Source organism: Nipponia nippon, unplaced genomic scaffold (assembly GCF_047370975.1).
Source record: "Nipponia nippon isolate SJK-2023a ecotype South Korea unplaced genomic scaffold, ASM4737097v1 scaffold_11, whole genome shotgun sequence".
Classification (NCBI taxonomy): domain Eukaryota; kingdom Metazoa; phylum Chordata; class Aves; order Pelecaniformes; family Threskiornithidae; genus Nipponia; species Nipponia nippon.
The window spans coordinates 25387030-25497030 of NW_028262302.1; the positions used below are offsets into that span (position 1 = coordinate 25387030).

Genomic DNA, 110001 nt, shown 5'->3' on the forward strand with positions numbered 1-110001 from the left:
AAACTTTGGGGGCAGGGGTAGAAGAATCATTGCATCATAAGAAAACAATTTTACACTATAGCATTAATACGCTTAAGCGTTTCAAGGAAATAAGCTTTAAGTGCTACTTATTGTAACAGATTGGAATGTGTAGAATTACAGTATTAGATGGCTGTAATCTCCCTGTTGCAAGGCTGATTGCATGGGTAGCAAGAGTTGGCTAATCCTTTTCGGCCAATGGCACAAAACAAGGATTAGTGTTTCATTTACTGCAACGGAGTGGGTCATTAGGATCCAAAGACACTAATGAGTCTGAACAGGCAATTGGATTCTGGTTTCAAAGTTATGGGCTAGTTTAAAAGGAGATGATTGTGTCTTTTAATGATTTAAAACATGATGTTTCAGTGACCTTTTTCCTGAAAAAAATGAATGAAGGATATAACCGTGGAACACAAACCTGGAATGTTGACTTTTTCTCCTGGAACTTGAGTTGTTGCCAGATTCGTTGCCTTGGAGGCTGAATGGCTCATTTAGAAATATCTCTGTTGCCTTGCTTTTATGTTCTGCTCTTGATGTCTCCAGAGTTGACACAAGTCACATGCAATCAAGTCTATATTCCTGGTGGACAGGCACTGTCCTAATGTTCTCTGACTCACACCCAGGTTGTTTGCAGCTCAGCAGTTCTGCTTCCAGACACATCACTTTGTGTTCTGATGCTAACATCTTGCTGAGAAATTGCCTCTTGGCACATTGTTTCTTGAATCCTGTACCTTGCTTGATTTGATGTGAAGATGATGCTCTTTTTAGCACTTGCAACATGTTACCTTTGGAAAGGTAAATTCCCCCCCCCCTTGCTACAGCCCAGATTTTCTTGTTTTCAGTAATCACTTGAATTCAGCAATAATAGGTAGCTTGTAGTTGGTTTCATTCAAATCAAAAGATGCTGCCAAAAGGGTATAAAAGAAAATATCAAAGGATGGACACTTCCCTGTTAATAGAATGTTTAAACATTATACAAAAGGCAAATACTTTGACTGTTACGATTCCCCAGGAGAAATAATGTCAAATGTTTTAATAACATGAACTTAATTTTCTGTATTGTACCACAATCCACAAAGCAGCCACAAAATTATTTCACACAGCACAGGACTTACTCCATAATCCTTTGAGACTTGAGTTGGGGAAAATCAGGGAAAGAAGTACAGGGCTAAGTAAAAAAAGTTCTCACTAGTGGGGAACCAGCTGTTATGAGTGGTGGGAAGCGTGGTAGTTGACAATCCACACTGAAACTCAGTTTGGAGCTTGCAGTTCTTATCGGCTCCCTTCTGCTGGAGCAGGCCTGCCTTGAGCTAAGTGTGGTCTCTTCCTGCTTTTTTCTTTTCCTTGAGGCATGTGTTTGGCTAGTTTTACTGTTTCCACAAAATGCACGATGCTGTGAGCAGTGATGTTGCTCACTGCCACAGCTGCAAAGGGCTCATGTCCAGAAGCTATGGGTATCAGAAGTGGTTAAAAATGTTTCTTAGCAATTATCCACAAAATCCTTTGTGAGCGATGTTTCTATTACGTTTCAGGGAGATGCCAAGCCTTTGAAGCGCTCTAGCTGTTACCCAGGCAGGACTGGTGTGCACCACAATCTCAGATCATGCCCCATGTGTTGGCAAATGTCACTGGATACAGTACCTACTTCAAGGTGATTTTTTACCTTGGGAATCTTGCCCCAAACACTTGACCAGTCATGTTTCTCACTGCTACGTATATTGAAAGGGTTATCGTATGCAGCTGCCTATTTCTTTTTCTCCCTGACAGTTGGAAGAGTCTCTCAGAAATATGCCAGTTATTACCAAAGCGATCTTAGAGGTGAGATGTTAAACTAAGGCCCTGACCACCCATGCTCATTGTAGACGTGTTGCTTGCCACTGCTGTTGTTTTGTTGTAAGAAGTGATGCAGAACATGGCTTCTTAGATTTTTTTTTTTCCTGTCTTGAACTTGTGACTCGTTATTGGAGGCCAAAGAGCAGTAGAGTTCTGACAAAAAAGATGTAAATCACAGATTATGTGGAAAACCAACACTGAACTTCAGAGGTGCTTTTAAACCCACGCTGGCCATCCATCCAGAGCACTTAAAAGTAGCTGTTTCTTTGAAGTAGGTCATGTAAACTTCCGCTTTACCCTGGATTGTGCTCTTACCAGCTTTCAAAAAAATAGGGCAGTTGTTTTTGCTAGCACAGGAGAAGCATTCTGATCGCAAAACCAGTGTGACAACTGTTGGACAGATTTTTCTGTTTTAGGCTAACTTCATAGACCTGAGAGCTATGAGAGTGGCTCTGCACTGCAGGGCTTGGGGGTTGACGGTGTTGCTGCATAAGCTTATAATTCTCATTTGCCAATTACAAATTAATATAGTATAGTAGTAACTAAAAATTATAATCTGCTGAGTGCATGGTTCCACATATGGTAAGAATGTAGTGTTATTATCACCTGTAGGCAGAGTTGTATCAAAATTACCAACGGTAGTGACAATTTTTTTAAGAATTGTTAAAAAAGCTAATAATTTGATGGACAGAAGAGATTAATTGTCCGGATCGGTCTTTTAAATAGTCCCGAGATATTTTTGGTGCTTATCAGTAGGACTCTTGGATTCCTTGTCTTGTGTTGCATTGAAACCATAGATCTGCCGTAGGCGATTCTATTGGCACATTATCATAGTTATTGAGCATCTCACGATCCTCAGTAATGTGATGAGGAACTGAGTTCGGGGTCAGATTGTTGAGGGGCATTGGATTGTTGTAGACTCCTCACAGGTCTACAAGCAGGATGGCAAGCAAGGACACTAGCTCAGATCTTCTGAAACTGCTGCTGCTGCCTGAACCGCTGGACCGTCTATGGGTATGTAAAGGACATTTATCTCCGTGGCTGGCAACAGTAATATTTCCAACAGCTACAGATTCACATAAAATAATTAAAAATGTTAATGGTAGGCAAGAGATTTTTGTGCTAGCATCAAGGGACCACAAGCGTTTCTTTTCTGAAGAATCAGAAATACTGCATCAGGACGATGAGATACAGATCAACTCCCTTTGTACGTAAAGCATCTGTGGGTTTCCCCTAAAGTCTATGCCCTGCCTGTGTCATTATGATAACCAGGGTTTGCTGGGGTACGGACGATCCGCACGTACCGTCTGCTTATGTCCCTGTGCTGATTTTGGAGAGGGAGGAAGGCACAGATGATCTAAAACAGGAGAATTGCCGTGTTGCCAAAATTGCTTTAGCGTTTCCTTGGGCATCTCTGTGATAGGCAGCAAAAGCGAAGGTTGAGGCCTGTCTTTTTCAGTATGTAAACGACACGTTCACAGCACCGTAAGGCTGGCAGCAGCGTACGTCGCTTTGCATGTTTGCCGCAGCTAGCTCGCATATTGCAGTGTCAATATTTTCACACAGGACATTTTATATCACAAAAAGAAAAAAAAAAAGATGCTCCAATGGATACTGTATGTATTTCAGTTCCCTTTGCTGAGTTTTATCTGAGCTGACACTACTGGAATAAAGTAGATTGTCAAAGGCTGGGCAGAGTGCTTTTATCATTTGCGAGTATTGGCATAAAGTAAAATAATGATTCAAATTTCTGTTTTCTGTCTTTCGTGGCTTACATTGTCAGTTATGGTGATGTTTTTGACAAGGCAGTGCTGCTGGGTTAGTGATTTCTTCCAGAGCTTCAGAAATAGTTAAGTTATCTGTTGTTATCATCATATCAGGACTGACAGTTGATGGTCAGTGCTTATATATTGTCTTTGTAAATTACAAAATGAAGTTAGGAGCAGCAAATACATCTCTCTGCTTTTATAAGGTTAATTCCATGGGATTATTTTTCATGTACTTATATTCAGACTTGGTAAAATTCTTGGTACTTGTTAAGTTGTGCAGAACAACTTAAGAGAATAGTTGTGGTTTGTTTTTTTTTTTTTTCTGTAATAAAGCAGGGAAGATGATAATACTATGCTGAGCATGTCTCTTGAAAACTTGTAGTGTTTTGGAAATATCTAGATTTCTGCAAGCTCCTGAGTGGAAGCTGTTGTTAGAGCAAATGTCTGCTTCTGTTAGCCTGTGGTGTTGTGTATTGCAGTACAGTGACCCTAACGCTATTGTAGTTTTATAACCTACTGCTCTGCACAGGTAACGTTTAACTATACGTTAACTTGCCCTAGCTGAAACACTAGTCCTTATAATTAGAAAGTTCTGTTATTGAGGGTTGTAATATGAGTACCGTTTAATTAATGTACCAAGATATTTAAAAAAAAAAAACCCAACCAAAAACAATAAACCAGAGAGAACAGCAAAGTTTAAATATTGAAGTCATAATTAACTCTTCACTCATAGGACTAACTGATAAGTAAGTATCGAGACATACAGCTGCATTATGCTGTAACTGCAGTGTAGATATGTGGAGTTATAAAGTATAACCAGCGTGACTATGCTGTTGGCAAGAGAAAACAATAATTACTGCTAAATCATTTTGATAAATATAGCTGAGATTTCAGGAACTGTGTAATAAACTACTAAAACTTCGTTTATGCAATCAGCTACTCCTAAATAAAAAAGGTTGACTTTTTCTTATTCGCTCTATGTGAGAACTGGTTAAACTTTGTATAAATATTCCTAGTTGTGAAAACATTGCTGCTGTTACAACTCAAAAGATTGATTTGGGAGCAATCCTTCCTATTCTCCCTTCATCAGCGAAAGCAAGCATGTGTCTGAATTACTTTGTAGTTAGAGCTGGGAGACCTGTGTAGCAATTATCATTTATGTTACTGGAGTGCCCACAGGGTACAGCTTCGTTTAGGGCTGCATTGTGTTATACACAATGAGAGAGAGTCCAAGCCTTAAACGTTTTGCAATTTAAAAAGACTGGGCAGACAATGATGAGCTGGCTCACGAAATGTGAGTGCTTCCCACAAGCGCTGAGCGTGTTTGGTTTCCCGTGAAGCCAATGGGAGTTAAGGTTGCTTAGCACCTCTCAGTGCTAGTCAGTCTGCTCCACCAAGCCTGTAGGACTCATAAAAAAAATCAACTAAAGTAATAATGAATAAACAATTCCCACTAGTTTCATAGCATTTGCAGAGGGGAAAAAGCCTTAAAATAAATACTAGGCATTTGGAAAATATGATAGTTGGAAATAAAACAGAATTCCTCTCATCGGCCAGGTTTTGTTAGGATGTCTCAGGAGAGCATCATGCGCCACATTCAGACTGGGCCATTTCCACTAGATCAATGTTACTGACAAGCTGTGCGCTGCGCAGAGTTGTCATCAAGAACTTAAGCTGGGAGAAATTTATAAAATCTGAAAAACAGCAGCTTTCAAAGTGTTGAATGTCCTTTCAAGTGCTTGTCAGTCTAGAAAGATGACGAAAGTGCAAATCTGACTAGAGAAAGAGAGGCAAATAGCAAGAAGGAAAAAGCCATGGAAAAAAAGACAGACTGACAGTGCCAGAGATGTAACACATTTATTCCTTCTTCCCCCCAGATTGGAGGGAGACTATAGGTAAGATTAATCAATGTCTGCATGCTGCAGTGCATTCAGAGCTGGGTTGAAGCAGAGCACGGTAGGTCTGCGGCACAGGTGTACGTTAGCATGGGTCGTTATGCCACAGCAGTGGTCGGTGTGCGGGCTGGCGTCAGTCAGCGTGAAGGTACTGCAGTCAGCAGCAATACGCCAGGCCTGGGAAGTTGGCCTTGTTTTTCCTATAACAAATACCATCTCCGTTGGGGTTATTTTTATTGTCATTACTACTGTCAGCATTACAGCTTCTGGCAGCTGTCGTGGGAGGTGAAAAGAAGGCCATCCATATGGCGCTGCGTGTCGTACCAAAGGCGTCTTGCGTTTGGGAAGATTCTTACAAACATCAATTTGGCGTTTATTAGTAGGAGCAGAAACACAACCTTAATCCCTGGCAATTCTGTTTCTATTACGCTGTACACAGAGTGTCACAGACGTGCACAGGATACTGTGAAAAACACAGGCTCGGTGTCACCTCCTCTCCCACAACAGTGGGACTGAAGCCAGAGTCGATCTGCAGACAGGAAGGCTCAGGCCGCTGTTTCAGGCCATGAATGTAATTTTTTCCATCCTCTGTGAGAGAAAATAAATTTTGGGGAAGTAGATGCGATTCACTAAATTTACTTATGCCACCTCCAGTCTCACTGCTGGTGAACTCTCAAGGTGCTGAGAGTATGGCTTGGCCAGATGCGATGTTAGTTGCTGCCTGTGTCATAAGCTCTGGAGCAGAATGGCAGACTCTTACAAAGTGAAAGGGAGGGCATTTAAACAGAGGTTGAAGCAGGGGAGGACATGCAGGAAAACAGAAAATAAGCAAGAAGTGGGATATCAGAAAAAGAACAGGATCATGAAGCGTGAAGAAGGAACACTGGGTGGGAAAACAGATCCCCAAATGGGTCCTGTTAATTCCAGCTGGGTGACTTTTCTTTGACCCAAATGCTTTACCTCCTCAGTGCCTCCCCCCTGCTGCGCGTTGGCTCCAGCGAGCGCTGGGCACTATGAGGATGTGGCCAGCTACTGCTAGGCAGGGACCTCAGCTTTCTTACCGCTTTTGTAGCTTATTGTTAGGCCCTCAATGGCCGATTACATCAACTTAGATGGGCAGTGATCTGAGGAGACGCTGAAGTAAAGACATAGCTAGTAAAACCATTGCTGAGATGGACCATAGCAAAGAAATCTGGAGATCCCGAAGCAGAAATGCCTAAGTCTCGGTGCGCTTCCACTTGCTTAACTCCCCATTGTACAAAGTGCCAGCCCCGGCGCCTGATGCTGCCGCACCGGCCTGGTTTGACCACGGCATAAAGTCTCTTTTCATTTGGCGTTGGCTTACGATGTGCCTCGTTGTTCTGCAGCGTTGGCCTGAACATGCCAAAGCAGTTGCTCAGTGTTTGTGAGGCGGGCTGCACTTAATCGAGGGCTGCTCCAGCCTGACAAGCTATGCTAAAATTGATTTCTGCATCTGAGCTGCTTGCATGCTGCTAGAACAGGATTCATGTCTGGCTGGCTTCTTGGATATACCGTGAGGAATGCAAGGGCCCTCAGAGCATCACGGATGGAGGATGCCTGCATCGCTGGGGTGGGATTTTTGTGATGGATGGAGCCAGCCCCCTGAACTCAGGGCTCAGTTCCTCCTCTGTCTCCTTGTGACAGCTAGAGGTACCAGCTGATTTCAACAAATGAGTTTGACAGAATTAAACAAAAGTGGCAATGTTTATCATATGATAAATTTGTTTCATATGATGACTTTGTTTAATAAGAAGCCAAGTGTTAACTGCGTCTGGTTACATTCCTGGTACTTTCTCAGACCCTTGAAAGTAGAGCAAGGACAAAGCGCACATTGCTTTTCAGCTTTGTTCCTCTTGCCGATACTTACAGCATGGTCTGAGTACCGCTCACCCGCTCTGCGGCTGACAGACCTGGCTCTTCACACGACATTATCTCCGTAAACTGGATATGTGCAAGCACAGATGCACGCACACCAACACACAGCAGCAGGGTCCCTGTTCACGCATACCTCGGTTGTCAGCCTTTTGCTTTCCAAAGCACGTGTGGATATAGGAAGGTGTGGTACGGGAGTCTAAATAAACTGCTGAATGAATGTAAAGCCACTAACATCCTTACATATCGCTGCCATTAAATTTCGAATTAGAACAAGTATAAATGCAGTGTCACAATTTCTGGAGCCAGTCGTATTTTAAGGTCAATGGCCAAGCTCCAAATTTGTTTCATTAAGCCTCTGGAGAGCTGGATCTGTCACTGGGCGAGTCGCTAGTCTTCCTGTATCTCTGTTCTTGATGGGTAAAAATTAACAGGTTAATAATGGCTTTGTCACCATCATTATTATTTTTATGTGCTACGAGGTCTTTAAGAAGAGAGAGCGTCTTTAATTAGACTGAACAAGTGGGGAAAAAAGCTAACTGTTAGTTAATTTGACTTAGCTTCAGTTGTGATGGTGCATCTTTTGGTTATTTAGACTGCAAATTGAACAGGGCATGATTAATCTCTTCCTGGGAGTGAGCTGAGTGCTTCTTACACAAAGGTTTTAATCTCTGAACGTGCAGTCACGATTATGATAAAGCCGAGTTACGATCTCAGTAATACAGAAGCACGACTCATCCCAGGATTCCCAGTATGCTACCGCCTGCGTCTCCACTGATGCATCCAACCCGTCTCGTTGATTTTGCCTCTTTCCATTCCTGTCCCCTCTTTTCATACATTGGCAGCTTCTCCCACTCCTTCATAAAGGCTGAAGTTGTCATTTGCAAAATTGGTTCCTGTGTCTAGCATCAGGGGGGGATTTTGTAAATACCTCTGAACGTTTCTTTTCAAGGTCTCATCTGAAAACATCATCTCTCCCTGTGATTAATATCTGCTGTGATATTAATCTCTAATATGATGATTAGGTGACAGAGTCTGGGGATGTAGCACTGGAGGGGAGCACCCAGGGCACCGACTCCACTGTGGCCACCTGTCTGTGGTTAAAGCTGTGCAGGAGATGGAAGGTTTTAAGACAGATTTTGACACTTTGAAAGATTACCTTTCTTCTGTATTGGAGGAGAGGAGTAGTTTTCTACAAGGAAAATGGTTTATCGATGTCTGGGGCCAGTTGAAACATTTTTATTTCAAGTACTGAAAAGCTAGATTTCTTTACAGTGTACAAAACCTAAAGGCTGAAATGACAATCTGAAAACTAAGTTCTGTGACTCCTCTGGCCAGAGCTGGTACACCAGCGTTGATGGAAAACTAAATATTCCAGCTGATGTTGACTCTATTCATATCTTGCTGATCAGCTTTTCTTGCGAAGCATTGTGAGAAATATTTAGATGTCTTACCAGAATCAGGATTTGTCAGAAGTGTAGGTACCCTTAGGCCGGCATGAAGCTTGCTCTGAGCTGCCTGCTCTGGGTGCTGCTCCCGTTTGCTCTCCAGGAGAGGAATGGTGTCCCCTGACCACAGCTGAGTGTTTGCTGCAGCGGTAGCAGAGGAACAGCTATTCTTGGCTGGAGAAATGCAGATGCCTCTCAGTGTAGGACATTTTTAGCTTATTTATGACAACAAATGCTTCTTATTGACAGTACTGGGTTGCTATGCCTAGGATATATTTCTGAGAATGTATCTACTACATCGGGATTCTACTTTTTATCTCAATGCCAGTTGTTTAAAAAAGGCCTGAAAGGGTCTTTACAAAGGCAAGAAAATGCTGGGTGCATCTCCTGGCATGCTGCCAAAAAATCACTTCTCTACTTCCATCTTTTTTCTTTTTTCTCTTTTCTTTTTTTGCCCCAAGAAACCTGGTGGAAGCCTGGCAAAAGTGGTTCTGAGCTTTGGTTGAGAAAATTTTTTGAAGTTTATATTCACCAGGGACATAGACTTTCTTTCCTAGGGAAAGACATGATCTTTCCAAAGCTATTGGCAGGAAAAGCCAGCGCTGTTCAATGGGATGTTTAACCAAGGGTGTGTATTCGTGCTGGAGGCCTAACCTTCCTGAGCACAACTGACACCTCCCCTGTATTTGGAACTGCTGTGGGTGCTGTGGGCATGATCCTGGTCACAGCAGCCTGCCCTTCGAGTGCCAGACTGACAGAAAGGGTCCCCTCTCTCCCTAAAAATCCAGGTGGAATGTATACGCCCATCTCATCAAAATAAATTAAATAAACTCTTATACATAGAATAGAATCATTAAGGTTGGAAAAGACCCTTAAGATCATCAAGTCCAACCATTAACCTAACACTGCCAAGCCCACCACTAAACCATGTCCCTAAGCACCACGTCTATGCTTCTTTTAAATACCTCCAGGGATGGGGACTCAACCACTTCCCTGGGCAGCCTGTGCCAGGGCCTGACTACCCTTTCAGTGAAGAAATTTTTCTTAGTATCCAACCTAAACCTCCCCTGGCGCAGCTTGAGGCCGTTTCCTCTCCTCCTATCACTCGTTACTGGGGAGAAGAGACTGACCCCCACCTCACTACAACCTCCTTTCAGGTAGTTGTAGAGAGCGATAAGGTCTCCCCTCAGCCTCCTCTTCTCCAGGCTAAACACCCCCAGCTCCCTCAGCCGCTCCTCATAAGACTTGTGCTCCAGACCCTTCACCAGCTTCGTTGCCCTTCTCTGGCCACGCTCCAGCACCTCGATGTCCTTCTTGTAGTGAGGGGCCCAAAACTGAACACAGTACTCGAGGTGATAATGTGCTGTTAGATGATACCTCTCTGTCTTTATTTACAGCTTTATTTGAGCAGAGAAGGTATTCCACTAACACTGGGGGTATCTTTGTCTGACCCATCTTTCTATACATCAGTGGAAGGGCTGATCACTCAGCATTCAAACCTCAACCAGGGGAAGCAGGAAAAAAAATGTTGCCAGCACTTCCACCAATTAAGGTACAAGATTTATGGACTATTTCCTCCTATATTACAACAATCTTCCCTTCTGCCAGAACATCTCTGGGACTGAGCATTTCTTAGACCGCGTACATCAACCCATTGACGTTTCCAAGATCAGCTCACCTCATACATCTGCAAAACAAACCAGATTTTGATCTACTTCCAGTAGGTTTCGTGAGGTGCACATGACGTAATTTAAATCAGCTTATCCTACTCAGAAAGAAAAAAAACATTCCTACCACAGTTTAGATAAACCAAGCAATTATTCTGTTACTAAGTGTAATTAATGCCTAATGATTTGCTTTGATTAATAGGACAATCAGCATCTGCTCCTAGAAACAGGGATTAGTAACCCAAGCCGTCTCTCGTATTAGAAGGTAGGGGGTTCTTTTACACTAAAATCTATTTTTCCATGTTCATCTCAAAGCAGAAAAGAAAAGCCCTGTGCTACATTCTAAAAGCAGAATAAAGGGAAGGTGGTACATTTTTGAAAGAATATAGAGAAAACTTTATGATGTCTTCGTGAATTTGTGTTTTTGAGTGAAATCCATGCATCTCCACCCTTTAAGAAAGAAATTACTTTGATCTAGTTCTCTGACAATTTTTACAGGCAAAGTTACAGCCACAGCATTTAAGATTTTGCATCTTCTAGGCGGCAGAGGCATCTCCTGGAGCAGAAAGCTGAACTAAATAAGAATCTACATTTGACATTTCTGCGTTGCTGATTACTGCTAAATATGCCCTCAGTTCAGGAACCAATGGAATGGCATTTTTTAGAGATAATAGTAATTTTTCTAAATCTCTCGATTAGTTTCTCAATTTTTTTGCTGTGTGGCTGAAGAATTAGAACATACAATGAAGCCGCAAAGCTAATAATTCTCTATCATCTTCTATTGATCCTAACGATAGAGATGGAGTGCAGTTAGATGCAAATACTAATCCAATCATATAACAGACATCCCCATATGGTTAGTCACCGGCTTTCTCTTAAGCCAATCAATAATCACTTTGATGAAGAAAAATAAATTTGGATTTTTTTTTTTGTTGAAAGGTTGGTTGTCAGTCGCTGGGCTCTGAACGCTGCATCTACCAAGTGATACCCAGGTGTTAGGGACTTCTTGGTCACTTCAGCGTCCACTCAAAAATAATGCTTGCAATGGCTGGTAGATAACGTAGGAAATGGTTCTCATTACTGGGAATACTACAGAGCCAAGGACAGAATTAACTTGAGCCACACACCTTTCTTCGAAAAGCCTTTAAAAGAGACTAAGCAACTTGTAAATGAGTTGGGCTTTCATTGTAATATAAACAAAAAGTGGTCCTGAAGAAACGCTGTCAGTATGGGCCATTGAGTGCAGGAGGTGTGTGATGTGGGCTCACCTGGAGACTTTTATTCTCCAGTTTGTGGTTGAAGACCGCAAGAATGGAGAGCGAGTCCCTAGCAGGCACCTGGTAAGCCCTTGGTTTATTCTGTTCATGGATGCTTTCCCAGCAACCTTCATCTGCTGCGATACGTGCAGTGCTGAATGCAGCGAAGAGATGCCAGGAATGCTGACACTTCAAGTGGCTCTGCTTCAGCCCCTCTCTGAGTTTGGTTGGTTGAGGGCTGACTCCCGTGTTTGGGCTCAGGCCGTGCACATGTCCTCTGTATCAGTTCCTCTGCGTCCAGAAGAGGCATTTCAAAATCTTGCATAGGAATTCATGCTGCAATTGCAGAGGGACTCTGGCAGGTCAGGACTGATGGTTAAGGATGATGACTGATGATTAAACATTCACTGTACATTCAGTTTAATCCAGTGAATAATTCTCTAATAGCAAATACTCAATATTCACAATGAGCTGCCGTTGACCAGATGGGAGCTGAAACAAAGACATTGCAATAAACTTAAAAAATAATGTCAAATATCTGAATGCATAAAGGAAGTAAGACAAGCTGTGAGATGCCACACCTACCATGTATTAATTGAATACATTTTATACTGAAAATTATCTCTTCCCTTGGTTTTACTTCCTTTCGGCTTGTATCTTTATTCAGATGGACTATTTCATAAGCCTGCATCAGTTACAAGCTTAAGATCTTCCAATTACCTTATACCCTTTTTTCCTCCTGTCTAATGTGGCTTTACCATGCCTTTCAGACCTGCGTTTCCTCCTGTTGCTTATCACAGTGCTGAGATTCGGGGTTTTATTTCGCCTTCTGCTATCACAGCTCCCTTGTCATCTTCTTGTGTCCTTATGGAGGCCCAGAGACACAATGACTGAAGCAGGACATTTACTCTCGTATCCTCCATTAGAACCAAGTTCTGTCTTCATGGTCTGCCTATAATATTTTAAAATTAACAGGTCAGTAACCAGACCCTCTTTGCCGTTTTACAAATCCCAGCGTGAAGCGTTACTCGTTACAGCCTCCAGCAGGATGAAGTAGGAGCTGCGCAGGCACAGTCCCTGCACTGAGTAGTGTGGCCAGCTCTGCTCGCTGTTGGCCTGCTTCATGGGAGCTGCGTTACAAACACGGTCAGCTCTGGACTGGGCGGTGTGAAGATATTCGAGCAGACTCAGAAAGTGTAGAGCGGCATTTTTGTGACTCGGCGCTAGACCCTCCCCATCTGTATTGCTTGCACAGTGCCCACGTGCAGAAGTGGTTTATCTGCACGCTGGATAATCTGCCAGGGGATAATGGCAAGGAAACAAAGAATGCTCAGAGTACATAATGACACATCGACATTTGTAGGCACTTTCCCCCGGCAGGTCTTTAAAATAGAGAATCTAAACACTAGCAGGTACCAAGCACTCAAGATGCCAGGATTTACTGGTGAAAGTTATTTGTAAGTCAGTATGTGTGCTGCACGCAAAGTAGGAACCCAGCAAAAAGAAGCTGCCTAAAAGATGCTCAAAATCCATCTCCCAGACAAAGCCTTTCCCCATATGTATCCTCCAGCTGGGGGATGAGGACACCTTTGTATGTGTGCCCCAACAGGCCCCTGCATTGCTCGTTGCACTGGGGTGCATCTTTTTACCTTTGCTTATAATTAGAGCTGCTTTTTGATTGGTCTTGACAGCAGTTTGAAGGGAGTTTTTTGTTCAGAAATGTCACCAGGAAGTATATTAATGGAGAGATGCCAAAGGTATTAAAAGCTACAGAGTCCTGCGTTTTAATGGAGATATATTCTTGTGCATGTTCCAGTGCAATCTTTGCAATATAAAAGCAGAGACAAAACACCTCCTGTGTTTCTTTCCTCCCTTGAATTCCGTCTTTCACCACCCTATTCCCTTTGCAGATTGGCAAGTGGCAGTTGCTAAATATATGCATAATAGTGAAAACCACTACATAATACGCTGCATTCAAAAAGAGTCCTGCCAGGCTTCTAGGTCAAGGGAAGGAATATCTCTTTCTTTCCTAGTTAGCTTATCTTCCCATTTGTCTCCTTTCTCTTTATGAAAAGAGCTGATGGGGAAGGTCTCCAGTTGAAGGAGCTATTCAGAAAAAGACCTGACATTTTGAATCAAAACTCAGGCTGCCTGCAAACCGTCGTGTCCCCAGTGCTATTAAACAATAATCAAAGTATAATGAAATATTTACTCTGAAAACAAGATGCTTACAGGTATTTTATTTAAGAAAACCCAGATAATTGCCTTAGAAAAGAAATCCATGACAAATTGGTGCAAAATGGGTAAGTTAGGTAAAGCACGAAAAAAAGTAATGCTTGAATCTATGGGAGGAAGAGGCAAGAGCCAACAGTAGGCAGAAACACAGATGTTTGTGTTCTTATTCTAGAGAGGAATGCATTGATATATGGGGACAAAGGCTTGGAAAGGGCCCCCATTTCACCAAAGTCCACCCCTGGCACCACCAACAGTTTGGTGACAGATACCTCAGAGAGACTCACAGCGCGCGCGCCAGTCCCCGCGTGCCATCGTTTCTGGCCTCCACGTCACACAGCACTGACATCGAGAGCAAACTGAACACCTCCAGTGTGTTAAATTAACACCTTCAGTGTGTTTAACACCTCTGTTGTTTGTCAGTGAGAACTTGGATGACACTGGGACGCTGTGCTATGGCTAAAAGCAAAAAATTGTAGCCCTAAACCAGTGGCATGTGTCCACCTGATCTATGGCACAAACTCCTCCTTGACCCCAAGCCTGTCATCAATTTAACCCCAGCTTTGTGATAAATCACCTGCTACTTGAGAGGTTTCTCGGGATCAGCAGAAGCACCAACGTAACTCATGTGAAAATCCACCCGCATGTGGGTGTTTCAGAAGAGGCTGGAGAAAAGCAACCCAAAATGTGGCATTAAGGGTGAAAAAAAAAATCCTCTCAGTCTCTTGCAAATGGTCAGAATGAGCAGCAAAGAGCTAACAGAGAAGCGCTTCGGTATTTGGATGAGGGCACTAGAACTGAAATGTTGAAGACCATGGATGAGAGGCGTGCCCCTGCCCATCGCGTGTGCCTCTTGCCTATCTCACGCTCCAGGGAGGTGTACGAGGCAGATCAAGAAGAGCGACAACTTGGGTGCTCAGGTTAAAAGTCTTTGTGGCTTTTGGGCTTGCAGATGAAGTGATTTTGTGCAACTTGCTGATTTCATCGCCTCCTCCAAACGTCCCACAGTCCTGGCATGGACTCTGCTGCCGTGGAAATGGTCACAGGCCAAGCTCTGTCCCGCTCCCCCGACACTGTGGATAGAGCATCTGAGTAACACCTCTTTCTGCGTGACTACTCTGTCACTGTTTCTTAAAACTCTGCTTTGTAAGATGCTTTCTGAACTGTAAACTGATCCCCTTGCGGCGGCCAGGTAGGAACTACTGGCGTGTGCTCAAGATTCCCAGGCAGCTGCGTCAGGATGCGGCGTTCCTTACCCTGTCATTCACGGATATGTAACCACAGAGGGTAATGAAAGAGCATGAAACCAAGCAGGTGAGAAAGGTCTTTGTACGTACAGTTCGTGGCCCTTTCATCTGTCAGCAAAGAGACAGCCACGCTGCAGCTCTAACACAATGAGCTGGAACACCACTGAGGACTGGGAGAGCAGCATTTAGGTGTTTGCTAACCTCGCGGGTGATCCACAGCGTGCAAAGGCCGGTACATGTCCCACACAAGTTCACACAGTTTGCCACCACCCGTGGCCTTGGGTCTTACCGGTGTAATACATCTCCAAGCAGAGGAATTCAGCAAGGGGGACCGCAAACATGGACAGTGCAGCTGTGAGATGCTCCCAGGCCCCCCACCTAACAACGTCCCTAAGGCTTTTGAGCACTGCAGCAGGGTGAGCAGGGTTACTCAAAGGGGAATTGCTGCCACGTACAGGAGATGTCCAGACTGTTGCTGAGACAGGTGAGTCCCAAATCGGTGGTAGCTTGTGTGTGACCAGAGTGGATTCCGCAGACTGCTGCTCAAAAGTGATGATCTACTGGATTTCTACTGTTAAAATCCTTGTGTGAGAGTTTTGCTAAGTAGCCCAGTCCAAAGGCTGTGTTCTGCTTTCAGGGGTATGTACGTCGATACCCGTTCATGCTGAATGCATCTGCCTGTTGCCCGGCACCAGGACATCCCAAGATGGTAGAGCATCGCAGGAAGGTTCACGTTCTTCGGGGCTGGATAAGAAATGTTATTGAGCTAAACAAAACATCAGCATCATTAGAACTATCCGCTGCACTTCATGACGGAGTTGACTCCATCAGTTCTCGCCCTTGCCCTGCCTCCCTGCTACGGGTTTAAAAAACACATATCTTCAAAGCCTCCAGGGGCAAAACTTTCCTCTGCAGCCTTCGTCGCATCTCTCAGTCTGACATTCACGAGCACAGAATTCATTGTATAATCCACACCCACTCAGCACAAAGATCATTCTTGACACCAGAGGAAGAGTTAATGTATGAAGAAATAAAAGAATATGTAATTGAGATTTCCCCAGAGCAGAAAGGAGCGGAGAAATCTGCCACCGTGTATCATGCATCTCACTAACAGATACATATTCATTCTGCTTAAATGTATTCTGGTAGTTCTTATGTATTCCCTGTAGTTCCTAACAATTATATCTGATCTCTTTGTTAGGGACAGAAAATGTAGACTTAATAAGATGTCAACAGACAAGGAGTATAAAGTAATTGCCCATTACACTATAAATGTGTTATAATAATTTGCCAGAGGGAAAAAAGTCTAATTGAATGAAAACTCTTGATGGTTTCATTATGCTTCTATTAAGAGGCAGTCAGTCCTCCTGATCCAAATACAAGGCTTGACGCTTCTTGCATTTACATCCGCAGAAAATTTGAGGCAACTGCAACGTTACGGAGGGATTTGCAGCGATGCAGAGCTGGAGTAAGAGAGATCAGAGTGGGTCCTGAGCATTTCTGAGCCAGGATGAAAGGAAAACATTTACCATGCGTGTGGCTGAGGAGGAAAAATTCAATATAAATGAAAGCAAAGCTGAATAAAATGCCAGCGCTCTTTCCAGCAATGGCAGGAATCAAACAAAGTCTGTGTGCTGGGAGAAAGCGAAGTAAAGGGCTAAATTCTGCCTTTTAAATTGCACTGCTAAAAATCCAGGGTAATTATTTGCTTATTAGTTATTAAATAAAACTTCCTTTTCTCCGTCCTCCCTGCCACCCAGGCAGAACACAGCTGTTGAAATCCCTTTCTGTCTTTGCCAGGATCAGCCCAGCCTTTTTCAATCACTCACTCCCCCTTTCTCTGCTGCATCTTGTTCAAGCTCCTTGTCCTTGCCTTTGTGCCCTGCATAATTCCAGCTCTTCCCCACTTCGCGTGCTGCCCCCCGCGCATCCTCCATGCCCTATGTACCAACTTCAGCATCCTGTGCGTCTGCTTCTCTCTGAACGTCTTGGCATTTTCCCCTGCTGCCACTATTCACAACCTTCCTGAGGTGCTTCACAAAGTCATCCCCCTCACCTACTTTCAATACTTTTTGAAGAACCTTTTTGTCCATGACCTTAAATAAACACAACTCCTGGTGGCTTCATCCACTTACCATACGACAACAGGAATTGTTGCTCCTCCTCTCCGCATTAACCTCACTGAATATGTAGCTTCAGCGCTGGTGCGTTTGCCCACGCTTCCCCAGCCCATCCATCTTGGTGGCTGCTGTGAAGAGGTTTGTCAGCTCTGTGGGATGGGAACGGTGAATTGCTGTGGGGTCCCACCTGCGCCGTGAGGAACGGCACGTAGATTTGGGTGACTTCATGGTGCCTCTGACTCTTTAGGTGTGGCTCCTGCAGCAAGGGTATGGTGTGGGGCTGGGGAAGGGAGAGAGGTAGCTGGGGTCTCGGGTCAGCCTGGGGCAGTAGCTGGTCCCCTGCCCGCAGCGGGAAGCTCTCGCTGTGTCCAACAGCTCCACCTGCCCACAGACCTCCATGGGACAGGGGCTGTGCCTGGGCAGTCCTGTCCACAACAGGATTTGGGCATGTGGCTCATAAGGTCAGACAGAATGGACACTCCTAAGCTATGCTGTCTCAGCAAAAAAGATTTTTTTGGCTTGTTTTGATTGATAAATGTCTACATTTTTTTTCCAGTGTGAGTAAGCACCAATATATCATGCCTTTTAAAGGCTGACTTTTCTTAATTGCCCTCCATGGGTCTCTGAAGCACCACACACAACTCCCCGAGGATCTGCAGACCACTGGTGGGCAAGTGTTTACCATTCACTCGTTGGTTCCCTCTGATCAGGCCAATCAGTAAAGCTGCCTGAGCAGAGGTATTTGTGCTAGCTGAGGGCCTCTCTCAGGACTGAGGATGCGCCTTGGAGGTAGGGAAGAGCAGTGATCTCTTCTGCACGGGGAGTTTAAAGTGGTTATAAAGCCAGACAGTGGCTTCTTATGCTCACTTGCACATATGCAAGATATTGTGTAAGTTATAAGACAATGAAAAATCACACCGGCCGTTATATGTGTTGTGCAGATGATGTTCTAACTAGGACCGTCACCCTAAACAGAGGGAAATGAATTGACTATCTGCTTAGCAGTACAACCCTCCGGCCCTAACCCCGGAGGCTTCCCTGCCTTTCTATCCCTCTGTCTACGTACCCAGGCAGGCTGTCACACACCGAGTCTTTTGCAAACTGGGAAGGTAACGAAGTCTGCTTTTACTCCTCCTTTCTGTCAATCGGATTTTCTTTTTAGCAGATGTGCATGCTACTGGTGTGAATTTGTACCATTATCAGCATCTTTTTCAAAGCTCATGTTTGAGGCTCAGCACAATAAAAACCTGAGTTTATGTAAAAGAAGTACTGGGTGGATAGACTCAGCAGTGAAGCTGGTGTTCAGGCATGTCCGACCCCTCAATATTATTTTGTTAAGGAAAATGTCCCACATTTTCATTGAATTTGTTTTTGAGGGGATCACACTGTGCTTCTCCCAACCTTTGAACTCACCGGCCGTTTTCAATCACGTTTGACAGTCGGTTTCCTTAAAGTTTTGCCAAGAAGGACTAGCAGAGAGAGGCAGGTTTGTCCCCCCCGAGGGAAGGACAGGCAGAATTTAGCTGTTACCTGGTGTCTGGACGTGAGCATTTGGCCTGGCAGCATCACGACCGAGCCAAGGTGATGCTGTCCTGCCGGAGAGGGGGAGGCAGCCGGGGGCACTGCCGTGGGGAGAAATCTGGGGGACAAAGAGCAGATACCCACTGCAACTGAGGCATCGCTACTTCACGTTGCAATATTACTTCATTACTCTGCACTCTCCTTTTATCTTCATCGAATTGGCTTGTGCATTCACATGAACAAGCCATTGCGTAATTCTCGAATTGTGAACGTTTCAGTTGATTTTCTGCCTCTTTTTGGCTGGGGCAAAGGCTTGTCCTGCCTCCCTGGAGAGGATTATTGCTGTATCTTGTCAGGCAGGCTCAATGATTCCTCTCTGTTTGGAAAGCCGCTAACTTGTGCTTGCTGGTGCAAAGGTGTCTTGTACCTGTTGTAGAGATTTACTTTCATTGACACCGGTCTCCCAAGCTCATAACAAGATGGTATTTTGAAATATTTGCTTTCAAAATATTTACTGAGAAGCAACCCTCTCATCTCAGATCATTGTTGAGAGTCGTACTTGTGTGTGCGCTCCTCGACTTCAGCAGTAAATGGTTTTGTTGTGCATCAGATTCAGACTCCGAAAGGAAAATTGCTGGTGGAGCTGTATCTGCAAGTGGAGATGCTTCCCTTCAGACAGAGCCTGGTCCAAAGCTACCTGGAATTAATGGCATTTTGTTTCCCGAAGGCTTCTGAACACTGTGGATTAAATCTAACTGTGATGAGCGAGTTTATAAATAGAGGAATCTTCGCTGTTTTTAGACTGCCTTTTCCTGAGCAGATGAGTGGTATTAGTAATAAATGTACAGTTTCTTGCACATAGCAGTGGGATTATTCGTATCTCGGCTGTTTTATATAAATATAGATACTCTCTGTTCAGAAAAACCCAGTGGAAGAAATGTAGCTACAGTGCTGGATTGTGTGCAGCCCAGTGTGCTAACAGACACTGAGCTGCTTTATTTTGCACTATTTGGGGTACAAATCAAATAGAATGAGATGATAAACAAAAACTGGTGTACAAGTTAAACAAGGATCACTAAACCCACGTTGTTTAAAGATTAAATATCACTGTTGTTTTTAACATTGCAAAACCAGAATAATTTTATCAGTTTTGGTTTGTATCTAAAACTCAGTAGTTCTAACGTTTTCTTTTAGTGTAGTACAGTCAAGGCAATGGGTATAAAGGTGTTCGTATAAATTAAGAGTAATTCTGCTGAAATCTTTAGCCAAAATTTTCAGGTTGGACTTTGAAAAATAGGAGAAAAAAATTGAGAAAATCTGACTTTTAGTAGGAATTAAACCATTATCTTTCCTGCTCTTGCAAATGCCCTCTAAATGCATAGTTACGCTCTGACCTCAAAAGCACCCTGTATTTTAAATGTTTCTCCTGTTGCCTTTGAATTGCGGTTGTTCTGAGAGGAGGAAATCTGACTATATTTTGGAGAGATATCAAAGTATAGATTTAGGAGACTAATTTTAGGCACCCAGGCCTGAAGTTTTGACCAATGGGATTACCTTGGTATAAACAACAGCAAAGCCCCAAATCTGGGAAAAATAACAAAGCAGAACGATCTTCTCCAAGAAGGACAATCCAACTCCTGCAAAAGCTGCCAAGGATTACCGTAAGGCAATAATTAATGACCATTGCTGCTGGGTCTCTAACTGATGCAGGGGGAATATTGATATAATCCTGTTAGCGTGTTGCTCTCATTAATGTACTTATGTCAATTAGCTGAGCATTTTAGCAGAAAGGTGAATTTATGATTTTTTTTTTTCATCCAACATGGATTTCCAGTGCAAAAATCAATTTTGAAAAACCACCAAAGATCAAGGTCCATTAATGAATCTTATCTGACACTAATGTTCTCTAATTACATTAAAATGTCACAACTAATTTAATGGCATCAGAGCACCCTGCTCCATAAACAAACACAAGTTTGGTTACATTTCTAAAGAATTTAATTTTCTAACAGGAAAAAGATGAATGGAAATTCCAGTTTTGATAATTTTCTACATTGCTGTCATTCTTAAGTGTTTTGAAATAAAGAGTAAAAAAAACCTGGGCTCAGCAGAACATTCACCAACATCTCACCAGCCAAAACAACACAGCTTTGGGGACCATTTAGAAGAATTTAATTATCTTTGCCCCTTTCCTTCATTAAATATTAAGAAAGCCCTAGAAAATTGGTCAAAGCAGCCTGAGCTGCTCTTTGTGAACCTATTTCTGTGTCCGCTTCTGTCTTGGGGCAGTCGTTTGGGTGCAAAGTTGAAGTTAGATGATGCTGTCCTGACTTAAGCACTGGGCATCCTTGTGTGGTGCTCATCCATGGCTCACCCTCATCAATGCTCCTGCTCTGGGCGACCCAGCACCCTGCTCTGCCCCAGCACCCACGTGCCACAGTCAGGGCAGTGCGGGAGAAGGGCTGCAGGAGCGGGGTAAAACTGGGCTCTGCCCGGTCCCTGGCCTGTGAGTCTGGCTCTAAGTGGGTGGGAAAAAAGAGGGACTGGAGACTGCAGTGAAGATGCAGCGAGGGTTTTCGTCACTCCAACACACTCAAGTCTTGAAAATGAGTTAAAATAAGACACTGAACCAACAACTCTTCAAATGACTGATAACTGGGGCAAAGAGAGGAGATCTTAACCTCATTCCCACTGGGTTTTTTCCTTCAACAAAATAAAACAGCAGACTTTCACAGTTGCCGGAGCTGGAGCCTCCGTAAGAGATTATGAGAGATGCAGACAGCGACGGAGTTTGGATACAAAAGCATTTCTGATTGGTTTCCTGCAAGACGAAATTCTGTTATAAAACCTGCTACTCATTTTCCATTGAAAGAGTAATTTGGGAAACTGTCTCTCTTTGTGTTCTAGCGAGGCAACAGATGGCTCCAGATAAGTTTTACTTGGTCCTGTGGATTTCACTGAAGGGATTTAATTTTATTTCTCAGCAGAGCAGATTAAAATATGGGAGATGCTTTATAGGTTTCTGAAATGGCAGAAACCTGCCTCAAAGAAGCTACGGCATCAGTCCATCACCAAGAGCACCTCTTTCCCTGGTGTGAGCTCAGAGACATCAGCTTCCTCACCACGGTCTCCTGTAGCATCATTTGGGTCCGGGGAACAGTTTTGGCAGACCCGGTGCAAAACACAGACAACAAGCAGAGAAAGGAGAAATGAGTGACTCCGAGGAAAAGATGTGCGAAGTGATTTTTTTTTAAAGCCTGTCCCCAATGTGCTCTTAATAAATAATTAATTGCTGTTATTTCCAAGCTCAGATCCATTTTCACACAAATGCACTTTCAACTTCAGTGATAAAAAAAAGGGATGCTTTTTTGTTGATTCTTCTTCAGTGCAGCCCTGAAGCAATAAACCAAATTGACTGCTAAATTTAGACAAGAATACCGTCTGGCTGAGTCATCTCAGAGCCCATAAATTTATTAATAAGGGAGATCAAGACGAGTCAGGAAAGAATCCCTGAGATGCAGAGCTGCTTCTCCTTTTAGTGGGTCAAGGATAATTTGGGATATGAAACACACATTGTATTCTCTAATTTACATGTCTAAGTCTAGGTTTATGCTCTTAACTATGGAAAAAACTGCACTGAGGAAGAGCAACTGGCTGGACAGCCCTGAGCAGGACTTCCCCATGCTGAGGGGTTGCTTGTTCCAGCCTCGTGACTCCACGCTTCTTCCTCTACCCTGGGGATTCCTGTCTTTTTCAGCAGTGGGTGCGTAACGTTGTTTTTTAAGTAGTATTTCCTATGTGTTATTAGCAAAGGAGTCCCTGGGAGTCTATTTGAAGCCCTAGCTGGTGCCTGCATGTTTTTTGCAAAACAGGTGTGATGACTGATGCTCAGTCATATTCCTCACACAGTGCCACACAGCTTCTACCTTGGACTTTTTATGGAGGTGTCTGGGTATTTCATAATTTTTTCCAGGTAAGAAAACAAATCCATACCAAGAATAAGTCCCCGGTGCTGCACAAACGAGGATACAGTCAAGCAGAAGATCCATCGCATGGCAAGGTAGGAAAAGAGGTGGGATATGAATCAGGAATTGGTTTCCTTCACTGGAGGGAGGGACTGAATCTCGTCTTCCCCAGGGAGGAGAGCAGGCAAGCAGGAGTCATCTCAGAGTAGTTAATGGCATAGTTTGTCTTACTGCCCTTCTTTATGTCCTTACACTTCACAGGCATGGCATGGCATGGCATGGCATGGCATGGCATGGCATGGCATGGCATAGCATGGCAAGAACTTCTCTCCTGAAGAAGCCTGGAAGCTTCTCCAGGCGCTAGACACTAGTCTTGACCTTGAGAAACATGTCTCCCATTTCTCTCATGATCTTCCTGCCCCATACAATGCATTTCTTCTGCAAGGACAACACAGGTACAGCCAGTAGGGTCATAGATTTTATGTGTAACACTTGGGAAAACAGTCCCACACGGTGTAGACATTGTGTCTAGAAACTGGTCAGTGTTGGATGAGGGAACAAGGCATTTGCTTAGAGCTACTTCTCTCTGCCATCTTCTCCTGCGTCCATGCTGTCTCCTTCTCTCCCACCATCTCCTTTCATCTTCTCTTCTCCCACTCATGCCTGGGGATCCCTGTCTGCAAGGGGCTTGTTCAGCTTTGCAGTGGCTGATTCTGGCAACAGCTGCATCTGCAACAAGGACTATATTAAAAACTGAAAACGCTAAGAGGGAGCTTGGAAGCCAAGGGTGTGGGGAAGGAAAGGTGTCAGATGAGAATGGAGGTGGTCTGTACTACCTTTTCTTGCCAGAGAGCCTGTTTTCCTGCAGTAATGCACTTCAGGAGTTGGTGAAGGCAAACATGAATGGTCTGTGTGATGCATCAGTTGCTTTCTCTGGGGTTAGAGCTTGCACTCAGGAAAATTACACCTTTTAGTTACTTAGCAGGAAGTTCCCACTTTCATCTACTTTGCCATAACACTTGTGTGTCCATCACCCTTGAGAGCCAGGGAGAGAAAAACAAGAACCTGCTTCTGTGCTTAGAGCACGAGCCTGAGGCTGGGGGACTGCCATGAACTTGACCCTGTTACTAATAGCATATAATTTAATCATCAAGTTTTCAGTATCAATCAATGATCATGAAGATTACAAGTCAGACTAACTAATGCAATTGCTTGAATTCATAGACGGTCCCCCAAGTAGTAGTGTGAACCCAACTCACCTTCTCCAGGTGGCTTGAAAGAGGCTATTTACCCGAGTAAAGAGAGCAGAACTTGATCCACAACATCACACAAAAGGATCGGTGTTTGCTCTACTTGGCCAAAATTGGTTGCAAAATATGTCAGCACAAATGTGGGCGACACGCCACTGTGAAGAAATTAGGACACGCTGAACGTCACTGTAATAAAGCCATGTCACCACAATGCACTGTACACAACAGCCTACCCTTCAGGCCACGCATCCCACCCCAGCCTGCCCCAGACTTGTGCTCCTGTCCCAGCACACTTGAACCTTGTGCAAAGGCCGAAGAGCAAACTCTGGTCTCAGAGCAGTCAGAAGAGCATAAGGCAAAACTGCTTTATTCAACACCAGTGCTGGCTTCGTTGTGCACAAAAAAGGATGAAATTGCTGTAGTTCAATTCCACACTTCTGCCTTATGTGATCAGGTCTTTATCTCCTTTTTCCGGCTCCCAAGAAGCGAATAAGAGTGTGACTAGATTTGTACCTTGTTTGGGTTGGCAAGCCTCAGTTGGACACGTTGATCATTTGTGGGTGCTCGGTGCTTCTTGATCAGCCCCTGCAGGTTTTTTCATACCCCGTATTTCAAGGCTTGGGTGCCAACACATCCCCATGCTGGTGTCTTCTCACTGTTTGCCCTCTCCTGGCCCTTGCTATTACTGCATGTGCTGCTCCTCAAAACACTTGAGTGTGCAAATTTTTCCTCTCCTCCTCAAGTGTGAAGCTGGGTTTCCCCAGGCAGGGTCTGCCCTTGGCTAATGGGAAGGAGAAATAATACCAAGGTTACGGGCATAAGTCCCTCCACTCGCATTCCTGGGCTACAAACTTGAAGTCGGAGATCATGGATATTAATGAGCTCTAATTATGCTACCTGCTCCCGGTGACCAAATCTGCCCTCAGTGGACCTGTTTCACAGAAGCTGATAGCGAGTGATAAAAATTACAGCTCCTGGTGTCAGTAAAGCCTTTTGCACTGGTGGGGAAGAGTTCCTGCTTAGAAACAGCTACTTAATGGTCTTTGGGATTTTTTTTTCCTTTAAATTACCCAAGTTCAGCAGTCTACTGAGCAAACAGGGAACAGGCCCCTAGAAGCAATGACTGCCACCTGTTTTCACCAGCAGCACTTCTCACATCTACTTGGCTATTCTTCTTAAATTGCTGTCTAATTTTCAGTATAGTGTCAAAGGTACATGCTTTCCATGATTGCAGCTTTATTACAAACCCGCAAGAAAAAAATAAGAGCTTTCACTATTGTTTTAATTCCTTTGGACTTCTGAATTCAGCTTCCCCAAGATACATGCACATATAATGCAGAAAAAAGTGCTATGTTAAAGAGTGCCCAGAATAAAGGTTGACATATATTTTCTTGTCATTTTCTAGTAAAACACCCAAGCAAATCATCACATTCCTGCAATTGGGACATTCGCTAAATACTGTGTATTTTGGATCAGCTGTTGGACTAAAAACTGAAATGAAAATAAACACATTTCTGAAGCGACTGATGGATGTAAACCAGGGATGTAATTCTCGAATGCAGATCCATCCTCGGAACAACACGGAGCTTCACAAATGTGACTAACGGTCAATCTGTGCAGGAAAAATAAAAGTAAAAATAAGCAGAGTAAACACTGTTGTTTAATTGACTTCTGCTACTACAAATCTAGGCCAGATGCAGCCCTGGATTTCCAGTCGTTGAAGAAAGAGCCTCATACAAAGAAAATCTATTTTGCAAAATACACAAGTGAAAGAGCTTGGAAGGTCACCAAACCTAAACAGTTAAAAGCAATCGCGTTTCAATTAAGTTGAACTGAAACAAACAGGCTTTAGAAAGAACGGTAAACACAGAAATGTTTCACTGAGCATTAAGACGAACAAAGAGCATATATCTTCTGAAATGCCTTTTAAGAGCCATCTCATCCCAGCGCAGCCATGAGACATTGCGCTGCATGAAGCTCCCAACTTCTCCCCGCCAAGCCAAGCACAAAAATTAAATAGTTTTTCCTCTCCGTTCGAGATTAAATAATGGCAAGACGGCCATCTGAAGCAAAAAGGGAAAGAAATGGCTGCATGGTATTAAGAGAGTTAATTATAGATGCAGATTAAAAGGCAAGACTGAGTGGTGGAAGAAAAGGGAAGAGTAACCTCCGGCGCAGAGATGCGGACATGCAGCAGTTGTCAGTCACCTAGCAACAAGTTTCCTATCCCTGCTGTGCTCTTTAATTCAGCAAATCTGCTCAGGATGTTGGGCTGTTCTCCTGACAAAACGCATTATGTAGTAGACTAAAGGATACAAAAATCCACTGTACACAACACTCTGCTCCCTATTGACCACTGATCCTTTCTCTCAACCCACAAAAGAGGCTTGCATAATGCTCTGAAAAGAGAAAAGTCTCAACAGAGAAAACATTCGCTTGTAATTGAGATTGACTACATAATGAAAATGATGTTCTTTTTTAAATTCAGCTTGTTGAGGCCATGCTTTTTGTCTCCTGGCTCTCAAAACCCATCCCTGCTGGGAAAAGGGGCAAACATTGTACAAACTCAAACCTGTGGGTTTTTTCCCTTCTTTTCACTGGAAGCACACACACGCACGCACGCACGCAAATGCATTTTGTGGCTAAATGGGCAAGACCAGCTCCTAAAGACTTAAACAAGTTTGAAAAAAGAGAAGACAAATAAGAAAATTGTGGTGTGTTTCTGTGTTGGAGGGAAGATGCCGTCCTTCTGAAGGGAAGCTGGGGCGCAGAGGGCAGAATATATTTTATAATCGTTTTGACTAAGTACGAAGTACAACTGTCTAGAAGAAGAAGAGTCATTTTATTACTGAATCCATGCAATAAGTTACAAGCAAGCCCACGTATGACCTGTGCATCCACATACAGATCCCTACCTCTGCATGGAAGTCAGGACTGTGCTTTGAGATAACGATCATCTAAATACGAAGAATAAACAGGGGTGTGAGTTTAAAAGACCAAAGTCTTGGCACAGGGAACTCTACTATGGTCCATGGCAGAAGGTTGGGCGAGTGCTCCTCACAGAGCAGTGTCGCTGCTGCCACCACCAGGACACCTGAGGGTGCTGGACCAGGAGTGCCGGGTGTCTTTTCCTAAGACTTATTGGCAGTTCTCTTCTTGAGTCCGGAAGCTAGTAGGAGGAGAGAAGAAGGTAATGGGAGAGAAACTACAGCCCCATCCAGCTCACATGGGTGCCCACAGCAAACTCAACAGATGAAAACAGGCCCTCTGAAGAGGGGTTTGAGCCCAATTAACACACTCAGCTCTATAGGATGGAGGCGGTTTGTTCGTCCTGTTTGTAGAGCATCTAATGCAGTGGAGGACCAGCATCCTGGGAGCTCCACAAGTGCAGATAACAGCAATAACACATGGCAAGTTTTCCACTGAGAGCAACCAGTTGACTCTGCTGCAACTGTGCAACTCCAGCGAAACCACTGGTAATCCCAGAAATGATCTGGAGTCCCTTGTGGAATAAGACTAACCAGCACATCTGTGCAGAGCACATCGTTACATCCAAAACTGAGACTGCAGAGGAGAGGGTACTGATCCCAGTGAGTCCCAGTGCACGGCACAGGTAGGGAACATCATGAAAACCCAGTTTCTTTGGCTAACAAAATAGGCTCCAGCTGCACTGGCGGAAGCCCCATCGTTTCACTGTCTGAAGCACTGGTGGTGCAGGTGGAACAGCTCTTTCCTCCCTGGACATCAGAACCGCCTTCTCTTCATGCTCCACAGTATAAAAAAAAATATTATGTGCCTGTGCACAAGGAAATGCAGCAGTGAGATTTCTCACCCCAAAAGCTACACAAAAGACTGAAAAAACACCTTGGTGCCCCAGCTAAGAGACGATGTGAAAGGTGGCAGTATAATTTATAATCCGATGCTCGGAGAATGGCATCAGTTGGAGGGCTGTAACAGGCCGGGATAAGGCTGATGGGTACAATACTTCATCCCATCAAAACAGACCCACTTGGATTTCACTCCAGCTCAGCTGTTTCCACCCTCTGCTCTCCTAGAGAGGGAAGGGATGAAAGGCAAGGGCCATCGTTTACCCAGTGGCTATTTCCAGCAGTGATAAAACACATTCCCCGCTTGTACCTACAACCCCCAGATGCACATTCCTGCCCAAATGCCCTCTTCCCTTCGTGGGCTGAGCACCACCAGGCACTCACTGGGCATGTTGCCACCACTGATGCCTGCAAAAGGGGAGAGATTTGGCTACAGCACACCTGGTCCTCAACCTTGCTGTGCCCAGCTGACCATCCATTCCCTTCCTGACTTCATCTGTAGAGCCCAGCTTGCCGTACGGGGCTGCTCTGAGCTGTAGCAGGTTGCTGGGAAAAAATGCCAATGGATGTATCTCAGCTGATAACTTACACCCAGATCTTGGTTTTTTTTGTGCTCGGCTTGACAGAGCCAGGGGCAATTGGTGGCTTTCCTTAGGGATCATCTCACAGAACAAGGTTAATAGTGGAATAATGCTTTGTTAATAAGAGATGGGTAATGCTGAGTTTATTCTCTGGCTTATTGAAACATGTTTAACAGCTTCTCTTCCATACCAATGCTTTTGCCAGTCTTTTGCATTGTTTTGTGTATCAAATAACAAGTTGGGTTCTTTGTTTCCTTTATTTTAATAGCCATGGCTCTGAAGATAAGGAGGGTTAATGTAAGCAGTATTTGTTTCAATGTGAATATAACACAGACTGATAAAAAATAAAGGATTGGGAAGGGCTGCCAATGAATGTGTTGTGTACCTACAACCAAGAAAAAGTAGAGTTTTGAAAGTTTCTCTTTTAAAAAGGATTGTTCCTTTGAAAAAAATTAATTAATTTTCAAAATTTTTCTTCCCACTTTTAATGAAACCAGAATTTATTTCCAACCAGAAACTAAAAATTGTACAAAAATTGTAAAGATAATTTCAACCGATAAATATGAACTTAAGGGATAGCTTCACGAAGCTGGGAATGAACAGAAGGTAATGTGCAATAGTAGAAAAGTGGGTTATGTGAACCCCCCAAAGAAATGCTAAAAACCTGAAATAGTAGAAAGTTTAGATGACTGCAATGGGAAAAAAGAACAGAAGACATGAATAGTTGTTGTGCTGGTGAAATACATCTTGTTATCTCCAGAAACAGTGTAGTGTTGTTTACTGTAGAATTTAAGACCCTCTGTCGCTCGAGAGTGCAGACAGATTTCATAAGAGTTACAAAGAAAATCCCCTGTGAAGGAGTTGGATCAATCATAGGCTATGCAAGAGTCCAAATTGCTGGGGGAAAAAAAAAGCCAAATATTTAGGCTAAGCAGCAACCGCTAGTACTATAAAAGGAAGAGAACACATATAATTATTTCCACTCATTTCTGGAGCTTTGCAAATACGGTCAACAGGGATATTTGTTTTAAATCTACCTACAATAACAACCTGTGTAAATCCTGCCCTAGCTTAAATCTGCGTATCTCCTCTCCTGCTGAGCCAGTGAACACCAGCTGCGGAAGGGACCTTGTCTTCTAAACGCAGAATTTCTGCCAAGTGGGATATTTAATTTTCAGGTATAGTTTTTAGGAAAGTTTTATCTCAGAAAAGATAAAATTAAAGCGGACACTGGGGGTCAACGTGGAATGGTTGGATCACGTCCCACCAAAAATAGGAAACGCGAGGGATTCTCCTGTTGATATTTTAAACTTTTGTCTGTGCAAGTTTTAATCAATTAAAATGCATTATCTACCCTCTTAACTTTCTCAGAGAGGATTATCTGACATTTACTATTCACCAGTTTTGCTGAAAAGGTTAATAGTTCACAGGCTGAAGTTAGAAGTAAACAGAATTGATCATTCCTAATGCTTTGGCTGAAATGGAGGGGCTTTGTGTTGACAGGCTAGGAGATGTAATGAGCCTCTAGTACATTCTTAAGGCTTGTTTCATTTGCTCTGTGAATGGGGAAAGTAAAATTATAGTCTATAGGTGTTTTCCATGGTTCTTTCATAAGCAGGCCTCCTGACACCAATTAAAGAGATTATGTTATCAACTGAAAAGAAAGCTATAACCTTGTATGTTAATGCCATGATTACTTAAGACAGGGTCACTGGACCCAATAGAACAGCGAATGACCTTGGTGAAATTAACTTCGGAGCTCAATTCCTAATTAACTGTTTTCAATGAAAGAATGTGTGATTTCAGGCTATTGGTCAAAATATTCACTTTTTTCTGTACAAGGACTTTGCCACCAGAAGTTAGTCTCCAGCAGCATAAAAAAACCAGGAATAAGATTAGGAAATGGCAAACAGCATGTCCAGAGTTCTATGAAAGCAGATATTGTGCCCTGGATATTTTGCCTGAAAAACCTTATTCTTTTGAGGCTTCTTTACCCACAGTGCAAAAATTACAGTCCTCAGGAGGAAACAACACATTTGAACACACACCCAGGACGGATGAAATAATTGAAAAAAATTGCACCAAAATACTAAAAAGTAGCTATGTATAAAATATAAACATATATTTATACATATTATAAATTTACCATTTTTTTAAATGGAATTGCAGCATATACAAAAATCTGGTCAGCAATGCTGTATTTTGTAACATTAGAGGAATAAGAAAAGAAGGCAGGGAAGCTTTTTTAAGCAGCTCTCTCCATTCTCTGTTGGGTAAGCATAGTGATGCCCCAAAAGGAGGGCAGATTGCCAGAGTTCCCCTTGACTTGGTCTGCCCTGTGTCACGGGCTGATCTCTATCAGAGATGCACCGCTCAGTCCTAGTGCTGTAATATTGGTAGGGGCTGTGCAGGCCCCTCGAAGCTGTTGCTCGGCACTGAACCTATCTTGGATCTCTGATCAGCTAGGCTAAAATCGCACTCATACATGCTTCACTTTACCAGGAAGAAATACACATCTTAAAACATTTTGAATACTAATAACCATCTGATCTGGCTGTAAAAGAAGTCAGTTTAAGCTGTCAGTCTTTTTCTACTTTCTTAAATAACTCTTTTTAGCTGTGGTCCAAGTCATATTCAAACTAAGAGTCCAAGTCCTGAGGATGTTGCTAATCCAATACTCCAGCAAACAGCAAATTCCCCTTCAAAATGATTGTAAAGTTAATGGCAACTTGCTTCATGTGTAGAAAGACTTCAGCTACCCATATGAACACGTTGTACTTCCATGGGGATGAACTTACAGGATTAAATATTATGCCTGTGCCAGCTCTGCGTATGGCAGAGGTTTCTTCCTCTGAAGGCTGTGAGCAAGGCAAGCACGGTGGCTCTCCAGGGTGCCATACTGTCCCCAACCCCGGACAAGGCGTGGGGCTCGGGATCTGCTTCTGCTACTGAATCATGCGATGGTGCCGATTCCTCTCTCTGGCTGCTGTGATGGGATGAACATTGAAGTAGGTCAAGAAGGGGAAGCAGGAACCTCTCCCATCTGCCCACATCTAATTCTACAAGAAGAAGTCATTAGACAAAATGTCCCAGAGAAGCCCAGAAACCTGATGCTCAGAGACAGAGGAGCCACAGGCCAAGGGCAGAACCCCAAATGGAGCCTGTAGCGAAGCCAAGGAGTGAGCCAGCATCCTGAAACTCCACCTCGGTTTGCAAACCACATCTGTGCCAACCATACAGCGTCGCTGGTTGACCACAGGGCCAGCTGCTCTTCTCACGTAGAACGAAAATCTGCCTGGGCTTGGACACAGACATTCACTGTTCATGGGAACACTCTGAAATGCAGGAGCGCAAAAAAGTCTTTTCCCACGGTCACCAGCGTGCTTAAATGGGGATGCGCATCCAGCTCTAGGGGACAGCTAGAGAGACTGAAGGAGACGCACTGGAAATTAAACTGGTGCGACCCGGGTAACATCGCTGATACCTGCCTGGAGATATGGCATGTGGATGGGAAGGCATTAATTAAACATAAAGATCTGTGAAACCTGTGACCATGTAATACAGGCAACACAAAAGATGCAATTCACTTCAAATCTGACCAAATGTGCGCAGCTGCTTTCTCTAAGAACCAAGAAAACGAAAACTCCTATAGCTTTCTGGCTTTATTTTTATTGCAGGTCAAAAATATACCCCTTAGACTGGGCAGGAATGCAATCAGACAAGGCCCAGAGCTGGATATCACCCACCTTACAGCGAGTTCAGCCTCCCAGAGCACACTTCAGATAGCCACCTTTCACACTCGGGCCCCTGGCTAATAAATGGCAAAGGAGCAGTTAGTAAATTCGCTGAAAGGTGCAATTTAAAGCGATAGGGACATTCTGCCTGCTGAAAGCAATGTATTCTTTACTGCTTGTTTGTGAAGGAGGGTAAGGAAAGGAGAGGAAAGGAAAAGATTTCTCCCTTCACTGTGGACCACCCATGAAACTTTTTGTCTCCTAATTCTGACACCAGAAAGAAAAGAGATACTTGTTGCTTACAGCGATGCCTCGAGCTCCCATGTGCATTTCTCCCCATACAGTAAGGCTTTGGGAAGCTAATTGCATTCACGTGTTGTCCGAGTGAAAACAGGTGTTGCAACACCTGCATTTTCTAAAGCTGAGTATCATTAAGAACTTTCGCATTTTTGGAGGGTCAGAGCTTGTGGTTTATGCAGAAGTGATATTTAAGAGGCTGGGGCTGCACAGAACCACTAAATTGGAAAGGTTAATAACTTGTACCATGAAACCCTGCAAATTATTGACTACCAGAGCTAAATCCTGGATAGTGCTGAGCTCTCTGCAGGAATTCAGCATGGGAGTGATTTTCAGAGAGTGGCAGCGGACTCAGTTTGTGCGATTAACCTTTTGGCCTGTGCTTTAGCCTTTGCCTGGACCTGATGACGGTGCTCAGCGCTTTACAGGATGCAGCACCTTAGATAAGGCCTCTGAGCCTGCAGAACTGAAGCCAGCAGGCTCTTTGCCACCTTCTTCATTCAAGAGCCAGGTCAGAGAAAATGAGGTAGCTTGTAGTGAATAAATATTATGGTTGCAAAGAACATGACAGCAACAACACTAAGGCTGGAAAGCCTCCCGGCACTGGGGATTTTCTAGGAACAGGGAGCAGCTTACGGGCTACAAGGGCTGAAGTGGAAGATCTGCTTACTCACCTGAGTAAAGGCTACTAGCAGCAAGAAGGATTGCAAGATTAAGCTCTTAAGGAATGAAGTGCTAACGGGTCTGACAATGAAGTGGCCCTGCAGTTGCTTACACAGTTGAGGATATGGCCTGTGACAGAACACACTCAGCCATGCAAGCTTCATGTGCACACGTCCATGTCATAATACCAGCAACTTGCTAAGTGCACATAATCCCTCCCATCAGAGACACGAGAGTTACCTCCTTGTAAAAAGCGTGTTAAAATCCTGAGAATATACACTGCCTTGTGCCAACACTCATTCGTACATTGAATCATTTAAGGGGGGGATACATCTTGGGTGAGATACCCTTACTTCAGCAAGAGCCTTGTCCACCACTTGTCCATGTTTGCTAGTGTACTAAAGGGTCGGAGCAGCAGGAAGAAGTTTGAAAAACTCTATTAAATGCAGAAAGATTATTCCTGCAGTGGAGAGAGCAGAAGGTGGCAGAGCATCCACCTTCCAGGGACAAGTTCTGGTGCTGAGGGTGTGCAGAATAGAGACCTTAATGAGGCAAACCACTAAACAGAGCTGGGTGATAGCTAAGATAACTTAGAGAGCTCATTCAAGTACAAGTGGAAGTGGGGGTTTCCTCCTCATGCTACCAGTCCAGGGTTGAGAACATTCTGAAAGTATTTAAAATCAATGTTGCTATGAATGCACTGTGAGGTTTGGCGGGGTCCAGCTATGAGTCCTTTTGAGTACCATGGCCATATTTCAAGCAGTGCTTCAAATTAATAATAAATACCTGTTTCTATTAGTTACTATTATTATTATTATTATTATTATTATTATTATTATTATTATTACTAGCCTCATTACTCACATCCAGCCTGATAATACTCTCATGGTCCCTATAAAAACGGCTGCATGGTTGCATTCTGGCTCACTACAGCTTTCGGCCCAACCAAACCTTTTGCTGAAACTTGCCAGCTGCCATCCCTCCATCCCTCCTGGGTGCACTGAGTTGCCTATCTGGAATGCAGTACTTCTACAGGATACCTCTTGCCCTGGACACACAGGCTAGAAACCCACCACAAGGGAAATAATTTAATTACTAGTATCAATCAAAACATTTAGTTCAAATGTTTTCTAGCACAGAAAAGCAGTGGCAGGCTCTAAACATCTTGCCAGAAAGCAGATTTGCCTTGTAATGATTTTGGAATAAAATTTTCCAAGGGGAAATGGAAGATGAGCGGCAGAAATGACTGACATCCATTTCCTTCCTTCCGTTGTGGGCTATTTTCAGAGATGATTGACAAGGTCTTTCCTACTTGCTGCCTCTGAAGTCCACTTATTTTCTAGCAAATATGCAGTTCCTTCCTCCTTTATCACTATTAGCAAGAGCACACACACAGAGAGCAGCTACTTTCTGTGCATAAGAAGATGGCAGTGTGTTTGCACAACTATTTTTCCCTGGAGCAGCCTTCCCAAAGCAGCCTGAGAAAAAGGACACAGCCCCAGAGAGTCTGCTGGGGCAGAGCAGGCTCCAGCATCGTCAGCTCTTCCCAGAAGATGCTCTGGCAGCAATTTCCATACGTGCTAACAACAGTAAAACACTGCTTTTATATAGCATTCTTCTCACTAGCAGATCTCAAAGCACTTTACAAGTGGCAGCACCACTATCTCCTTTTCACAGGCAGAAATAATCAGTCCCCTGGTCATTCAGGAGGTCATCGTACAGCCAAGAACAGAAGAAAAGGCACTTGAGTTCCCCACCCATGGCTCCAACGCTTGGCCACACTACTCCTTCTTCCCAACAAGAACAAGAAGGTGGTAAAGCTACTTTTATACCGTTTGATGATGTCAAGCCTATGTCATAGCCACCTTGATATTCACATTTAGGATGCCTCTGATTTAAGTCCTGTTTGACACGTCGTCTTCACTTTCTGCAGCCTAGCCTACGAAGGCAGGGCTTGTGAAACACCGGGTATGCAGCTGCAGGATTGTTTGAGGGAAACCCTGTGGCAGCACAACTTGTTAAGCCAACCTTCCCTCCGATCAGGTGGGATGCTGCATCTTCCTGAGCCTGGTGCCGGGGAACCTCGAGGCCACCTCCTCTCCTGCCCACAGACACGGGCTAAAGGCAGTGCTCACCGTCGGCCTGCCTGGTTCCGAGCTGGGGTCCGAGGAGGAGACGAAGACTAAATCAGGCTGCAGATTGCAAGAGCTGGAGCAGTCAGGGTGAACTTCTCTTGACCTTTCCCTAATCTGTCAGTGTTTAAGCACAAAACTTCAGGCTTTCATACGCCACACATTTTCATTCATTTTTACGGATACATTCACGCTGTGATTATTCCAGGTTTTTCTGTTTCCATCCCCTGGGGAACAACGAGCCAGGCACAGACAAGACATCTTCTGCCAGCAGTTACGTGCTGCTCTTTGTCACCGTGCTCCAGCGCTATACCATGAGGGAACTGCTCCTCTCAGCCTTGCTGTGCTCTTCTCATCAGCAGTGATTTTTTTTTCCTGACAAAAGGAACTGGAGCCCTCTTGTGTTGAGTTTTGAAGCTTGCAACAATCCCTTTAGAAATCCCTTCAGGTTAAGCCACCCCAGCTTCACCGGGATGCTGCGGATGAGCTGCTATTAATAGGAACCCGTCTGTTCTGCTTCTCTTTGCTTTAGTAGCAACATCATTACATACAATGATATTCCAAAATGGATTTCAGCTTCAAAAGCCACAAGCTTAATTACAAAAAGATAAATAAAAAAATCTTATGATATAAAACCAGCCTAGTCAGCTACTGAAAAAGGTGGCTTTTTAATCACTGGTGTTTAATTAATCATAGAATCACAGAATTATGGAATCATAGAATCACAGATTCATTTAGGTTGGAAAAGACATTTAAGATCATCAAGTCCAACCATTAACCTAACACTGCCAAGCCCACCACTAAACCATGTCCCTAAGCACCACATCTACCCATCTTTTAAATACCTCCAGGGATGGGGACTCAACCACTTCCCTGGGCAGCCTGGGCCAGGGCCTGACAGCCCTTTTGGTGAAGAATTCTTTCCTAATATCCAACCTAAACCTCCCCTGGCGCAGCTTGAGGCCGTTTCCTCTTGTTCCTTGGGAGAAGAGACTGACCCCCACCTCACTACAACCTCCTTTCAGGTAGTTGTAGAGAGCGATAAGGTCTCCCCTCAGCCTCCTCTTCTCCAGGCTAAACCACCCCAGCTCCCTCAGCCGCTCCTCATAAGACTTGTGCTCCAGACCCTTCACCAGCTTCGTTGCCCTTCTTTGGAGATGCTCCAGCCAATAGGGTACTATACATGCCAACTATATAGGAAGCATATATTAGAAAGAGCAGTGATGACTATAGGATTTGCAATTTCACTTGAATTTCAAAGCTGAGTGGACTAAATCAATCTCTGTTCACACCTGCTACAGAGCTGTGCAAAATGACTGATTTCCACTGAGGGGAAACTCGGAGTGAGTTTCCCTAAACCTGAGATCTTTCAGTCTGTGGCTACGGTAGAACAGCACACACACTTCGGAAGAGGCAGCATCTTAATTGCTGCGAATTCCCAGGATTATCTGAAACTGCTGTAAATTTGCTGTTATTTTTCATTGATGTTATTCATCAATTATGCTTTTCTGCCTCTTTTAGTGATATCAGCTTGACAGTGAAAGCTGATGTTGAACCCACTTGAAATACAAGTATCAGTATTTTACTTTGAGAAACTATTGTATATGCAACACCAATCATGCCACTTTTTCAAAGTTGGGGAAAACCTAGGATTATATTTGCCTTAGGTTTGTATGTGGGGAGAGATTTTTATTTGTTGTAATACCCTTCTGATAAAAGTTGCTATAAAACAATCTATTCAAAGACATTTAAAATTGTTTCTATTGCGGAGTCATTTAAAACATCCTAAAAAAACCGTTACCTGTTCTCTTAAGTCCTATATACAGGCTTCCAACAGTCTCTAAACAGGGATCTTAATTCTATATTGTGCCTTTTAAGGCTATTTTATTAGAAGTTATTAGTACTATTATTTTTATTATTATTATTGTTGTTATTTGCTGCAAATTGCAATGGTATTTTACTGACTTGTGAGATGACAAGGTCCTTGCCCTGTAACACTCACACTTTAGCTCAGAGACACACGATCTATGGAATAACATCACGTAGTACGTGGCCTTGTAGAGACATGCTCCCTATGAAAGTCAGCCTTAAAAGGTCCCACGAAGGAAGCAGTTTCTTAGGAGGGTTTTGAAGGTGGGGAAAAAGAAAAGTCACGTTATTAGCATGAGTTGAGCCCCTTCTGCCACCAGTGCAACACTTGGAAGACTGAGACCCAAGACTTTCCCGGACAATGTCCTCACTATGAAGAAGTAGATGCAAATGTTGTGCCTTTCACTGCTTTCATTGCACGTTGCCATCTCCCCTGTCTCTAAATCCAATCCCAGACCATGTGTTTCCTTGGTGAAAGAGAGAACCTAAGCTACGGACCAAGATTCTCTGCAGCGACTAAAGCTTTCCAGGCTGCCGGCTTGTAAGGCAATACAAGGACATGGTTTTTTATGAACTGCTGGGACACCCTCTCAAAATTCAGGCCTTTTACAGAGGCTTCCAGTTGTTCTCCTGAAAACAAAACAAAAAAAGCATTAATAAAAATGCCCCAAAGCATTAATAATTTAAAAAAAAAATCTGTCTATATTTGGTTGGTAATGTTGATATATTCAGTACAGATGAAGGTAATTTTTGATTTTTGTCCATTTTGCTTCCTGAATGTCACCATATGTCAAAGATCACGATTATAATCTGACACAAAAGCGTCTTCAGCAAGTGATGCATTTCCTCTGCTTGTGGTGAGACACCACACCTCCAGACAAAACGATATTTTATGTTTCAAGACTGCAGGAACAACCACTGGAAGAGATAACTTATAGGTATTTCCGCTTTTACTGGCTGGATTGCAGAGCACATCAGAGATTGAACAACAGCGCGCGGTTGCTGACTTTCACCCCGGCACAGCTGAAATGGAAATAATTGATGCCGATAATACCTTTCACTGAGAGAGAGTTCCTAATACCTCATGCACACAGCAGCTGTGTGTCTGAGAGACACAGTGGTCTAATGAAGCAAAGAAGGAAGACTCTGACAGAAGACATTATGGTAATGTACTGTAATGGGACTTGCTGATTTGAATAAAGTAGCATGTTAAACACTCCACAGCCTCTTTACTGTGTGCCATGGCCCTATTTACAACTCTATATTTAAGATACTTGCACTCAGTACAATTTGAGACAAGCCAACATGCCCAGATTACAATATTTTTCCATTTATTTTATTTTTAAAAATTTAAAAAGGATACATAGAAACTTCATCCCTTAGCGGAAACCTGACAGATATGAACAAGCTTTGCGGCAGCGTTCCCATAGTTTACCTCTTGGATGCATCTTTTGAAATGAAACATTTGTCCCAAGCCCAAGGTCAGCACAAAGTCACCTGTCACTTGTAGAAACACTACTGGTCCTGGAAAATAGCTAACACTTGTCTTTGTAGTCATTAGAGTAATAAACATGCTTTATTATGCATTCATAATGATAAAAAAGCAAACATTAATAAACTTACCTATTAATAGCTGTAGACTACCATAACCCATGTTGTATGCATGGTACTGTGCCTCAGCCCAGGCCCTGGGTGACCACCGTGCTCCTCCCGACTGAGTCAAGCACCCACTGTAACAAAAAGGGATGACGGAGGCGATGATGATGATAATGTATACCATTAAATGATTATAGTCTACTACTCCCTTGACCTCTGCAGCACTTTGTTCTTCAGTCATCTTTTGCAATCCAGCCTCTCCTTCTACATCCAGATAAGAGCATCCATTCTTCCTTCTGCTGCTGCACACCCTCCCCCAGAATATCCCCCTCCACCACCTTCACCTTCTCAAAGGTGGTTGGCTTCATCATCCATACGGAGTCGCTGAAGGGCCAGGTGCGGCCTAGACGGGCTGGGTGCTGTAGGCAGATGCCCTGTGAGAAGCTGGTGGGGCTACTCCTGCTCTGCCCCTCGAGATACTGGTCTTGGCCAAGGGAAGACCATAAGGGCCCAATCCTCTTCCCATCCCCTCTCCTGAGATCACAGCTTGCACTTATAAAAGGATTCATCGTTTCTTTAAGCTATAAATTGCATTTGTAGTTTTAACTAAATCTTATGTTTAACTTGAAATGCAAACCTTTGTTTTCTTCAAAGGTCCTTGACATAATTTTCCCTAAAATTAAGGAAACTTAAAACTGAAAATTCTCACAGAAATTGAAACGTTTAATTTTGTTAATGGCAAAATGGCTTTTTATGAACAGCTTAATTAAATCTGTGCAATTCACAACTTTTTGAAATAGCTGAACCAGTGATTATTTGTTTGTTTATTTGATATTTGTCTTGGCTGAGAGATTTTGCAGCTAAATCTTTTTCCGCATTTTAGCTAGGGATCCTTCTTAGCTCTGGGGCTCAGAGCTGTGTGTCCTTTATGTTGTTCCGAAAGCATCTGTTGCACTGTCTCCCTGCTCCTCAGACACTGATTTGCCTATGAAGGTGGCATCTACTCCTTAGTTATTTGACTTTGTTTTGCCTGGTACTCACCGTTTAACACATCAGGAGCTCAAGAGTGCCGCTGCTGGTGGAGTGTTTCCTCATACATACTTAACATCTTCCCAACAGGTCCAGAGATTTCCTAAAATCCTCCAGTGGAGGCGTGGATTTGGTGGGTCCACAAGAATTTGATGGCTGAAGGTTGACTCTGGTGCCTGTAAATCGGGAACTCGTGGCTTAAGAAGATGGTGCTGAAGAACATGGCGCTGAAACCTACTGAACACGGCAAACTAAGAGGAGCTTCATGTGCAATTTTGCTGCCCCTTTTGAGGGGTGAAGATAATCACGAGCCAACGCCATCCATCACAGGGTACCACGCCATGTGATATGAAGCTCAGAGGAGGGCTAACAGCTTGGCATGCCCCACGCAGCCAGGAGTCGGGCAGGACCACACAGGAACCTGCAGTGTGGCAGTCCCCAGCTGCTCACAGCACAAGGAGCCCTCTGCAGTGATGTGCATCGTGGAATAGGATGGCCAGCAGCATCTGGCATGGGGGCGGGGGGCAGCCTTGAAGTCAGAGCGAGCTGTGACACGGCGCCTTGATGTCACGAGCTGCTACTGCTCCTAGGGCCGTGGAGAATACATGAGAACTGACAGTGAGGTCAGGGAGATAATATGAGGGAGCTAGAGCAGCTGGAAACCTGGAGAGAAAAAATGACAAGTTCTTTTGCACTTTTTGAAGCTGAACCTTATTTACTTCTGGGGACAGATGATCTGAAGAACTGATATAAACTAGTGGGTAAAAGTTAGAAATTCCAGGAAACTAAGAGCAACGTGGGTAATGAGTAGCAGAGGGAAAAGAGGCAAGGACAATTTTGGATCTAAAATCAATCCTACTAGAATTTTTCATTTTATTTAAGGAAATATGCAGAAGATAACTCATTGGTTAAAAAAACCAACAATACAACCAAATGTATTCATGCGTGACCAGACCTGAAGTGCAATTCTTTCAATGACATGATGGTCACCCTGGGTTTTTTTTAACTTATACGAGGGAGGAGGGAGACAGAAGTCAGCCAGTAAATCCCCTGACAAGGCAAATCTTTCATCTTGCAAAAACCTAACGTAATTCCCTTCTTGCCACAAGAACCACGCTGTGGACACTGAATTTCTGGTTCGTATCACTCTGTGAGCGGGTGCTGTAGGGCAAGAAGCACTCGGCACAGGTTAGGTTCAATGAAGGGACAATTTGCTGAGTGTCCCAAGTTTAAGTGCATCATGTTTTAAGTTCTGCAAAGGCAGACCACGAGTCATGACTAATTTATCAAGCTCTTCTAAATACACCAACTCAAATAACGGAAATATAAACAAAAGTTATGTAATTCCTCCTTGCCTGTGCTTGGGCCCTGCTTGTGATGGCGGAAATATAAACTGAAATAGAGCGTATAAAAAGATTTCCAAGAAAAAGCCCTTGTTTAATGTTTCCTATACATCAGATATTCCACTTGCCTCCCAGATGCATATATTCTGAATCATGCTTTTGCTGTCCACGGAAAATTCCTCCATCTATTTATACTTTCAAATCTATGATCTTATACGTTAATAAATAGTAATGAAGTCCTGAAGTAAATACCAATGTTACGGTTTCACTGGAGATCTTGCTGACATTTATAAATATCTGCAGCTTTCATGGTTCAGGACACTGGCAGAGCTCACAGAGTCTGTTAAACTTTATCATGTCATTGTACATATGGTCTCTCTTTTAAAAGTATAATGCATGGGGTTTATGGAATATTGCTGTTAGGCAGCACTGCCTGTATTTGCTTGCATTATCAAAAGCCATGTTTCTGTGTGGGTATATCTTAGCTGACCTACTAAACCCACCATTTTTCATCTCAGCTGACACCAAACAGCACACACATAGTCTGGCCTTTCCCAAGCTATGGAAATAATCTTGTGATTACTCACTACTCTGAATTAGTCATCCATTTCTATGTCTGTCCATTTATACGAGATAATCCAACAAGACTAATAGCCATTTCACTTCTTGTGTATGCCTTCGTCTATCAACAGGATTACAGGACTTGGTTCCCCGTGGTGGAAAGTTTAGCTCAGTGACCCAAGAAATACTTTCCAATTGAATGCTGTCGTTGCCGTGCTCCAAAAGGTAAGAGAGAGGAATTTCACAATACAGCCTGGAGCTGAACTGGGCATGGGACAATCCTGGGCCAGGGATTTTGCTGCTGGGATAAGGCCAAGCTGAAGAGCTGAAGACCATCAGTAGCAATTAGTTTGAGTCTGGCTTCTCCCAGAGATGTTTAAGTGACCAAGAGCAAAGGCCTTGAGATGGAAATTAATTTCAGCCTCAGATTCAGGGGTGGTACAGTGATCTCTGAGCCAGTTTCTTGACGAAAGCTCCTAATCATGCAATACTGCCTAATTGCAAAAAGACAGGTGCCATAGCACACAGTCCTTCAACAGACAGAGTCCTAAGTAGCCAGTGTCTTGCATTTGTTGCAAACGACGGGGAAGTGGGAGGGAATTCTCCACTCCAGAGGACTATGTCAAAGTATGGCTTTGCTCCTTGCACAACAGGGAAGATGCCTGCTGTCTTTGGTCTCCCGAGGTCCTCCCATTCGAGCAGGAATCAAGTAGCTCCAGTCCCTGATCTCTGCTAGAACTGGTAGGAAATAGATAATTTCCAGGTAAAATAATGGTTAAAGCTCCCTTTTTACATGGTTAAACTTTCACAGTCTAAGGGATTCCCATGCTCAGCCGCCCCCCATCTAACATTAGGTTTGATGGAGGCCTCAGGACAGATAGAAGAGGAACTGTTCAGACAAAACTTCCTTGGTTTGTGTGCAAAAGACGTCATACAGATAGAGATGCTTCCAGTAACTCTGCACTGCCTGCCTGGGATGATGAAGGAACTTCTGTCGCTTGCTAAATGGATTCTGCCAGCACTTCTGAAGCCCTAATGCTACTCCCATTTAAAGGAAAAGCATTGTGTGTTATCTCTTTGGGAAACTTTTTATAGATGAACCTCTGGAAACAGCGACCTTAATCCCCTGTCTGGTCACTAGTGATGTAAGACCCATGATTGCCATTGCTGCTGCTGAGGATGAGACCTTGAAGAGAACAGACAAGGCAAGCGGCACGGACCGCTATTGGGGTAGATACTATATCTCGGAAACAGGTGGGATTTTGCTTGCAGGCTACAGGATGGCAGCTCTGAGCACACCGTGTAAAACCAGCTTTTTAAGAGAATGCATGAAGGACCTTTAGACTTTCTTCTCTTCAGATTTCTGGCAATGTATTTATACTGGCCTAAAATAAATGTAACATAGAGGAAGGGAGAACGGCTTGCTGCATATGCCACAATACAGATCAAGTCAAGCGAAAAAGCCAGTGTTGGTGGCACATGAAAAATTAGCTCCCTGAAGCAAAGTAAGCAACAACTTATTTATGCTGGCTAGAAAAACTGCTTGTTCTATACACTTGTTCTTCTCGTACCTCTAGCTCTTACCAAGTAAGGCTAACTAGCCTGGTGATTTTGCATATCAGATCTATTTATTAGACACAATAAAGCCTGTAGATGCTGGCTAACGTAACGTGTAATTTAAAGCACTTGGCAGTGAATCATGGGTTAAGACATGTAACTCCATCTCCAATTATCCTCATTCCGATAAAGGGAGGAAAAGCAGTGATGAAATAATTGTGCATCTAAAGAAAGGTTGTAAGGTCATGTTCTGATCTATATTTAGCAGGGTTAAATTGCAAAATGACAATGAAGTCAGCTCACATGCACCAGAAAACTGGAGAAAGGTGTTTGGCCTAACGTCCACCCTCAAGGACCTGAGAGGGGTTGTACAGAAGAAGATCAAGGCCTAAGTTCTTGTCTCTGTACTAATACCAGGAGCTGGCCCAGCAGTGAGTTGAGACAGATTAAAACAACTAAGCCGCTTTCAGCATGCACGGTGAGTCTGGTTAGGACCTCTGCCACTGCCTCTGCTTTGCCTTCTCCACAGCTGAAGACTTTGTCCAACACGCAGGCATGTGTGTGACCCCCACCGACTGCTTCGTGGCACCATGGTGCGCAAAGATCCCACTCGAGACCCGAGGGCTGTGCAGAGGCAGGCGCAGTCCTTGCCGTGAGGACCAGCCGGTTGGTTTGAAACCAGCAGAAAAGAAGCGTAGGGTAACAGGAACGGGAGGGAAGGGCGAGGGCGGTTGGATGTGCGATGTCTGTGCCCCATTAGGGGAAAGCTAGTTGAATATTGCCAAAAATCATGGATAGAAAAATGAATTTTATACAGCTTTACGTGAACTCACCAAATTAGCGCACTGTTTGCTTTATAGGTTAGAACATCTCGCTACTAACCCAATCATTTCTCGAGCTATTTCCTTGCTAATGAGTATAATTACTGCCAGTTCAGATATGCCCAAAGGTAACAAAATAACATCCTTTCCACATTTTCTTTATTTTGATTCTCCAAAGACGAGGTCTTTTAAAGGTCATATCTTGACAGAATTCCTTTTTTACCCCCCTGTTGTGCTAAAATAGATCAGTATTATTGACCTTGACAACAATGCCTGAAAGGTTTAGTGACAATCTATTCTGTATCAATGAGCACATAAAACTGCTTTTATGGGCTGGGGCGCTCCCCGTGCATTTGATAGCAGGCAGATCGGCTTTTCTTGACAAGGCATCGAGTAAAAAGATTTAATGTATCCATCTCAATGTGAATTGGATCGTAACCTCCTGACATGAGATCCCCAGCCCCAGGGAGAGCCGTGCTCAGTGCTGTGTTGCTGCATTAGTCACTCGTAATGGCTACATGAAGAAACAGAGCATGACAAGAGCTAAACAATGTTGTGAGGGTGGAAATGTCCAGGTTTCACCAGCCACTCTGCTTTCCCAGACATTTTAAACATGAACAGCTATAAAATGCTTTTAAGGGGGCTTATTTTTCTTTTGAAACCACTCTTTTTTGAAGCATGCTTTGTAAAGGTAGATCTTGCACGATGAATAAGGCAGCCACGGGTCCTGTTAAGGATCAGACAAGAACTCTACGTTGGCTCTTTCAAGTGGCTTCAGGTTTGGGGTGGTAAAAGCAGCTGATCCGCTAACATTTAACTGCTCTCTTGTTGCTGACCCTGGTTTCAAAGGGGCCAGTCCTCAGTCTGTGTATGCTCTTACACCTGGGGCAATAGGTCCCTCTTAATTAAATTATCCTTTCTTCCAAATTCTTTTCTTCACTGATGCCCGTTCCACAATAATCAAAAAAGAGAAGGTAAACTCTATATTCAGCAAAACTCTGGCCCAAATGAAGGCAATGCAAATGTGCCAGCGGTGTCAGTGGGGGCAGGATTTCACTTGTACAGTTAGAAACAGGTTTTGCCAGAATCCTGACTCTCCCCTCGAGTTACGGTGATTACTGGGGGAGAGGGGAAGGGGGGAGGGAGAGGGAAGCACTATAATAGAGAAATAGATGAATAAAAAAATCACACAGTAGGAAAATGTACAATGACTACGGTTATTCTGGTGTTCTGTATTAAAATTTGAAAAACAAGGCACATGAAGAAAAGAAGACAAGATGGAAATTAAGAGCTTTGTTTCAGAACTTACATTTATCTGGTTTAAGGGGTTATAAATAATCCTTGCTAATGGGTTGAGTTATCTCCTGTCATTAGTCTTACCTCCACAATGCCTGTTCTATCATGTTGCTCATTTCAGGGTCAAAAAATTCATCTGGAAAAGCAGCAACACACAGCAGATTTCCCTGAACCCAAGCAGAGAGACATGTTAACCAGCCCTTTCACCCCTCCACCACTGGGAAGTCAACCAAAGCTTTGTATATTTGGCCTCAGGGTGTCCTCCCCGGTATTACCGTGTCTAGGAGTGGCATGGAAGCATCATGGCAACTCTTCGTGATCTCTTCCGGAGATGCAGGATTGTTGTCCAAGGATAAACAGATTCTCCATCAGTCCAAAGGCAACTGGTATAATTGAAAACAACATTCGGTGGGGAAAGGTGTAGCTCACTGCGGCACAACCCCGAGGACCGGAGAAGCACTGAGTACAGGTATATCGTTCTTCCCACCTGTGTGGGAACAAGGGATGGAACTGGTATGAATGTTTGCCTGTATGCACACACATTACTGAGCACCAGGGTTTATGCACAGACCCCCTAAAAATCCCATTGCTCTTTCCTTCTCAAAAGAAAGAGCGCTAATCTCCCAAGCAAGGCTGTTTCTGCATTTCATATTTCACCCATATGAGCTTGTTTGACTTCTGCAGTGGCAGAAGGCACAGAGAATTGCCAAAAAAGAGCTTTGATCATGGTAAGCTCAGCTGCATTACACATCTCAGCGCAAGTCAAGGACCACCACCATCACTCACAGCAGCAGCTGAGCACAGCATAGTTGCTGCAGGTCTAAGAAATCCAACTCAGATGCCTGGTAAAGCAAATTCACTGGCATTCAGATTCCTGCTTCAATCATTTAAAGGGCAGTTTGCAGATCAAAGGGGTCTTGGAAAAAATGAAGAACCAGGTTATTTGAAATACAGTCTGGGTTGGAATAAGCCACCGTGGGGTTCCTTTCCTAAGGCAGCCCCTACCTCCAGGTGTTGTTCTGGGAATGAGAACAAAAGGGGGAGGTAGTGGAGGATGAACAAAACCCCCAAAAGTCAAGCAAAGAATGAGGAGGAAAAGAGAAAAGATTAATCGTTCCATCACCAGCAGACTCCTGAGCAGGGCATTTGTTCGTCCCACATGAAAAGTCCTTCCTCTGCCATCCAAAACAATCACCTGGCATTTAGCTTGCCTTCAGCCCTTTTCCCCCATTTCAAGCAAGTAATTATTTACACCAGGTGCATTGCTTCAACCCATCTCTTATGACATCCCCATTCACAAGTAAAGGATTGTAATTTGCCAGCCTTCACTGAAGTTTCTTTGTACAAGTCTCCTGCCCTGGGTGTAACGTTACATTGACAAGCGGCACGGCACAATGGAAAGGGAAATAGAATTTACCCAGTGAACAAAGGGTATTAGTGCTCCCTGCTTCTAACCCCGGGTGACCGCACAGAGCTGACTGCAGGGTCTCTGGTGACAGAAGGCTTGGGTCATATAAAATCTGTGAGAGTGGCAGCTGTGCCGGCAGACAGCTACACCTGCAGCAGCCCGCGGCTGCGTGCAACCATGCTGCTTTGTGCCGTTACTTCGGGTAAACGCTGCCGGTGCTATTTAAAGTTTAAGTTAATGAAAGATTTTTGCTGGCAGGGTCCTTGGCGCTGATGGAGGGTATTCAACTCAAGCAGCGTTCACCCCCTCCCCTCCTGGCTGCTAACGGAGTTTGCCCCATCGTCGCTTGATTCAGACCGCATGGTTTGGCCTTTTGTGCGTGGAGCTGCCCTAGACTTTGCTGATGGCTGCACTGAGGATCAGGTGTGGTAATAGAAATGCTGTGAAAACTCAGGTCTCGTGGCACCCGTGATGCTGCCTCTTTGTTTCACTGAAGCTCCTGGAATTTGCCTGTTGCACTCAGACCGGGCAGGACCGTCCCTTTGTGTGTGGCCAGGCCTGATCCATGACAGATGCCCCTGGGCACTGCCGTAAAACAAATGAACAGTGACAACAGTAATGAGGGGAAAGTGAGGAGTGGGGTTATTTCGGTTTGCAGCTCCTGTCCTTTGATTTGGATTGATGTAGCAGGTCCAGGCATGGATGAACCAGAGGATGAAGCGAGTCTGAGTGCTCCTGCCTTAGCCCTGGCTGTGTAGCACACATGCCCTACATGCGAGGCTGCTTGCAAGCACAATCCCTTTTCACCTATCTAAGTCAAAGGTGTCTCCTGTCTTTCACTCCCAGAAAATCCCAAGGTCACGGACCACACAGAGATGCAAATAAACTACTGAGACAATGATGCCAGGTAAACACTGTCTCTCCCGTCACTTGCATTGCTCCTCTTCCCTGAAAAGCGTGTGCAATAAGCTAAACAAGTCCTGCATGCTAGAGGGGAGAAACTCCTGCTTGTTCAGCTTCAGCCTGTGTCCCCCAGCCTCTGTTGTCTCATCCAAACTTACAGAGCGGAGGCAGTGGGAGCCCCAGTCCCTTCTTTTCAGAAGAAATTCTGGTTCTCAATGAATATGGGGCACACTCTGGCCATGCTTTCTTGTGACCCTGCCCCAAATTTTCCCTTTTAAAAGCGGTGGTCCACTGCTCCTAGTCTGACCTCCAACCAGGAGGCCAGAGGCCAGAGAAAGGTGCACCGGGGAAGGGTCACCAGACCATGATTCACACATCACACCTGGAAAAGTGGTGTACCCCAGGGTCGATATAGGGGCCAATACTTTTTAACCTCTTCATTACTGACCTGGGTGATGGGAAAGAGTGCACCCTCACCAAGTTTTTAAGTGGTATAAAATAAACGAGGGGCTGATACACCAGAGGGTGGTGCTTGCCATTCAGAGGGACCTTGACAGGATGGAGAAGCAGGTCAACAGCAATCTCATGAAGTTCAATAAAGGGAATTGCAAAGTCCTGCACAGGGGAGAAATAACTCCGTGCACCAGCACAGGCTGGGGGCCGACGGGCTGGGAAGCAGCTTTGCACAGAAGTACCTGTGGGTCCTGTTGGACACCAAGTTGCCCACGGGCCAGGAACATGCCCTCATGGCACAGAAGGTCAACAGCCTCCTGGGCAGACCATTGCCAGCGGGTCAAGGGAGGTGCCACTCATGAAAGCTCCATTAGAGTACAGGGAAATCTGTCTTGGACAGGTAGGCTCGCTGGGAGCTTTGCAGCGGTGGTGGCCTTACCTCGGCAGAGCGCTCTCAGCTCTGCTGCCATGCGTGCACAGACGCTTGAAGGTTTCCAGTCCCACCACAAAACCTCAGCCCTGCTGACAGCTGCCACGGCAACTCCCCGCTGCACGGCCATCAAACCAGAGGTTACAGGCAGCGCTGCAGAAGAGACTGCCAGCAGGGAAAGGCAGGACTGAGTGTGCTCCTGCACATATAAAAATTAATTTTTTATAATTTTTTCCATTTCTTTCACTTTCTAATCCGTTGCCAAACGCACAAAGAAAATGAGAGGAGGGCAGCAGTACAGAAGTCGCTTCCTCTGAACATCTCTAAAGCAGCAGCTTACAACAGACTTGGGGAAGAGCGTGCTGCTGGCTGCAGCGGCAGGCAGCTTTGCTGAACTTGGCACAACCTTCTGCTAAAGGCCTTTCTGCTGCCTGACTTACCCTGCCAGAGCGCTGCTCCTTCTGACGCGAGCGTGCCTGTTGCTTGCTGTGAAATATGCTACCGAGGCACCTTTCCGCTCTTCCTGCAGATGCTTCTGACTCATGCTGGTCTACCAAAGATTAGGGAATCCAGCTTTTGAAGTGCTCTGAAACATTTGCTTTAAAAGAAAATAAATTAATTGAAGCAACATTGGTCCGAGCCCTATCAAGGCAGAAATCAGACAGAGGCAGGAGGAATGTCCTTGAGCCTTTTTTTCATGGCTTCCTCTGAGCTGCGGGCTGGAGGAGGAACTGGGCAGATGTGTCAAAGGGAGACATTACATCACTGGGTTTTTATATCCTCCATCTGTATGAACTCTAAGACATAAGTGGGGCCAAGCATAATTATTCCTAAAGAAATTAAGGTATGAGCAAGGCACGTGCGCAGCCCCAAGTTGTAGCTTGCGATATGGGAGAAGTTTGACTTCCCTCTGGGGCAAATGAAGATCTGTCCCTCCTTCCTATCACCTCCCCCTTCTCCCTACAAACCTGCAGACACCTGTAGAGCTCCCAGGACACCGGGCCATGCCCAGGACCATCTGTGCACTCACTGAGACTGGTGTTAGTGAGTTAAAACCAGGAGCACCAGAAAATAATTTTCTTGAGGGACACTTCTCTTCTAGGGCATTTGAAATAACAGTCTCAGCTTTGCTGTTTGATGCAGTCAATATTTCTCCCATGGACAAGTTATTTTAAATTGGAAAAGAATAGCATAAAAAAGTAATAAAACCTGCCTATCTCCAAATTGGACTTGATCCCAAGCACTGTAGGAAACCGGCACACCAGTGGGATGAGGGTCCTCTTCAATATGCAAGCCCTCACCAGGCTTTTGCTTGCCTGTTTCTCCACGGTTTCCCCAGGTCACCCCACAACCACCCGTAGAGGTTTTCCTCAGCTGCTGAAAAGGAGAGCGCAGAAATGGGTGAGAGGCTGCACTGCAGCATTCTTGGGGTTTTCAGGCTCACTTGGGTCCCAGACAGGACAACAGCATGTCTGTTTGTCCCACCCCGCCGCCCCTCACCGCCTGACTCTCCCCGAAGAGCAAGCACTGTTTTACAGCCGAAGGGCAGAATTAGAGACATCCTCCCCTTGGAAAGGCTTTGACGCCCCTAGGAGAAGGCTTCTGCTCAGTAAGAAGCGCTGCAGACCACAGGTGTAGGTTTACCATTTTGCAGCATCCTGATTTTTGGAGCACACTGCAAATGCAAGATTTTTATCAGAGACTACAGATTTAGCCTGTAGATAAATAGGAGACCACCAGCTTTTGATTTTCTATTACTTTTCTATTAATTCTATTTGATTTTCTATTAACCTTGTATTAATTCTATTTGATTTTCTATAAACTTTCTATTAATTTTTCTATTTTGATTTTCTATTCCATTTCCTCTGCTATTTTTTCATCGCTCTGCATTATAATCAGTTGAGATGAATAGACACTTCTGGCCTCTTCCCATTCGTTACATGGGATTGTTTTGGTTTTCATTAACTTGTTTCTCTCTTTGCTGCTTTTTGTTCTGGAAAGCATACCCTGCCTGCAAAGAGAAAGACAAGGCAAGCACAGCATTTTGACCCTCAAATTTGTGTCCAAATTTCTACTGACGAGATGCCTGGACCTTGTCTTCGTACCGGCCGCATTTTCTACTGCTCAGTTCTGCAGCAGCCAGCCTTAGTGGCAAGAGCCCAGCCCCAGCATTCACCAGCAAGCAGGAGAAAGAGGCCATCCTATTCTAGGACATCTCCCTGAGAACAGGCAGACAATTATTTGAAGCACAGGAAGAAAGAGGGTGAGAAAACTTCAGCAGTGGCAGCCTATTTTACAAGCATTTACAAGTCTCATTTATAAAAAGGAGATTACTGCAGGAAAATTCAGTGTTCACAGCTGGCTGGAAAAATCCCTCAAATATAGTTTCCTTTGACTCTCCCTTCTGCAACAGTTGGGACTCAGTCTGAAATTCAAATTAACTTTCATACCCAGCCTACAATTCCATTTTGTGCCCCAAAGCAAAATTTCCTGCATAATTGTGTGTATTTAGGTCAGTTCTCCATTGTTTGCTTCTGCAAAGAAAATAGCTGATTTGCTAGGGGAGAAAATTCCTAATACAGTTTTCAAAAGCACTTTTGCAATTAGAGATTGTGCTCCTAAATGAGACGAGAACACAGGAATGTATTTGCTTTGGTAATGTCCTGAGACTTTTCGTGTCTGTTTTTGACAGCAGGGTGACTCCATTTAAACACAGACCATATTTGACATTTATACAGGAATAAGTTGATTTGCCAAACTATATTTTAAAGAGTAATTATCCTATTTTCATACCTCTATCAAATATTAACCGTAAGTATGCAATATGTGCAAATATTGATCTAACTAATTAACATTTAATCTAGAGAAATAACACATCATCTTTTCCTGTTCTAAGGTTCTTTTCACTGCAAATTTTCCCTACACTGAATTTGTGTGAATTTCTTTTGTTTCTAAATTTCTGCTGTGAGAAGTACTCCATTAGTATCTTCTGTTTAGGTTTGACTGTAAAGCACCAGCCATATGCATGGACAGATCGGTATAAACATTTTAACTCGTACAGGTAGAGAATTAAAACAAAATATTCTGAGCTGAGTCTAACGAATAAGAAAGCTCTCTTGAATGCTCAGTTAATTGCCTTAGACCAAGGATCTATGCAAAGCGATGCCTTTATCTCTGTATCTTGCAGTGAAGCAAGGAGCAAGACTCAAAATGTATATGTTCTTTACATCTTAAGAGACCCACGGTCTGGTCTTGTGGCTTCATGAATATTTTTGTGAATGTGCTGCCAGAACAGGTCCAAACAGTTTGAACACACCATGCAAAGGCCCCATCAGGGTGGTATTTCAGGGCAATGACACCAAAGGTTGGGCGGTTGAAAGCCAAAAGCTGATGCTACATGTAGGTTTCTAGGCATTAATTAAAAAATCAAATCAAATCTCTACCACCCCCACCGCCCCCCAGACGCTTGCGAGGGACAACAAAGCGTGGTAGATCTACCTCAGGATGCTGGGAGAGAGGGGAAAAAAGAATCAGGTCAAAGCACACAATATACAAATCCTTGCGATGCCGTAGGGCACAGTACGCAACGACCTCAGACTGTTTTGAAAATCGATTACAGAGGGCCTTCAGCTGAACGGAGTCAATGACCCTATCTATGCACGGCAAAAGGAAAACAGCTACATCTTCTCTGAGCTAATACACACGAGGCTTCCTGGGCCAAGATCCTCACTGTGGCTAGCAAAAGGGGACCTGCGGAAACAGCCCCTCCCAGCTCTTCTTCTTCAGACCAGGAGAGGAAAACATTGGCTTTCTTTTCATAAAGATTTAATTTCCATGAGATCAGAATAGACGAACCCCGGTTTTCCTCCTCCCCTTCGAAAAAACATCACCAGCTGTGCTAGGGGTCACGATATAATAGACAAAGAACATGTGTAATTCAGGACCTACAACTGCCTAATGAAATATATGTCAAAAGGGACAGCTGGCCCGAGGGCTCGGGCTGCCCAGTGTCTTTGTCTTAAGGTTTTCTCTAGCTAGAAGTACAGGAGAATTAGGACTGGTGAAATGGGGTGAGTTTTATCTGGTATACCCAATTGCCAATGTCTTCTTTTTCGCACTTAAGCTTGCACCCTTCAGGATTTTTAACTATTGTCCAGTTAAAGCTGTTCTGCTCAGACAGCGTAAGCCACAACCAACGCATGAGAAGGAAGGGTTTTGCTCCCGGTGAGCAGAGCATTCAAACACAGGAGAGAACCATTGAGTGTGATTTGGGTGGCAAAGAAGTGGCAATATTAAGACTCATGATGCTCCGGCAGACATAGAAAAATGAGTCTTGCTGCATTACTACTTGGGAGAGACTCTGCTTCCGATAGCTGTTTCCATCATCCTCATTCGAGCAGGAGAACTAGTCAAGTTCTTGGTTCAGTGACATGCATCGAGTCCGCTCTCTCCATCAGTGCTTGAAGCACAGAAGATATTTATGCTAACCATATAAAAACATGTTTAAACTGATAAAGATGAAGGAATTGGGAATAAGGTTGGAGACCACCACTTCTAAAAAACTTGTAAATTGGAGCACAGGGATTACATTGCTTAAAAGCATACACACTTAAAACATGGAGAACATGATACACCAGCACCAGTTCACTAGACTAAACACAATTTCCAGGCAATGCTGCAAAACCTTTTGAAGTCAAGCAATACTGAAGTCAGAAAAATAAAAAAGGGTCAAAAGTAGCTCCGTTAATTTTCTTTGCCTTAGCTAATGTAGACTGTACGATTGTGTCTTCCTTTGTTTCTCTTTCATCTTTCAGAAAAACCCATAGCAACGGCAGAGGAAATGAATTGCGGGTTCAGTGCCACAAAAACATATGAATGAGCTTACTTTGAAGCACGCGAGCAGCTCACTGGCTTCAGCTGGGCCTGAACGCTCAGCGTATGCTGCAGGGCTCTGCCACGGCGGGACCTACCGAGTGGAAACAGTCTCTGCGCGGTCAGATAAGCTGAGACACGGTATTCGCACTGCAGCATCAATTAGCTGCCTGTAGAGACGGCAGAAAGAGTTCAGCTTTTTAGCAGTGCACCTGAGAGCCTCAAACCCTGTTAGACCAGGTGGTGTAGAAAGCAAGCACGCACTACGGCTAATAAGAGAAAATGTAGAAAACGCACACAGAAGATGCAAGAGGGAACAGAACAACACCTAGAGGATCTGCAGACTTTTACAGAATAGTCTGGCAGCTTCGGGCCAAAAAGAGATGGTTAAGGAAGAAAAATCAAAGGGATCGGGTGTATGCGAGAGGTGGCAGAAGGAATGCGCTTCGCTGCGTGCAAAGCAAGGACCAACCACAGAACAAGACCCAACTGATTTGTGTACACAGGGAATATAAAAATTAGGCTAAAGGTTACAGTCTACCTAGAAACGAGGTGATAAGGTGAGTACAGCCCCTTATCAAATTTGAATATTAAAGCTTTGCATTAGCTATGAGATAATGAAAGTTGGGCTGTGGCCTGGAGCAGTGTTCTTCTAGCACTGAACTCATGCCCATGCTGAGGTTTTCAGATGCAGGTAAAGCGAGACCCTCACCCTCAGCTCATCATCTGAAACTGGGGTGAGGCTCAGCCCATTAGGCTGGCCACCTATTAATGTTATAGAATCATAGAATCATTGAGGTTGGAAAAGACCCTTAAGATCATCGAGTCCAACCGTTAACCCAGCACTGCCAAGTCCACCACTAAACCACGTCTCCTAACAGAACAAGATAGTTTTCATATTGAAACTCCTGGAAGTTTTAAGAGTGTAAAAGCATTAAGCTAATGTATTTCTGCAATTAAATAGTTACATTATTTCAATTCATGCTGTACCTTTCGTTGCTACTTTCAGTAAAAGCCTTCTAAAATCAGCCTTCTGTTTTGGTTTTTTTCCTTGAAACTGATTGCTGATATCCTGCCAGTCTCCAGTTCATTACTGGGAGTCAACAACAACCAACTGGAGGGTGACTTCACTTACTTTCGTGTTCCAGTTGTATATAGTCTTCTAACAGAGCCAAAGGTGAGCATTAAAATCCCTCAAATAAACCAAACATTGCAACAAGAGCAAAAAAATCCAAAACCACTCTGAAGCGCACACTTCAGGATACTTATGAAGTAAAATGTGTTAGGATTAAGACTGATTTAAGCTGATTGTGGCACTTCATATTCTTCAGGTAGCAGACTCCCACTATATCTATGACAGGCATGAGCGCTACAAAAATAAATTACTCTTCTGAAGGAATACTTTGGAAGGCTTCTGGCCTTTTGGAAGAATTTGGCTAAGTAGGAAATGCAGAAAAAAAAAAAAAAAGCACAGCTACAAAAGACCTGGAGGACAGCCATGACCAATATCCTATTCCTACTGTCTAGATCTTAGTCAAGGGACTCCACGGGTTATTTTAAAAACTGACCAGAAAAGCTTTTGTTTCCTTAAATGTCTTTTTTTTTCATGCTTGTGACATACCTTGAATTATTTTGTTGAAGTAAATTATACATAGCTGTTTTATTCTCTACCTTTTTATAGTTTATGGGACAGGATTCAAGTTTCAGAGGAAGGGAACTCTTCTCACCGAGTTACACTTGGTAAGGATGAGCCAGCAGCAAACTCGGAGGTGGTAGGTACAGGCGGAGAGCCACGCTGCAGCTTCGCCAAGATGCTCCTTCCGAAAGAGGGTAAGAAGGATGCCGGGCAGTGTCACAGACAGTGCTGCTACTAAGGAGGAAAGGGAAAGACAAGAAAACGCAGATAGCTCATTGCATTTCCTTCCTGTCTGCTCTACCGTAGAAATATACTCACCGGTTTAAATGTCTATTCAGCAAACTTTTAATTCAAGGCAAGTCTAAGTGGTAGGTCGCAGCAAGGTTTTCAGTCCTGTTTAATAGGATTAAAATCCTGGCTAGCAAATATCTTCTTAAAGTAGAGGGTGAACACCAGAAAAAGTTCCTAACTGGGATAAGAAAATAAATCTTTCTCACAGCTGTGGCTCATACGTAGGATCTTTGAAAGGTTGTGGATAATTTTAAGTTCTCCTACTTTCAGTAGAAACATTGGAAAGTTTGCACTAGCATTGGTAAGTACAAATTAACTTAACCAACATATGAATTCTCATTATACTGATGAACTTCCAGTCCTGCAAGCTCACAAATGAGAGCCAGAGGCCGAGCTCATTCAACTCCCAGAGCCGCTCTTGGTGTATGCACATTTGCAGGGATAATTGTCTTGGTTATTTCTATCAGCAACTGTAAACAATTCTTCTTGCTACTCTTTGCCAAATCCACCTTCATTCCTTCAGAACACCACATTAAACTCTCATATTCTTAAAAATTGCTGAAATCTGAAATCAAAATCTCCATTAAATGATTTACCTGGGCTTCAGCGCTCTACCTCTTTTAAATTAGCCCATGTAAATGCCGTCTGATTAAATTCAGCCACAATGAACATCTTAAGTTAGCTTCATATTTCTGTCTAAACAGCTCGAGTGACGTTCAAATTTATTATTACATGTCAAGATTAAAAAAAAAACGTTTAAATTAACCAACAATGTTATTCAGAGGTATATAATTATTTGGCTTTGAGGAAAAATACACTAAAATGTAATTTCCAATGAGATGGGATAAAACATTCTTTTTATAACCTTTGAGCTAGAAAACAAAGGGATATACTTAATCTCCCATGTTTGCTCCATTAGCGTGACCCAAGGCTAACAGTCCATCGTATCGTAGCAATTTCAGGTTTTTAATCCACAGAAAATATTCCCTCATTTTGCTAGACAACTCAGTAATTCCGATGTTTAATCCTTAAAGGGATGGGGCTGAATCTTTAGGAAAGACAACTTTGCAGCAGGTCAAACACCCTCCCACCCCCTCCCCTGGTTTAATTTGTAGAGTCCACGTCAGAATCCTACCGGCTCTCTGCCTACAAAGATTTCCAGGGAAGACAAATGTGAACCGATAACATCTAGGCTCATTCTCCCTCCAAATCACACTGGCTAAAACCAGTGTAGAGATCTATTTTATCCTTTAGCATGCTTAAATTCTGACAAATTATTTTACAAAAGTCTATCCTGTGTTTTACAGTACTGAATCAGGGGAGAACACACAAATACATTTTGCTCCTGTGTGACTTGGTTTTCCGTAATTTGTGCATCCCAATCAATCCCTAGCTCTCCTGACAAGCCCAGACCGGGTGGTCTCTGGGGAACACTGTGGCTGGAGCCAAGCGCACGCTGCTTTATCTTGGAATTTCAACATGTAAGGAGAAAACCAGTGAAAAGGGGGATTTTTATTACTGTAACTAGAAATGATCAAAATAAGCACTCAATATTCCATTTTAATATAACTAGCTTGAATCAGAAAACTGAAGGAGGCCTGATAAGTTTGTAAATTAGTGACAATAAAACAGATGTGAAAATGGGTTTATAGCATACCACTCAAATACACACACATGATGTAATTGCCTGTTTTATTTAGTGGAATCATTTTTGTAGATTAGAAATATTTCCAATTCCCATTTACTCCAATGCAAGCCTCCACCATCGACAGGCATAACGCAGTTTGTTCAACTGATTCCAAACCAAAAAAAAAAAAAAAAAGAAAAAAAAAAGTACAATCTCAAAAGTTAAGTTAGAAACTAAGTTCACACATTTTCTTTGGGACCAGGAATCTGTACATAGTACAAAATATACATTTATTGAACTTTCTGTAAACACACAGTTTGAATTGTGTAAAACTGTAAATAGTGGGTGAACTACGTGGAGAATAATTTATTATATACTGTTATACATTCTACTTAAGGAAAATAGTTATGCTTTTGTATATTACTCTGTTAAATTTATAAATTCCATACTGAAGCTGTGTAATCTGCAAACATGCTTTTCAAGCTTAAATCTCTCCATTCGTAACACACATTTATACAGGTCATCAATGAAAAAAGTTACACTTTCCACAAAATAGATATAAAGAGGTCATGAATTTTCTAAAAAGACAGGCACAGCATGTCACTACAGACGAGACTCGTATGATACGACGTGGAGTCGATTCTGTGAGAAGAAAGGTGAAAACTCTCTAATTCAGCATGTTTGTACATGGTCTTAGTAACAAGACAGATGCTAGAAACCAAAATCTCTGCTTTGAAAGACTTATATAAAGCAGCCAGTTCTGGAAATCAAACTTCACACTTTTCAAATCTCCTGGCTAGGAGAATCTAGGCTTTTGTCTCGTATTAACCCTTCGTCGCTAGTAATTGAGTTTTCTGGGTAGTGAACTACCCGCCACAATTTGCCCAGAACATTTGCTTAATTCAGCACTTACTCCAAAAACTAGATTCCTGGCACCAAAGAGTTAGATCCGGTTAATAAGTACAACTTAACTCTTGGTACTCAAGGTCATGGCGAATCACACCATCAGCAATAAAACACGTGCTAGGAAATCCCAGCTTCCAGCACCGAACGGTTCCACGGCATTAACCTGCAGAACGCGTGGTAACGGGTACCGCGGCACCTCACGTACTGGGGACTCTGTTGTACAATGCCCAGTTTGCAATTTAAGAGTCTGGAAGTTTCAAATTGCAGCGGACTTGCCAGTCTAGCATCAAACACCCAGCAAGAAGAAAAAGTTCCCTAAAAACACCGACAAAGGTCCTTTCAGTAGGTCCATCACTGGACATGGAAATGATGCTATGTAAATTCAGCGCATTTATTCCTAGATTTTTAGGGACTCATTGTTTTTCCATCCCGGGTAACTCATTTTGGGTTTCATCCTTTTATTTGTTCTTTACAGCTAAAAGCACTACATCAAAGACTGAATCTCTTAAACCATGCCCTTCTGATGGTTTAAAAGAAAAAACCGCTGACTTGAAGAATTATGAAATTGTTATCTCCAATTAATCTAACATTTTGCTTTAACATTACCACCTTCTTCCCTTTGGCTTTGAAAAGCTTTTTCAAAACCAAAACTGAATAAAGATTACATTTCTCTTTCATGCCAAGAAAAGCGGGACAGTTAAGACTCCAACAATACACGTGCAAACTCTATACAGTGAGTGAAGCTCCATCAACGTCAGCAGAATATAAAGTTAAGTACGTGCCTGATTTTCCCTAAATTATCTTAATTTAATTCTCCCCTGTAGTTAGGGAACTACAAACAAAAATATTGTGCTTCAGCCTGAAATCCCAACAGTGAAAATGAAATCGGCTACTCAGTATTTCCATTCTCAGAGTGGGTTGAACTCTAACGCAAGTGAAATTAAACCTTGCACCTTAGTCTATAGGCACCGATAGAAGTAAAAGTATGTAATGTTTTATGACTCGCCACTCTGTTTTCTCATTTTTCTTCTCAAAGCTATCTCTCAAAAGAAACAGCAATGGCACCTCCTTCAACTCTGGAGGCTTATTCACAATACACACGGAGAGTCCTGTCTACTTTAGCTGTGAAAACCCACGCTCCCACCAGCTCTTCAGAGCCACAGAGTTAATGGAAGCAAAAATGAATTTCAGTTTTGGCTCAATAGTGCCGAGCGAGCGGAGAAGTGCAGATGTAGTGCTCTTAAAGGAAAATGTTACTATCTGACACAGCACTCACCCTTGCAAATAAATGGCTGGTTACGCAGTAGTAAGGACCATTGGTTTTATTTTTCTTTTTTTTGGGGAAAAAAAAAAGAAAAAGCAATAAGTAGATGTCTAGTGATATTTTAAAAAGCATTTGGGCAGGAATCAGTACAAGTTAAGTGCAAAAATCTGGCTGGGCATAAAACAATATATACTCTAAAAATCTGACCTGTCTTCCCAACTCTACTGACGTTCCGACACTTTCAGAACAGAACTGTTTCATTAATTCTATAAAAGGCATTTTTAAAGTTAAGTCCACTTTCCCATATTTTGTGGTTGCAAAGGTTAGGGGTTTTGCTGTTGCTGCATTTAAAGCAAGCCTCCCCCAAGCCCCTTTCCTAAGACACCGTTATCACTCCTGTTCTCTTAGCTTGGAAGCAAAGACTTTAGAGGAGCATCTACATGAGGGGTGAGGGGAAAAAAAAAAAGATCTGGTTTACTGCTACTCAAAAGAACATCAAATAAAACCATAGATAGAGCAAGGGCTATGCATAGGGTCTAGGTCACTGTAGGTCAACAACTCTGACACAATCAGGAGATTAAAGCTCCAGACATTTTTTTCATGTATTAAGTAAACAGTAGCAATATTGGTAGATTTTTCTGGAAACAAGTTTTCAGTGGGAGATAAACTCAACTTTTAGCAGGCTGTATATTCTTTTTTTTACTTGAAAGCATTTACCAGTCTGTGAGAACAAAGAAAAGCTTTACGTTTTCCTACAGCTTCTTGAACTTCTGGGAACAAATGCCACAGCCCAGGTGACTGCTACCTCATTGACAAAGCAACACCATTAAGCAGAATAAGGCTACGAAGAGGTTCAGAAGGTGCACGCCTGGGCCCGCAAAGACCTGCAGAGCGTGCAAGCACTCCACAGAGACAGCTCCGAAAGAGCTCACCAGGAGATCGCATTCTTTGATCAATATTTCAGACAGGTCAGTCAAAAGTACTTAGGCCCAGATTGTTGCTTTTTAATTTTGCTCCGTTTTTACAGCTTATAGCAGGAATCACATTCATTTTATGCACTACAGCATCCTAGAAATTCATGTGTGGAGCCTCTTTTTACCACTTAAAGAGTTAAAGAATCTATCCAGTCAAGCAGAGACCTGTGTTGGTATATGAAGGCTCGGGTTATGATCATCTCAAATGCACGTAGCTGTAGGAACAAGGAGCTATACTAGTCATCTAGATGTTACTTTCACACCTCACGAAGCTTGGCAGAGTGTAACGATTCCATTTTCTACAGAAAACGGTCAGGTACAGCTCTATAGCTCTACACAATTTTGCTGTTTCTGAACCTATGGCAAGATACATCAGGTTTGTATTAAAATACTGTATCTGCCAAATGATGAGGAAAAGGGTAACGTTTTACTAAAGGTTAGCCCGTTACAGACATGGCCGAGTTTAAATATCAAGAAATTCAAATATACCGAGTCATTTGCACATAAAAGCAATTCAAGAAGGTGCAGGTAGAGATGAAGGTGAACATCTCAGCATGATGAAATCCTGACGTACACTGAAATAAGGTGAACAGTAACAACCATATCATTAACCTAATTGCGGCAGCCATGCTGCCTCTCCCACAGGACAGAGCTACATACATCTAGAGAAAGCAAACAGAAAATAAGTTTGTCAGCATGGAACTCGTACACAAGACAACACTAAACCCAAAGTCTCACGATCCCAGTTTTAAGAAAAAGAATGGTTACCAAAGCAAAATGTTTGTCTTAAGTATAGAGTGGAGAAAGATCTGCAAAGGCTCGGATACTCCCTACACAGGTCAGTCATTCACCTGTGTTCAGGGTGTGGTTTCCCAAACCGTGGCAGAAGGGGCAGTGCGGTCATCGCTTTGCTCAGTCCCTTCTCCCCACCCTGCACCTTGCCCTAGCACCAGCATCCCACAGCTGGATTATCAACTTACCCAGCTGAAACGTACAGATTTTTTTACTCCTAACTGCCTGGCCACATAAGCATGGCTGCTGGCACGAAAAGGACAGTAGGGGCAAACCTATAGCAATAGTTTAGTCTTGACGTAAATTGATCATGAAACCATATCCTTAGTTCATAAAAATACTAAAAAGTGAAACGCAATGGAAGCCTATCCTATCCCAGCGTAACAAATTAAGATGAGATTCTTATCAATGAATCAATTGAAGTTAAAAGCGTTCCCTAATTTTGTTAAATCACCTTTTAAAGTTTCTAATTCTTGAACTGAGCAAAATAGCTCAGATTTTAATCTACATAGTTGAGACAGTACCAGCTTTGCACTAAGCAATTCAATGGATGCTGAAGTCAGTTTATCCTAAGTACGTTAGAATAATTAGCTTTGGCACCTGCACAAGCGACCAAGGTAAGGGCCACCATTACTCATCTGCTGCTCACTACTCATCAGGCATCTCCGGCTAGGATGACAGAACCTAGGATTACTGCAATTCAGCGTAGCTTAATGACAAGCAGATGAAATTTCTCTCTCCGATTCTGACTTCTGCTGGGAGATGGAAACGAATGACGGCCAGGCACCAAGGTCTTTGTGGCGGTGGTTCCTGGTGAGGCAAGAGTGCCCCAGCTACAAGGCCCCAGCTTCCCAACTGGCAGGGGACCTGCAGCTTGCTGCCCCACCACCCGTACCGGGGACTCCATTGGTAACAACGGATTTACAAAGCCTTGCAAATCTAGGACCCTACGTCACGTCATTGCATTTAGTTAATCCGACGTTGGTTTTAAAACACATTTTTAGAAGCCTCTGTCTTGAACATATCTCAATGCTGAATTAGTGAGAATTATTTGAAACAGTTGTCTGTAAAGCAGTACAGGTATTCTCCCAGAACGATCAGTGAAACATTTAATCTGACTGTAACAAAACTCACAGAAACTGAAGCCAGTGAAGCTGTCAAATGTAGAAGGAAAACAAAGTTGCATGGCATACGAAGCAAAGTAGCTTTACAAATGTCATTTCCTTTTAAAAGCAAGCAAACTGGGACCATCCTACTTGAACATGTATTTAAAAATACATCTTTTAACATCACACAATTTTCATTTTTGTCACACAAGAATCTTTTTCCAAGAGGGAAATAAATAGCACATAATACTTAAAAAAAAAAATTGCTGCCTTGCCCCTGAGGTGCTAATGTTTTTAGCATTTAAAAAAAAGTTTCTGGTGCAACAAGGAGATGCACAAAGGTGCAAAAGTGCCTTTTTCTTTTCAGAGCAGTGAAAAGTACAGCTTGCCTCTTTTCTAGGATGCTTTATATACTTAATTCGTATATTTTGTAATCAAAATCTGTATCTAAAATGGCAGTGTTTATGCATACATAATAGATTCAGTGCTCTGACCTCACCAAAATGCTGAACATAGGCGGGAGAGAGAAAGGCCTGAAACGGGCTTTCTTCCGCTACCCTCAAACCTAGTTACATCGCCTGTAGCAATAGCAGAATTATTTTCTTTCTAACCTTTAGGAGACCTCATAAGAAGAGGCTTCAAATACATCATTTGTCACTGAGACAGTTTAAGTGATTATGGTTTGAAATATGGCTTTTCACACCACAGTTTTGCTTCCGATTTTTTAAACTTTAAAACGCAAAGGTTCCACAGTCCAGTTCAAGGTTTTGCAGTTTCCAAAACTAAACTTTAGTCTCTACGAAAAAGGACAGAACTTTATCTGCCTCGTCCTAAATTAGGTCTAGCTTTTTGCACTAATACGCCATGTATTATTAAATATGCTTGTTAATTAGGTGCCTGTGAAGCTATAACTTAACATTATTATAGTTTTGCACTCTACAACAAAATTAGACATTTTAAGCATTTATTCATAGGTAGGTAAGGAACTGGTTCTTTAAGCAAAAATCGCTATAAATTTATAAATACAAATAGTGCTTATGTTTTCTTCATTCATGCTTGAACAGATTACAAACTGAATACAATGAAGTTACGTTTAAGCACCCCACATAGACAAGAGGGATAAAAGAAAAGTTTGCTGGTATATACTATACTTAGTTCCAAGACACTATAAGTTACTTTTTCACTGTTCAGTGTTCCCTAACTCTGCATTAGTTTTAAGGCTATATATACAAATATGTATATTTCAAAGTTAGGGAGAGACAAATATAGCAAAATGCATTGTACTACATTTTCCTATCAAAAAGTAATTATACACCACGTTTTGATTCTGTTTAACTGCAGTAAATGTTACAATCTACTTGTTTTACTGATTTTCCTTTTGGGGAGTCTGCCTCCTAAATGAGTAAACTACATATTAAACACAATATTCTCAACCAAAAAGACAATACAAGGTGCACAAAACAGCAGTTTTGCAAACACGACTGACTTGAAAACTTAATTTTTGTATGCTCAATGGGAGAAAGCTAAGCTTAAATCAAATTAGTTTATTATTTTATAAAATTTTAAATTAGAATTTTAAACAACGAACAGTTAAATAGTCAACATGCTATATCTCAAATCACAAGTACTGTTTAACCACTAGTCTCTCATTCTAAGTAAGTGGGTCAATTAAAAACACACACCATAAAATGTTAAAGATTGTCAGGCTTTGACAAACGTATTTTTATCAAACAGTAGGCAAATTCAAAACCAATGCACATCTTCAGTGGGGAGAAAAAAAAAAAAAAGAACACCAAAAAGCCTGAAAAAACCCACACTTGTAAAAAAACAGGGTAACAGATTAATCCCACATCATCCTCTAGCATATGGCTATGTCTTGGGCAATAATCAAAATCCTTCCCATTTTAAAAATGGGCTACCAATTAATAAAAATATTCTTCCACAAGTAAAATATCATTTACAATGGCACTGACATTTTAAAAGGCAGGAAAAAAGGAAATTACACATTTATGGATAAACTTCTTGTTTGTTAAATCAAGCTTTATTGATAAAATGGAATTCAAAGTATTTTACTTGGAACAGCAGCAGACCCAGCCAATCAGGATTGTAAAAATGCTGCAGACTCCTACTGTATGTAGAAAGCTGCCTGTTCGATTAGTAGTTTCAGGTAAGGGTTAATGAAAAAGAGGTGCAAAGAATCAAGGCATTCTAATCCCAAGGTTCGTATGCGTATGAACATGACACTATTAATAGGGCATGATTTAACTCCTGCTGAAGTCAAAATCAGAACTCCCTTTAACTCAATGTGAGAGCAGGAGTGCGTCCAAGAAAACGATATACGTTTGTTGAAGAATGTGCACGACTTAAGTTATTTTTCCATTGCCAAGCAAATTCACACACTGTAATTTCTGGTAAGTTGCCCACAAGTTCAGCTTTCGAATAAAACAAAAAGTTATCTTTACAGTTTTGTGCACCTCTTGAGCACCTAGCTGGCTAGGCTGCTGCTCCTTGCAATCCAAAACCACAACATGAATTTAAAGGGATATATATTGTTGCAACACACAAGCCAAACATTTCTTCTAACCTTTATAGTGATTTAAAGCAGTTCATAATTAAATATGAGCATTTTGTACAAAGACAATTGCACTTTACAAAAACAAAATCATACAACATAAATTGCTGGAGTCTGATTTACAACATGAATTACGGTTTGAAATCACGTTTACAGAAGTCTGTTTTACAAAAAAGATCAGTTCCTGGGCCAGATGTCGTACTGCTGTAGTCACTCTCGCCAACACATCGTATTCCCTTCTTTAATGAAGATTGAGGATGGATGTTAAGAAGGGTCACTGAGGTTGGGCTGCACTTTCATTTGAAGGATGAAACGTGAACTCCACAGCTAGATGAGCAGTTTTACCACATATCATCAGTTGAGGCAGAATCCTTAAAGAAAAAAGAAGGAACCCTTTAAAGTCTGGAGTGCCCATAGTTACAGCAGTTTCTGGATAATCCAGGCTGAAAAGGGTAAAGACTTAAATCATTTTAGGAGTCCGTTTTCTCTCCCCTTTCAGAAACAGCATTCAAGTAGCTGCTAAAAACCACATATGCTTAATTAACGAAGCATTAGTACCAAGACATTTTGAAATTTGACCCAGTGTTTTATAACAGCCTTATTACCAATCCTCAAAATAATATCCTAGGAATGTTACTCAAAAGCATTCCCAGAGTAGTTAGAAGTAATACAAAATGGATACACTTACTACACAGGTACATTAAAAGATCAGAACATGCCTCATGCCATTTGTTATCATCATTACCATCAGTGTTTTCAGCCCTCCCTCACTGCATAAGAAGATACAGTCATCAACTAACACCCTGTTATAATTCAGATCAATTTTAACACTTACAATTTAAGGTTAGAGAAGTGTAGTTTGGGCAACTGCAGGAAACCCTAATTTTGGATGGTAATAAAACCGCAAGGAGAAAAAAAAAAGTATATTAGAAAAAAATTGGAAGCAGAGTCATGCCGTGCTCTAAGTCATAACCGTATGGCCACACTACATGGCATTACCACCATGCATCCAATACCTGAGTATCCCTAAAATTTGGTCCATTTAGGCTCAGAGGCGACAGTGGCTTTTGTGCAACTACTACACCCCTGAAAAACGTTTAACTGATTCCTGCTATCAGTTAAAAAAAAAATCCTAGTACCAATCGAATATTTAATTCTAGTAAGGGTTTTTTAACCCATTTACCTTTGTATCATGTCTGCTTCCTTTTCCCTTGCTTAGACTGCTCTATATTCAGCTTTCTCTGCCTCATCCGTTCGGTACATAGGTTAACACCACGACTAACAAGTGGGACTACAGCTCGGTAGCTGAAGCAACAGCTAAGTCAGTAGCACAGGCATCAGAGCAAACTGCTTCTGTACAGCAATCTTTGTTTTTTTCAGCATTACCTGCTACCTTCCCCTAAGTAATCAAGGGCCACGATGAGCTTTAACAGCAGCGTATGCTGGTGCTTCCACAGCTATACTTCCCTATCATTACTAAGACTGCAGGAGGTAGAAATATTACTCCTCTTTAGAAGCACTGCCTGATTCCTTCAAGAGAGAAGAGGCTAATTAAGTCTCTAGCAATGCCACATATGACAATTTCTTAGCACTAAAGTTCTGCACCCTTCATTCAAACTTGCAGACAGAATTCATTACAAACCATAACGAAGAACAGTTGGCACGGAGGTGTAGTAAAAAAAAAAAAAACCACATCACTAAAATTACCCTTTGCAAAAGTACCACCTCCGTTTTTTTCTAAGACCAGAAGTAGCAAAGGAGAGCAATTATATGAAAGACCAAAATGGTTGTGTTTGTTTCAAGTGCAAGGATGAAGAATAAAAGCAGTAGTGAGTAAAAACGCAGGAGCTGCATGCCAACTATTCAGTATGCAAATTCCTGTATCCAAGTTGCCAGCATCATCACAAAACAGAGACATTTGTGTACTGTACATTTGTAGAACAGTAGCATGCTACAGAATGTATTTTAAAGGTAAAGCATCCTCTTTCAGCCACTATTTAGGAATTTTTATGCTAAAGATATAATGAGAACTGCCAAGTAAGCTAGCACCCAGTTGTAAAGCCAACACACAATTCTTTGTCTGGATGCATTTCACTTCTGTCACACCTAAGCACCGAAGTAATTGTTGCTAATAGGTAAACGATCAATTTAACTACTTCATGAAGTATGGGCACGTTTGGTGACAGAATGTTGTTTCCAGTGATCTACCTGCAATTGCGATCACTGTTTGCATTTTACGGTTTGGGGGTTTCTTCCCCCCCACTGACAGTGGATTCATGTCACTCTGATCACTGACATACAAGAACCTAACCTGTATGCTTGCTGTAAGATGCTGTATGCTTAAGAATAAACGTGCCTATGCAGTCCATTTGGAAAATTTATATATCCTTGAAGCTGATAGTTACAAATCTGTTTAACCTACAAGTATAGCCTTTTTCTTCTTGATATGTGGGGAAAAATGTCTCCCAGAAGAAGGAAAAAAAATATACATGACTCTTTGCACCATCTGGCAGGGAAGCACTTGGAAACCCGGGCAGGATTCAAATAATGAAATTCCAGAGGACAAACTAATCAACCATACCGGAGTTTTGAGACTATGATCAGCAGAAAGCAGCAGAAAACAATGACAAAACATAGTCCAAAGAATACAACATTGCCATTGCTTCTTTGGAGGAAGGGGTCTTTTAACAAGAACTAGCAATATGTTTCTTTACAAAACAGCTAAAATAACGGGGGTGGAGAGGGAGATAGCGTAAGAGAAAGGATACTTACAGTATCATCATTCCTGTACGGGTTCAGTCTGTTATAAACAGCTTCAATCACACTCCGTCTAGAGCAAAAAAAAAAAAAAAGTTTTAAGGTTGTAGTTTTTTTCTTTTTAAAGTCAAATTCCCTAAGTACAAATTTAATTTAAAATGCAAACTTTAGAAAATTTTAAATTCACAGAAGCAAGTTTACTGCAAGTTAGCACTAAGTGTCATTAAACATTGAACACAGCTACTGCACCCTTTAAAACCTTTAGGTGCAAGAAAACCCAGGCTGAATACCCCTCAGAGTTCAGCAGGAGAAGAGCAGAATCTGACATTTGGATGAGGCTGGACGCTGCTTGGTGCTACGTCTCGACTTTGAAAAAGGGCATCAGAAAACTCGATGGACGCCGAATGCCCTGGTCATTTCTGTGTCTGATGAACACTGCAGTACTACTTCATGTATTGTGGCACTTTCATAGGGGAGCAGTGTTTTTTTTTTTATTTTCTGGATGCACAAAAATTGCATTCTGAAGTACATTTTTGGTCGTGTTACATTCTGAAATGTACTTTCCATGTGCAAACCCGGAAAAATTATTTCTGAAGCAATACTCTTTTACAATAATACGTCCAATACTCTCCTGCAACTTTTCTCAGAAAAATTTAAACTGCAAATAGTGGTTCTACATATTGTATCTTCAGACTGAGAAGAATTTTGTCTGGTAAAAAATATTAAAAAATTCAAGCATCTTGACAGTTTCCTCCTTTAAAAAAAACTTGCTTGGCATATGTAGATAGCTTGTAATTAACTTTTGCCTCTGGGATTCTCAGCTTTCCTAATATTGACAGAACTACTGATAGGAAATATATTGCTAAAATATTAATAGAAAAATTGCAAACAACATGTAAATGAGCAACATGGGGGGGTGTTTTGGCTTTTTGTTGTTGAGTTTTGGTGGGGGTTTTTTGTGTTTTTTTTTTTTTGTTATATTCTCTTGAAAACTGATACTCAAAAAACCCAATGTGAGGCTGAAGGAAGAGGAAGCTTTTGTCTTACCCAGCATACAAGGAAACAACTTTGGAGGGGGAACAGGAAGGAAGAGGGCAGTAAAAGACAGGAATTATAGATTGGACTTTAAAAGCAACTTTCTTCCAGATCCCCTTCTGCAGAACCAAGTATGACGAAGTAGCAGACTACAACCGCGATACAAAACAAACTTCAAAGAACAGCCTTTTAACTGCTCATGAATGCATGCAGAGCAATCGCAAAGGAGTGCATTAGAAGAAAAAAAGCAGATGATAGGCTTTATAATCATCCCATAACACTGAAGTCAGGAACTACCATGCAGCAGTACAAACATCATAGTGAATCTAGTGAATGATTATAGGGCGCGCAAGAAGAGGCTGAATTTAAAGCAATAAAAACAAGCAGTTACACACAAATACATTGCACATATGAACTGGAAAGTTTCCCTTATCTTTCAAGAAACAGGTATCTTTGATTCCTATGTTTCCCTTATCTTTCAAGAAACAGGTATCTTTGATTCCTATGTTTCTTGAAAAGCATTATCTTCCTTCCAAATTGGCAGCAGTGCTTTGAGTTATGCTAACATCCAATTAAATCCATACTTCAATCAATCCCTATTCAAACTAAGATCACTAAGACACAAAATCCCAGGGAAGTCGGTCACTTCAGCACTTCCTCACAACCATGATGCTAGTTAGCCAAGGGAGATTGAGAAAAATCAATTTGTATGACGTATTTCATGAGTAACTGACTCATCAATACTTCAAGACTACAGCAACACATCCTAAATAGATGCTGCTATTACATATAAAATTGCCATCTCTTCTTTTCTTAGTCAAAAGCTCATATGAGAACAATTTTGTTTTGTAGAAGTCATCTTTACAGTTCAGTTATCGTTTATTCAACTACATACCTAGAGTCTTCATGTTTTGGTGTAACAATACAAAAATCATACTCCAAAGGGTTAAAAAATATAGTCTGTACCATATGTGCCCAATCCATTTTAACACAGCACAAGTTTATGATCAATCTTTTGAACCAAAAAGCACTTGGTTTGGTGTGCAAATGAGCAAAGCACATTGCTTCCTTAAAGACTGAACAGCAATTTGAGAAGCCAGAGAGCATCGACACTGAACTCTTCAAGGACAAAGCCAGCCTATATACAGCTGTAAATTTAACTTCCCACTTTTCTGATAGACTTCTATTTAGTTTTCAGGTTTGTCACAAGCAGAGAGCTACAAAAGCAAACTTTTAAGCAATTACAACATTGCTTTAGCTACAGACAAAAAAAGAAAGCTGCCAAGCAAAACATCATATGCATATCACTTCTTGTTGAAGTGTAGAACTACATAACCAAGTAACTACTAAAGCCAGTGCATTGTTTTTGCATCTTCAACGTAACCTCCCACCCAGAAACCCCAGTTAATTCCAAAACACAGACACACTCAGGCCACCCTTAAAAAACACACAGTCCTTCCCAAAACTACAGTTTGGCATTTAATTTTAGTAGTGATTCACAGTTAACTCTGTTCTTATGCTTGTCCTTTTCATTCAGAACAACTGAGTAATAAAAATTGGAGAACAGATCATCACCTTTTGTCCTGTACCCTTCTTCCCTCCCCCCACTTTTAAGAGTGGCCTTACAGTTAAGTTTCAATTTAAATCAAAAACCACATTGACACTGATGTGAACTCACTTGCTTGCCAATTCACCCCCTGGCGGGAGGTTTGGGATGCTCTCAGTTGCTAACGTACGCATCACGTGGACTAAGTCTGGGACTCCTTCACCCTGCTTCTTTATGATCTCTGGGAATCAGAAGTACTTTTTTTGTAAGTGCATTCCAAATTTAACTTAAAAAGATTGAAACACTCAGTTTTATAAAAAGGCAGCTTAACTTGTGTTAACATATTAAAAAAAAAAAGATGACAGACCATATTCAACATGGTAATTGTTAACTTTGGTTCCGTAAGAAAAAGAACCTGTAACAGATGTGACAAAGACATACTGCTAACTTAACATGCACATTGGTTTTGAAAACACACTGCTACCTAATAAAAGTGGGAAAAATTCTTTAATGGCTTTCCTGCTATACATTAGATACATTAGATATAATAGAAGATGTAATATCTTCCCAACAAAATGCCCTGGGCACGAGGCAGATATTAACATCAGCTTTTTCACTGCAACAGAAGATAAAAGATTATCACCATCATAGAAGGCATAATATTTTCAAGAAACAAAAGGTTAGACATATTAAAAATAACTCCCATGGCTGTATGGATATTAGCCAATACTTGTACCTCACTGCATTACAGCAACATGCAAATTTCAAGAACTATTACATACAAATTAAAGGCCAGGGACATCATATTTAAGAGAGTTCCATCCTCAACTCACTCAGAGGATATGTGAATATTGGGCAGTTATTTAAAGCTCATCCACTCCAGCTTCTGGGTGAAGAGAATCTGTACTGTAGCCACAGTCATGTTTGCTAAGAAATTAATTCTTTAACTTTATTCTTAGGCCTGTTTTATTTTTTTCCAAGTCGTAAACACACAATTTTATTTGAACTCAAGAGATTTCAGACCATACCACCCCTGAAGGTTGCTCTTTAAATAGGGATTTTATGAAATTTAAAGAACAAGCACATTTTTTAAAATGCATCTCATCAGTTTCTCTGTAAACACGAGCTCTTAGAAATTATGAGACACATGAATTATTAAGACTTGGCGCTGTTGATCTTCAAGTGAATACTGCAGCACACATACAATAATGCGTACATATGTGCATATATATTTATACATGCATGTATGTACACGCAGACTATTCTTCATGTAATAAAGCATTTATACAGCTTGAAGAGTAGTTGGAATTCATCAGTACCACTTTTGAAAAAACACTCTAGCATTCAGTTTTTGCCCTAAATGGCAATTCCAGAAGAGCATACCAAGGTTCCATTTTATAATTTAATTAGCAAAATAAGGCACATTAGAAGCTTTGAAAACCAACATGTATCCAGTCTTTTTTAGTTAAAAAATTAAAAACAACTGTAAATTAATTTTTGTGCACGTAATAGTTTTTCAGGGCTGTGTGTGTTTACAAAAAGCATCAGCTCTATTTTGCAGTCAGGCTGTGTAAATTATTTGCAAGATACAGTGGAAACACTGTCTAGCCCTCAACCAGTGTCAAACTCTGCAACACAAAGCTTTAAGCTGTTTACTTTGAAACCTACATTTTAAATACATAACACCACACACCATAGACACCTCAAAAACTCGCCATTTCCTCAAAACCTATAGCCAAAATTCATTTTACCATCTAGTATTTAGTAAATAAATAATCTAACACTCTTAAATCTGAATAAGAAGCAAAGATCTCAGATTTGGTTTGCCAAGTTCCTTTATTGTGCAATTTTGAACATCTAGTATATTCTACATTGTGCTAGTGCTAGAGTTCTGCTGTACAAAAATATGGAATTTATAGTTTACCTATACTACACAGTTTCACAACCTGTAACTGCAGTACATTTAACATACAGTCTCCACTAAATGAATACATTTGTATTTTGATAAAACTATAGATACAGACTGAATGAACACTGAAGACACAACAAATGGAGTCGGTCTGCTAGCTGCGTTTAATTTATTGGCATTATCTTCTTTCAATACAACTTACAACCCTCCCCCCAACCTTTAATTTACTTTTAAACCTTCTACACATTTTCATGGCATCAAGTACTGGAAAAATGTACTTACACCCCTAAAATAAAGGATTCAAAACATATCTGCTTTTTCATATTCTGAATGGGAATTCCATACAAAGTTTACGAAAAAGCCAGAGCTTTGATTTTATGAAAATATGGGAAGGAACACATAACAGCTAACTTAAAATTATCTCTATATAGGTATAAATATTGCAAGGATTATCTATTATGGAATGTGTTTATGTAAAAAACTGAGAACAGAAAAAAAAAAGGACAAGTTTCTTTTTAGAGTCAACACATCAATAACACATATTAGTGCAAATAATAGCAACACATTTTGGAATGACTGATTACTTCTACCATGAAGTTCACATGATATTTTAGGAGTAACACTGATTTATTGCAAGTAACGGCACAAAGATGCTTCTCCACACTTGCTGCTTCTTCCATTATTATTTATTGTAGCTATGAATCTGGACCACAAACACATCAAAATTAGTAAAAGGAGAGTCTTAGGTGGCATGGTAAGTAGAAAACTTTCTACGTTTTTTTAGAATCTGAATTGTCTCTCCTTACTCAAGATGACCGTCAGTACTAAGCCCTATTCAGTCTTAAAATTTGCACTACTTCTTAACAGTATGAAGATATATTCTGGGGTGAGGGAATAAAAGTACAACCAGAAAAAAAAATGCACATTAGTAGGCATCAAGTCTCATTACTTGTTGGACTGCACTGAGTACTGAAGTGCATAAAAATACATACTATGCATTTTCACCAAGTTTCTATTTTAATGGATTTTAACTTTAAATTGACATTACAGATTAGCAAGATCATTCTAAAAGTACTCTGTAAATTTTCTAGTTCCTTCAGCTTAAGATTAGGCTTTTAAAGTTAAGCACTGCAATTCTTAAAGTATCCTAGGATAAACAGCAAGCTTATTCACTGTAGTGTTGAAAGTTTCAGACGCTGTCGCAGTCCTACCTTACTAGCCAATACTGCATTATCCATTTACACCAGGAAACAATTCAATTGCACAAGAATTAAGTTGAACTTAAAGTTAATCGACTCCTGTTCTTGAAGTTCGGTTTCAGTTCAGCCTCTCAACTTCCCTCATGAGTAAGACCTAAAAGGCCAAATTCTGTACACAGGTGATACAAACCACTGCTGGGTTGAATAGTGTTTACTACATATTCATTAATTTAAATATCTTTGTGCAAAAGTAGACAAAAGATTGAGGACAAGTCTAAAAAAGAAGCAAAGACCCTTGAGGGGAAGTACAATGCATTTCCTCAAGTTGTTCAGACATTATCCCATTAAATTAGTATTAAAGTGCTTTATAACTACATACAGAATCCTTCTGCCTCTATGCAAGTATCACACTTCACTCTTTCCTGAAATTTTGTAATTGTATAAATGCAAAGTACCAGCAGCCAAATTCATTGTATGTACCATAATCACATGCAGTTCCAGTGTTTAAGTTCTTCATTTACAAAATGAAGTGTCCGTACAAAAATGTCAGCTTTCCTCATCCTAATATTCCTGGGGTACAATGAGGCCAGCTGAAGATGCAGCCTTAACTTGAACGTATTTTCATATTCTAGGTCATGGGTTTGTCTGAACTCAGACAAAATATCTAAGATAGGAAGGTAATACTTGCCCAGATTAGGAGAGCTAGCATGCTGTAAATTTATGTGTGAATTTACAGCATACTTGTTCTTCACCAATTCTGTGAGTGGGCATACATAGTAAGCTCTTCAAATGCCTGGTGCAAAACTGCTCACTGCTTTGAAATGGAGAAAGCCATCTGACACTTAACTCATGCAGTGTTACCATGCACTTGGATACTCCTGCTCCGCCGTCAAAAAGATTCACACTATTGCTTACTGTGCACCAACTTCTCCTATTAGGCAAGTGTTAGATTAAAACACAGAAATGTCTGTCTGGACATTTGTTCAGGGGCAGAACAGATGTAGTTTGGCAAGACCTTGCAAATGAGGCCTTTGAAAACGGTGATACTTTCTGAAGGAGCACCTACACAGGTAGTAAGCGCTTTAAAACTGCACACTCGTTTGTCTGAACCCAGAATTCCCATGTAGACAAGTTCTCTGTGAAATTTCTGAAGCTGCACTGTGTTATCTTCATGTGACTTAAGGAGGAAAAAAAGTGCACAATATATTCCTCTAACTTACTAATCACTGATACCATAGCTGTGAAGAACTCTGCATATCGTGCCCTGTGTGCTATTAAGGATTCTTGGAGTATACACACATAATTAGACTTGTAACATATAGGTCTAGAGGAGTCCACTTCAAAAATAGATTTAACCTATGCAAATAACGCATACAGCGTGTCTTATGTTTCAGAAACAAAACTCCAAGCTGTGGTCATTTTTAAATACCAAAAGGCACTATAAATCCAGTTTTAATGAAAAATCTTTTAAATCAAATTGATTTCAAATATAATTTTTAGTTAGGTGACTCAAAATGCCTAAGACTTGCAGTTTCAGTTTAAAGTTTAAAAACTCCCGAAATACAAATTTAAAGCAAAATTTTGAAATTATTATCAGAGTAAGATGAGCTCCCAGCTTTTGTTCATCATGAATGCTTAAAGATTAGCTTTAATAAATTTCTGACGTACTTTCAAATAAGTAAATATGTTAGCAGGTGCCTTAAAGAAGACAGTAATTAAGCTGTAACCCTACCATAATTGGATAATAAAATATTATGGCTAATTTGTACATAACAATACAGAAAAATGGCACTCAAATTACCATCTTCAGACACTTTGCAAGATATTCTGATTGTTTCATTTAGCTTCATATAACAAGAACCAGGATTTACTGGTCAGAAGTTTGTGCTGTCAACAAACTCATGAAGAACACTGAGCACAAATGAATTATTTCTCTGCCATCCTGAATAATTTTCAGGGCTATAGGCTACTGCACTTCCATAGCAGAATTTTTTCAGGACATACAGCAGGACTATGAGTGCCTTTTTCAGAGATGTGCACTAGATGGCCAATGGCACTTGAAGGTCTATTAAAAAGCCTGTATGTGTTAAAAGTTTAGTTGTTTGGAAGGGGAAGGGGGCCAGGGGGTCTGTTTAGAAACAAAGTTACTTATTTTTTTTTAAATGATCCACCTTCTACTCTGCTTTCCAGGTACTTGTCCAACTCTGCCTCTCTTTTCACCGCCTCTGGCGATACCTTTGGTGCGTTCGGAAAACAGATCAATATCACACTCATGTTGTCTCGACTTCCCTGGTGGAAAAGAAAAAATGGTTTGAGAATGTATACACACCAGGCTAAATATACATCAAAGCATTTTACACACGAAAACTAAGAAATATTGTGGTATTAGAATACAACTTTTACTACTATGGATTAACATTATCATTAGCCTTAATTTCTCCCCACCCCCTCAGAGAATTCCAGAAGTCTGCCCCTTCCTTCAGTACAACTTTTAAGTCACTTTGTTCTTTCTTTTTTTATGGTCTGCAGACTACAGAACCAATTACAGACAGCCCATTGTCTTTTGAAAACTGACATTACTAATGAGTGATATGTAATTACAAAGTTGTTTTCCATCTTATTTTAAGTACTATCCAATCATTTTGGGAAAACAGCTGAATATTAGATGGGTAAAGATAAATATTACTGCTTAAAAGCACTAGGTAGAGAGGTGCTGAATTCAGACAGTGCTTCCACATAAAATCACAGCTATTAGTTCCCCCCCCCCCCTTCTTTTTAAAACAAGAAAAGTTGCAAGTGATAGAATCTGCTAAAAGACCAGCTGGAAGGGGCCCAGGCCTTTACAAAAGCATTCTTTGAAATGGAAACATTTAAAACTCCAACTAAACAGAACACTAATACTTGAATATGTTAAAATACAAACACATTCTGATTATGAAAAGCAACTGTTTAGTTTACTTTCAATAACCCTGTGCTCTGGTCTACAAACATGCATCCACATGCTTAACTTTTAACACCAATTAAATCCACTGAAGTCAGCAAGATCAAGAACAAGCCAGTGTTTAAAACAAGAGTATATGGGCGTATGGGGAGGTGCTGACGGTTGGCTACTGTAAAGCTTACAACATCCACAAGCCACCATTCCTTCCCTGGTACTTGTTTTCAGGATTACCAGGCAAAATTTTTAAACAAAAATACATGCATTATCAATCTGCAAAAGTGTTGGAAAGCAATTACATTTTTCCAAAACGGAAACAATGACCTTGTTAGCCATGTGGCAAGAGCAGAGATGCTGTCTTGTCTCTTAGTACCAAAAATGTTGGCTTTTTTACATTATGACTTATAGCTTGCCTTTGGAAAATAAAGTGTCATGCTATGAAATTCAATACTTCAAATCTCTTCTGTAACTGCACCATCCTGCAACTTACTGATACAAAGTAGAAGTTATTGTAGACAAGATTACACAGATTTATTAAACAAAGCAGTCCCATCTTCTTCTACTTGAGCTAGTTTAAGACTTGTACCACACAACACTGAATAAGAAATACAGTAATTAAACCAGAATAAGAACTAACTTAGGAAGTCAGACCTTCATATAAGCAAGAAGAAATTTTAAACTGCAAGATATGAAGTCAATGTTCATTCATTCTGCATTTATCTTGGTGTAATCATGACAGTAATGTTACTCCTATATGCTCAAGAAAGGAGGGGAAGATTAGGAAGGGGAAGAATATTCACTACCCTGAATAAGTCTTAAGAGTGAAGGTTTTGTGAAGTACGTTGTGAAACAGAAAGGGGCAGTTATTATCCTTGGCCCATAAACTGCCATCAGCTTCTAGTTTCCCAGTGATCACAACGTATCTGTACATGATTTTAAACTCTTCATTAACCGAAACCACCCAGAAGGCCATACTGTTTCTGTTGTGTGTTCATTCTCCCCCATCACCATTTTTGCAGGAATCACAGTAATTACTGTCAAAGTCACATTAACATAAACCACTGGCTACTTATAGACTGGAATCAGAACTTATTCTTAACTTGTTCATAAACATCTTATAGTGAAAACACAGTAAACTTCTTCTCTCAAGTCTGGCTACCTTGTACAAGCAGGTGTCAACTATCTCATTGCAAACTTTCTCAAGGTCATCAGTGACTTCAAGTCTGGATCTTACAAAGTCACACAGCTCTTCATTTCCCATAACATCCCAGATCCCGTCGCAAGCCAGTATGATGAACTGATCATCTTCTTCTGATCTCTCAATTTCATAAACTTCAGGCTCGGGTGAGACTAGCTGTTCTGTAGGACCTTTCCCATGGACACATTTGTAATCAAAGTCCCCAAGTGCCCTTGAAACAGCAAGAGAGCCATTCACACGCTGAATCATTACAGAGCCACCTGCGTTCTGTATACGTTCTTTCTCCAGTGGATTACTTGGTTTGTGATCCTGTGTGAAGAAGTGGACCTTCCTGTTTCTACAAAGTAAACCTCTCGAGTCTCCACAGTTGATGAAGTATGTATGTTGGGGAGAAATCATGACACCCACAGCTGTTGACCCACTTCTGTCTGCACCATGTTTCTTCTCAGAGATGACTCTCATGTGTTCATCGATTTGCAGAAAACCTGTTCTGATGCCGCTCTTTACACTTTCCACAGACGGTGGCCCATCTGGCCCTTTAAAATCCTGGTTGCTCGTGATGTGATCTAATAAATGCTCACAGCAGTACTTGGCAACCTGTGATCCAGCGTGCCCATCGTATACAGCAAAAAATGACCACCCGTCAAGTCCGTTTGGCAAACCAATCACAGCCGTATGTGCATCCTCCATTTCAACTCGCCAGCCTTGCATACTACTCAGACCATAACGAAGCCCATTCCCTTGCCCCTGGGCATTATGCTTCTCCATCTTTGGCTTGTCTAAAAATGCTCCCATGATGACTTTCCTTCAGGTCTAAAAAGAAAAAAAGGATTATTAAAATATTTCTTAAACAACTCTTGTTTAAACATCCTATTGGAAACTATTAAATAATAGCCCAAATAATGTTAAGATGACAAAAATACACAGATAGAAAGCTGACTTTTCTGTGTGTCTCTCAAGTCAAATTTGCATTGCTTTAATTTAAACAAGGACACTGCTACTAGCTGAACTGCACTTTCCATATTTTTGTAAGTATTTTCAGCTGTTTTACTTGAACAACTTATACTCCACTATCATTCATGGTTCTGACAAAAGCCTCTAGTATAACTATGTATGAAATCAGTTTGAAAGAGGATTTGTTAACTGGCACACATCTGAATAGCTATGTTCCCTGTGATTACTGAGCCAATGAAAGACTTCAATGTTTCCAGGACAGTAGCATTCCCTAGATCCCTACCTGCTGGCCACAAAGTCCTGCTCACACTCTGCTTTTCCGATGGTGACGAGGAAATGAAAGCAAACTGATTAGGTTTTCTTTTGGGCGAGGAGGTTCAGGGCTTTTTGTTTGGTTAGGTTTGTTTGTTGTTGTGGTTTTTTTTTTGTTTTTTTTTTTAAAACAGATAAAGTGATCTGAATGATCAAGATGATGCCAGAGTCTGCATAAAGGAAGAGGCAACACTGGATAACTAGGAGCAGGACTCGGAAGGAACAGAGCAGCTGTCCCTTTAGGCAGCAGCAAGCCATTAGTTTGGCTCAGCCATCTTGCGAAAGCTCTTCCTTAGCTTTTCAGTTAAATTACGCAGCAAGCTTCTCAGATGTCTGTGCTGCAGATTTGCTTAAAACCGTAATGTATTCATGCTTCACTGAAAGACAACTGTCCCTGTCAAGTCTAAGGAAATCTGTTTGGAAATAAAATCACAAGTATTGTAAATTCACGCTTCCTTATTCAAGCCAGGCCAATATACTGCACACCCTATCCTCCTCTACCTCCTCTCACTGGGATGTGATGCAGCAAACATCCATGCTTAAGAGAATAAGAATTATATTTGCAGGCAGTGTAAACTGACTGGTTTATCTTCATGGTTTTCACACCCTAACCATCCAACCCACCCTTCTAATCCACATCAGTTTATTTGTGCATTCATTATTAAAAAAATCATACAAAATAGGTCACACATTTTACATACTTGCAAATTCTGCCCTGGGAAGCATCAAAGAGCGTGTGAATCACTGTTATACAATACAAGGTAATGGAACAAGACTACGAGCTTTTCTGTTTGAAGACAGTGGACAAAAATTAACTGTGAGAAGAGTCTCCGAAACAGATCTTACCTGATGCCCCAACTAAGCAGCTGCACTAGCAGAAAAGTTAGTACCCTAGGGGTTTTAGAAGGTTTTAACTTGTAGGTGGAATACATTTGATCAGTTTTCTAATTGATAACATCACTTTTTGATAACATGCTTTTATTGCAATACAGCTCCAGCTACAAGTGACACTATATATCCAAGAAAGCTTTTCACATTGTCTCTTCCAGCCACTATCAACCTTCCTAAAACATCTGTATGTGTCAGAATAAACAGTCAAGAAATGTTTATATTTGTTCTCACCACAACAGTGAGTCAAATGTGAGGCACAGGGACTGGATATACACTCTTCAGCTCACATGCTTTGTTAACGAAAACCACACATACTTCAGCTGTACGGAGAGAGATGTCAGCAGCAGCACACCTCTCCTTCCTCTCACCCCAACCCTGCTCTTAAGTTCTGTCTCTTCTCAAGCAAACGCAAAATATTGATGCCCACACAAACTGTAACTAGCCAACAAAATATAATATACACTGGTCTTGTATCCTAAGCACATGCATAAGGTTCACATTACTGCAGTTGCTAGGAAAAAAATAGGACTTACACTTTTTTGTCTTCACATGCAACTCTAGTGAAGTCAGAGTGATCGAAATAATTACAGAATGCTGCCATAAATCAAATGGGGAACTATTTTGCAGAATAATAGACTTTTTATTCATTCCATGATAGCAGCAGAGTTTAAACTAATGCCTAACACTTTCTTATTGTTGAAGAGATCATAAAACAGAATGCAGATATTCAATTATTTCACCTTAATTTAGAGCTGAAAAAAGCAGAAACTGCTCTGGAAAATGCCACATTTTTGTGAAGTATTTTACATTATTATTGTGTTTAAAACAAAACAGAAAAGCATTGAGAACAGGATACAGTTAAACTGACCACAAGCACTGTCAAATCTGGACAAAAAAAGGCAGTTTTCCTTCTAATCTCTCACATTACTAAGTACACGATATTCAGAGTTGTGCTTTGTAAGCTGTTTGTCCCTCGCAGTAGTTTGTCACGTAAACCACAATTAAAAATACATACAAGACAGGTCGTATGCAGTTCTAGCAACTCATACAGAACTGCTAGCACACTTCAAAAATTAACAAGTCCACTCTCCATTTAAAATCAAGTTGCCTTATCCCTCCCCAGAAGGTAAACTGAAAGCTGTTGCTATTCTAAATTAAGCCTTGTAGGTGAGATGTTGACACAATTCAAGGGTGCGAGCTACCCACCACAGATGCGAATACAACCAGACAGAAGGATAACCACAATGTGGTCACATAACTTCTACTTAGGAAATTATTCACAGCCCATAGCATAAAGTAGTCACCTTCTGAAAACGGCAATAACAGACTGTAGTTGCCTTCCTTGCAACACTCGAGCTAACCATACTTCCACCAGAATGTCAGTCCAAACCTGTAGGAGAGTAGGCCAGGTTTTCAAAATCCTCACTGTATCTGAACGGAAAGCATAGTTTACTTGTGGACAGGATGAATATGCCAAGCCTTTAGTTCTTCCAGAATTTCAATTCTTGTTCAGAAAAATTTAAGTTTAATATGACCAATCTGTGAATTCTTATGAATCAGAGGTTACTTGCTACTTCTCCCCCCACACCCTTATGAGTGGCTAAAACCTGAAGAATTTAAAGAGTCTTAGTTTAAAAAAAAAAAAAAAATTAGTTTTAAAAGGGACACACACACACATATATAAGACATAAGAAAGGGGTGGCTTCTTCCTACTACAAAAAAAATATCTTTTAGACCTCTTTTTGAGTCCACATCGAGGGAAACCTCTTTCACACATCAGTGTCTACCTAAATCACTAGTATGTTCTTCATTTTTTCATGCAGTGGTTTGTGCACTACACTGATTAAGTTGGCATGACACCTTTAGTTAAACAAATAACTCTGTATGCAAATCAGGTTAACCTATAGCAGTGCAAGCACCCAAGTTACAGCATGACTTTGTTATGTAATAACACTAAAGAGAGAAGCCAGACCCAGAACAGCCTGCACACATGACGTGCGATACAGCAACAGATTCTGAACTTGGTTTAACTTAGCCCTCTATTTCTTTAGTCATCTTCTTAAACAGGAGTCCTCACCTTAGGACCCTTATTCTCCAAGTAATTTTACTACCCTTCCCCTTGCCCTTTTTTACCCAGCCACACATTTCTGCAATCCCGTTAGAAAACTGCAGTCTCATAGCGGAAGACAGAACCAGTCCTCTGCTCTGGAAGCCTCGACTTTCAGGATGCTTGAACGATGCATTTAAGTACTAAAGGAGACAGACATTCTTCCTATTCCTATTAAAGCCAAAGTAAGAGAAAATGCACTTTAAACATGAAGTTTAGTGGCAAATGTATACCACCTTTTTTTTTTTTCTTAGAGAAGGACAATTCTGAACAGTACTATAGCAGCAGTACTCTGTAAAAAGATCAGAGGTGCAACATTTTCTTCAGAAATAACTCTAAAACATCCCCTGGCACTGCAACTGCCGCAATAATTAGTCAAGCAAACTTCAATTTTAACCTAAGATGATTCTTGGTTCACCATCTCTGTATCAGTGACTTCCATTAGTTTCTCCTAATAGAAAGAGCTATCTGCAGTCAAAGTCCCTGGGTTTTGGCTCTGAAGAACGGAGAGGCTTCTGAGCAAAACTAAAAGTGAAAAAGGACCCCTATGCATAAAAACAAATATGCAGGGGACGTACCTATGCATCTACAAGTACATCTAAACCATGACTTCTGAAATGCTGATTTTGTGGAGGTCAAACTGAAAGACAACTGCTATAGCAAGAGCATAAAAGACTCAAGTTGCAGTTTGCAGACAGAAAAGCGAGAATACTGTACAGGGCCTAGAAAAATCAACACAAGCAACAAGATCTTGGATAAAGCACAAGTGTGCCAAAATTCAAAGGACTGTAGCATTGGAAACAAAACTGAAATAATGAATGGAGCATGCCAAAGAGTCAGTAGCTAAACTCCTTGAAAATAGACACAACCGGAGAACAGAGTGGCAAAGAAAAGGAGGGTAATTAGTATACTGGACCATGGATACATATACCACAGATACATCACTGGAATGCATGAAATCTCTTTGCCCCTTCATTTGTCCCTCAAATTGTGCTATCCAGACAGCCCAACTGTAACACCTTCTGATACACACAAAAATAAATGTTACTGTTTTACTATTTGCTTATTCATTTGCTTGAAGGTTCAGATGAAGAGAAGTCTTAAATTGTTCACAAAGGACAGTTTTCCCAAGGAATCCTGACAAGAATTTGATCATCTTGTCCAAGAAAACCAACCACCCCCACTGAAACTTGTACTTTAACAATATGTAATTTAATAAACCTTTTTAAACAATGTTCGACTTGTATTCCTTCCACTAGGATAAGCTGCTTATATGAACCACACTGGAGTCACAGGCACTTGTTCAAACCAAGCTGAGAAATGTCTCCATACTCCAATTTCCTGGAACAATTTCCAAGTGACATTACGCCCTGTGTGTTGTAATGAGCACCATAAAGAAAGATTACCACCTTTACTTGAACTACAGGACACAGAGCAAGTCACCAAATTATACAGACGGCTACTAAACAGACAAAGGGCATTTGGTCACTTCAATCTGATCCGTGGTACTTCTCCCCCTGCCTTAAGCAGGCTGGATGCAGTAACCAGTCAGCACGTAATTGTGCACACGTGGAAATGTTTTCAGCAGTTAGTTCCTGTTGAATGAAAAACTGACAGTACCTACTGGATGCCCCAAATCAATTCATGTTAACAAACAACATGTCAAAGATCATCCCAGGGATTGGAAGAATGACTAAAATAAAACAGGACATGCAAATGAGGAGACATAATGACACCACAGTCATGAGCTGAATGAAGTCATGAAAAAGCTCTTGCCAATGAAACTATTTAAAAACTATTGGAGGCTGTATGATTGAGTTCTGGCACTCATGGTTCAACATCAATAAAGTACTGAAAATTACAGTTGATGTTTCTGAATGTGTACTTTCAGACACAGGAATACATGGCCAACTAGGAGATGTGAATTGTCTATGAAAAAGAAGTGGCAGAAAAAAAAAAACAAAAAACCAAAAACAAAACAGAAATAGGGCTATTTTAATAAACATGGACTAACACACAATTTCCCCACCAGAATACTTGCTTCTTGGAGATGAAACTCTAGTCTGTGTTACACTTCAGTAAGACAACTGCAGATAGAAGAACATAAGAAGAAACTACCCATAGGAGTAAAAAAGTTCGTAATAACGTTAACAATTTGTTGTTTCAGAACAGATGTAGGAGCTATGGCATGTGGCAGACAAAGAGAACAGGAAAAGGTAGACAGCTGGAAACAGTAGTTCAAAGAAAGTAAAGAGAAATATCAAAGCTCTCCGAAACAGGCCTTCAGACAGGCAAGAATGGATGCAAGCGAGACAGGGGAAAAAAAAAACAACCCAAAGGTAAGCAAGCTAATGACTCTGTGTGTACAAAGGAAAGTATGAATTGTTTCAACCTCTCCCCACTTACCCTCCCTCTCTCCCTGTGATTAATAAGCAACAGTGATTACAATTACAACTTCATACCACAGCAGAAACCACTAAATCACTGCACCTCCGATACAGATGCCTATGAGCTCTGGCCTCTTGAGAGCTGGTCCACAGGCACTGCCATTTCACTGAGCTAGGCTGTTTTGTGAGTTGTTTTGTTTTCTAAACATAACTTCTCTTCTGCTTAAAATCCCTTCTCCTTCCTAGGAGCTGACAGCCTTTCTGAATGCCCACCCGTACTAAGCAGCAAGTGTTTTATCCCACTTGTTTTCCTATGTCAATTTATTTTTCATGCATGTGTACGGCGGGGTAGGCAGGATTTAGGAGAGGATTGCTAAAGCCTCCAAAAGTCTTCTGGAACACAGAAGGTAACCATTTCTAAGTTAACACCCTCCCTCCAACAACATGTTTCAGCTTCTTAAAACATCTTTTTCTGCTCCTACCTACCTTTTCTGTAGACAACTAAACCTGTTCCAAGGTTAAACTAGGAGCTGCTATTCTCGATATGAAGGTACACTGGCTGAGGTTCAAACTCTCTCCAAAGGAGATGTATGTAATCTGATTTTTGAAAAACAAAGCCCTGGACATTGAAAAAGAGAATTCATCTCTCTAACAAATTGTTCCTGCAGAAATCTGAAAGACGATTATGTAGTTTCAAGATTTCTTTATGGAGTTGGTTTCATTGTGCTCTATAGCCAGTTACTAAAGAAAATAATTTCTTTCCAGAATCACTAGGACCACCTTCTGGGAACAGAAAAATTACTACACTGATTTTGAGAGGAGATACAACTTGCATCCACAAGTACCAGTCACTGATCAGGATCAAAACATGACTGGCACCCTCAGAACACAATTAAGGTAATATTTCTTGGCCCAGACAGAATTCTTGCTTCTTTCTAAATATGTCTACTACAAATTAGAGGTGGGAAAGCGTAAGAAAAAAACCCCAAACACTAAACAGCAGTATCAAAGTATGAGCAGCCCAATCACTATGAAAAACTGTGTAGACAACCAAAATGGCATTAACAAGTACTATGAAAATCAATTAGGTAGCTCTGCATAAATTCATATGCTGCTGTCTGAACAGTATGAGAATGAAAAAGGCAAGGTCCTTGCTTGAAAGCATTAATAAACAGAAAACATGCCCATGCTGGTGTTTAGTTCAGCACCTTTCTGGTTATACTTCATTTTCCAAAGATTTCTTAGTTAAAAGTGTTGGAAGATAAACAAAAGACACCCATTTTAGACTCAGAGATTAGACAACTGCTTTGTTAATAGCACACAAACACCTGCAGACTCCAGCCAAAATTCAAAGCCCCATTGAAGCAAGCACTGTAAAAAGGAACTGGAAGATCCAAGGAAGCTGCAGTCTATGTAGACAGAAGTCAGGAGAAAGAAAGGCCTTGCTTCATTTTATGTATCAATGAAATGCAGTAAGATTCAAAATTTTTGAAAGAGCAAGGCAAACAAGTGAAAATAAGAATGCCAACCAAACTGCTCGTGTCAGAAAGAGTATACAGGGCTATGCAGCTATTCCAACAGAACTATGCACAGCAATACACTTTCATCAGAAAGAAGATACAGGCGAAAAGGAAACAGAAAGAGACAACACAGAAGAACAGAGTTATAGTAGGTCATAAAAGTTGAACTACAACTTCCTCCAGTATTTGTAATACCAAGAGTGCTCTGCCACTGTCACCTCCCATCATAACAGAGTATTACCCCACTCCTAGACATTGTGGGCCTAATCGACAATTCTTGAGTACAAGCCACTGAAAGCCCAAGAATTGAACAGATCTCAACATACCCAATGGTTCAAGTAGTAGCTAAAAACTCCCTGTTCTTTAAACTTCATTTTTTGGTCTCTCACAGCTTGAAAACTCAGCATCTTCATTCACTGCTAGTATTATCAACCAAACGTGATCTGCCATTAAAAAAAAAAAAGTTGAAGATTCATAGAGGAATGTTGTCTTTAGAGGAAGAACCACACTATTCCACTGCTGTTTGTGTGCCAGAAAACAAACAAACAAAAAGCATTTGCTTTTTTATCAAGTTCAGCTAAACCTATTCAGAAAAATCAGACAGAACTGGAGTCCTAGCCCGTCCTGCCGCCACCCGAAAGAGGAAAGTGAAGTTCTTGGGTAAAAGCCTCTAGACCAGAATGACTAACTAGAATGGCCAGGACAGTTCAGGTTGTTCAAAAGCCACTGGAGTGAAGTCAAACTACTGCCAATCTGTCTTTGTCAGTGTTTTAGCTGAAGTGTTAAAATAAACTAGGAAAAAGACACTAAATGGAAAAAGGTCCCAATGGGATTACTCGCTGAGACTCCAAAAACAAAGGGAGGCTTGAATAACAATAATTTAAAAAACAACAGAACACCAAGTGCATTAATTGAACCATTCCTGAAACATGGCAAAAAAATGACACTCACACACTCTCTCTTCCCTCTTATCTGTGGTGACGAAGTTCAGGAAACTGCTACCAGTTAACATAACTTGGTATTGTCACCTGTGGTAATGTGTACAAATTCTTATAGAATCCCACCATCCTTCTGTCGTACTGTTTCACTGAAAACCTCACCACAAACATCTTAAAAATCTAAGTTATACAGTGCTATATACCTTAAAGTTGAACACATGGAATCATCATGCTATCTCCTCTTTAATTTTTAGTCTTTGTGTCTCCAGTTGCTCACCAAGGTCACTGCTCATTTTTTAAAATCATTAAAGCTTTCAAACTTCAGATCTCCCTAACTTCAACAATAAGCATCAGCCATCTATTTCTCATTTGTCTTATGAGTAATTTATTTATCAATATGGAAGAATAAAACCCAAGTGGAAATGAAGTTTATACAGTTAGTGCTTGGGAGTAAAATAAAAATAAACTATTTAGAGAAAACGCAACCAGTATGCGTGCGCCCAATGATTAGATGATGTTTGCATGAAGGCCCCAAAACATCCTGTTTAGCCAAGTACTCAATATTATGAAATAATTCAAAGTAAGATACATAAGCAACTTCCCAGAGCCTTCACTTTACATGAAAATATTTGTGGGGTTCTAATCTCAGCAACATTACCACTATTCTGGTGAGGATATAGGAAAAGCAGCATACAGGAGACTCAAAAGTCTGATGACTACACATGGGAATAAAATGGGAATAAAATAGGAAATGTTCTGAAGTGTACAGCTGTACCCTGGCTTTGCTTGCAAGGAAATGACATCAAAACTAAGCCAGAAGCACATTAAGACCTGGAAGTCAAATCCTCAAAGCTTAGGAAAAGCCGGAGTTTGTTCATTTGTACACACAGAGAGCTTTTATTTACAAAGTTATTTTGCCCTCACATCCCCAGCATTCCTATCTCATTAAAAGAACAAGGACAGAGGATGACTGCTGCAATAAAGTAGTTTTTTTTCCCCAAGACTACATAAAAATATAAAAAAGAAACCAAGGGAAAACCCCTATTGTTTTAGCCTTTTATGCAGAGAATAACTTTCAGGACAGAGGGCTTTCCTCTGAGGGTCACCCTGATTACCAAGTTCACTTCTACCACTATCAGTGCAGAGTTGACAGATTTGCCTATGATGAACGTGGCAGAAAGGTGCTCTCCTGAGTCCAAACTTGACTTCACTGCAGCTCTAAATATTCTGGTTACCAAAAGGGGACATTGGCAAATTCACCTCTTCTTCAAAATATAAGCAGTGCTAATGCCAGCATTTCCTAAGCTTACAGGGCCTCATTCTGCAGCTTCAGAATGGTTCTTTACAGAGAGAACCAGTACTAGATTTTTAAGAAGGGTCTATAATTGATTAGGGGAACCAGAAAATTATTTACTGATAGAAACTGATTCTTTCTTCATGAAATGTTCCTACAATTTAATACTAACCACTTACTTGCCCACATTTTTCTGCACCCCTTTCCAGAGATTGGGTTTTACTTAACTTAGCAGACAGCTGGAGAATTCCTTAAACTCATCTCCAAACACAAAGAGCTTAGGCACAGTTTACACAGTTCTCACGGCTATTGCATTTTAGGGTATTTTGTAAGTAAAAAATACAACATAATTTTATACAGAAATAGCTATGATACATGGTCAAGAAGAATACAGGCTACCATTCAAATTCCAGATCAAAAGTACAGTGGGCAGTTAAAATTAATTGTACGCATAGATACAGAAAATCCTTCAAGTTACAGCTGAGACCCAAACATGAAAGCACATTTCATCCCCTAGGTCACAATCCAGCAAGGCATTTAAGCACAAGAGCAACACCATACATCTGACTAGTCCCACATCATTCAGTTGCACGTGGCGTATCAGCGTTAAGCACATTCAAGTGCTTTGCTGTATTTAAACTGCAGCTATCAGAATACAAGTCATGTTATACTTGAGTTTCTTGGGTTTGTGGACTATTATCTTAGAAGACTTCAGAGACCTTTTTATCTATTAAAATATTCTTACCTGAACTGAGAACTAATGTTAGCAAAAGAAGCTAGTGTACTTTTTCCTCTGTGTGTAAACTGCTAGCATTTCTCTACATTTCAATAGTGAAACCTGATTAGCCAGTTTTGTTTTTTTCCTTTGTATCACTCTTAGATGCTCTTTTGCTAGTATATTGCTCTAAAGTTTACACTCTAAACAGTAGAAGTGTACTTCATTGGAACGATCTGTAGATGAAGGAAGTTTTTATTCTGTTGTTTTAGTCACATATAATCACCTTCTTAGAAGAGTTGTTAAAAAAATCTGAGCAATTGTTTCATACATTTATAAACATGCTCTGTTCTGTAGACTTCAGTAGCAAGCTGAAATATCCATTAGTTAATTTTACAGGTATGTGAAAACAAAAAATTTAAAATGAACACCCAGTAAAACAAAGGCTTGCTCAGTTTAAACACAAACAGAAATAAAATCAAAAAAAGATAAGAGACTCAACAGACATCTGTAATTTAGTATGTGGCTTAACACAGAGCAGAGTTTAGCAGATAGAAAAATAGAAAACTAGACCTTATAGCAGAAAGTAATATAGAAAAGCAGACCTTACAGCGCTGGTTTCACATCAGTAACACTAAGCCAGATACTACTTCTATCCAGGAACAAAAATCACTCACTCCCATGGTATCACACTTGCTTTCTTCTCCTGCCCCGATTACAATTTCCTTAGTCTAAACATTCTTCCTAGTCTTAAGATTTAAATGATTTAGTCTAGGAATATTATATCTTAATAAATCTCAAATGGTTCCTTCACAGACAGATAGCAACAGGAACAACATAAAGAAGCTACAAAGAGCTAATGCTATCTCCACACCACATCATGGCTCAAACACATGAATCCTTCTTAAACAATATTTTTATGCATTGGCTAATGGAATGTACATAAAATGCCATAAAAATCACATTTTATGTACATTCCCCTGGATCTTCTAAATAACCTAACACCAGCAGCATTTTTTCAGGGATTACATATTGTTTACATGGACTTTATACTTTGCAATTTGTTGTCCTTTCAATGAAGAGCACTGTAGTTAAGCATGTTTAAATTTTACACAGGTTTATTTCTTATCCTAGTATTTTTAATTGAAATTTGTACCATGTGACTAAAACTACAGAGATCAGTAAGAATTCAGCAACAAAGCGGTGTCCAAAAAGACCTTAATTTTCAAAAGAAGAAATGAGACTACAGGTTGCATCATTTAAAAACAGTTACAGATGATACACCGATGTTTCAAAAAAATATAAAATTGAGGTACAATTTATGCAAATAGAGGAGCAAAAATTACAAAGGGCCACATGCAATGGTAAAAATAAATGCTGTTTGGCTCACGTGCAGCTATGCTAAGCCACAATTGTCTTGACTTCAAACATGGTTACTATTAAAGTCTTTAAAATGAGTTGCAGGTCTGCAGAGACAAAATGAATACAATTATTTTACAGTACTGCCATTCCAAAACTTGCTCATTTAATAGCACAACCTGCATTATTCAATCACTTAATTCCAATGCAGTTCTGCTTAGCCAATTACATTAAAAAAATACTTTTACATCAGAATAGACTTGAACATGTAAAAATTAAGTCAATAGTAATGTCAATATTTTAGTAAGAAATACGTTATTGTTAAATGACTTATATGTAGGTCATCTTCTGAAAGCAGCTGCTTTATATTCCTAGTTCCACTAGAAAGGAAAAGTGCAATAAGATCGCTTATTGACAGCTGCATTCAAAAACATACCAGTTACATAAGTTTGCAAATTATACCGTGCCAGAGTTAAATATCTAAGCATTTTAACGACAGTTCTTAAAATGCTATCTCAGCAAGAATGACTCAACTTCACTGCATAAGCTGCACTCCAGATAAGAAGCAACTAGCTTGATTTTATAGAAAAAACTTTTTTGTGTGCTGCTTTAATTCAAATTGCACTGAGTGAGTTCTGCTTGTTTAGACCTGCAAGCTTTACCAGTCATTTGGCATTTCCACCTCTCCTCCTCAGTTTCAACAAAAGTATCTCAAGCTTACCTATAGACAGTTAAGTAAATACTTGGAAAACAGGTATAGTTTTCTACTGTACCTCAAGGGGAGAGATTTACCAGACAACCACCAACCAAAGGACTAAACCTATTAAACAGAGCTACGCCTGGTCTGTATGCGAGAAAAACATGGCTATGCCAGAAGAGCGTGAGAGTACAGACCAGCTCTCTCCAGTAGAAGCTATGCTTATCAGAGGGTTTTATCAGATATCTATGTCTGTGAGGAAAACATTAATAACTGGCATGATGCATCAGCAAGTCTTTTACTCTTAGCCCAGTCTCATGTACAAAAGGGAGACCCAGAACAGCCTGGAAGGGAGAGCTTTAGGAGCAGCTGTCCCTACCCCAGTGAAAAATGCCGGTACACCTATCAAAGTTGTTTTCCTTCAACACCTTTCCTCCGATTGTTACTTTGACTGGATAGGTAAAACGCAAAACTTCCCTGACCCATGTTTTTCCCCCATCGCCTGTCTCTGATGTTATTCATAGAAAAACTATGAAGGGAAGCTATCAGAGAAGAAACACGGGTAGAACTTGCACAATTCTTGGTCATTTGGCAATTCACACAGGGTCCCGAGTAACAGCAGCCGTCTTGCTTCAATTTCACTAGTCCTTCACAAATCCTGCTTCAGCCACCTAACCACTGAAACGGTACAGGTACACGCTCAGGAAAGTGCTACACGGGCTCATATTTGGAAAGTCATTTCCTAGAGCCACAACAGTTAGAACTTCTACTTTATAAAATGATTCTACTTACTCTGATACTAAGCATCACAACCTAAGGAAAACATATCACCTACCTTCAAACCTACTGCTCTCAGGACCTAAAACTGCCTTCTGCTTAAAAAATACAATTTAAAAATTCCTTTGTATGACATATAGGACCTTAAGCCTTGAGGTTACCACACAGGCCATCTGAACGACCAGCACTTTCTCCTTTGACAAACGGTACCACTCAAAAAAATATTAGTTCCTCACAAGTACTACTGTAAACTTAAACGTTAGTTTTGCAACAACAAAATTTTGCCATATGCATGGCAACACTGAAATATTTTAATTGTACTAAATAAATACAGATATATAACGAACAGATGTCAACAAAATCAATTCTTCTGAAACTATTAACCTGCAGCCAGTCTTAAAGCTACATCATATCTACTCTAATACAAGCTAATGCAATAAAAAGGTTAGAGGTACGCTCAGAACCCCTGGCATTTAACGTGCGAGCCCGATTATCCAGTACGTCACTGGACAACTTTTCAATCGAGGAGAGCATTTTCTTCTATCCACTTTTAACGCGCAGGCTGTGACAGATCACAGACCATCAGCTAACCTTCGCTCACGACATTGTTTTCGAAGGCAGCGAAATCTCTCTCAAACTTTAAACGCCTGAAAGGCCTTGGCAAGGGAAAACCGCCCGCTGCATAATAATGTCACTATTTGGGGAGCGCCTGATGCTCCGACCCTCGCTAGGGTGGGGTGCTTTATAAATAGATGCGTGGTTGGGTTTTTTTGTTGGTTTTTTTTTTTTCCCCACTGCCGTGCCCCAAGCGTTTGGGTGGCGATGGGAGAGGAGGCTGTTTACAGCCATTATTAAATGAACTCTGAATCGGCCAAGGAAAGGGCGGGGGGGGGGGGGGGGAGGGAGAAAAATAAAGCTGCTGCTACCTGAGCCAGGCCCAAACCCCCCTGCTCGCCCTCCTCCTCCCTTTCTTCCCCCATGCCCAGCCCCAAGGGGCTGCCGTGCCACCCCCCAAGGCGCCTGCAATGGCCAGGCCACCTCCAGCCCCGGGGCCCCGGCAGCAGCATCCCCAGCAGGCTCGCACCGCGCCGCCCCCCTTCCCGTTTCCCTCTCTCCGACCCCAGTACCGGCCGCCGCCGCCGGGGATGCCGCCTCGCTCCTCACCCGGGCTACCGGGACAACCCCCCCGCCGCACTCCCCTCTCAGGCCCTGCGCAGGCCCCCCCCGCCTGTTTACAGGCCCCGGGGCCCAGGCGGCGGCGGACGCGGCCCTCCACCGCCCCGCCGTAGCCCGGCCCCGCCGCCGCCGCCCCCCCCCCCCCCCTCAGCCCGGCCCGCGCTGCGCAGCGCCACTTACCCCCCCCCGGGCCGAGGCGGTCGACGCCGGCTGTGGCGGACAGGGCCGCGCTCCGCGTTCCCGAAGGTGCGTGGGGGCAGGGAGGCCGGGGGCAGGCGGGGACGTCCGCGGTGGGGCCGGCGGCGGGCGGGCCGGCCGGGGGAGAAGGGGAAGGAGGGGGAGAAGGAGAAGGGGGGGGGGGGGGCACCCGGCTGGCGGCCTCGCCTCAGTTCATTCACAGGCGGCGGCTGTCGAGGGCGGCTCTCTGCCCAGGGGGAGCCCAGCGCTCATCTCGCCTCCGCTCCTCCTCGCTCGGCCGCCGCCGGCGGCCCCCCCTCCCCGGCCCCCTCCCGCCCGAGCTCGGCTCGGCGCAGCGCCGTCCGCCCCCCGCCTCTCGCTCTCCCCGCACAACGCGCACACACACACACGCACGCACGCACGCACTGCACCGCCGCTGCTGCCGCCGCCGCCGCCTCCCCTCTGCGCAGGCGCGCCGGGCGCCGCCGCGGGGGGGGGGGGGACGGGGGAGAGGCGGGAGCGAGTGCGCGCGCGCGCCCCCTCACCCTTTCCCTCCTCGCCGGGGGCGCGTGCGTGCGTGCGTGCGCAGGCGCCGGCCGCTCCTCCCGTTAAAAACCAAAAAAAAAACCAAGAAAAACCACCAAAACGCGACAAACGCCGCTTTTCAGGGTAAAAAACCCGCCTCTGGCGTAGCGGGCGGGATCCCCGGATGTTGGGGCTGGGAGAGCTGCAAAGGCGGCGGGGGGGGCGGGGGGCGCGTGACGGAGCGAGGCCGTTAGCGGTATTACATCACCCTCTCTTCCGCCCCCCCCCCCCCCCCCCCCCGCGCCGGGCCGCAGTGAGCGTGCGCAGAGCGCGTGGGAGAGGCACGGGTCGGGCGGGGGGGGGGGCAAATAACGTCATCGGCACCGCCCCTTTCCCTGAGGGGAGAGGCCGGGGTGGCAGCCGCCGGCTTCGGCGCTTGGGCTCCGGCCCCGGCCGTGTGGCGGCAGCGGCAACTCAGCGTCGCTGCTCACGGTCGCTGCTCGCCTGAGGCCGAGGGATCGGGCGGGCAGCGGTGCCCAGGCCGAGGCCCTGGCGGGCCCAGCCGCAGCGGCCTGCCTCGTCTCCCTGAGGAGGCGGCCGCCGTGCGCGGGGAGCAGCGCCTGTCGCTCCGGGGAGAGGCCGAGGAGAAGCCACCCTGGTCGTGTCCCGTCCCCCAGAGCCGCGGGCAGGCGCAGGGACGCGCTGGGGTATCCTCCTACCCGGCTAAAGCAGAGCCCTGCAGGCTGCCCTGCTGAAAGCACAACTGCTGGCAAAATCAGCAGCGGATTACCAGTAATGAACGCATAATGGGCTTAATAATCCCATGATTTTCAGCTACCCTTTGATGGAGGCTGGCCTGTTGACAAAGGGGACGGGAGTATGTGCAGGGAGCGACTCCCCCCCCCCCCCCCCCGCCAGTCTGCAGGGAACAAATTGGGCAAGCTATTAAACAAACCTCTGTTTTGTTTAATAGGGGGAGGATGCTCGAGGGGGCTGCGGTGGGAGCGGGGCCTGGCTGGGAGAGGGGTGACTGGCGGGGGTCGCACACAACGCGCCGTGTGGCTAATTCCAGCGAGCCAGGCTTAAGTCACGGGGCTGGGGATTTTTGAAGGTGGAGTGGCTGCGACAAGGAGTGCTTTTAAAGGGAGGACTAGAGATGCAGAGTAGTTTTGGGGCTGTGAAGAAGGGATTGACTACAGAGGGAGAGATACTGAAGAGGGCTGGGGAAGGGTGAAGTGGGTACTTAGCTAAAGAATCAGGAAGGTTGTCGACTTTAGATAGTTTCCATCGTTAACGGCGATCAGAGCAAACAGCCATAGGTTAAGGTTTCCCTAAACTGAGTGTTTGGAATGCCCTCAAATTGCTGGTTATGTTCCCCCAGCCATTGTAGATACCAATCAGTGCAGCTCCAACCCGAGTGTGCCAACGACTGAAGACAGTTAATTGAGGGCTCTTGCACACACAAACCCTACAAAACCAGCAAAGCCCTACCCTGAGATAGCTAAAAAAGCTGTAACAAATATAACAAAACCTCATCGTTGTCGGGCTTTCCTGTAACAGATAAAGTGACTGTGCTTCAGTGTGATTACAAAATCCCCAGTTTCCATTGCTGACTGTGACTGAATGGTATGTTTGGAGCTGATCTCGCCTAATCGTGTTTGTTAGGATGATACTGAACGCCACTCAGTAGTGCTCGATGTCGTGTTAACCGTTTCAGGCCTTTGCATTGTAGTTAAACGCAGTAAAATTTGTTAGTGGGAACAAACCTTTAGGGAGATTGAAATGCAAAATACTCTGAAAATATGTTGGGGGGGGGGGAGCAGAATAATGCAGCTTATTCCACAAGGAAAGGGAGATTTGGGAAGGTCATGGAGTAATTCCCATAATCTTCCTCAATGCAATTTTGAATTTCCTCTTGGTATCCAACGACAATTAGTTACAATTTTGATGCAGTTCAGCTTTTAAAAACTGCATTTCTTTTTTTTTTCCCCCAAGAACTTCTACAATATACAGACAAGGTAGAGACTACGCAGAATTGTTCCTGCAGGCATGTGCCATGCTTCTTTAACCTCTACACTGAAACATAAATTTAATTTTTCACCCTCCTTTTCCACTTCAATTAGTCTCTCATAACACTTTGAATTATACACAATTGTGGATTTCATTTAGATTCTACCTTAGCTACAGCTGGGGTTTTGTGTGTGTGTTTTTTTTTAATGAAAGTGAACGAAAACATGGCCCAGCTTTTTTTGTGATGCCCTAGTTTTAAGCTGCAGGAATGTAATGACAGCAGAGAATTTGCTGCTGTCATTTTCTATTTATATGTTTTTCTTGGGAAATTGGATGGAGTCAAATTACCACAGTATTTTCTTAAAGTGTAACTTTTATTTAGTTTGCTAGTTCTGCCTGGCCTGTTGTACTGACGATGGTAATAAATATTTACAAGAAATTCAAACATCACATTTAATTAGGATAAAACAGCTGTGTGCAACGTATGCCTCGACTATGCATATTTGTAGCCGATGAGACTACATCTCCCAGCATACAACTCTATTTTCCCTTTAGCTGTAGCTCAAGATGGGCTACAGCTGATTGGGACCTGTAGTTGCTAGAGTCATGGGCACCACAGTCGAGGAGGCACTAACAAGAACCACTGTGAAACTCTTTCAGCACTGCATCATAAACCATGAGGGAATTATTGGGAAGAATCATATTTCACTGTTTGCAACAAGAAATGTCTATTAGCATAATAAAGCATATTTAAAATGATGTGCTGTTCCACAGGACGTTTTTAGAGAATATTATTTTTAGAGGTTTTTTTTTTTTCTGCTTCCTGTTTAAAAAGCTTTAAAAAAGTCTTTAGATGGATGGCAGTTGCCAAGAGTATTTCTAAAAAAATCTGTGTGTCTAAATAAATAGATATTTACCACCTATGCACACTTGGTTATTGCAGGCAGGAGGATGATTTTGTCCAGTGTATTCACTGAAACTGTCAATTTAGAAAATTCCACACTTTGTCCAATGAAGCTGTTCCCAATGACATAATTTCCCATAAAAAGAGAATACGGAACTGCAGTTGCTTCTGGGATCACATGGCAATTTAACTGTGTTTTGGAAAAAGTTTCCATCGTAATGGCCTTATTCTGTATGAGTCTGCTGTAATCTCTGCGTCTTGGTGTTGCCCAATGCTCCTTTTAACTCTTTCAGTTTTAATACCATTTTGTTAAACTTCTTTTATTATAAGGTAAATCATGAAGTGTCAGAGTTTTGGCTGTATATTCTTTAAAGAGGGGACAAATATTAACTGTTGTGTAGCATGATTTAGATTTCTGGATCCCTAAGTGAAAAAGCTGTACTTCTTTCAGTGCCGCACGTGTAGTTTATTCAACAGGTCAGGAAAAGCAGGGCCTTTTGGTTTCAGTTTCCCTTACTTATCGTCCCTGTTTCTCTTATAAGTCTACCACAAGTATTTGACATAGATGGGAAATAATGTATTTGAAGTTACTCTGCAGCCTAAAAAGCTGGTGGACTGTGGGAGTTTGTTTTGTTTGCAATAGGATTTATATCGCCTCATCTAAATGTTAGACGTATAATCAAGCTGTTTTCCAGGCTGTCTTGGTTCAGCGGAGAGAGAGAGGCACCTTCAGGTGATCATTACTCCCATTAGACATTGGTGTCTAAAGCAGGTTGGGTGAGTTGCCTTCTGAAGGTGACTTTTTCTCTCCTGTAGTTTCTGTGACTACCGAAGAAGCTGAGATGACCACCTAGACTAGACCCTTAATTTTTAGATGGCTAAAATGAGTTAATTGCCTGTGGTGCTTAGAGGTTATCTAATAGAAATCTTCACATTAATGATATGTGTGGCCTGTAATAGCGTGATCATGAACTTGCCAGAGCTTTATACGTGGCTTGTGAAGTACTGATGCCCTGCCCCATCTCCTCCAGTGGGCTGTACCTATTTTTGGAATCTAAAAGCCAGCTGGATGACTATGCTGCAGGCTTTACGTCTTCTTGGTACTATTCCTGCAACACCCTGGTGTGATGACATCTGTAGGTATCTGCTCAGGCAGCTGTGCCATTGGGAACTCCATAAAATGCCAGTACTGTAGCTATGATTAATAACCACATGATGTTTAAATCATCAAAAGCGCACACCTAGGGTGTATCCTGTATCCAAACTGAATTTATCTGAAAGATGTCACAAAGACTTTGGACTTTTGAAGAACATGGTATGCCAACATCCCACATTCTTGAGATGTAGCAGTTCTGATAATATTTGTTTTCTGCTAGACTCTTGAAAAGTGCTATGCAAACTGCCACACTTTGGCCCCCCGAGATGAGATTTATGCTCTCCTGATAGCTTTTTAAAACCACATTCAAACATTTAGGACATTTGTTAAAAACAAATGCTAGTAATTTTCAATCTACGAAATTCGGTACAAAATCATTAGGGCATCACAATCTGGTTTTCTTATTCTAGCTGTAAGAGACAGAAAGCAATGCTCAGTCATGAGTTTTGTTTTTCCGGTGAGAATTTGCTGATGGAAGTAACCTGCAATTCAGGAAAATCAGCAAAAGCAAAGTACAGTAAAGACCTAAATATCAATAGAGGGAAAATTCTTTTATGCTGAAAATTAATATAAAGCTTTATTCTAGAATATTATTATTTTTCTCCTGCTGTTTTTCTCTTACTTTGTGTAGGAGAAATATGGGAAAAGCATGGGACCTCCCAATTTCTACAAAAGTCCAAAACTTACACAAAAGTAAGAAGACAAAAATTCTGGCAGCTCAGGAAGATAAATGCAGTTTGTCAAGGTTTTCAGAGCTCATCTGCAAATCACCTGCATTGCACGTGGTTCCTTTTATCTGTACCAAAATGTCACCGAAGACCTGGTGGCCTGGAAAATTTGCTTTTCATGTGAAATGGGGAAATGAAAAAGAACGTCAATATAGTCTACAAGCATTTTACAGAAAATGAAAAATGAGGGGAAAAAAGAGAACCATTTAAATATTGAGGTTTTTTTTTCCGCTCCCTTTAGAATCTTAGCTGCCTCAGTAGTTGAAATGGAAAAGTCTTGCTAGAAAGCCGGTGTGCCCTGAACCTGTTATATAGAAAGGGACAACACAGACACACGTGATGCCTGAAGAAGCGCTGGCATGGCATTCCAGGGTGCGCCAATTCATTTTGTCCCCTGTGCTGTCTACCAGATTCATGACGGTACGATGTAAATGGTCTCACTGGGACCAGCTGCATCGCTCTTCAACGCAGAAACCATGAATCAATTTAAAGCGACATTAGTAGAAAACGTAAGTTGAAGTATTCTAAAGGCTGGGTCGAATTCACACGCGACAAGACTCCAGCACAGATACCTTTCTACGGTCCTTTCCAACCCAAAGGGGATATACTTTATTGACTCTTCATCTGTCGGTGGTGACTGCTTAAAAAGGCTTTGTGTTTGCTGAAAGTTTAATTTTCTTGACAAGATCTTTTGCTATAAGACAAGCTGTGAAGTAGAGAACAACCAGAATATTTTATCAGCTAGGCTTTAGCCTGTTCCGTTCATTAGATGGTTCTTCTGTTTTAAAAACGTGAGGGTATATGTAAGTTGCTGTTTTCATTTGCTATTAGTAGTCCGTGCATGAAGGCCTGTATCCTCACTGAAGTCAGTGACAAAGCTTCTATTGACCTCAGCGTTGCAGGATCAAACCCTTAGTCATTAGCATGTTGTAAAAACGGCTGTTATCCCAGCCAATTTTCATGGGCCTGCCTACAATTGTCAGTTGTTTAACCTAAAAATTAGCTTAGCAATCACAGCTAAAATTACATGTCAGACTGTTGATGCAGAAGAATGCTTCATACTGAGTCATCAAGAGTCTTACGATGCTCTTAGAGTTTTATAATTATTAACATTCAAGCGAGAGATTCTGAAATTCGATAAAGACTGGAATTTCCAGATGTGAAGGAGATTAGTTCTGATGAGAGAATAAGATTTATATTCTGTAAACTCCATTTTTTGTGTTACTACTCCTTCTTTAAATAGCCGGTTCTAGTCGCCTTCGTTGTACAACCAAACACAACTTGCTTTTTGCTACATTCGTTCATATAAACCTGCTCAATCAGTTGTTTTAACAAGCCTGTTATCTGGGACACAGCCGAGGAGATAATTTTTTTGTATGTGTCAATTAAATAGTGAAATGAAACTAAAAGCAATGTCAGAATCAAATAGCTGAGGTGTCGGGATACCTGAAATACGAACATTGCTTAGTATTTTGCAAAATAGGTTTTACACAGTACCAAGGATGCTGGAGAGTCCAGGATTTAAAGGATAATCCTGTTCTGAAGCTGGATTTTGCCACTTATGCCTTTTTTAGTTGACAACATAACTGAACTTCAAATTCAGTTTCATTACGTAGGTGCTGATGTGGTATGACTGTAAGAAGTAAAGACATTGTTTCATGTTTGCTGGCATAAGGGACGTGATAAAAATGGATGTGAGATCACAAGCTATATGTGATGGTTTTCTTAGGAAAGCAAAAGAAGTAGTAATGTGGATTTTTAGCATTTTTATGACAACACCTGCCCCCCCCCAATGGTGTTGTGTTTCTTTGGGGATGGTGCAGAACGAAATATTAGCAAAGCAATCAGGGCCATTATGAAAAGAATCTGCTTGTTGTGCAGTTCAAACTCAGAGTTTCAGGAGGAGGAACCTACCAGGGAAGGAAAATCCCATATTCCAGGTCACATTCGGTATTTTGTAGAACACTGAAGTGCAAATAATGTGGTGCAGCTTCATATCAGAGGATTACTCAAAACATGGATACTACTTGGAGATAATCCAAGTCTCCACCCTAAACAGAAAGGTATCCTTCCTTCTCAGGAAATTTCAGTTGATCCAATGGATTAGGAGTTCAACTATTTCTTGAGAGATTTGGAAATGTGATTTCTTTTAAGGATTTGAAATATGTTTGTTTTCTTGCTTGTTTTCATTCATTGTACTGTATCACTCATTTATTTATTATGATAAATCTATGTTTCCATTATATTTGTGTGTGTAAAGGCATACATTATATTTTTACAAACACATTTATTTTTTGCATTTTTTAACCTTTATAGGAATAATCAAAATAATTGGCTAGTACTTGACATGTATCACGTCGTATTCTAATTACTCCCTGGTGTTGTTTTACTCTGTTTCATGTTCAAGATAAATAATATAATCCCTTGTAAGAGACAAGATAAGGAAGAGGAAAAAAGCTTGTCTTACAAAGATGAGAAAAACGATGAGATGAAAAAGGGAGAGCATTGGTGATGTTAATTCACAGCAGCCTGCCGAAAATGGGATTGGAATCATTAGCTCACTGTACAGAGGTCACAAGATTGCCATTCTATGACATAAATTTCAATTAATATAGACAGTGTCTCAACATGAAAGCAGCAGTTGACCTGAACTGAACCCAAGTTGAGATGAGAGGCTCACTACCAATAACAATTAGCAAATAGGAATTTTCCTGCAAGTGCAAACTGAAAAGCAAAGTTCCATCCCTTCAGAGCACTGTGCAAACACTTCGTCCTGCTGCTAACTCTCTAGCTCGAATTTGTGAATACTCAAAGATAGTGGTTGTGGAATGCTTCGTTCTCATCTCGCTGTGAAGGCAACCTACTGAGAAACCCCCAGTGAAAAACCCCACCACCCTGATGCAACTTCTAATGCTGTCTACAAAAATGAAGTTTGGGATCTTTTCTGAATACGAATCCTAAAAGCGCTGAAGTTGATCCAATGCCTTTCGAGTTAAACTCAAGGTTCTTACTGAGCTCAGTGAGTCTGGGCTGGGTTTAAATTTCTTGTTTGCTTGGGGAAGCATTAGTACTGTCAAAATGACTTTCGTCAGTTTAAGCTGGATTAATGGTATGGTAGTCATTTGTCATACAATCATAGAATAATTTTGGTTCCAAGGGACTTCTGGAGGTCATCTAGTTCAACCTCTGGCTCCAAGCAGGTCCAACGAGATGCGGTTGCTCAGGTCTTTGTCCAACAGAATTTTGAATATCTTTGAGGATGGCAGTTCCACCTCTCTGGGCACCTGTTTTTGTGTTTCCAGTCACAATTTCCTGTGCTGTGATTTGTGTCCGTTGTCTCTTGTCATCACCGTGTACCTCTGAAAAGACTCCGCAGTTGAAGAGAGCAATAAAATCTCCCCTTATCCTTCTCTTCTTACAGCTGAGCAAAGACGGCTCTCTAAGTTTCTCTTCATCTTGGTGGCCCTCCACTGCACTTTCTACTATGTTGAGGAATTTACTTACCCAGGAAAGGTAACAGGAGGCTGCTTCCATAGCTTTGATTTAAATACTTGTGCCTAGCGTCTTGCCTGTTGCTGTGTCATAGAAAATGTTTTTTAACATCATTAAAAAACTCAGCTATGCAAAATAAAATGTTAGTATCTTTTGTGACTCTCCTGAAAGGAGGTTGTAGCGAGGTGGGGGTCGGTTTCTTCTCCCAAGTAACAAGCGATAGGATGAGAGGAAACGGCCTCAAGCTGCGCCAGGGGAGGTTTAGGTTGGATATTAGGAAAAACTTCTTCACCGAAAGGGCTGTCAGGCCCTGGCACAGGCTGCCCAGGGAAGTGGTTGAGTCTCCATCCCTGGAGGTATTTAAAAGCCGGGTAGATGTGGTGCTTAGGGACGTGGTTTAGTGGTGGGCTTGGCAGTGCTGGGTTAACGGTTGGACTTGATGATCTTAAAGGTCTTTTCCAACCTAAACAATTCTGTGATTCTATGATTCTGTGACACCTGTGCTACCATACACAGAAAGCTGATGGATCCTCAACAAAGCACCCGGTCGCTTGCAGTGATGCTTAATGTCAAGTGAAAATTGACATCAGAAAGTAGAATAGGTGAAATGCTCATCAAATCACGTACACATCTTGGATTTATGTTCCTGTAGATTTTAAACAAAACTTCTTGCAGCATACCGTCCTGTACACCTCGGAAGAGGAGCAGGCCCACCTTCCTGACAGACCCACATCTGCCTGATACTGGGCAGTGCTGGAAACTTTTTTAGATGTTGGTAGTAGAGCAGTCTTAGAGCTACTTTTTCTTGGTTTTGGTTACCAGAAAGGGATTGCTGGAGTACCAGGTGCACCAAACTTACCCTCTCCCAGCACCAGCATGTCCCCTCCGTCAGCTGCTTAGGAAAGCACTGCACTTTAACTCACTTCTCTGACACCCAGGGATTTTCCCAGATGAATAATTAGATCAGCTTTCTTTTAGTGTGTTGCTGGAATGGAAGACAATACTTAGCCACTGTATCTCCTTACCCCTTTACCTCCTTAAAATGCGTACTGTCTAAGCAGGACTACTGCCTATGACTTTTGTTAACTGAGATACACGGAAAAAAAAAGTCCCCCGTAGCGTATGCTTCTAGAGCTCCTTACAGAATATCTTCATTAACATGCCAATCACAGGGTTCTGCTAAGAGCCAGGGCAGACTGTGATCAGCGTTTTAGGCCGTGTTCACTTTTGGACTTTTTGCCTGAGAAATTCCACAGGTTCACATGCTTGATTATGCAATTATTTTCTTGAATGCATTAAAAAACTCCCTCCATGCTCTGTTTACAGCCCCAACGCCGATCTTCCTCATAACTTATACTGTGATAGTATAAGTTTAGAAACAGAAATCTAGATTTTACTCTTAAAAATGTTGGTTGTTAATGAAAATTCTCTGATATTTTGTGCTTTGCTTTGGGAAGACCAGCAGAGGGTGCCTGAGAGAGAGCGAGCAAACCCCGTCCCAAATTTGTGCTGGAATTGTTAACAATATGAGTGTAAAAAAAAGAAGTAAACTTTAATTTAGTTCTCTATTAAAAGCGAAGAGGAATACATTAATGAAAATGAAGGGAAACTAACTGCCTTCAGAAAACTGCACTATTAAGAGGCTGTCAAAAAAGTAGTACTACTAATTAAGGAAAAAAATAATTTGGGGATTAGGAAAGGAATTTTAGTTATCTGATTCTGTCATTAGCTAACAGCTACTGAAGGACTGGTTGCCTGAAGTGTCTTCTTATGGGTTGGGGAGACATTCCCTCCCTAAGCTACTCCGTAAGCTACCTCTGTGTGAGGAGGCGGAGGAAGAGAAAATCTTTCCACGGAGGATCAAGAGCAGGTTCCTAATTTATGTTTGCTGGCCACCCCCCACAATGGAGTTTGTTTCTGCTGACTATAGCAGGTGCTCAGGGAGACGAAGCTCTGCAGAATCAGCCTTTTGGACACCACCTCCTTTTCCTCCTCCTATCCCTCACTTAACGTTAAGTGATGCAGGAGAGAAGGTTTTTACTAGTTCCCTGTATGAGCAGTCTTTTCAGTACTAGTGCAATGAGTGAGCCCGCACAGAAAGAAACCTTTCTAGATTCATTACAACAGATTTAAATTGAATAAATACTGGTTTATGTATCTATGTATGTATCTGGAAAATTCCAAATGTGGAAAAGGGGGCACAAATCTTCCTGTTGACTTCAGTGACCTTGTAACCCAGCCCGGGATGACAGGCGCAGAACAGGGATCTAACAATCAGAATGTAAATATCAGTGATAATGCCTTCCTCTTCTTCACCGTCACGAGAGGTTTGTTCCATATCAAGAAAGCAAGAAAGCTTTTTTTAAAGAAAAACATGAAATACTTGCTTTCCCTCACTTATCCAGATATGATACATTCATATGACATGGTATGTTCAGATATGTTCTAGCCTTCACCTATAGGTATTCCTCTGAGAAAAAGTCCTTCATGTAGTTGTTTCTTGACTTCTTCTAATATTTCATTTGAATAATCATGAAGAATGACATAGTAGTAATGTCACACAAACAAAATGGCATTATCATCAAATGGAGTTTTGTTCAATTCACCCGAACGTGTTCTGTATTTCTGTTATTTCTATAAACACAGGTGATTTAGTCATACCCCTTAGTGTAAACTAAAGAAAGTATGTTAAGAAAAGGAAATAGATAATATGACTTAAGGACTCTGGGTTCCATCACTGTCCCATCATGCTAAACAAGTCTTATCTTCATATAAACGGCCCATCTCCTGCAGAAAAGGTTGAAGTTTTTCTGGATTTCTCTTTTTATTATTTCTGAGTAAAAGTGCTCTTCATGTCAATAAACGGGAAGAGAAGTCAAAGTAGTGTGGCCTAGAGGAATGAGCAGAGCTCGGGCAGGCAGTCCTGAATATAATTCACCCCTATGTGAGGGACACATCTGGAACACTTAAGTCACATTCAAATATCCAGTTAGGTCAGTGAGGGAGACTTGGTGTGCAGGGGCTCGTTGTCTGGAGGCAAACGTTGTCCTTTAAAAAGTAACATGCCCCTTTTAAACAGAGTTAACGCAGGTGTCAATAATAAAAGCACGGCAAGCACTCTGCAAACAAAAAGCAAAGCCAAGCAGTTTATAATCTAATTGAAAAGTCATGGATGTGAAATTTGGAAGAAGGGCAGGGCCCAGCGCAGCTGCAGGTGGCTGGGATCACCGCAAAGTTTTATAGCTTCAAACACAAGCGTGGCACTGGGCAGAGGGTAGAAAATGGCTCTCTCGTCTTTTGCTGAGGAAATCCTTCCCAGGGCACGCCACAAAAAGTCACTGACCAACAACCGGGGGTCGTCTACTTCTGTGTCTGAAGATGCTTCCTGGCTGGCTGAATAAGAATTACCTTGCCACTGTGTCTTTTTATATTACTATTTTGTATTTTTCTCTGATGCTCTGTTGTTGTCAGACGTTTTTCTCTATTTTTTTTTTCTGAGGGAGGAAACAGTGAGGTGTAAGGAGGAGGGAAGAGGAAAGAAACAGTGAGGTGTAAGGGGGAAAGAAGAGGAAAGAATGATTTACTAACAGTTACACCACTTTAACTTAGAGTTTGCTTAGCTCAACAGTTGCAAAGACTTGTGTGACTATCTTTGCTATGTCTTTGCTACAATCTGTGGACTTTCTAGTCCTGAGACCAACTGGCCTGGCCTGGCTTGTGTCTGTAGCCGATGCCCCCCTGACATACCCCACATTCCTTGGGAGAATGTGTGTGGGCAAAGCCGTACCATGAACCACGAGAACAGTTTGAAAGCACGGATGATCACGTACCAGGGTACGACTCCATGCCTTGGCCCTGTTTGACTTACTGGTGTAGCTGTACCTTACTCTGGCAAAAATGTGATTTCTCTGGTTTACCTTCTATTGCTTGGGAACAGGTAATGCAGTGGCCAGGAAGGCAGTACCAACAGTTTTATTTACTGTTTTAAAAATGGATAGAAGACACAGTAGTTCAACCTGCCCTAATTAGAAGTAGACTCCCAAGTTTTAAACTGATGGGAGCTCACACACAAAACCTTAACTAAACAGACTGAAATGAAATGGATGCAAGGAGTAAGTAAAGTGAAGGAGAGATTTGAAGGAAGAAAAGATGGAAGTTATTTCCTTCAAGTCTGTCTCTAAGTGTCCCGAGTAAGAAGGCAGGCAGAAAGGGCTAAAAACCATGAAGACTGCACAACATGCTAAAAGCTGAGATGAGAGGAGATTAGCGTAGCTAGGAATTCAGAGGCTTAAGTGCACAAAAACTCAGAGACTTGAACTCAAGAAGGTAATTCTGATGCAGTAAGCAGACAGCTTCTGCTCTTTGTAAGCAATAGGAAAAATTTCACTGACACAGTGACAGCAGAATTGTACTTCAGATCAGCGTCGGATCAAAATGATTCCTGCATTTAAAAGGCTCGAATGGATGTCCCTTACCTAGGATAAATTTTTAAGTTTTCAATAAATGCTATTACAAAAGAGACAACATTTTCTTAAATAATAATTTGCGGTTAAACGAGATACAAAATAAAAACTAGAGAAAGAATGTATATATCCACTGTATGATCAAACAGATTTATGTAAGAAGTACTTCTGGCACTCCGTTACATTTACGTGGGACTGTCTTGGCCTGGACGTGTGTGTGTTTGTCTCCTCTTCCAGCAACACTAGACCATATGGCATAGGTAACATTCTGAAGCTGATAGCATGGAGTCAAAACTGTCCTTACTTCACTTGCATGCATTTTATGACGGATTCTCCTTAAAATTTTGTTTTCCTAAACAAAGCAAAGAGCTTTTCTCCTTAGAAGCTGTTCTGTTATGCTCACAGTGGAAGAGGAAATACAGGAAAAGAGAATATAGTGCTGCTCTAATTGCTATTCATTTTAATGTTATTGTACCTGCATAAATAATTTAGTGAAGTAAGAGCCTTTTTCAAATCTATGTTTCACACAGACACTGAAATAATCTCAGATAATTGCACTGGAGCTTTACTTACTCTAACATGGATCAAAGAAATGGCATCACAGTACTGTGGAAAATATTCACACCCATGCTCTCATAGTATTATTACCAGGGTTGGCATCAAGTCACCTGGGGCCCCCTTGTGAACATCCGAAGAGGAAGCACTTCACCCATAAATCTGTGAAAATTTACTCATTCTATAGAATCATAGAATCACAGAATGATTTGGGTTGGAAGGAACCTTAAAGATCATCTAGTCCAACCCCCCTGCCATGGGCAGGGACATCTTTCACTAGATCAAGTTGCTCAAATCCCTGTCCAACCCAACCTTGAACTCTTCCAATGATGGGGCATCCACAGCTTTTCTGGGCAACCTGTTCCAGTGTCTTACTACCCTCACCATAAAAATTTCATCCTTAAACCCAAACTAAGTCTTTTCAGTTTAAAACTGTTGTCCCTTGTCCTGTCACTACAGGCCCTGGTAAAAAGTCTGACTCTGTGTTTCTTATAAGCCCCCTCTATATATTAAAAGGCTGCAATAAGGTCTCCCCGGCACCTTCTCTTCTCCAGGCTGATCAGCCGCAACTCTCTCAGCTTTTCTTCATAGGAGAGGTGCTCCAGCCCTCTGACCATTTTCGTGGCCCTCCTCTGAACCGCTCCAACAGGTCCATGTCTTTCTTGTGCTGAGGGCCCTAGAGCTGCATGCAGTGCTCCGGGTGGGGTCTCACCAGAGCAGAGCAGAGGGGGAGAATGTGGGCTGCCAGTGCACATTGCCTGCTCATGCCCAGTTTTTCACCCACCAGTATCCCCGAGTCTTTCTCTGCAGGACAGCTCTCCATCCATTCATCCCCCAGTTCCATTGTGCCATTGCACTTTTGCACAAGGTCTTCTCAATATTGCACAACTGGAGAAAAAGAAATATATAGAAACAGCAATCTAATAAAACATTTTTTTCTGCCTTATTGCTTTGGAGACAGAAGGCAGCTTATCTGGCTTTTATTTACATTAAGTGGGTCAATATAATTTGTGTAACTCTTAAGAATAAGGCATGTTATCGTGTTATGTGCTGAATTTAATTGATCTGTTATCTGGTGCCACAGAGTCAACATGGGGAACCTCAGCAAGGTTCACAGCAGGGTGTGGAGCAAGACTGTGACCTCCCACATTCGTAACTATTTCTCATTTTGTTTTCAGAGCCTTGTACTTCAGCTTTACATTGGCTGTTGCACTTCACAACCACAGTTAAGTACTTTGTATAGATATCAGGATATGTTTACTGAACTCCAAAGTGCTGTCTGCATCAGTTATCACAGCACAAAGTGCAACAGAACTGTCATTCATTCTGTTGGTGTTCAGGTTGACTTTGGTTGACTTTTAAAAACTGTTAGCAGTAATGGCCTCTTCAGAAAGTGAAAATTAGCTTCTCATGTGGAAACTAAGTTCAGGCATTAGAAGGAGAAATATCTTTGCTTGTCCTTGGGAATTTAGATGTTGGTCAAATCGAAGGGCTTCGTTATGATGTGATCCTTTAAGAGATGTTTCACTTTGCTTTGGTACTTTGTCAAACAGCTCTTTTCCAAGTAGTTGCTGGCTCTGAAGCAACAAAAAGAGCATATGTGACTGTCAACAAAGCTGTACTTCCACCAAGGAAAATCAGAGCACTGCTGGCCATCAAGGTGAGACTGGAAGCTGGCAACCCTAAACTCCCATCAATCTTTTGCCCGTTGCTTTGGGGCTGAGAAGAGATCTCACAGTCTGGCATGATTCGGCTGGTTTATAGCAGCTGTATGTAGAAGCTGCAGCCCGTGGTAGCTTTGCTGCTTTTTAGCTGGTGGGGATCTCAAAAGGAATCTTTTTAATAGACTCGGGTGTGTATAATTAAGGTAATTCCTTAAGTATATTTATCTATCATCACGATAATACTAATGAGATGAGCATATTTACTTTTTATAAGTTGGAAAACAGCAAGAATGGGCATTACCTTGTAAAGGACCTTGTACCTTTTGATTTGTGCATCATGCCCTAATTTTCCATTGGAAAGTAAGGAAAATAGTTTAAATTACTTGCTATTTATTGATATTATTTGTGTTTTGTGTGGCATTAAGGTTCCATTATGCTATGCATTGCGCTAACACAAAATAGTTCTCAACTTGGTAAAACAAGAGAAAACAGGGAAATACAAAGAATATCTGTAACCATGACGTGTAACTGTGAACAGTCACAGTTCCTGTGATAGTCTCCTTCATAACCTCCAAAGGCCTGTTGGTATCCTGAAACACCACGACCATTTAATTAACGATTGGTTTAGACACAGTTGAGGATTGGTGCTATTTACAGAAACAGAGTATGTTGGCGGGGTATTTTTATTTTTCTGTCACCTTTCCCTTGTCATATGGATTAGGATCTGACTGATATGCTGAAAAATCGGTCAGAACCTAAAGGTTTAAAGGTAGACCATGGCTGTGTTTTGCCTCAGGAAGCTGTAACGCAAATTTTGTGGCAATTCAGGTGTTCATTCATGAATCCTTTCGTCATCTGTGGTGCTGGGACAGACTGGGCAGCTGTGTGCGGTAAATGTGGTAATCCCGTGCTAAGTCTTCTGATAGGTCAGGGGCTTTAGCCCATGAGATTTTGGGAACAGGGTCTGTGTGCCTCTCTGAACAACTACGCAGCCTGTCCTACATAAACTCTGCATGCATTGGTGTCAAGTGTCTGGCAAGGAGGCAGAAATTATTATGGGTTCCCCTTTTATATCTGTACCTCCTGCTGCGAAAGACTTTGAAACATCAAGGTAGTAAGAACAGAGTTTTGTGCCTCTGCACATAAGCACCAGCAAATCTATAGTGAAGAGCTGTAGATGAGAGTGATGTGATCTCCCCCTGTACTCAGCACTGGTGAGGCTGCGCCTCGAGTACTGTGTTCAGGTTTGGGCCCCTCACTACAAGGACATCGAGGTGCTGGAGCGTGTCCAGAGGAGGGCAACGAAGCTGGTGAAGGGTCTGGAGCACAAGTCTTATGAGGAGCGGCTGAGGGAGCTGGGGGTGTTTAGTTTGGAGAAGAGGAGGCTCAGGGGAGACCTTAACGCTCTCTACAACTACCTGACAGGAGGCTGTAGCGAGGTGGGGGTCCGTCTCTTCTCCCCAGTAACAAGCGATAGGATGAGAGGAAAAGGCCTCAAGCTGCGCCAGGGGAGGTTTAGGTTGGATATTAGGAAAAACTTCTTCACTGAAAGGGCTGTCAGGCCCTGGCACAGGCTGCCCAGGGAAGTGGTTGCGTCCACATCCCTGGAGGTATTTAAAAGATGGGGAGATGTGGTGCTTAGGGACATGGTTTAGTGGTGGACTTGGCAGTGCTGGGTTAGCAGTTGGACTTGATCTTAAAGGTCTCTTCCAACTTAAACGATTCTATGATGTCCAGAAATGCTGCAGTCCCTGGGTTTTTAGTACTTGTGTGTATCCAGCCCCACTGATTTCAGAGCCCAGGCTTTAAACCCAAGGTGTGAAACATAGGCCAGAGCTGGGTGTATTTGAGAACTGGGTTCGCCTTAGCAGGCAGCACAGCGGGAGGCATGGCCAAAGCGTAGCATTACTGCAGAAACCCGGGCAGGGAAGGCCTCCACCGTGCGGTACGAGCTGCTGCCAGCA

At 42.0% G+C, this 110001-nt stretch overlaps 1 protein-coding gene and 1 long non-coding RNA gene across 4 annotated transcripts; both read right to left on the bottom strand.

Annotated features, from left to right (window-relative positions):
* Positions 1-38839: 38839 nt before the first annotated feature.
* Positions 38840-49201, bottom strand: LOC148056891 (uncharacterized). The gene is made up of 5 exons (XR_015702188.1): positions 49055-49201; positions 45696-45907; positions 45505-45587; positions 39855-40505; positions 38840-38947 (listed from the first exon to the last, which is right to left on the bottom strand). It is a non-coding gene; the product is annotated as an uncharacterized LOC148056891 (long non-coding RNA).
* A 13828-nt stretch (positions 49202-63029) lies between these two features.
* On the bottom strand, positions 63030-92683 carry PPM1A (protein phosphatase, Mg2+/Mn2+ dependent 1A). Of its 3 annotated transcripts, XM_087747982.1 has the most exons (6): positions 92544-92683; positions 77198-78049; positions 75272-75389; positions 70125-70233; positions 67427-67484; positions 63030-65025 (listed from the first exon to the last, which is right to left on the bottom strand). In XM_087747982.1, the coding sequence occupies exons 2-6, from the start codon at positions 78029-78031 to the stop codon at positions 64996-64998; spliced, it is 1149 nt and encodes a 382-aa protein (XP_087604108.1). In that variant the 5' UTR covers positions 78032-78049; positions 92544-92683; the 3' UTR covers positions 63030-64995. The 3 variants fall into 3 exon arrangements, with proteins under 3 accessions (XP_087604108.1, XP_087604109.1, XP_087604107.1); XM_087747983.1 differs by lacking the exon at positions 70125-70233; XM_087747981.1 differs by lacking the exon at positions 63030-65025 and having other exon boundaries at positions 67361-67484.
* Positions 92684-110001: the final 17318 nt, after the last annotated feature.

What these genes read in the sequence shown, in the direction of transcription:
- PPM1A (XM_087747981.1), bottom strand. Translation starts at nt 78,031, where the DNA reads ATGGGAGCATTTTTAGACAAGCCAAAGATGGAGAAGCATAATGCCCAG. An exon ending in TTGACACCTGCTTGTACAAG is followed by an intron (nt 75,390 to 77,197) that starts GTAGCCAGACTT and finishes CTTTTCCACCAG; the next exon opens with GGAAGTCGAGACAACATGAG. An exon ending in GGGGGTGAATTGGCAAGCAA is followed by an intron (nt 67,485 to 70,124) that starts GTGAGTTCACAT and finishes TTTTTGCTCTAG; the next exon opens with ACGGAGTGTGATTGAAGCTG.